At 40.8% G+C, this 144,179-nt stretch overlaps 2 protein-coding genes across 8 annotated transcripts; one reads left to right on the forward strand and one right to left on the reverse strand.

Annotated features, from left to right (window-relative positions):
* Positions 1-14,062: 14,062 nt before the first annotated feature.
* On the forward strand, positions 14,063-93,383 carry PDE8B (phosphodiesterase 8B). 5 transcript variants are annotated; one of them, XM_030003653.2, is made up of 22 exons: positions 14,063-14,451; positions 49,432-49,491; positions 54,325-54,515; positions 55,822-55,881; positions 57,862-57,919; positions 62,928-63,016; positions 66,856-66,934; positions 67,356-67,496; positions 69,227-69,315; positions 69,975-70,035; positions 74,780-74,822; positions 77,719-77,796; positions 78,685-78,779; positions 80,015-80,179; positions 80,986-81,031; positions 81,472-81,607; positions 83,274-83,472; positions 84,459-84,676; positions 85,687-85,822; positions 88,844-89,011; positions 90,597-90,726; positions 91,251-93,383. In XM_030003653.2, exons 1-22 carry the CDS (start codon positions 14,134-14,136, stop codon positions 91,364-91,366), a joined length of 2,676 nt encoding a protein of 891 aa, XP_029859513.1. In that variant the 5' UTR covers positions 14,063-14,133; the 3' UTR covers positions 91,367-93,383. The 5 variants fall into 5 exon arrangements, with proteins under 5 accessions (XP_029859513.1, XP_029859515.1, XP_029859514.1 ...); XM_030003655.2 differs by having other exon boundaries at positions 78,703-78,779; XM_030003654.2 differs by having other exon boundaries at positions 49,435-49,491.
* Positions 93,220-120,515, reverse strand: WDR41 (WD repeat domain 41). Of its 3 annotated transcripts, XM_030003658.2 has the most exons (14): positions 120,342-120,515; positions 116,342-116,457; positions 112,735-112,815; positions 112,243-112,291; positions 110,262-110,393; positions 109,860-109,922; positions 109,223-109,334; positions 107,773-107,835; positions 106,433-106,543; positions 104,930-105,114; positions 101,778-101,899; positions 100,704-100,792; positions 98,887-99,020; positions 93,220-96,460 (listed from the first exon to the last, which is right to left on the reverse strand). In XM_030003658.2, the coding sequence occupies exons 1-14, from the start codon at positions 120,390-120,392 to the stop codon at positions 96,308-96,310; spliced, it is 1,461 nt and encodes a 486-aa protein (XP_029859518.1). In that variant the 5' UTR covers positions 120,393-120,515; the 3' UTR covers positions 93,220-96,307. The 3 variants fall into 3 exon arrangements, with proteins under 3 accessions (XP_029859518.1, XP_029859519.1, XP_029859520.1); XM_030003659.2 differs by lacking the exon at positions 112,735-112,815; XM_030003660.2 differs by lacking the exons at positions 116,342-116,457; positions 120,342-120,515 and adding an exon at positions 113,810-113,862.
* Between the last annotated feature and the right edge of the window lie 23,664 nt (positions 120,516-144,179).

Here is a 144,179-nt window from a genome sequence, read left to right on the forward strand (position 1 = left end):
AGAGAGAAGAAGAAAAATATACAAGGGAGGGAGAAGTAATGGGATGAATCTGGAAGTTTGAAGGGAAACTGAGGCAGGGTACTCTCTGCAAAATCACATCTCTTTTTAAATGAAAATTGACTAGTTCTGTCATAAGTCTAAGGCAGTGTGATTTTTTCCTGGAGTTTGTTTCCTTCGTTAGCTGAAGTTGTGGTATTCATTATTATCTGAAATTACCTACTATGGAAAAATAATCACTCTCATACAATGTGCTGAGAAACCCATTATGTCATTTTAAAGGTCAGATTTTAAAATGGATTTGAACTTGGTTTATTGATATGAGCCTGGAAACATTGTACACAGTGATTTCTGTCTGCAAATAAAGAATATTTTACCTACCTGACTTGTGGGTGAAAATGGTCTGGGTCAGCAAACAAGTTGCAAATAGCTGTATATTGTTGCAAACGGTCTTGCACTCTAGATTACAATGGAGAATGAAAAAGCCTTTTTTTTTTTTCACATTTGGACTTCATTACATTTTCTAGAAGGTGTTTTCCAGAAGTCAGTAGGACTGCCCTCTGACCTGCAATTTCATGTGCTCATTCTGTTACCGAAAATGAGTTGAGGAGGAGTCATGGCTTTTGTACCCTTTGTCCTTACATTGGAAGCCTTCACTCAACTGAGTAGGGGCTTTGCCTTTGTTCGTGACTTTTGTCAGGAGTGCTTTGCTTTGGAGATCTCACAGTCTGTGTGGTATGACTAGCACATAACCTTTCCAACCTAAGGGGCCTGTGAGGAGATTGGCCAGTTTGCCTCTCCTAAAGGAGGACATGCAGCTGCTGTAACCACAGCAGCCAATAGATCGCAGGGTGTTCTGCCGTGTTCCCGGGAGGGAAGCAGATACATACCTCTACTACACAGCCATTGAGAGCACATGCAGCAACCCAGCACAATGGCAAAGAAGGAAGCAAGGTAGGTAGGAGCTGGTTACCACCACTCCAGCAATTCATCCACATCTCTGTGGAGTCTGCAGGCTGGATGAGCTGCAGGCTGCAACCAGACTGGGAGCCCTTGGCTTGGTGGATATCACGTTGCCACTTCGTGAGTAAAACTGTTGGTATGCAGCCATTCATTGATCAGCAGCCCCCAGGTTTATGAATTTCAGGCTGCCTTCAGGACAGAAGGACCAAAGTGCTGTGCATGCGATGAGTGCACCTCTTTGTTGCTGCACTTCCAGCATTGTGCCTTGAACCCACCGCAGTCTTTTATACTCTCATTTGCCCTGTGTGAAAGACTTATGTGCCCTTTGTGCAGGTACAATTTTAACACCCCTACTACCACAGCTGGGAAGAGAGACTAAGCTGTAGTGAAGACTCTTGGATGCTTCTTGGACAGCAACACAAGTCATCATTGCTTGTGGAAATGAGCAGATTGCAGCTGTTGTGCCTCAGACAGGACTGTGCAGCTCAGAGAAAAATGTGTAGTTCTGCCACCATATCCCTTCAAAAACTGGTATGTTTTATGATATTTTTTTTAAAGTGTTGCTGCTTTTATATTCCTGCTCTGGAAATGGGTTTTCTCCAAGCCTTCTGTAACTACAGCTAACTTTGTAGACACCATGAGACAAGCATAGGTATTAGAATAAAGGATATACAATTTTATTGTACCACGAAGTAGAATGGTTCAGTGATTTTTTTTTTTCTGTCAACTGCTGGATCTAGCAGATCTTCACTACAAGGTTTTCTAAAATTAAATTGGTCTAGTCAATCCTAGAGTAATGTAATGTTATTCTTTCTTGTACGTGCTTAAACTAATTCATCCATGTGTATAATAGAAAGCAAAAGGGCCAAGAAAAGGGTTGAACTTTCCAAACTGAGCCTGTTTGTAGATAGCCATGACTTGCAGATCTGAATACCAGTATTTTGATGCAATGGCTCTGGTTTAGACACTATGGCATGCAAAGAAAAGGATTCTTCTGCATCTGTCTCCTTAGTTGTTCAGGAGTGATTGTGTTTGTGCAGGTTCATTACATTATTGCAAAAAAAAAGAAGAAATCGAATTATTTCTATACAATGAGCTGGGTAGTGGTTTCTCAAAGCTATAACACTAGAGAGGTTTCAAATGCACCTGCTAAAGTATTTGTATTCTAGCAGGTGCAGAAGCATTCATTTGTAAACATCATATTAACACGTGCTTTACACAGGCATATTGTCTTTTGTCCCATAACCCCAATGAGTTCTACAGATGTTAATGACTTGTGTGAAGTTTGCATTCATCATAGCTGCCTTGGCACGAGCCCTGTGCCTGTCCATCCATGCACGGGTGTCGCACAAGTACGCAGTCTGTGATGTAATCATCATCTTTGACAAAGGATTGCTTACAACATAGTCCTGCTGTGGAGTGGTCTAAAATAGTGGAATTCATGTTTGTGTGTTTGAAGTGTTACCGTGAGAGTTTACAGGCACAAAATAATTCATGTCACTTCCTTCTTTTGTGCCCCGGCCAAGTAACATGGTTCTGCCAACTAGTGTAGCTTTTGAAAGCCATGCTCCTGTCTTTCCAGGAGGAAAGATATCTTCTGCAAGTACACAGCCTGCCAAAACGAGTAGAAGAGGAATTTCCCTGCAATGGCTAAGATGAATACTGCTAATATGATTTTATAGCAAAATTTATGTCAATGAATACTCAACAGCAAATCCCCAATGCTATTAGTTAGCGTTTGTTTGTGGGAGACAGTAAAAAGGGTAGAGAACTTTGCTTAAGCTAGAGAAGATTTTTATTTCACACTACTTTTAATACGAGTTTGCTCTGCAATGCCTTATTTTTTGAAGACACAGCAGTACAAGTCAGGAATTGCTGGGTTCCTTAAAAATTTTCTAATTAGAGAATGCCTCCTTCATCTGATTTTACTGTGGCACAGTTTATTCCAGAGTCAGGAGAGGACCGTACGATCCACCAAAGCCTTGTGTTGCCTAATGATGAAAGAACAAGACAGTGTCTTCACGTGAACATCACTGACAGAAGGACCTGCCCTTAGGTGTGCTAAATATACTCAAGGGAGAGAAAATCTCATCTGCAATACATGGTGAAGTGTATGTTCTGTGTTCTAGATACAAATGTCTCAGTGCTGCTTAATACTGCCAGACTGGCTCCTTGGGTTGTGTGTTTCAGTATCTTTAGTTCTTCACAGCGTGGCATAGGGTTCTCTTCTGGTTTTCAGTAAGTCTAGAGAGAAGTGATACCCCTCAGGAGTGTTTTCTTTGTGTGATGTTTGTGGCTTTCTGGCCTGTGGTTTACAAATTTTCCTGTGCTATTTTTGTACAATTTTATAGTTCATTACTTTTTATTCACTTCATAAGAACACAAAAGAGTACAATCAGATTACCAGTTGAGGGCACATTTAACAATAAATTAATTGTCTACCAACCAAATTAACCACTCCAAGGCAAGACAAGAAGCTACTGTACATATCTACTGATGTAATTTATAGCATCAGCTGATATGTACTTAAAATATCATGGCATTGACTGCATACAAAGATTACACTGTTAAAGATTAACTAGGGCAAATTAAGTAAATTATATACTTTGAAGCCTATAGATAACAACAGCATTAATGAAGGATCCTGCAGCCTTTTACTCATGCTAGCAGTCCCAGCAAAGTCAAAGGCTATCAGGACTATATGAAGCCTGCTGGGAACTCTTTGAACTGAGAGTTCACTCACTCTCACTCTCAAGTGACCAGTGACCATTTCATGCCATCCCCTTGTTTCTGCAGGCCAGGCTTAAGAAGTAGGAGTGGGAGTGACTCAACTCTTTTGTGCTTTTTTTTTTTTTTTCATCAAAAAGTCCATGGAGGTGTGTGGCAGTGTGGGACAGAATTAGCCCTTCATTTCCCCTGAAGGCTTTTCAGACAGCATCAAGCAGGGGAAGACCCTGGAAGTAAAATGTGTATCCAAGAACAAGGCACCTAAAATGTAGCATAAAGCCCACAGCTTCATCGGCTTTATCTTTGATGTAAAATGGCAGTGAATTGTTCAGGAATGCAAATCTATTACTATTGTTGTTGTTATTATTATTTATTATCATTATTATTATTACTATTATTGAATAACATTTCCTCTCTGAAGAATGGTTCTTTCTTAGTCAGTGACAAAAGCAATGCTTTTTTGAGCACATCACATGACAAATCTCCATCAGGCAGTATCCTATTCACCCAGCTGTGCTCTGCCAGAGAGCATTGTTAGATATCTATTTGCCTCAGCTTCTAACATCAACCTTTAATGATTTTTTTTGTTTGTCCTTGTGATGACCTGAAAACCTGAGAAGAGATTAAACCCAAGCTAGTGTATAAGGACTAGATTAAAAAAAAAAAAAAATGAAACCACATTCTGTGCTCCAATTTGGCTTGCAGTCTGGCAAATCATGGCCTCTTCAGGATTAATATCCTAACCTATATATAGGTTATGTACGTTAAGAGGTAAAAACTGTTCATTTTAAGCACAGCTAATTTTAGATTATTTCTTATCTATTGAGATCTAGCAGCATTTTCTATGCTGGCCAATTATAAATAAAAAAGAAAAAAACTTCTTGTCTAAGTGGCAAAGACATCCTACTCCTGTGTACCGTGAGATCAGAGGAGGAAATTCTGATGGCAAAGAAATGATTGAGGATGCCATTCATGGGACTGGGTTCATGTGCAAGACTGGGAATGTTTTATCATGTGTTTTGCTAACGCCAAACAAATGGCCAAGTGCAAACTTAATCTGTGCTCTGGAGTCTGCCTGAGCCTACAAGGACAAAGCTCTGGTCCTTGCAGCTGGGAGGGAGTGTCTGGACAAGCATTCCTCAGCCTGACCACCAGCAGGTACCTAGGGCTTGTCTCTTCATAAACTACATGGGGATGCTTTGAGCTGAAGCTACAGCCAGGCTGCAGCCAGCTAAGGAGGCAGAAATGGGTTATGGACCTTGCTGTACCTAGACCTACTGGTCTGCTGCTGGGGTTTGTCTTCTGCTTCCATAGACTGGGGAATTCACCCAACAAACATGGTATCCTGGGTCTTATCTGTGACATGCCTTGGATACCTCTTTCAAAAGTCCCAGAATCCACGGAGTGGGCATTTTGTTTGCATAAGAAACATGAACTCTATTGCCAACACAGTACAAATCAGGCACAGATGATGTACTCAGGGAAGTCCACTCAGGGGGATACACAAACACCCACTTTCTTACTATTTTTATGATTGCAATAGCGTCTCAGGAACAGGCTCGTCACAAACAGATTTGTGGACGAGAGGAACTTCAATGGCAGATTTATGCACAGCAAAGAAAATCACAAAGGCCAAATGTTCAGAACCTAAATGGCTGTGCGCAAGAAAGAGCAAAGTGAACAGCACAGGAAAGAAACAAGAGACTTACAGAGTGATAAAAATGTTGAAAATTACCTCCTTGACACTAACAGAAGAAAGTCGCAAGAAATTAGCGTGAAAATGCAACCTGAAGGAGAGCTGAAGTCCGTATACATTACCCACTAGGAGGCACAATGTTTGCATACTAGAATTTAAAGGTGTTATTCAGGACGCTGGAGTGTACTTACGATATTCTCAGAACACAGCAGAAGCAAATTAAGAATGATGAAATATATTAATAAAAAAAGGAATAAAAAAGCCATAAAGTTCAAATGAAGGGCCTAATTCTATCCCTATTAAAATATAAACAGCCACATTCCCATTAAGTTCAGTGGGAGTAGTATACCGAGCCTGAAGTGGGATCCTTAGTGCATGCTAAAACCTACATGCATGCAAAATGTACTAAAAAAAGCAGACAATTTACTTTTTATTTTAATTCTACATCTAAAAGAAAAGTAGGCAGAATAATCCCCTACATTTGGGCTGTTTCCCCAGAAACAAAGACCGAGTTACTTTTTATCTTCTAAAGTGCTGCAGTTAGTGTCAGCAGCCTGGTCCCAAGTCACAGGTGAATAAAAAGTGAGTGGACCTGTGCCTGTGCTCTTTGCTCAGGGAAAGCGTTGCTGAGAGCACGGTCACTGCAGGACAGCGTCCTCCTTTTGGAGTGCAGGCAAAATGCCATTTGTTTACCACATACTGAGTGTCGTCGTTAGTGATGGGACTGAGCCTTCTGCATTTCCCATGTCAGCTTCTTAGTGCTTGCAAAGAATTGATGTTCTGGCTGGTCTCAGCATTCCTCCAGTGAGTCTTCAAAAGCCACGTCAGCTCGAAGGGGACAGTACAAGGAGAAATGCAGGGAAAGGCCTGTGTAGGAACCGCAAAAAGTCTATGTGGCTGTCTCAAGTGCTGTGGACACTTCTGAGCCCTTGTGTCCAGATTGAGCACCTTGCCCTGATCGTGATGCCATGTCTGGGTGAGGTCCTTCCTCCTTCTCCTGAGCCTTTCTTGGGAAGGCAGCCCAGAATGGAAGGAGTAAGAGGCATGCTTTGTTTAGTCCCTAATTTGTCCACCTGGGGAAGGCAGGGTCCCAGGGCAGGCTGTGATGCCTGCTTGTCTGACAATCCTTTGAAAGAACGGGGCAAAGCCAATTATGAGGTTTGCAGTTGGCTGGTTGACACCTGGCACTTGTGCAGAGGTGCTGAAGAGGAAAGGTTATATCTCCTCTGAGACCACACCAGGGCTGCAGTCCCAGGTATCCAAGAACATGGCTGTGTGCCGCTAATGCTGTAGCAAACCTCTCATCCACCTCATCTATGCACCTTTGAGAGAGTGCCAAGGACAGGAGCTCCTAGACAACAGCTCTTGCACATATATGGCCACAAAAGGGGGGATGTTCTGACCTGCTGTTGAGGACATTTCAATATGTGCACTGTTTAGGGTTTCTGGGGAGCTCAAGGAGGATTGTGTTTGCTGACTGTGTGTCTTCTCCCCTGGAAGTAGGGCAGCCCTTCACAGTCCCTAGCCTCAATCTGACATAACTTGCTGACCCACGCTGGTTCTGCTTCTCCCCTCCAGAACTAGTTTGCTGCACAGGTTCAGTGCTTTGGGTTTATTTTGTGTTGCGGTCTGTGGTTTTGTGGTTTTTTGGCTAGGCAGCCACTGTGACTTGACCACTACTTGTCTCACAGCTCCCAGTAATCTTTAATGTTGCTCTACTTTTGTGACACTCACATGCTCTCCACTGTCTTGTATGCAAGCCTTTGACTTTTTTGGGTAGGGATTGTTTTTTCATGTGTTTGCTGAGTATCTTGTACAGGTCCCTCATTGAGGCCTTGTGTGCCACTACAGAGCAATGATAGCATTGAAAATATTCAGGAACTCCCAAGAAATAGCAATACTCCAAAAGGAAAAACAGCAATAAGCTGTTCTTAAAGCATGAAGGAGAGAGCAACAAAGTGAGACAGTCAAGTACAGTCAAGCCCAAAGATGTCATTCCCAAGGTGACGGATTCCACCTACCTGGTACTTGCTGCAGACTAGAACATCTCAAAGATAGGCTGTTTGAAATATGTTTCTGGTACCATCGCTGGCGGTTGAGATTTGCTCCCCATCAGGGCCGTGCTTGCCTTTCTCAGCCCCAGGCAGTTTGTCTCCCCTCTCCCTCAACTGTGAGGCAGGATTTTACCCGAGGATCCTGAAAAGCACCAGCAACGAGCTATCACCTGCTCCGTGGCTGGATTTACCACTCTCTCCAGGGGGTGTAAGGGTTTGCCTTTTTCCAAAGGCTGTGTAACCACCAGTATACCGAACCAAGCCAGGCTCAGAGCACGTGCAGCACCTTGCTTTCCCCCAGCCGTTTTCCCCATTACTAAACGTTCCCGATCAGGGCAGAAAATCATCTGTACGGGGCACAGGACGGCGGGGGGAGAGGCGGGGGGGGGGACACGACGACACGACAACTCGTGGAAGCCCGTTCACCCTCCTTCCCCAGCGGAGCCCCGGAGGCAAAACTCATTTTCCTGGAGCGCTGCAGCCCGGCGGGCCAGCGCCGGGGGGCGGGCCGGCCCCGGGGCGGTGGGGCAGCTCCGGGGGGCGGGCCTGCCCCGGGGGAGGTGCCGGCGGCGGCGGCGGCGACGGCGGGAGCGGGTCCCGCCCCGCTCACCTGGGCAGCTGCACCGGAGCGCCGGTCCCGCTCCCCTCCGCTCCTCGGAGGATGAACGAGCCGGGGAGGAAGGTAAGGAGAGGCCGGGCGGGGCGGCGGGCAGCGGGGCGATCCCGAGGGGCTCGCCCCATCCCGCCCCGCTGCGGGGTGCCCAGTGCCGGGGCACAGCGGCGTGGGGTGCTGACAGTGTCCGGGTGGTCTCCCTCTCCGGGCGGCACCCCGGGGGCTGGCGGGGATGCGTCCGACCGCTGGTGCGGCCACGCCGTCTGCCCGAGCCCGCTCTGTGGCCGGGCTCCGCGGCCGGCAGCTGTGTGCAGCAGTGCCCGGCGCGCAGAGCCGGAGGCTTCCTGCGAATGCCGTGGCCACCCGAGAGGGATTTGCTGTGCAGATACTCAAGTAGTCCCGCAGAAGAATAAATCAAGGGAGAAGGGGGCTGCTGTTAAAGTAATAACGAGCAAAGAACAAGCGTTTTGTGAGGAAACGACCACCGAAGTCTTTCTGGGGGACTTTTCAGTGCCTGATAGGAGAACTGCAGTCGCTTTTCTTTCAGTGCCGTGAAGTACTTGAATCGGTCCTACTCAAAGGCAAACCAAAGGGTTTGGTGGGGAGCAGAAGTCTAAGCCTTTTTAATGTGATGTGATCACTGTTGTGCCAGAAAATTTGCCTATAACTAGAAGTATCTGGCCACCGTCCTGCCAAAAGTTGAGCTCCTCGAGGGGGATAATGCGAACACATAATACTACTGCTGCTGACTGAAGCCTGTAGTTACTATGTATTTCCATACATTACTCTTCCTCTTCAAAGCGGTGTAGTAGAAGGTTGCTGTGTCTCTCAAGAATATGCTGATACGAAGGACAGTGCCCAGTTGGCACATTCTAGGGAAAACAACTGCAGGTGTCTGTCCCCAGGAGGCAATCTGCATCCCTGGGGCAGCTCATCACCTGCCAGCAGTGAGGAGCAAAATCCCAGGACTGCATCTTCTCCTGCCCCTGGGGAGAGAGAGAAACAGCTGCAGACAGAGGAGGGCAGGAACCGCAGCTTTTCCTTGCTCCCACACAAAAGGGTGGCGAAGGTAGAAAGTGGAGGAAGGTCCCTGCCCCTCCATGCACTCTCAGCACAGTTTGTGCCTCGCGGCATTTACAGCGGCACGGACTGCCAGCGGGAAGAGAACCGGACTGAGTTCCCTCTTCAGCTCTGCTCCCTTAAGTGAGCTTGGAAACAGGCTTCTCCGTGACTCAGTTTCCCCACTTGCAAAATATCCATAGTGCAAAGTATTTCATGAACTTCTGGGGAAAACTGAGACAGCTGGCATTGTCCAAGCCAGTCAAAATCTGACTGTAAAAGAAGGCCAAAGTCAGGTTTCACGGTGTGACTAGCAAGCAATCCCAGCAAACCCATTCTGTCTGCACAATACCTACCTGAGGGTATCTTATTTTTAGGGTGTTGCTATTGGGAGATTGTTATTCACAGCACTCACAGAATTTAGTACACAAACACAGTATAACAAACCCATTGTAAATTAAACCACAGTTTTGCTGCAACAAATGATTTTTCAAAGTTATGAAATTAAGGGAGTTTGGGGCAGGGGAAAAAAAATAGGATTTGATTTTGCTCTTGGTTGAGTTGGAGAAAGATCATTGCTTTCAGTAAAGTTACTCTTGATTACATTGGTGAGAGAGTCGTTGAATTTGTGGACTGAAAAATACATTCTGCTCTTCCTCAGGCAAAAGAAATAACCTTCACCTCTTGTATTTAATATCTTTCTGTTTTCCAAGCACCATCATGTCTTGTATTGTTGATAAGTAAAAGCACGAGGTTAGCATTTGATAATCTAGTATAGATTATCAAATTACTATAGAGGTGGGGGGTTTTAACAAAGTAAAGGTACACAGAGAAGAGTTGTATTCTAGCTGTCATGATTATTATTTTCCTTGTATCTATTTTAAGTCAAAAACACAACATGTAGTCTGGATAATTTAAATAATTTTTAGGTATTTACTTTGCTCTAATCTGAGTATGCAGCATGTTAGTTTTTACTGTAGTTTAGAAATCTGTTGGACCAATATGAAAGGACTGAGAAACTGTTGAGCCTCCTAAGAGCCTAGTAATTTTTTTTTTTTTTGTACAGGCTTATTTATACATTCTTAAACTGGTTTTACAGTAAATGAACCATGAATAGAGGTAACTGTCTTCAGTAGCTGGTTGTCAAGTACCAGATTTTTAAGCCTCTGTAAAATGTGACCTCTGAAGTAGTATATTCTTACTGCAGTGAACTGGGATTTACAGATGTTACTTCCAATAATGCCAACATAAACTTACCAATCTACTCATAGCATAGAGTCTCAATATTGAGGTCAGGGTGAACCTGTGACTGGCTTTGAAAGAGATATAAAGTTTGGAGGAGTATATTTTCCTCATTGTGGAGGGATTTGCAGGTGTAAACACTATAGAGGATGTATATACACTGCTTTTTACTGGAAAAAAAGATGAGATGCTTCAGGGTTCCACTGATGGCTTCCAGAATCACTCATATCCTTAAATTAATCATGCTGAAATTAGTCATGTGTAAGAAATTGGTTTCCTGTGCGCATAAAATTTGTTAGGATTTGTACAGTTGCATCTAAAGCCAGTGAAGGCTCTTTGGTAGTGGAAAAACTGGTGCATGTGAATATCTTCCAGTGGTCGGATGCACTGGCTTAATTATGGTGCCATACTAAATGTGTGCTTCTGAGGGCAGAGTCTGCTTCAGCACATTAACTGTCCCTCCTGTAAGTCCCTGGTTGAATTAGTATGTGCTGCTCACAGTAAAGCCTTCTGCTTTAGTGGACATCAGTCTGGGCAGACTGCAGCAAGATAGCTGCAGGGTCATGACTTGACCGTGCCTTAAGAGGTGATGCAAGTGTGCATGAATGTGTTTTAAATACTCTCTCTTCCCCCGTCCAGTAAATCCATGGTTGTCTTCTCACAGGCAAGATGCAGGAAGAGTACTGATGTTAGGAAAAGGAATCTTTAACTTTACATTTCTTCACTTCCTATTTTAGCGGCAGACAGTCATCCTTCTCCTCTGTACCCACCCACTCTGCCCCACTCCAGCCTCTGCTTGTGCTAATCATCACTTGCTTGTTCCATCTCTCTAAGTTCCTTCTGAGCACTGTGCATATGAGGAGAGGCTGAGAGAGCTGGGACTGTTCAGCCTGGAGAAGAGAAGGCTTAGGGGGCATCTCATCAATGTGTATAAATACTGAAGGGAGGGTGCAAAGAGGATGGAGCCAGGCTCTTTCCAGTGGTGCCCAGTGACAGGTCATGGGGCAATGGGCACAAGCTGAAACACAGAAGGTTCCCTCTGAACATCAGGAAGGAACTGTGAGGGTGACTGAGCACTGGAATAGGTTGCCCAGGGAGGGGTGGTGGAGTCTACATCCTTGGAGATATTAGAAAATGATCCAGATATGCCCACCCTGAGCAATTGGCTCTAGGTGGCCCTTCCTGAGTAGGGGGGTTGGACCAGATGACCCTTCGAACTTCAACCTTCCTACAATTCTCTGATTGTGCTGTCAGACAAAGCATTGAGTTACTCTCCCCACTTTTCTGTTGCTTTTCAGCAGTCCACGTAGCTCCCCATCCTGCAGCCTTCACTCCTCTCAAGCACTCTGGCACTTTGCACAGGCAGACTTATCCTCTTCAGTGGTGAACCTTCCCCATTACCCCAGAATCAACAGCACAGAGAGAGCTACTTGAGAGCTGCATTTAGCAAAGGTTCTCCAGAGCTATGACTTCTTATTCCTACAACTTATTCTCTGACATCAACTCAAATGTTATACTTAAGCAAAGGAATTCCATGTGAGAATGGGCAGGTGTCTGCAATGCTGTCTGAAATCAATAGCTAAGTTGTCACAGAATTCAGTAGGAAGAGGGCAGAAACCCAAGTACTGGGATGTTAAGGAAACCTAGATATTGACTGACTTATGAAATAACTTATCACTGATATTGATTCAGAAAAATGGACTGTGAATACCTAGCAACACAGTTTAGGGTGTGACATGACTTTTTTACCAAGCTCAGTCTGAAATGTCAAAATACGATTTACGTTCACGTCCTTTATTAAAATCCTATATGCTGTTGACACCTGGGGTGGGTGAATTCCTATGAACAAAGTCTCAAACTAGGTAGTCAACAACTCTTTGAGGTCTTTTGGGGCAACGTCATTTACACCAATGTATGGGTTCTGAGTGGCATTCCTGAGCTCCTGGCTCTGCTGCAAATCTCAGGTGTGGTCTAGGGCAGGTAACTCAAATCCCCAACTTTAGTTTTCCAACCGTTAACAGAAATGAAGAGGGACTTGAAAATATTGCAAGGAATACGTACAACTGGTTGCTCTTTTGTCATTAAATGCAGTTTTAGGACACATTCATCTACAACTAAGTGCATTATGCTCTGGGAGACTGGAGGGTCTCATCCAGAACTGCAGCCTAGGCAGCAAGAAAGGCTGTATGGTTGGGTGATGAAGTGTAGTCTGCTTCATTTTGCTTATACTGAGCCTGTCTTCAAGGTGGTCCTCAAAGACAGCCACCAGCAGAGCAGCACACAAACATGCAGCATATGCAGAACATGAGCCACAACTTGGTTTGTGAACATTGACAACTAGTGGGGAAAAGAATTACCTAGATAAATTTGATTATTAGGGCAGACACAGGCTCTCTCTGGTAACTGGAAAACCATAGTTTGTCAAATGGGTTGGTAGTCTCAGTCCAGTTCTTGATGGATGACTGAATGTCCATATTGCCATAATTAGAATGACCCAGGTACTGGATGAGCAGAGACAGAGGCTAAAGGCTCAAACAGTCTAAACTGAGGTGTTTTAGCTGTGAGGCCATCACTTCTGAATAAACTGGTCTTTAATCCATGAAAGTGCTTCAGGAGTATTAGGAGCCAAAATAACTTGTTCAGAGCACTTTGTCATGCAGCATCACAATCCTTGCACCAATGGTGCTTCACATTTCTAGTATTTTTACACCACTCACTAAAAACTAGGTAGAGAAACAGTGATCAAGCATCAGGCGACACTCCAAGGAGAAGAAAAGGTGTATACACAAGTGTTTGCTGGTAACTGGGTGTCAGACAAATGCTTTATTAGGCAGGCAGCGTACTGCTTGGATGACATTAGCAATTCTTGAAGGATTTATAATGTGCTGTTGAAAACAGAGATTTAAACTAAAATCTTGCAAAGACTTAAAAACCGCATGTTTAGCTTTACACCTCATAGGTAGTTTAACTGAGGTCAATGAAACTATTCACTGTGGAATGCTAAGAAGGTGTGTAAATCTCTGCAGCATTAAACATTTTGCTTGATTATCTCCCCAGGGGCTGGAAACGGGGATTGGCAGCTGTCAGACATATAGGCTAAAATAGCAGTTTGTGTCTTTGAATATTGGCCTAATTGAAAAACAGCATTAAAAACTGTGGAACAATCCTGACCTTTTTTTCCTAACTTGCAGCGGGTGCCGTCCGGCTCCGAACTCCTCCCTGCAGTTCCCCCCAAACAATTGAGATTTGCTCACCCGCGGCTAAGAAAAGTGGGCTCGTTTTGACTGCCGAAATAAGTTTTTTAAACTGCTTTCAAAAAGGGGGGGAGGGGGGAGAAGTTGGCACAGCTGGGGGGTGTCGTGTACGTGCAGAAGGCTTGAGAGCAGGCCCTCTGCCCGGCTCGGGAGGGGGCTGCACCGCCGATGATGATGCTGCCGCTTCTCCTCCTCCTCCTCCTCCTCCTCCTCCTCCCCGCCGGCTGAAGGACCCGGTGGCCGCAGGCACCTCGTAAGACGCTGCCGAGGAGGGGAAGGGGCTTAACGGGTCCGGGGTCCCTGGAGGCGGCGCGGGGGGATGGGCGGGGGTGCCGGGGAGGCGCCGCATGGGCGGGAGCGGCCGGGGCAGCGCCACCGGCGGGGGGTGGTGCCGGTGCCGGAGCCGGAGGAGCCGCCGCGGGGTGCGCGGCGCAGGGGCGGCGGCCCCGCAGCCCGGGCGGGCGGCAGGTGGGAGCGGAGCGGGCCGGCCCGCCGGCGGTGCAGCGGGGCGGGGTGGGGAGGGAAGGGATGGGCTGCGCCCCCAGCATCCACGTCTCGCAGAGCGGCGTGATTTACTGCCGGGACTCGGACGAGTCCAATTCCCCCCACCAGACCACCACCATCTCGCAGGGCACCGCCACCCTGCACGGCCTCTTCATCAAGACAGACGCGGCCGACTCCATCCCCTCCGTCCTCGCCTACCAGAGCCGGCAGCAGCCGCCGCCCTCCGCCGGCCCCCGCCGCAAGGAGCGCAGGGAGCCCGGCGCCTCCGCCCGGGCCAGGGCGACCCGCTGCTGCGGCGTCGAGGCGGAGACCCAGACCCAGACCAGCAACGCCAGCGTCCAGGTAAACCGCGGCCGCTGCGGAGCGGCTCCCCGGAGGGGCTGGTGTGGGTTCCCCGCCGGCCGCGGCCGAGGGAGGACGGAGCCAGAGCGCTGTCGTCCCCCCCCGCCGCCTCCGCGGGGGAGGGAGATGATGCTTCGGCAGGCGGGATGCAGCTGCGAGGAGCGGTTGCCCTGGTGCTCACTGACTCACCGCAGCTGCGGCGGCCGGGCCGGGCCGGACTGGCACTGCTGCGGGGGGGCCGCCTCGCCTGCAGCCCCCCCGGGGGCGGGCGCCGGCCGCCGGGCCCTTCGCGGTCCCTCCGCCCCGCGGCCGCAGCCCTGGGGTGGCTCCGGGGTGCCCCTGCGCTGGGATCGCTCTTGGAGTCACAGCTGCGGCGGGAAAGCGCTTGTTCCGAGCTGCGTGGCCGAGGGCAGGGAGCGGGCGTCTGGGAGAGGCGTTAACAGGCCGGGGTAAAATCTCGCCCCCCCCCCCCACCCCCCCGCTCAATTCTCAACAGCAAAAAGCCCGTACTTGCTGTTGGGTTTTCTTCACCCCTTTTTCTCCCGCCCGCCCCCCGTATCTGGTTAATATGAACTGCCGCTGCTAGGCGTGGATGTTCAGCTAAGAACCGAACCGCTGTGGTTTGCACACGTAGGCAAACACACCTTGCCGGTGTAGGGCTAGGGGATACCCCCGGGAGGGGCGGGCCGGGGCTGTGCCTGTAGGGTCATCTCACTCCAAATCTGGAGGCTTGGGTCCTCCTCTCAGTGGCTAAGGCAGGCACTGCTGCACCCTGCTCGTCAACACCTTCCCTTAAAGTTTAGCGGTTAAGAGAGGGATGATCGCGCTGGGTTTCTCTCTCTCTTTTTAGTATCAGAGTAGATTGTTCATTAATTTCCCTGAAAGTTTTCCAAGAATTAAATTTTGCTTTGCTGCCTAATTCCAAAGTTTATTATCAAAACAAATGCTGTCATGATCCCAGCTGCACCTTAACTCACCTTTCTGCTGTACTGCTAAAGGAGGGTATCATGTCATGAAGTAATTCCATGGGCTTAACTAGATCCTGGTATTTTGTTAGACTATAATTAAGAAAATAAAAGATTATATGATCTTCTTATATGATTTCTGGATTTTTTAAATTATAGAAGGTAGACATAAGTGAGAGAGATCACACAGAAAAAAAAACCACCACCACAACCCATAGCCAGTTTGTTTGTTCAAATGCTGAGAAACTTGCAGAATTGTCTGTGATTACATCGGCTGTTTTACTCACTCAGGAGCAGAACCTGCATAACCAGTGATAGCGACAAAGTCTGAGCAGGACTGGAGTAAAAAAATTACTACATTTCTTGGATTTGAGGATGCTTTTTTACATTTCAGAGTGGAATACTTAAGATGAAATACAATTTATTTTTTTTAATGTAGAAGAGAGCAAAATAGAAATTCTTGCAGGATTCTTTGAGATTTGAAAAAAAGATTTATTTTTTTTTAAAGTGGTAATGCCCTTTTCTGTTCTTATGAATTGTTTATTATTTGTTATTACATCATGTGCTCTTATAAACAAATATATTTGTCAACTTCCTGGTTATTAAAAGTCAATGTATTTCAGATGTTTTTGAACTTTATAATTGACACTGTAATATTATTTTTGGATAGTTTCTGTTCTTTTGACAGTTTTAGAGTCACAAGCACCTAAGGAAAATGATGGGGGAAGTTTATTGAACAACTGCTTCAGTGATATAGTAGAAATGTTTCCATTCTTACAAGAATTAAGATCTGTAAAATATTTTATATACTTTTTAAACTTAGTTAGGGCCTCCATTCTTGCTGCTACTTGGGGCACGATTTCCTACAGGTTAATATCATACTTGAGGATTTGTCTGACCAAAGCAAGGTTACTATCATAAAAGCAAAATAGTACTTGGTACATAATGAGCTATAAGAAGTGAAAAAGTATGGAAAGATGGTTCTCCAATAGTACATGATAACAACATTTATTTCCACAGAAGTTCAAACATGAGGAAAAATATTAGTTATTTTGGTACAGAAAAAGTGTCTAGTAGTACCACATGGTTTTAACTGCTGTAGTGCTTGGTTGCACGTATTAGCTGTGTTGAAACCTCATCTAACTGTATGTAGGGGACAAAACAAATACACAGGTCAAATGGCTATTAGCACTATTATATATTAATATAATATTCCAGTTGTGTAACTGCTCAACCAACTTAAACCATGCTTCTTTGTTTGTCTTCATTTTCTGTTCTAAACTGTTCTTTAGTTCTTTACACAATCAAGTATTGCATTATTTACATTTGACCCTATCTTTATACAATGTTTTAAAACTCATCCATACCATAATATTAAACTGGCATTAAAAGAAATCAACCTGTAATGATTTCAACCTGACACAATTCAAATAAAAGAACAAAAATGATCCCATGTCACTTAAAATATATGGCTTACCTAAACCTTACTTTTTAAGTCCATCTAATCTGTATTCATTAGGGTGAGGTCAGTGTTACAAAGACAATTTTTTTGTTTCCTTTTCTTCTCCTTTCCTTAAGAAAACGTTCTGACTTGTTCAGAGCATTCAGATGTGTTGTTCGCATCCCGCTCACACTGGTTATGAGTAATCATTCAGCAGTTCTAGTGCGTGTGTGTTTCTTTGTGGATCTCAAAAGCTTGGTAACAAATATCTACAGGTTACCTGACAAAGATCTTAAGTGGACTTGTCAAGTATTATAAGATGTGTCTGCGCCCTAATTTGGAATAGGACCCACAATTTCTAGTGCCCAGCCATATGCTGTGTTACTAAGGTACTTGGGCAGAAACACTCGAGTAAAAACCAGATATTCCTGGCCCACATTCCCTCCTTAATAAAACCAAACAGTATCACAACAACAAACAGTATTACTATCTCAAATTCTACATCAGCTTTATGTAAAGATACAAGGCATTTAGCTTACATCACCGAAACATAACATTGAACATGAGATGATACTGAGTGTGTAACAGCTGCTTGACCCATTGCTCAACTATTGCTAGTTCTGAAGTGCGACAGTACCAGCTGTTTAGCAAGAAGTAAACAGCTTCTTGAACACTTCCTTGGAGATTTGAAAAAATAATAAAAGTTTAACTTACTTATGATTACAAATACATCATTTAATTATGGCCAAATACAGATCTTAAGCAAAAGTGCATGCATAGATACACTTTTCTTGAACATCTTCATACTTAAACATTAGCCAAACTTAAAGACTACAAGAACAAACGAGTTTTAAGGCTCCTGTTGCTAACATATAGCCTAGTGGGGAGAGAAAAAAGCCCTCTGCAGTATTCTATTGATTATCTTATTTTTCTTCTTGAAATGACAAGAACAGCAGGTGTAACGGTTTGGTTCTTCTTATGCTGTGTTCTTTATGGAAGAGAAAAACCTGTTTATGAACCTTTCTTCAAAGTCAGTCACACTAGGAACAGGTTTTGGCAGTTTTCAGGCTTTTCTATAGCAAAATAATTATTAGAAGCAAAGCTCAGAAATAAGAAGAAATACAATTGGACAGTATCTCTTACCGCTGTTGAACTGTGTTAAATTCCAAGGTGGGAGCATTGAGGAGAAGGATGCACCCCAATATGTCAAGCACCTAGCTTTTACTTTTTTTTTTAAATCTGGAGGAATAGGGAAAAGGATGCAGCTGCCAAATAAAAATACAAAGTGCTATGGAGAGCATTGAGAAATCCAGGTACTGAGAGAGTTGCATCAGATCCACGGGTCCTGGAGAAATGCAACTGTAATCACTGCCTTGATTTCAAATACAATTCTTCTCTTTAAAGCAGTACAATGTATAAGAAAAGCCACTGTACTTCTGGCACTTCTTGTTTTGTTTGAAGTGTACTGCTGTTAAACTGGCTGCTAATATGTTCTGTAGAACATGGAATGTACCAGATGTAGGGTAAACTTGGAAAATAAACCTCCCAACTCTGTAACTTAGTGTGATAAAGGTCCATTTCACAATTCCATAGGACAGCTAAGACATCAGAGTCCTCTTGAACATACTCTGAGGCTGCAAAGCTGGCAGAAAAACATTAGGGCAGGCCAAAAAGTGTTGAACTGTGTTACAGTGCAGAGCCTTTTTAATTTAGGCTAGCTGTTCTCTGAGAGGTGCTGACCTGAATAACTCTTACCATAAAGAAAATTGCTAGTATAGAAGTGCTTTTCTTGGACTAAGCCCAGACTTCCTAAATGAAGACACTAAAAGAACTTTTGCAAAGATTTGCTGCTCCATATCTGACCTTTCCATTCCTCCTTCAAATGGTACAGGTAAACTTCAACAAGCACTGTAGTTGTGCTCTTAAGCAATGCCAGCCAGGGGAAGTGTAACAGAATGGAGAAAACCATTTCTTCAGAATATAATAAACCACTTGACAAAGGAAACAGAGCAGCCTGGTAGATTAAACTTACTTGGTATTGAGTCACACAACATTCTGGACTTCCAAAACTGTTCTGGGTGATAGGCGTTTATATCATTAAATGTAAAATGCATCCTTCCTCCACCACCACCACCACCCCACCACCCCAGCCTTAGTTTGTATAGGAAAAGAGAAGTGTTGGGAGTTGGAAGCTTGTAAAAGAACAATGACCCTCAGCCATTTAGGCATTGAGAGTCAACAGGACTCTCAAGACGCCTGCACCCCTCTAAGTCCTCCAGTAAAAAGTTATTTTGGAATGTTTGCTTTCAGTGCCCAAAACACCAGTTTTAGGTAAACTGAGCATTAGTAGCATCTGTTTTCTACTTTGTACTATTTCCTATGCACAAAATGAGACTCTGAGGTTTTACCTTCTAAGGAGCTTAATGTGGATCTTTTGACAATTTGTAATATTCCATGATCGTGCTGAATGCAGAGCAGAGGGATTTCAAATAAAACTGACCACACAGCTGAAAGACATAATGCAAGCTGAGAAATTGTGCCATATACCCTGGAGAATAGTGCATGCTCTTGGGATGCACAAACAGGTTTGAATTCCTGCAGCTGAGAATGCTCAATGATCACTAGGGTGTGATACAGAAAATGGGCACACAGTTTCCCATTCCTTTCCTTCAGGTGAGGAATAATCTAGTCATCTATCATACTTTACGTAGTGGTGTAGACAGCAGAGTAACTGAGCAGGTTTAGGTTCTGAAACTAAACATCACACCTGCTCTGCGGGTAGTCTAAGAGAGAGGCAAGGCTACCAAACATCTCTTGTAGACATTTCCTTTCAGCTGGCTTGAGTGCCCCCTCTGCACCTTGGACACCTATTGCATTGAGATGACGGGGTTGCCCTATTTGCTGTAATGAGCATTTAAGCACCTGACTCACAAAAATATTTCCTGTTCCTGGTGGGGGGTCCTTCAGCTTCTCCAGGAGTTTGTTATTTCAGCCAGGTTGCTGTACCTCTTCTATGTCCATGAGTTCCTAGATCACGTAGTTGTACCAGGGTGGATCATACGGCATAGGCATTCCTGAAGTAAGGAGTAATGGAAGTGCATATTTTCAATAACTTGGGAATGTTCTGTGAAGTAGTCCTGAATTTTGTGTAATGATATGTGAAGCCTGTAGAAGTTAAAAGGAGTATTGTTTCTAGATCCTAGTGATTTCTGAAATGCTGTGTGCTCATGGGTAAGCTTGTCAGATTAATGCAACTAGAGATGGAGACATTCATAAGCCCCAGTCCTATATGCAAAAAAAAGAAGCAAAGTTAGGAGTTTCATTTGTTGTTTTGTTTTGGTTTTTTAATTAAAATCTTCGCATTACAAGGCAGACAGGCTATTTGCGTGACTACTCTATTCTCATTTTGAATTATCTGTGTGTTCCCTCAAAAGTGTTGTTGCTTGAAAATTCAAGTCCAGGAGAGTAAGATTTGCTGAAAGTGTAAGTAGTGGTGTGAAGGGAAACGAGAGATGGAAAAGAAACTGTGCTTTGGTTTAAATTTTGCTCTTGCACCACCTGCATTTCTGCCAGATCTCAGGGTACTTTACTTACCATGTAGAACATTCCCTGACTGTATTTCCTGTCTGCATGTTGGTCACTCCTCTTATTTTTTCGAAAGGTTCAAGTCTGTCTCAGTTACAGGGTTTTTCAGTGTAGCCCAAAGTGAAAGATGCATGGTGTATATGAAATTTGTGGAATTATCTTTAATGTACATGTAACTTTTCTAAAATTGTCTTTAGCGAAGGCTGTATGTACCTGTGTGGTTGGTAGGAAATAGCATGTGAACTGTTATGGTGTAGCAGGGTTTAACTCTTTGGGGGGAGTGTTGTCATGGTAACCAAACAGTATTTTCTGGACTTCAAGATAAGTCAATGGTAGCAGGATTATGGCTTCAGAAAATCATCAGTCACCTTTACCAATGTAAAGGTTGTGGAATGCAGCGTGTGTTTGAAATGTATAATTTTGTGGTTGAGGGCACGAGCTTACAGTAACAACTGCCGCCTGATGATCTCTTGTGTAGTACCGTCTCCCTCTGGCCCAGTTTAGTAGGTGCATTTCTAGCTCAGTAAGTCACCAGCCTTGCAGGGCAGCAACAGCTGACCGTCCCCTTGCTTCTCTGAGAGCATCTTCTTTGGGGCAATTCTCCCAGGCCATAAAGTACGATGAGCTCATTCTGTGGGAGCTCCCACGACTCCCCCAAAACACTGGTGCTTTTGGCTTCTGAAACTTGAGTTACCCTTCCTTTTGTGTGAGGAAGAAGTGCTGTCCGGAGATACATTATTAATTCTGAGTAAGATGGTATGCTGCACAGCCTTCTGCAGATAACTTTCTTCACTTGAAAGGACCATTAGTCCATTTGCTCATGAGCTTTATTTTTCCCTTGCAGGTCAACCATTTGTGCCAACCACTGCCCCAGCCTTCAGCTTCCAATTATTTATAAATGTCTTTCTCACCTGTATTGTCAGCTATAAAAGAACAAAATGTATTATAGACATTCTGTTCCTTTAGACTGACTCTGTGAATAGATAGTTACTCTGGAGACTTGTTAAAAAAAAATCCCTGTACATCTCTACCCACTGATTTGGCCAGCCAGTGCCAAATATTTCATATCTTGAATACTGAAAAAGGGTAGAGCTTAGGTTTATTAGTCTCAATATTAAGCTCTTAATACTGTGAGTTACTCACTTTGAAAATACAGAACTAATTTTAATGTAGATTTACAATTTGTTGATCTCTTGCCCTAGATTCATACTGCATCTGAAGAGGCAGTTTGCTTTCTAAAAGGATGGGAGAACTGGGCTCATGTCAGTTGGTTTCATAGCATGGAAGAGTGGAGCCGGAGTTGCAAAGATCTGGGCCGCCTGGACTCCAGCACACAGAATTCACAGAAAATGCAGTCAAGTGCGAGCGTGTGTATAGATGCTATGAAATTGTGCTTGAATAAGAAATCCAGAGAAACAACAGTTAGCTGAGAGACTCTGCATTAGTAGGGTCAGTAATGTCCACTGCAAGGTAAGGCAATGAGCTGAAATGGGCAGAATGGAGTTTTGAAGCAATGTAGCTATTGGAAAACAAGCTATACAACAGCTATTTATAAGCCTAGCATAAACTTTGCGCACAGCCAGTTTGCATGTAGTGCTGTAACTTGTTAGATTTAATTACAATTTATTTGTCTATATTTGGAGGGGTGCAGTCTGTTTCCTTTCTCATTTTATGCATGTTTTAATCAAAATAGTGATATACTTACCAGCGGCATACATTTTAGTGCTATAAAAAAAAAAAAATCAGCTAATCAAATGTGGAATTGGGCACGAGGTCTCTGAAGTTAACTTTGGAGCTGCTTCCAGCACTCCATTTTCCCTTTGCTCTTACATCAGCCATTTTCCCACGGGGACAGCAAAAGAGGCTTTCTTTTTCCCCCTTTGCAGATTTGGAAGGCTGTCTGAAAGCATTGTGAACTTGAATGTTGTCAATGATCGCCATTTTCCTGCAGTTATGTTTAATAATCATTGTGTCCATTTATGAAAAGCAACTTATAAAGCCATTGTGCTAGCCAGAAAACCAAGAAATCTCTTTTAGAAAAGGAGGGGGGAAACGAGGCTTTAACTTTTGTGTGTGTTCATTTCCAAAGTGAATCAAATTTCTTTTGAAACTCAGAGACCCTAGGGTAGGTGGTAACATAGTGGCTAGGGTGTTTTCTGGGGAGGAGACACCCAAGTTCAATTCCCTGTTTTGAAAGAGTCTGAAGAGGTTCTTCCATGTGAGTTCACTGCCTCCTGTCTCCTGGACTGTTGGCTATTGTGGTTTTCTCTTCCTCTTGGCTCTGAGACCGCTTCCCTGAAACCCATCCATTCCAAAGAGTCCCACCCTTATGAATCGCTACTTCCTCCTGTCGCAAAGAAAGCCATTTCCTAAACAGCTGTTTAATTATATTGGGAAATAACACAAGCTGTCAGGAAAAGGTGGTATGTTCCATTTCAGAATAAAACCATTCACATGTATTAAATGGTTCAAGCTGTGCTTTTGTGCCAGGCAGCGTTGTGACTTGTGGAAGACGTGAGTAACTGCCATGTCAAACACCTTGCTCCGGCTTTATTTCAAGCTGCTTCCCTTTGTCTTAGATTGCAAAGTGAGGGAAGCCAGGATAGCAAGACATCTCAAAAGTTTTGAGTTCTTATGTTCTCGTGGACGTGGTCAGTGGGTCGTGGACATGGTGCAATGGGCTGCAGCTGCTGGACAGCACTTCTGTCCCCATGGAGATCTGGACAGCTGCCACAGTGCACTGGTGGAAACCTGGGAAATCTTTGGCTACCTTTGTTCTGGAGGTTTTTGCAGACATAAAAAAGGTCAACTAGAGTACTATGAGGGTGCAGTGGATGGTTAGAGAAGAGATGGATGAAGTGAAGAGCTGAGATGGCCTAAGCAGAGTGAGACGTCATTGTTCAAGTGAAAAGAAAGTAATCAATCTAGCCTAAGTCAGGGTTGTTGTGGAAGGAGCATCTGTTATGGGCTGGCGGAGGCCAGGACAGAAACTTAAGCCAAAGGGAGTGGGGCTGAAGGGGCGTGTGGGTAGAGAGGTGTTTTGGGGAAAAAAAAGGTTTGTCTTGGTGGCACAGGATGCCGATGACACTTGGAAGTCTTGAGGAGATGTGATGTCTGAACCTAGTGATTTCTGTCCAGATCTTATAGTTACACAACAAAAATGTAGCTTGCAACTCAGTGCTAAGAAATTTTGTGGATTGTAGCAATTATCTTGAACATGCTATTCCTTTAGTTTATTTGTGGTAGTCTTAATGAGCTTCTAAAACAATTCAATCATACATCGGTTTCATTGCAACAGGAAATGCATAGATGGTGTTCTGTGTTCCAAAGTTGTAGTAATGTATCCATTGCTGCCTAAAGTCACCTAATAGTCTTTGCTTTTCTGTGGTTTTATTTCCCAACTGTCATGGGTTAACCCCAGCCAGTAACTAAGCACCATGCAGCCGCTTACTCACTGCTCCCCTCACAGTGGGATGCGGGAGAGACCTGGGGGAAAAAAAAGTAGAACTTGTGGGTTGAGATAAGAACAGTTTAATACAACAAAAAGGAAGAAACTAATAATGATAGTAACAACAATAATAAAATGACAATAATAAAAGCATTGGAATTTACAAAACACGTGATGCACAATGCAATTACTCACCACCCGCCGACTGGTGCCCAGTTAGTTCCTGACCCACCCTCCCAGGCCAACTCCCCCCAGTTTATATACTAGGCATGACGTCATGTGGTACGGAATACCCCTTTGACCAATTTGGGTCAGCTGTCCTGGCTGTGTTCCCTCCCAACTTCTTGTGCCCCTCCAGCCTTCTTGCTGGCTGGGCATGAGAAGCTGACAAATCCTTGACTTAGTCTAAACCTTACTTGGTAACAACTGAAAACATCAGTGTTAACAACATTCTTCTCACACTGAACCCAAAACGTAACACTATACCAGCTACTAGAAAGAAAATTAACTCTATCCCAGCTGAAACCAGGACACCAAACCATCACAGCAGCAGAGGACTCCTTCTAAATGTCTGTAATTTAATATTTGAGAGTAAGAGAGAAGTATCTAATATTTGTCTAGACAAATTGAAGACTACTAACCAGTCTGCCAGTGCAAGCTCTATACACTTGAAAGGAGAAAAATTCTTAGCTTCACACGTTTTTTCTCCTTGTCTGGAGTGCTGCTCCAGACAAACCATGCTGGTTTGTGTGGTTTCATGATAGTTGGGGAAGAAATCTGGTAGCTAAATCAGTGCTTTTACTACAAGACAGGAAAAGGAGCTTGCTGGGAGGGTCTTGTCCTGAAGAGAGCTTTGACAAAAGGGGGGAAAAGAACTGCCCCCCCGCCCCAACAGACCAAACCCACCCCCAAACCAAAAAAAATCCATGAAAACTATACCCCACCAAAACAAAACAACAGCAACAAAAACCCCCAAACCACCAATCAGGGCATAACAATCACAATTGTTGTAATATGGAGATAATTCTGGTACAACTTTGTGAAATGACAGCATGCGCTCTTATATTCCAGGCCCAGATAGGATTTTGCCAGGAGAGGACTCATACAGTGTATTAGCTCTGTGGGTCTGGTGCATGGGAATAAATTTAATCTTAATGGAAGTTTTTTTCTTTCAAAAGTGACTTTGTATAAATGTTGTCACTTTATTTGGTGCAACAGTGCATTCTGGCATTCTTCTGTGTTTCAATGTGACAGAGCTACTACTCTGGTTCTTCAGATGGGCTTGGAGTGAGCAACAGAACTTGTTTGTTTCTCACACCATTAATAGACTGAAAACTGTGTGTTTGATCGATATTACTAAAGACTCAAGCTCAAGACAAGAGTTGTGCCAGTCTTTAAAATATATATATATATTTAAAATTTCATCATTTTAAGTTAGATTCTGTGCATCCTGGTGTTAGAGATATCAGACTTTCTTTCAGGTATGAAGCCAGCTATTTAAGAAAGTGAAATATCATAAAATTATCAATAACATAAAAACTAGTGGGACTGATCAGTGTTACACTCAACCGAAAACGTGAGTATATTATATGACCTCTGGTAAGATCCTGCAGTGAATTAGATCTATATGATTCTCTGGGGGGTTTGGGCCCTCACAAATGTATGCGGAACAAAATCTTGTATTTCAGTGTGTTGCTGGGTTTTATCCTAATACTTACCATTTTGTCCCAACACATGCTTACGGAGTTCAGGAAGAAAAACTAGCAGGTGGTGAGAAACTCTCTTAAAAAATAGTTCAAACCAATAGTTTTAGACTTTGGGCTTACATTTGTTTGTTTCTTCCCTACCCTATCAACTTGGAAGGTTCCTTTGTTGTCTGTTTGCAGATATGCATTAACTAGAACAGCCGATGCACATACAGATCTTTTTTGGCCCTCTGGCATTTCAGTGGCTTAGGGACCATTCATACAGTTCAAAGAGTTCAGTAATGAATCATCTTCAAAGAAGGGAATCGTTTTCATGGGTTCCACCAGATTTATACAAGAGGCTATTTTTAGATCAAGGATTTTTTTTCCCCTTAGAGCTGTAAGACATCTGTGGCCTTGCCTTAGATTTGAAAGATTTTTCTGCTGTGCTGAAAGTAACTCCTTTAGGGCCATGCTTTCATGTTCACTTTATTGTTATTTTTCATTTGATTGCAAATAGTCTGCAGATAGCTTAAAATCAAAAAGGGCTCTGTACTTCCGTAGCTCACATGTGAAGTCTTATCAGAGAGCGCTGTTTCCTTCATGGTTAATGCAGACGGTTGCCTGTGAAATGATGACCCTTAATTACCATGCTCACGCTTATTCTCTGGTATCAATACGTAATGCAGTTTACCTATCCAAGTCTGAGGTATGTGTATGTTTACAAATTGGTATTTTATGATACACATACATCTTTGGCATAGAGCATGTTAAACAGCAATTGAGTAGAGAATGTCTTCAACATACCCTTGTTTTATTTGGGAACTCATGTAGTATAGCTGCACAGGGTCCACTGGAACAAAATGAAGGAAAATGGAGGCAACTTACTCACAGTGGCAAGAAGTTTCACTTTACATTACTGATGTTGTAAAATGGATACTAGACATACATGCAACATATATGTACCGTTTTGCACTTCCAGCCCCAGTGCAGAAATGTGCAATTCATACATGTAGTCTGGTAAAAATGGCCAAATTCAGAAGTCACCACTCCATATGTTAGGATGAAAATCTTGCTCCTGGAAAGACTCCACTGACATCAGTAGGAAGATTTGGCCTTTTTCAGATAGGAAGACAGCAATGGGCAAAAGGCTATTCAAATTTTCTGAAAATTTCCCCATGTTTTATTCTTAATTCAATAGAAATGAATGATTGGGGCCTGAAATCTCCTCTTCTGGTTAATGGGCTGTCAGGGACTAAAACAGCTGGCAGCATATCTCCCACACAGGCCTTAGCTATTTTAGCTGTAACTAGTAGTTGGGCTGGGCAGTGCTGCTTCTCCAAATGCCTCATTCCTAACTTATCAGGGTAAGTGTTCAACATTCCTTGATGAGTGAAGGAGGTAGTGGGATGGCATAGGTGCAACATACCAGGTTTGCATCACTTGGAGAAGTTGGCAGTGCTTCTTGCCACCACTCCCTTTTGTTGATCTGCCACTCTGTCTCTTACAGGATTTTTATTTTTCACTCATTCTTTCAGTATAGAATCACTGAAGGGTATAGTCTACCTTCTTTGGATGATGGGCGATCCTTTTGTATGTTTGTATGCAGACTTGGTGTATGCTTGTCTGCAGGTTGGGTGAGCCATCTTCTGGTATCTCCCCTCCAGTTTTGGTTGTTGGTTGGGGTTTTTTTTCCCTTTTGACCAGTTGCAGGGGTGTTGCCATTGCTGAGAATGGGATCAAAGCAGGATACATTTAAATGCGTGGACTTCTTGGTTCTTTTTGGTCACAGTTCACATCCTGTGTCTACCAGCTGCCAAGTCTCTTTATTCATTCTTTGATGATCAGTTACGTTCTTACTCACTCTAGAGGAGAGCAGTTCTATCTGCCTATTCCAAGTATTGTCAACACTGATGAGTATCTGACAACAGTAGGCATATCTTCTGCTACCATGTATGCCAGGGACAGAAAAAAATCATGGCACAGTTGTGTGACTTAAAACAGTACTTTCATTGCTTCCTGTCACAGGATTAAGCATAAAACAGGAAAGATAGTCTTCTGTGCATCCTCTCTAAACTCCTTCCAAACTTTTGCTGCTTCTCTGCTCAGACATTTGCTTGGCAACTGACTTGTATGCTGATGGGAAGTTAGTGGGAATTGGATTTCCTGCTGATTTGGAAATGTCACTTCAACAAGAGAAATAGTTCAAAGATATAATTCTGGAAAAAATGTTTCAAGTCAATCAGAACTTACTATAGTCTACCTCAGATTCTGTTTATATTTTGATAAAAACATCCACCTGATTTACTGCTTCTTCAAAAGGCTTTACTTCTAATAAATGAAAATTTTCTGGTGGCTGGGAAGATCCAGCTGGAAAATATCTAACTGTCTGGCAATGCTAACTTCGATAACTTCATTTCATGCTGCAGTTGGGAGGTCTAAAGACACGTTACCATGGAGATACCCACAGTAGTTTTAAAACAACTTTAAATTACTATAGCTTGAGGGCTAATGATTACAGCAACATCAACTGTAAAACACACACTTGGAGGCCGGATACATGCTTCAGCAGCTGGCTGCACTGACTACATGTAACTACAACCCAACGATGTATGCTTTTGAGATTGGAAGCATAGGACCAAGATCTCATAGTTCTTGCCAAGACACAACTAGCCTTGTACTAAGGGACCGGACCAGATACCTAAACACCACAGTTGTGCCACTATTGCAAATGACAAGTCGGTAGCCTTGGACAACTGGATCAGATCTACAAAGGCCCAGGGACTCCACACATGGGATTGCAGTGCTTGCTGCTGCTCTTCCTCCTCATTTGATAACTGACTTGATTTCTTTTTTACTTTTTGCAGTGATGTTTTTTGCACCTTTGGTAGAGTTTGCACTGTTAGATCAAAATTCACGGTGAAAAATTAAAATGAGTGATTGTTGACTCTTCTTACCATCAGCCATAACATGATTTGTATTGTTACAGATTTGGCTTCGCTGTCTCTGTTTAGTGCTTGCAGATGTGTTTAGTAGGCACATATGGAAATGGAAAATCGTTCCCTTTGAAGGAAAAGATGAAGTGGAGCACTAAGGTGAAGAATTTAGCAAGCTATCTTTACATAAATATGGTTTCAGACTTAGTTTGCATCTGAGTCCAAATCAGTCAAAAGAAGCCAAGCACGGTTTTAAATTGGACTAGTAGGCTGTTACTTGATCTGTTGTCATTATGTTTCATGGAGAACCTAGTCATATGAGGAAGCATATGAATGAAATGCTTCCCTGATATTACTGTCAGCAACAGAAAGGTAAAGTGAATGACAGTCAATCGTGTGTGTTCTGCTGTACATAAAAATTCATGGAGACTTCTGTACTGCTTCATGCTGTACACATTTCAGTGATAAGTAATAATCTCAGATGGAAATGTCTGCAGTCTACCTTTCAACAGCAGCATAGACAGTATTAAACCAAGCCATCTTAAATAAGATAGACGCTCTTGCAGCTGTTTCATTTTCTCTGAATTAACCTTTTCACTAGAGCTCATTTATAAATCCTTGCCAAGTAGTGTGTATTTATTCTATTTCTGTACACAGTTGCAGCATCTTCACTAGTCTTCCAAGGATAATAAAACAATTTTTGGTGGGTACCAGTGAAATCACTGTGTTCATAGTATAATCTAGTTACTTGAACCTGAGTAAAATTTCATTGCAATTTATAGCAAGTCTCTTATGCAACACAGAAAAACTCAATTAAAGTAACTGGCATGCATGAGAAATGGAGGAATAGTTCTTATTTTCTGTGAACATAGGTTAAGTTTTCTATTCTAACATATTTTCACTTTCTTAATCAGATAACAAGATCAATAACTACAAAATCGTAAGTTTTATTACATGTAGAAATAGGGTAAACATTTTTCTGATCTGATATAGGCAAAGTCAGTTTCAGACTTATGTGTCCCAAGTTCTGAGATGGCCTGATGTCTTTAATGCTGTGGCTTTTGCCTCCCCTGAGATGGCTGGCTGCAGAGAGAGTTCCTGCTTTGCGATCAGGATTCCTGCACCACCGCAGATGTTGTCCCAGTGTCACCAAGTGGGAGCAAGCTCCTAGCTGACTCCTCCATGGCTGGAAGGATAGTTCCCAATCCAGAGATGAAGATGCCACTCGGGAGAAAAATGGGAACTGTGCGTAGGGTTGCTTTTAGTTATCCTCTGAAAAATTCCAAATATATATTCCTTAGCCGGCTTCATGGTAAGTGTTTTGAGGCCATCATATTTTAAATGTGGTAAGAGTGACTGAATAATTTAAAAATATTTCTGCATACATCATGACTGAAATTAAAATATTAGGGAATTACTTTTTTACATTTTTATTTTTAATGGCAAAGGATATTTGTTTGAGCTGCTTCATAAAGTAAAATATAAAAATGCCAGTTAATGCAAATGTATTTCATTAGGACTTTTACAGGAAGAACTGTATGTGCAAATATATATACCTCTCTACTGGAAGCTGCAAGAGGAATTAAAACACAAGAAACTTCTAAAACATGAAATATTAAGCATAACCCAGCACTCAGATTTTTAGGGGGGGAATGGCAATTTTTCAGCATTTTGTATGTGTTCATTGCACATTTTTTTGAAAATTGATGCTGAAATGGGTCAACAATGCACGCTTCTATAAAATCCCTACAGTTCGCATCACTAGCAAAATGACTTCTCACCTTCTTTCTCATCTTACTGCTAACTTTTTGGGGGGCTCCTTTCCTAAGGTCTTCCTAAAAACAAATTATCCTAATTTGGATCTGAGAAGCAGCATCCTCAGTTTCTGTAGGGAAAAAAAATCATTGGACAGGATGCACGTAGGTGGTATATCAAGACCAATTTTCTTTTAGAGTACATGAGGCAAACTCCCATTTCAGAACATATCTCTCTGCAAGATGAGTTCACCATGCTGACTGTTAAATTGCCTTAAAGGCTATCAGAGCTGTTGTCTCAGACCTACTGTAGATTCAGGGATATGTTGATTCACACTAACTTTGAAAATAGGACTTTATCTACTTTGAGGACTTAAAAATGGCTTTGCTTTATTTTTAATGAAAGTTTTCTGAGTAATCTGTACCTGATATTCAGCAGCTTCTGTGAAAAACATAATGACTGCAAATTACAGAATGTGTCAGACTGTGCCTTGCTTTACAGCTATATATACAAAAAGGAGGTAGTGTTCCATGGAGCACGTAACATGAGTTCACCAGGACACTGAAAAAATAAGTGAAAGAGAGATGTCTTGAGAATTAATAAATCAAAAATGACGTCTGTGTTTTTTTGAAATCTCTGAGGCCTGTGATGGGGAGTGGATGCAGTCAGTATCATACATGCTTGCCCTGGTCTTGTATGTGTTATCCAGTGTGGACCATTCTCAAGAGACATGATGTTAGTTTGGTGGCTTGATCTGACCCAGTGCACCTGTTGTTATGTATTTGCAATCCTGGCCTCCACTGAAGCCTGACTTAGCAAAATATTTAAGTGCACGAGTAGAACCATCCAGCTTGACTGGAAAAACCACAGCACCAGTCTGACTTCACATTTCCACAGGGTCATTGCACTCAGAAGAAGTCTAAAACAGCCTTGGGGTGGTTATAACCTGTGTCTGGCAGCTAATTATAGAACAGTTGGTTAGCTCTGTGTCGCTACAAAGGTCTAAAAAGGAAAAGTGGTATTTCCCCAAGAAGAACTGCATATGTGAAAATTTCTTGTTCCCATAATATTAGGTGGGTCTGAAGACTTGGGGCCTAAATTCTGTAAGGAGGAGTACTAATGTACTTGCAGTGCCATAACTGCATCAGTGATGCTCCTGTTTTACTCAGTGCAGAGGCTCCAGATATCTGTACTGTGTTATCACTTCATCAAAAGGTTTCTGCAGATGGGACCAGTTAGCTAGTCAGACTGTTTTATGTGTGCCCAGTAATGGGCTTTTCATGTTCAACAACTGTAACAATTACAGACATTTCATTACAGATGTATTTTGTTAGGAGGCCTCCCAGCCAGACGTCTCTCATTTACTTTTGGAGAAGCATTTAAACTTTAATGGTAACTTGCTATGTGAAGTAAAATGCAATTTCTGGAGAGGACTCTTGGGTCAGAGAGCTGGCCCCTGCAATTACAAGAAGCCACCTTCTATAACCCCTTTAATTTCATCAAAGCCTTGAAAAAGTTTGCTTCTGGTCCTCTCTGACTTTACTGACGGGAGTCCTAAGCTGTCATCTCTGCTTTTTCTGTTGTATTCAGCTAAGAAGCTTCTAACATATAGCAACATGTATAACTACACAGTGTGGCACTTCATATTGTTTGAATTTCAGCCCATTTCTCTGACTCCTGCCCTCAAGGTTCTCTGCTACCCTATCTACCTTGCAGGTCTTTTATTCACCCCATTTTCTGCAGCTTTTTTAACAGCTTTGCCTGTGGCATCCCAACAAATGCCTTTCAGCAGCCTTGAACAGGACAGGTTTATTAAATTTCCTTTCTCTAGAAGATCACTTTTATTGTTTTATACTTTTTTATCAGTGATCATATTAGGGTGACCCAGTAAGTTTGGTATATTGAATTGCATCTTCTGTTCAATATAACTTGAAGTTGTTATTCTGTCCATATTCTTCCAACTCTGGCACAGATTTTTAACATGAGTGCCAGTATGATGGGCCTATGATTTCCCAGATCACTTTCCCTGCTTTCTTGGCAGCTCCTTTCCCCCAGCTTATGTCAATCAAGTATTTCTCAACTTCTTTGAAACCTGAATGTGCCTCAGCAAGAAATTTATAGAAATTACTGTTTTCTATATTGTGACATGCACTTGTGAAAAGATACAATATTAAGAGGAAATATAACATTTCTCTGCAGAGCCCATCCAAAGACAGTTGTAAAATAAAGAGCTATATAAGAGAGGTATATAACAGAGAACTCCAGCAATATATTTTTCTGTTGTAATTGCATGGACTGTAGTGTTAGATTGTGAATAATTCATGCATAAGTGTGGAGCTGTATGTGATAATGAGTCTAATCCACTAAAATGAAGAAATCATGCCTTATAAAATCTTTGTTGTGAAAATTTTGTCAGTGAATTGGAACTAAAATCTTTTATGACTTTCAGGAGCAGGATTTCTAGACAAAGGTGGTTGGAAAGTGTCAGGCTTTGCACTGTCCATGTGATCTCTTGGAGAGGAGATTAATATTCTCCTACAGTTTATGATATGTATATAGCTCCTGTTGCTTAATGGTTGCTTAATTCTTTAAAATGCTGAGCATTTGGACCGTGGTACCTTTAACTGTACAAGAAGCCCTTTTTGCCTCCAGTGATATTGCTCATAAAATAAAATTAAACAGATCGCTGAACGGAGGCAGTGGTACACAGAATTTAGCTTCTGCAATATAAGGTACATTGAAAGTAGGAAGCTGTAACTATTCTTTGGGGAGAGAAGGTGTGGCAGTTAACTGCATTCAGAGGCCAGAACTTCTGCTTTTAATTCTTCAGTGTGGAAGTTCATACTGTGAACGTGCAGAAGCCATGGGAGATCGGTTGCGGAGACATTTGCAGGAGAGTTGTGTTTCACTATCTGTGGAGAATGTAACTGTAATTTTTTTATCCTCTCAGTATTGTGTTAGTAGTGAGTTGCATAATGCATCCTAATGATGGACGATCCTAATGGTGGACTAAAATGACTATATTCTCTTCAAATAGATGTCAGTACATAAAAACTGGAGTAGCAGTGAGAGCTCTCTGTAGAACATTGGCATGACTCTTGTAATGCTGGGTCTGGAAAGTGGCACTTAAATTTGGTGGTGCTTCTCCTTGTTAAGACTGGAATAAAATGTCCAAAAAAGAGTCTTTCTTCCAGAAAGCTTTTAATGATTTCCCCCCACACTGTGGAAATAGTGATGAGTAATACCAAAATGATTATTGCTTGTTGCGTAAGTAATAATTTGCTCCAGTGCAGCAGGCCAGCTGAAGGACTATGCAATGCCTTCTTTCCATACTTTTGCAGAGCTTATTTGGATTGCAGCTGTATACAAAAGTTAAACCCTAACATAAGATGCTGATCCTACCAGCATTTACATGAGTGAAGTAAGGGCAGTGAAATTAACATGGCTGCATTCAAGTTTGTAAGACTGGGTAATGAAGTTTCCAGGGACAATTCTTATTTGGTGAGGTATGAATACTTCAGGTACATCTAACACCCACTACTCTGTTTGTCTGGGTCAGAGCTTCTCCTTCCTCTGACCACTTCATGTGTGCCACTATTCCACCTTGTATAAATACTACTTCTACTCTTCGTCTGTATTTGGGTAGGTCTTATGGGATCAGTCAGCCCTTATGCCCTATGATACCAGGTACTATAAAAGTGAGAGGTGGTCTTTGCCTCTGAGATTCATAACCTAAATAGATGAGGCAAGCTTCTTAAACACTTCAGTGTTGAATGACAAAATATAGAGGGTCAAAATGCTGGGTTTGGGTAACATCCAAGTGGCTCAGTTAGTGACTCACCAGTGGGCAAGGCACTGTGCACGTCCCAGAAGGTGATATCCAGGTGTCAGTATTAGAGTCTTAGATTCACACACTACTGCTGCTGTCTGGATTATCTGCAGTGGCTTTGTCAAAAGTAAAATAGAAACTTAAACTGAATTATATGTGATCAAGAATTATTTAGTCAGCATGAGAGCCTCTGAGTTGTTTATTTTGATGAGAATTTGGGTTTGATTTTTGTTGTCTGCACAATTTTTAGTGTGAAACATGGCACAGACTTCCACATTGATAATTTGTAGCTGCACAATAACAGGTGGTGTTGAGCTGGAGGCTTTGTTACTGGAGGCAGCATCACTCCTGATGCTTGAGATAGTACGGTCTGCTCTGGGAATAATTCTTTTATCTGTGGGTTTCTGATAAAAGGATCAACAGCAAAATAGTTAATTTTGACATATTTAAATGTTATTTTTTGATTTTAGAGTCAATGTTAGATTCTAATGGAAAAAGCGCACATATGTATCTGTTATCCTGAAAACTTGGGAGGATTTAATTCTTGTTTTATTGGTGGTTGTACTGTGTATTTGCAATTTGGAGTAGTTGTTAGGTTTTGGTTGGGGTTTTTTGGTTTTTGAGGTTTTTTTTATTTAATGGAGTTTCTAGGTATAATTCTAAGCCACATCTTGTGGGTGCTAAAATTTTAATTAAAAAGCCAAACTAGTTGGCTTCAGCTGCCTGTCCCCAGACTTGAACAATCAAGACAGAAGAACTACAAAGCAAACACTGTCAGGCAGTGTGAAGGAGCCCAGGAGAGAGAATATTGTTTTTGAGGAAAGTAAGGAATACCCTATTCTTTACTAGAGCTTATTTTGGTATTTTTGTAAAATGTAGATCAAAGTTCACAGCTGAGCTTTTTCTAAGTACAAGACAATTCAGAAAACTTCAATAAGTGATTAGCACTCATCAGAACATCTTTGTTCTGTTTTGTTTTGTTTTTCTGTGTTCAACAAGAGGAATACAGTGTTGGTTTTAGGCTGAGATAGTATGTGGGTGCCTTACAGTAGCTGGAAAAGGAAGATATAAGCAGACCTTGTTGAACCAGGAGGAAATTCTTTCCAGCTATGCCCAACTGGGATAAGAAATAAGAAGAGGGGATACTAAGCCAAAGCTCTGATCGTGGCATCCAACATGCATCTCTGAAGAAGCAGCCTGCTAACCGCTCCAGCTTAAGGTTGATATTGATAGCTAGTAGTATCTGCGTTGAGTAATGTTGGAAAAATAGTAGACTAAAAATATAGTGCATGCCTTGGGTCAAAAAGTTGTCTTCCTTTTAACCCTTGGAGTAGAGTCCATAATGCCTGTGTGTGCACTTGCAAACCAGTATTTGAGGTGCTGCTTCCAACTGCTCTCGGACTATTGAGGGTCATAATCTTAGTGGTTTTGAAGGCAAGAGAGAACCTGTGAGTTCAGCTCAATCTTAATTTGTTCACTTTCAGTAAAACACTGTATAGTTTATGTTAGATAAACTGTGGAAGCCAAGACAACTAAAATTTTTTCCTGCAGTAAGAAACCAGGTAGGTCATCTACTACTGCAACAGCAGTGTTAAATTAATTGAGAACACACCCTTTCTTGTCAAAATCTCCTTGAACTAAAATAGTCCTCCAACAAGCAGCAGCCAAAGCCAGTAATACATTGAATGAAGAGTAAGGAGACAGATTCCCCTTTTCTAGTAAAATTAGACTTATGGAAAACTCCTGAATAGTCAAGTATTAAAATATTTAACTTCTTCCCTTGCTAATTTCCAGGAGGAATTTCAAATATGATAACTGTCTTCCAGCAAACTCTTACTGACGTCACAGAGCCCTGGAAGTATGCCCCCCACAACCCAACACAGAAGTTGGACTTGAAATTTGTTTTGGCAGTACCTTCCGTGTGAGGTGGAGGGAACTGAACAGTCTCTAGAGCAAATGCTGAGCTGGCAGCCCCTCAGGTGTATGCAGACAACCTCCAGATGTTTTTTCTTAGTCAGTCTTTGGAAGGCAAAGTTAATTTTACATTTTAAAATGATTGTTTGATTGCAGACTAACAGTACGCTTCATAAGTTATGAGTATTTAGCTAGAGCAAGAGCTGATGGAAGAAGACCAGGATTATTTAGCTAACTGCTTGCTGCAAATTAATGTTCTAGCTGTTTCCATTCATACTTATATGAACAGATTACCTGAATATTCGAGTATTGAAAATCACTTCATATCTTTTTGTATCGATATTAATAGCCATGCCCAAGAATTGATCTGCTGTATTGAACCATAGGTCTACCAGCCCATTATCTTGTCTTGGGCAAGAGCAAAGAGCCTTATGCAACAGACAGAAAAGAGGGCAGATGGAGCGGGATCTTTCCCTGGGCCTCTCTCAACCTACAACTATGGGGCTTCTGAGTTCAGGTTATGTTCCTACTGATGTGTTTCACAGCAACACAGGGACCTATCTTTAGTAAATTTTGTTCAACTACTTTTTAAAAAGGACCCCCTCCAGTGGCCTGATAATTTAAGTGAAAGCATCATATTTCTTGTATTGTGAAGGCAATTGATGAGTCATTCTTCATTCATCTCTACACCATTCATGATTTCATAGATGCTTATTCTGTTCCTTAGTTACGTCTCTTCCTGGTAGAAGCAGTCCTTTTAGTTCTCCAAAGATGTCTTGGAACATCTATGATTATTCTTGTTGCTTTCTCTTTATTTTTTTAGTTTTGGTTAACTTGTCTCAAGGAAAACAAAAGATGATGTACAGCATTGAAGGTGTGAGTTCATCATAAATTTACATGGCAGCATAAAGTTGTTTTGTTTGGCTCTTTGCTCCTATACTCACATTGGTTGCTTTTTTGACTAGCTGAACATACAAAGATAAAAATAAGATTAGTTTTTAAATCCTTCTGTGTCTATAGTTTTGGATTTTGCTGTCTCCTAAACACCAGTGCATGTATTTCTGAAACAGTTCAGGCCCAGTTGCTGTGCTTTTCCCTAAGATTGATGTAAGGAGATTTGACTGGATTCTCCAGTAATGTGTGTGACTCGTGCTCTTACAAAGCTGAGAGTGGACAGTAATGACACATAGATTTACAGAAAAAGGTCTCGTGATGCCAAAATCCACAAGTCTTGGGCAGATTCTGCTTACTTTGACAGATGTTTGGAAAAGTTTGTTTTACCTATGCCTCTTTACACTGCAAGGACATTAACATAACTTACCTGCCATGCGTATTTAGTGAAGGGAAATGTGTGCACTAACAAAATAAATACACTTTCAGAGAAACTTCAGTTGACAAAGTCAATATTCAAAATAAACCCGATGTCACTGGAGGCTGCATTCTGTAGTTGGTTTTCTTTCCACAAGTCTAAAAATGTTGCTGTTTGTGACATGAGTCTGTCTCTTTACTCTCTGTGTGGTGCTGGATTAAAATGTGGACGTGTACTTTTCTTAAATAAGTCATCATTTTTGAACTTGCCACAATAGTTATACTAAGAGTTACTGAAGTTTCATACCTTTGGAGGAGTCCATGGGGTCTGTTCAATGTTCACTTTTAAAAGTATTTCAAAGTAAAATTTGTTTGCCTGTTTTCAAAAAAAAAAGTGCCAATTTAGTCTGAATTTACTCAATATTACAAGTAGGAGAAAGGAGTGAAATAAAACAGGGCTACTTTATGATAGCAGGTATTTCTCTTACACAGTAGTTCAGAAGTTAAAGCACTTGGCCAGTCTATGGATTTTAATTCCTTTCTTGTCAGTACAGGCTGGGAGGTGATTGCCTGAGCAGCAACCATGCTGAAAAGGGGTAAGCAAAGGCATGGTTGACCTGATCTAGCATTGCGATAGCACCACTTGGACGGACTAGATCACCTTCAGGGGTCCCTTCAAGCCAACAGTTTTGTGATTCTTTACTCATTGGTGTTTCATTGAGCATCTCTAGACGTTAGTCAGGGCCTTCTTCCTATTCAGGTTCTGAGTACCTGGGGGAAAGGGAGGAAGTTTTCTACTGCTGTAGACCCTGAGGCACTGTAGATAGTGGAGAAAGGTATGCTCTTGATTTATGTCTCGTGCTGCTTTGTGAGCAGGAATACCTAGTAAAAATACTACTGAAAATCGATGCGTTAGATTTTTGCCATGACTTAACCCCCTAATTAGGAAAAAATGCTGCAGGGTTTTTTTTGCTTTTTGGATGTTTTGTAGATTTCTTTCCTTTTTGAACAAATTAACAGCATCTGTGGATAAGGAGCTGTTGTCTTGAAAAGATACCTTGTCACAGCCAATTTGTTTTCTCAAATTTTTTATTCCTATGGTATAGAAATCCAGCCAATTCTAAGCAAATGTACCTCTAAACTTCTACATAAACACAAGAATAAGGAACTTGCAATACCTAAGAGAAGCTTAATTTAAAAAGGAATAAATGCTTACCTTTAGCTTTCTCATCAAAACGTAGGAAATAAGCTAACTATGCTGTATTTTTCTTGTTTCTGTAGACTTCCATGTAAAACATTAAGCAGAAAACCCATTAAGGAATTATTTTTTTCCTTAAAATCAATACTGAATTCAGAGTGAGAAAGATAGGATGCGTCAAAGATAGAATTTCTTGGAAGAAAAATGTTTGTTATCAGACTGTGATAGAGCATTTTGTAATTTGATGTCTTCCTGGTGTATATTTTACTTATTAAAATTAATTTATAACATTTTTGTTATACTTAAATTTTTTTATGTCATTGGCATAAAAGCTTCACTGACAGTGAGTACACCAATAATGATAACTGTATCGTTTGAGACTGTGCCCTTCTCAAGCAATGTGAATAGCTGACAAGTCATCTGAGCCATGTCTCTGGGCATTGTGCTCTTGAACAAGAGACACGTGTGGTAGTAGATCTGGGGATGTGGGCCATTTATTGGTCTGCTGTAGAGAGGAGGTAAAGGAGAAGGAAAGATTGCTAGGACCCAGTAGGCATATTGATCCAGGAGTTCATAAAGAAACATAAATCTGAAATTGCTGAACTACTAAGATGTGTCACCTGTTCTTTAAACTGATCTCAGAGGAGTGAAAATAGGGTAATGACACGTTAGCCTTCCTTAGAGGGTACCAAAGATCATCTAGGAACTACATTCTGTTTCCATACTGGGTAAGGCACTATGTCTAGAGATAAAACATAGCACAAGTAGACGTGGTAGGTAATTGGATAATATGATGTGCTGGAGAAGAATTAGCATACCTTTTTCTGTAGGGAAAGCATAAGCTGAGATGAGCTATCAGCATCAAGCTTAGGTGGTATAACGGACAGTGTCCCCCTGTGCTTGCCCTGTTTTTTGCATTTTTCAGTTTGTCATCTGCTTTTGGCCACTTCTGGAGACAGGGTGTTGGGCCAAGATTGCTTGGCCTGACCGAATTTTAGTTGTTCTTCACAGAGCTTCTAAAAAGGACATGGGAATGCATTTAGAAATCTCTCCAGAGATTTGTGGTTTTTTATTGAGGGACATCCTAATCAACTGTGTTCAACCAACTGTAACTTGGACACAAATCTATTTTGTGCTAATATCAAGAACCAGAATCATAGTACTGGTCTTACTAGGATCAATGTGCAGATCATGAGCCTTGAATCCACTTAAGAAAAAGGAGCGGGTGGGGTAGAAATTGTGTGTACAAACCTGCAGGATTGCTTCCAGATTTTGTTGGAAGCCTTAATCTGTGAATTATAGGAATAAAAGGGAAGTGATCTACTTTTTATGGATTGTGGGCTTTTTGTGGCCTATCTTCCCTTGACAAGTTTCAGAGGAGCTGCTGCTATGAGCAGAATTGAGGACTGATTGACAATGGTAGTTTGTATGCCAAATTTAACAAAATAATGGCCAAACTAATGTCTTTTCTACTTGATTTTTCTACTTCCTATTATGATAATGTATTCATAAGGAAGCTGCTACCAAAATGTGAACAGAATGCAAAAAGTCCTAATATAATATTGTCTTCAGTTATCATTTTGTATCAGGCACATATTTATTATATTAGAGCTAACAGAATTATTTTACAAGTGTCAGCTTGCTTGCTCAGGAGGTTGCCTGAAATTGCTAGCCACTTGAGATGGGTACATTTTGTCTTTCTCAATTCTTTTTCTCTTAAGGATGATCCAATTTTTGTGACCTGTTTGCGCTAGCTGCCCTTTGTTCCCCACTCTGTTCCCCACGACTTTCAGAGGTTTACCTGCATCCCATTGGTTTGTTTTTCTTCCCTTACCACTGATTTTAGATTGAAACAGCAAGATTATACTATCACTACTGTCTGTAATTGCTTAAAAATAGATTAATTATGTTGCAGGGGGAAAAAGAGTGAGAAATAGAGAAAAACCAAATCTGTGTTTTCAAATACTTACTTTTCTGATTTCTAATTTGAAACGCAAGCCAAGAAACCATGTAGAGTGGAATGAGGATGAAGGAAGAAAGATAGAAATCTTAACATCAGTTCCTGAAGCTGACTCTGATCAGACAGATCTTTGCAGCTTTGCGCAGAAGCAGTTGTAGGAGCAGACTCTGAGAACCAAACTCTAAAAATAAGCATCCAATATATTACTGTGTAATTCACAGAAATTTGACTTTAGCCATTTGGTCCTTAGACTTTGAAGTGTTTATGAGGACTTCTGCTTATCTCCAGAACTGCTGTCAGTGTTAGCTTTACTATGATATGCGGTCTTGGCACACACGTCACACTGAAGAATATGTGGAGTTCACAGCCAGAGACACTTCTATGGCAGGTCCCCTGAAGGACCCAGTCAGGCTGGTATTCTCAGAGCACATGGGAAATGCAGGGACAACATTGGGCTGGTGCATCTGGTATATGATAGTCCATGCCCAGCCAAGCTTGGTTTCAAATGCTTCTCTCCCAGGTGAGTGCTCCCCCAGCAGCTGAAAGCAAGGTTGATGGGGAAGAGGGAGGTGGGAAAGGAAGTTAGACAGTGCTTAAAGCTCCTTTTCAGGCACAGGTCACTGCAAAAAGGAGTGCAAGGGTCATGGGTGAGGGAGAGAGTATGCAACAGGAGCCTGACTTCATCACCCAGAGGTGAGCATGGTCATGGAAGGGAAGGCTCTTCTTCCCCTTGACTTTCTCCCTCTCCCTAACAAATTTTCAATTCCCTTGTGTGCAGTGACATAGCTTTAACTGGAGGCATTGAAAGGGTCTCATCCCAGGTCTGCTTGGTTTTGGGAAGCAGAAGAACCAGTTGCAGGTTTGTGAACTCCACCCTTGAGCTAGGTGCATGAAAGTACAGCAGAGCCTGCCAAACCTATGTGTCTTTGTGAATCTGGGTCCAGTTTATTGCCTCTGTGTGTAGTGTTTTCGTGCTACGTGCCTGAGGGTGTGTTGTCCTGAGCTAAGGATTTGGCCCAGTTGAGTAGTTGTATGTGTGATAGCTACATAAGTAGAAGACTTTTCCCCAAGGGAATTTTGAAGTTTATTGCTTGTCAACAAAATCGCATATAGTATCTGGAAGAGGAGAACCCATTACGATCATTAATTTTGCTTATACGTGTGGGAAGAATACACTCAAAACTACACAATAAATTTTCCTGACATATAGATAAGCTTTAAGTGATTAAATCATTAGATTGGGGAAATGCTACACTGCATGAGTTAAAACTAAGATGCAAATATATTGCAGACCTCCTAAATGAGTGCTAAATTAATATATTAAGGAAAAAACCTATGCTTATCTTAGAGTTTTATAGTGAAACTGTTTAAAAATCTTCTTTATGGAGTATGCTTTAAAAATGGTTTTGATTTGGGGTTTTTTATAGCATTAACTTATTCGAGGTGCCACATTTTAAATAACACTTTCTTAAAAAGAGAAAGCATTCTGAAGTTAAGCTGAAAGTTTTGCAAAACAAAAAGACCTAAATTCCAAACAATCAGATCACACTTGCTTCAATCTGGAGTTGTACAATTATGGAGAGGAGATTGTTTTCAAAACATTCCAAATTCCTGTAAGGAGAGCTTGGCTCTAATTGTATTTTCTACAGTAATAAGAGCTGGACTGATTCCTAAAAATGTGGGAAAATACCACTTATTTGCGAGGTTTATAAAAATTTAGGGCTGTACATTTAGTATATCAATATTCTGAAAAATTTTGGTTGTACTTCCCACCCTATCTTAAAAAAATTTTGTAATCTAATGCTTTATGCAAAGTGTGTGTGGATGTTGTTTTTGCTCCTTTTTTTGCTTTTATTTAAGATAGAAATTTCATTATGTTTTTTTCTGCCCAAGGAAATGTTAAAGTGAGATAATAATTCTTAGTCAAGAATCCAAATATGCAGATACTATTTGAAACAATAAACCTATAAAATAATAAAAAGTACTAGCTTTTTTTGAATACGCTGGTGTGTTTGCTTTTCAACAAAGCACAAAAACCACATCCATGACTATTGTTTAAAAGACCAGGACACCACTGTGGAAGGGCTGCCTTAGAGCAGCCTGTAGCTGTTAATGGAGTATTAACAGGGACACAGATGAGAGGAGTGAGAGTATTGTAAGAGTGACACCATCATATCTACAAACCATGTAAACACTTGAGGGCGTGGCTTTTGGGATTACTTTTTGTTGCTCTTTGTCAGCATTGCAAAAATGCAGGGATCTTGAAAACTTGGAAACCTGAAAACTCAGCTGCACAGCCTGACATCCCAGACAAAGGGAGTGGGGATAATTCACATAGGGGTAAAAAATAGGCTGAGAAGACAGAAGGCAGGTTTGTTTACAGCCCTTTTATTTTTTTTTGTCTTTTGCTTTCATCTGCAGAGAAGATTTTATCTGTGCCTTCTTCATCCTTCTGCAAGTTGAATGTAAACTTGGCAAGTTTTCCTACATCACAGCTAAAGAGAAGGATGCTGTAATAATTTGCAGGCAAGATAAGAGAGCTGGATGAAAAGACTGCAGGTGGTTGTGAAGGAAAGGTCACATTTTATAGATAACGTAGAATAAGCAAGATTTAGAAAGAGCCAGGGTTGGAGGATTTAAGAGAAGCTCAAGTGGATGATGACTTACAGATTGTGGGTGTGAGCAGAAGTAGATTGATGGCAGTACTCACAGCGACTGAGAGAAGGTTGCAGATAGACGTTGACGGGGCAGACACTGATCTGGAAGGGAGGTTTACCTGAAATGACAGCTAGACACATGCATAGAGAAAAGCTGAGATTTCTGTTGCTGAAAGTGCAAAGAGGTCTGGAGTATAGAGGTATAGATGCAAGTCCTTAGTGCAGCTGTGTTTCTGGAGCAAATAATTTGTTTCTTGTGATCAAGAAAAAGAAGAAAAGAACAGAAGAAAATCTGTGTTTCCTATTCCAGGTAAATGGAATAGGAAAGGTTGGTATTTCTAAGTCAGTGATACATGTGGAGGGAAAAACAACCCAAGATCTTTGCCAAAGTTAGAGGATGTTCTATGGAGGACCTTCTGAAGGGGTGAAGAGAGAAGTAGACAAGGTCTTAGGGTGGAGGAAACTTCTGAAAGCCAGAGTCAGACTAGACTTCAAACAATAAAGTGTCAGTGGTGTGAAAGGCAGCTGGTGGGGGCATGGAAGAGGACTGTGGAGTACTGCTGAGCTTTGACTCTAAAGAGAGACATTTAGAGACTTCTATTTCACTGGAGTGCAAAGCGAATGTGAGTTCAAAATAGTTAAGGAAGGAAAGGCATGAGACTCATCTCAGGCTGAAACTGAAGCCTGGTTACTTTTGTGGTCTTCTCAGTAGATGGCACACAGCTGGTTATTTCCATGTTGTTACCACAAGTGGAAGCCTGTGTAAAGGTTATTGATGCATTGAGGGTCTGCATTGGTCCTGGTTTCTTGGTTCCAAACACCCCAGTTGCTGGTTTTGAAAATATTTGTGATTTATACAAAGCTTATGTCACTCATGTCATGAATAGGCTAGCTCTTCAAAATGCATATGCATCTTTTTTTACCAGTTCGTATGTATCTGATGGGTCAGGCTTCTTTTATGGATGCTTGCAGAGTTTGCAGTGGCTAGGTCAACAACGACGAAGCCTTATTTCTTCTAAATGGTATGTGTGTTTGACCATTATTTTCAGTTAATAAAACAGCATGACCTTACATTAACCTTAGAGTTGAGCTATCCAACTCTTTCAGGCTCCCCTGGGCTCCCTGGGAAGGTGGCAGCTGGCTGGTGTGAGGGGAGCAGCTTGTAGAGCAGAGCGAGTTGGCAGCCCTCTACTGGGAGCCAGGGAAATGCAGGGCATAAGCAGCTGGGACAGCAGCAGCACAGGTCAACTGGAAGGCACAGCAAGGGGAGAATAAAAAAAAAAAAACAGAACTTGACAGCAGAGGTGGCAGAGAGCAGTGCTCCCTGAAAGGGAGTTGGGAGAGTAGCTGTACTGGTGGATGGAGAGGATGAACAGAGGCAGCCGGTCAAATGAATGAATTGAGGAAGGATGGTGTCTGGAAAAGCCATGAAGGTCAGGCCAAAAGCCATCTAGCTCAGGACCAAGTCTCCAGCAGGAGCAGTGTGTAGTGATCTATCCCATTTATCCTCCCAGCCTTTGCCAGCTTGTCATTTAGGGGCTTCTTGAGTCAGAGGTGGCATCTTTGTGAGAAGAGCTCTTCATTTTTCTCCTGTAAATTTTTCCCTTCTTTAATGGACATAAATTGCTAGACAGGTCAAGTGATATTCCCTGTAACGGTTGAAGCTGGCAAAGAAGCATGGGGAGACTCCAAACAGAGAAAGAGCAGCCAAGTGTTAAACTGTAGAAAAATGCCCGTGGATGGGAGTTGAATGGATCAGAAGTGTTAAAAAGGTAAAAGAGGAGGAGAAAGACTGGGATATAGTTCTGCTAAGAAAGACAAAACAAAGAGAAGAAGGGGAAGAAGAAAGGGACAAAATGTTGCTGAACAGTGGAAGAGGAGCTGGATACCCTGGTCAGGTGTGTTGGAGCATGAAGAGGAGCAGGACAACAGCTCCAGGACAGGGATGTTGGAGAACAGCTGTGGGCCTTGCGTCTCATAAGGGAGTTTAAGCAGGGCTGACCAGTGTTGAGGTCACACATGGTTGTAATCCTTTTCAGGACCGCAGTTTGGCCAGGAAAAAAAGGGAAGGGATTTGAGGTTGAAAATAGCGGTATAATTGAATATGGAAATGGTACTAGGCAAATGAAGGGCTGAGGTATCAACCCTCACCAGTGCTGTAGATGGGGAAAGCTGCACTGGAAAGAAATGAAAATGAGCCCTAGCAGAGATGGGGAGATGGAGCCAGGGGAACACAGAGGTGCAGTGAGAGCTGGGTCAAAAAGACAGTCCTGTTACCCACTTACAAAATAAAAGGGACAGAGGTCTGAAAACATACTACAAAGGTGAGGGAAGGGATCCATCAGTGTGGGAGTGACTAAAGTGGAAAGAAGATAGAGCAGGTAGGGAGAAGGAGCCTTTAGAGCAAAAAGGTGTCCTTAGGGACCTTGGCATCTGTGCAATGCTTCTCAACTGGCATATCTACCCTGAGCCTTTCTAGGAGGCTGAACTCACCAACACCTTTGCTTCACTGCTTAGTTGGCTCTAGTTGCTGCGGTTGCTCTGGAGCAATGAAGAATTATTAAAGAAGATTTTGCTGCACTAATTAGTCATTATTTTTACAGCCATTGTGTTACTAATTATTGATGATACACACATTGCAGGGGCTGTAAGTCTGCAGGCATATGGGGTGATAAAGATTTTTGTATTGGTGATTTAAAAGGGTGGAACTTTAATGAAGTGTTAAGTACATTTCGCTTAATGGTACTGCTATGATAGTGAGGTAATTGATGATCACTGATTTACATAAAAACATACAATTTAAGAAAGTACCATTGACTTTGTCTTTAATTCTTCAATTACTATCTGATTCCTGTGGAGATTGCCTAGGAGGTTAGAATGATACTGGAAATAATACTCAAATATTTAGAATGGTAAAACATTTCTTCACTGTTTTTAAGCTTTTGCTATTCCCAGATGGTTAGTTTATTTATGATTCCTTTGCTTCCAACCCCGTGTCTGTTCCTCTGCTCACTGAAATCAGGGATTTTCTCACTGACCTCTTTGGAACCAGGATTGTCTCTGCATGTCCAGAAAAGTTTGTCATAAGCTACTATATTAATTGATTTAGGTTTCAGATCTATTAGCAGTCCTTCCTGAACGCTCAATCAAGTAATGAGAGATTTATTTAAATTGGAAATCATCAGCAATCAGATCATAGAATCGTTTAAGTTGGGAAAGAGCTTTAAGATCATTGAGTCCAACCATCAACCCAACACCACCATGCCCACTAAACCATGTCCTGAGGTGCCACATCTACGCGTTTTTTGAACACCTCTGGGGACGGTGACTCCACCACTTCCCTGGGCAGTCTGTTCCAATGCCTGACAACCCTTTCAGTAAAGAATTTTTTTCTAATATCCAACCTAATCCTTCCCTGCTGCAACTTGAGGCCATTTCCTCTTATCCTATCAAGATACTCACTTAAGCCAGGAAATAAGCAGAGGTATGGTCGTCGTATCATTAATATGCAATGTCCACATGGTCAGATTCTTCTGGGAGTTAGGAAGATGTTGAATTAGTTCCTTCAGGCCAAGGAGAGATCTGTCAGACATTTGTGAAGATCAGGCACTCATGTCATTATTCTTGCTGCCTCCTCGAGCTGTGTTTTGAAAGGGAAAAGTGAGACAGTCACTTGTACCCGGAGGAATTTGGGCATATGAATCCAAGGGACTGATTCAGCTTGTAAAACAAAACTCAGAACTCCAAGTCCAGAAAGGAGCATTTCAGACATACTTTTTGCTGTATCTGATGAGATTGTTTATTAATCATTCCTATGCTCAGGTTCATTATCAGACTTAATTTGAGGGTCCCATCTGTTTTTGTGCATTTGTATGAGTAATGAAGTTGAGCAACTTAGGGACTTAAAGGTTATACATGGCAATCTTTCAGATAGAGCAGCACCTTTTCTGCATCCCTGTACGGTTCTGACCCTATTGTGTCTGCGTAGAGCAGGATGGGGACAAGTTCACCTATGCTGGGGCTCTTGCTTTTTCTAATCCTCATGAAGCTTTCCTGCTATTAGCAAAGGCAGGAACACCCTGAAACTGAGAGAAGGGAAGAGGGAGAGACCCTGATTTATAGGTCCTTCTATTCAGGTCTTTTCTATCCATGAGGCTAACACAGAAGCAGTGGGGTCACAGTTGTGTGGATTTGTTGTTGCTGTTTTAAAATACCCAGGCTAAGAGAAGTGGCTACCCTATAAAGGAATCCCTGTAAAGGGACTGATAGACTTGCCTGCATCGATCTATGTCTTAGACACAGTTATTCCATCTTGGACAAAACAGCGTAATTAAAGCTGGATGTCCTGTGAAGTGGTAGAAAAGTGGAAGGCATTCATTTACAATGTCAGTTCCCTAGTAGCATTAATAAATGGATAATAAAATAAATATCTGTGTCCTAACTGTCTTTTGTGAAGGATCCCAGTCTCTTGATCAATACATTCTGGGACAGTCGGAGCTGTGCATTGTAAAAAAAGAAGCTTTTGCACTGATACTGACCCAAGTCTGTGTTTGTATTCTTACAGATTTATCTAATGAGACTACTTTAAAACTTTTGGGTTTTTTTATATCAAAGGGAATATTGATTAAAAGTATATTTAAGATTTTCCTATATAATACTACCGTAGTATGAATGTGCTGTTTTTCTTCTTTGGTGAGGGGGAAGAGAGGTTGGGAGCTTTCAGAGGACTGTTTCTCTAACTTTACTCATAAGTCATGGTTGACGATGGGTGCTAACTTTCATTTCTCTTCTGATACGCTTACTGGCATTGTTACATTCTGCTATGGCAGGAGCTCAAGTGGGAAGTGAAGCTTTTGTGTAAGAAAAGGAGAGGTTAACTGCACTTACATTGGGGGCAGTTTTTGCTTTGGAAAACAGTGGCAGGCTTTGTAGTTTAATCTTTTGGAGTACTGCCTGTTACCACCTTCTGACGTACATTGTTGGGCTGAGAAGAATCGATGCTCAGTGGTGCATGAAAGTCCAACATGTCAGTTGTAGCTATACATAATACCACTGTCTCTCATGCAGGCAAGGCTGTTAATACTTAACACAGTATTGTATTCTCTAAGGAAAAAAGCTGAATACCGGTAACTTAATCCATTTTGAATGTTTATACACATTTCTTTGAAAAATACTAAATTTAAGAATAAGGTAATACCTGGACAAAAGGCTCAAACTAATGAGCACCGCAGAGCAAAATGCTGCAGAAGTAGGGCACCAGGATTTCTGGAGGTGTGTCGGGGAATGGTCCTGGGAATCTGCCTACATTAGGGTTTTGTTCAAATTACGAGTCTTGCGGGGCGATTGCTTTAACTTGCCTACACCAGGCACCTGGGATAACTGGTAGCAGGAAAGCAGAGAATCTGCCCTTTTGGAGATGCTAACTTGCAAATAATCCTCCATACGCATGAGCGGAACAATATTTTAAGGGTTCAAAGACACTTTTCCTTAAGTACATGCATCTGTGGGAGGACATGTGTTTGTATTCATTCAACAGTTCAGTTGCTTAACAACCTTCTGTGGCTAATGGTCTGAAGTGAAACAAATCAGTAGTGTGCAAAAGTGTATTGAAATGTATCAAGACACAGAAAGTATTAAGATAGTCCAACTCCTAGGAAATAAGGCAACAAAGCAGCCACAGCCAATGTCTGCTGGGTTTCTTGCAGTAGCTTCAAATTATGATGTGCTCTTATGTCTTCTGAAAATGTCATGGCTGGCATGGTAGCAATATTTTTTTCCTGAAAACTAAAGGCTATGGGTTCTGGAAAACAATTTTAAATCTGCAATCCAAACAAGTTCTCTTGTCTAAAAAGTAACTTTTTTTCCTAACCAAACCCATTAAAATATTATTATTGAATATATGTCACAAGACCTTTAATACAAGTTCTGTATTACATTCAAATGAATAAGGAAATTTTTGGCCAGAATAATAGCTTTCTGTAGTCTTAAGCAAAACACAAGTCCTTCCATGGAAGCAAGGTACTCTGTTAGGGAAAAGGGGGAAAGGAAGTGGTGTTTCTTGTTTCCTTATTTAAAACCCTACAATTTTTAACTTACAGGCAAATAAAACAAAATTAGGAGTTTGGTAAAATATGTTCATAAATGATACACTTCAAAGCAACTAAATTAAGGCTGCTAGTCATATCCCTGCCTGCCTTTGAGAGTCTTTCATGGTTCTGTTTGATCTTTCATTCTTGCATGTAAAATGCTATCTTGTTAAGAGCCAGACTGGAAAAAATATCTGTGTTACTCTTCTTTAGCAGACTTCAACTACAGAAGTACAAATTGGGCCCATGAGACTGACACAAGATCCAATTCAGGTAAGATGCTCCTTCAGTTTCTTGATACAGTCAAGTCAGTGTTAATGGGTGAATAAATTAAGGTTCAACCCCTATAGTTAAGTATAATGTTTTCATTTTACTTGTGCAAGGACTGTGAGATGGGTAATTGGTGTTTTGGTTTATCTGATTGCTTGAGAAGAGATCTACAAGTAAATTAACTTGGTGAACAAGGTGCTTAGATTTCCATTAACATCAAATCATTCCTTTTATATGTCCTGTCAATAGGAGTGTGTGTGTATGTGCATTAGCACGGGAAAGAGCTGCCCCTCTGGATGTTAAAAACTGTTCAGTTCTGATACACCAAAACAGAGAGCTCCATTAGAAAGTTAAGGTACTTGCCAAGTTTTGCTGGGTTTTGCACAACAGGACAGACACCTGTGCTCTTACAGGTCACCAGTCCAAGAAACCACACCACTTCCAACAAGACAGGTCGAACTTCAGCTTAAGGAGCAACAGCTCTCACACGTACTTGCTTCTGTTACTGTACATTTTGTTCCTGTGCCAGTAAACAGATGCCAAGTGTTATTTTTTTAGCTTATGGTAGGTGTTAGAGCTCTCAGATGATAGCAAATTAAATAGTCTTAACATTGCTCTAGTGATACAGCATTCATTTGAATTAACTTTTCGGGTCACTTAACTCTGTAAAATACATAGATATTTAGTCACCAGTCACCTTTTCTGTTTTGTCTGGGGTTTTTTTTTGCCCCTGTCTGGCTATGAGAGGGAAAACCTACATGTGGAAGAAATGCTGTTCTCAAGGAAAATAAATCATGTGTATATGCATCATAAAGCTTTACATTTTTATTTCTGTATTAAGCTTTCAGTCTTAATGATGACTTGATCTGATGAAACTATTTGTTTATATTATAATAAGACTGTGGAACAGCGGCTTCAGCAGTAGACCAGTCTTCAGTTTTGCAAGGAATTTCAACATAAAATTGTGGAACTCTTCACAGAAAAATGTTCTTTAGACCATGATCATCTTCAGAAAGGTGGTCAAGCAAATACTTAACAAATAAAAGTACTGTCAGTGCTTATGTCGGGATTTTACTTTGTAGAAATTGGATTTGCCAAAATACCATAGTACCAGTGTTAGCTGTTGTAAGTGAAGATTTTTCATATAAGAGGGGAAAGTGGGGGTTTTTATTGTTTTTTAAAGTGTTTAACATTCTTGGTATCTTGTCAGGTGTGACTGTTATTTTGTCCCTACATTACACAAGTGAGAATTTATGGCGCTACCACAGAAGACCTTAAGTAAAGCAGAAAGCAGACCTTAAGTAAAACTATTAACTGAAGAGTTTTCCATTAAGACATTGCCATACACTAACTTATTTACAGTAAAGGGAAAACACTTTATGTAAACCCACCTCCTTTGTTTGTGGAACAAGCCACATTACCTCAGCTAATTTGGCAAGTATTGCACACATCCACGCATTTAAAAAACCTGTGTTAATCTTTTATTCCACCTCGACAATGGAGTTACGGTTTCTCTGTGTGGTGCAAACAGCTACTGAATATCACATTTTAAATGTCTATTTGTGGCTGCTTAATCATGTTCACAATTGTCTGATAAGTCAATTCAGTTCGTTAAAACGATTGCCACTAGGGCTTTTCTTAGTGATGTTCATTTTATTCTGGTGTGTGTTTTATGCTGTCATGGGACACCTGTGCCAACCTCAAAATGGCCCATATTTTTTGTCTGAGAGGTGACCTTACTTGTAACTGTGACCTGCCATAAGCCATTTAATAGATTCCTCACTGGACTTTGTGACCGTCTGTGTTGGAGGACAAGTCTGGTTTGTTTTCTACTAGATCATGACCCAGGTGCTGCTGGCATTAAGGGGCAAGGGGAAGAGTCCCAAGCAAACCTACCAGCTCCAACCCTCCAAACACCCTCCACATACGCAGCTTGCACGTCTGCCCCAATTTTGTACCAAGGCTTGCAAATAGGCATGGTTTGGTTCTGAGACCTTAGAATTGACCATGATAAATGCGCTTTCTCCAGAAGACACAGGAGAAAGGTGGTTTTTATAAATGTTTAGTGCACATTAAAAAGCTGTCTTATCCTTTTGCAGAAGTGTTTACCAGGGCTGATAAAACTTTGGATGTGTCTCCCATTCAAATGTTACATTTTCTCACCTCTTAGGACATTCATTGGCCATCATCTCTTTCACAGCATTGACATCAAACTCCATTTCTGTTCTGATGATGGTGATCTACTCTGTTGAGCTGCAAACAAAGCATGATGATGCACAGCATTTTACTGTTCCCCCATGCCAATTTGTGGTGTAACAAGAGCTCCTTTCCAACTTAATTCAGAGCCACTATGTGTTTCACCTTAAAACTCTTTTGCAGGGATACAATAACATAAAAATAATTAAGTAACTTTATTTTTACTTCTGAAGTTGCTGTCTGCAATTTTCTCAGTTTCGTTGTGGTACCCTAATGTGTCTGTACTCAGCTGGTGTCTCTTGTTTTATTTTGAGCTCTTTAAAGCAAATCTCTGTCCATTTTCTGTATTTGTATGACAAACTGGGAACAAGACATGCAATAGATGTGCAAATACTTAGACAGATGGTAAAAATTCCAATACATCACCAAAAAATGTAAAGGTCTCCACAGGAGAAGTCCACAGTGCTCCTAAACCAGGGCAGCAGTCAGTAAAATGATCTTTTTTACAGTAACACTGACAAATTATACACCAAAAAATAGCTACATGGGGGTTTTGCCAGGAAACACAGGTTGAATTCAAGCTTTTCCTTGACAGTGTTGTTTATATGGATTGTTATATTTTTATCTTGACTTTGAGAGCGTATCTTACAATATACTTCTAGTTACATTATGTTTTGATGGTTTATAGTAAGCTTCATACAAATGTTAATGAAAAAGCATGGTAGTAATACTTTAAAAAAACCTTTTAAAGTTAATATTCTCAGAAGGATTCACACACTGGTAATTAGCTACCAGTGGGAGATGGGGTGGTTTAATTAAGCTCCATTATTTTACAGCTGGTAAATGATTGCATTTTGCAATCCTTTATTTCCAAACTGGGAATCTTGCGAAAAGATAACAAAAATGTGCCACAAAAAAACAGTTTTCTGAACCATATTGTACCGATCAAACTAGGAATGAAATAAAACTAATGGCAGCTGGAACCAAACAGAAGATTGTATCAAAGTAGCGACTTTACCTGAGCATCCACAGACAAAGTCTGCAGCTCAACCATGTCAAAGCTGTCCAACACTTCTATGGCTGGAAAAAAATCAGGGATTAGGTAGAGTGACAACAGTTACCTTGGATGTTAAGTGTCAGTAACCCAAATCTGCTTATTGTTAACTGCAATTAAAAGTACTCTAATAAATTGAAACTTAAGTTATTTCTTAAAATTTATGGAACTTCTGAGCATCTAATTTTCTTCCGCTGTTTAATGAAACTTCAGCTGGTTATCCTGCCACAGTCACATTAATTGATTTGTTTATTGTTTAGAATTCTGCAATCCAGACAGCTCAATGTAAGAGAAAATTCATGGTCACCTTTTCTAGCTTCCAGAGTGACGGTGTTGAATTTCATGTGGTGACAGCACAGCTGCATAGAGGAGTACAGATGAAAGGTCATTGACCTTTTTTTATGAGCATTTGGGGCAAAACTTTGCATATTTTGCTCAGACAGGTTGTTTCAGTGAAGTCAGGAGATGACTTTTACTTGTGAAATGAACAGGATTTTGCTTTATACATAGGTCATTCTCTGGCTGCTGCCTTTCTGTGCAATTTGAATAGCTGTGGATAAGCTTTTGACTTTCTGAGGCCTTCTTTTTTCACAGCATAGTTGCACTAAATTAACCCTTTTCTTCATCTGTCACAAAGGGTGGCATAGTTAGTGATCAGTTGCTATGGTAAATATGTCCAAATTGTGAAGGGGATTTTCTACATGACTTGTGTTCCTAGCTGTGTAATTTGTATGCTGATAATAATAATGTATTATAGGGCAAGAATGAAAAATTTGCTCTCTCCTAAAAGCACTCTTTCTTTCACACAAGAAGTACAAAAATACGGCTCTTTTCAGCCTGTGTTCTGTGTGTCAGTTAGCAAACAGACTTCCTACAGCATCAATTTGATTTTCAGAACAGCGCCTCAGCACGCATCCTACCTGATCTTGTGTGAGCGGTTCCTTAAGTGTTCAGCTGAAATTGTCAAAACTACCTCATATATTTACATAATTAGGGACAATTTATTGGGTAAAAATTGTGATGTTTGAATCAGTTTTTTTCCTCTACCCAGCCCTGTCCATACCTCCTTCTCTGTTGTTCTTTCCAGTTTTGAAAGAATATGGGTTAACTTAATTTTTTTTTATGCCAAAGGAGAAATAATGAATAAAACTGTGTTATGTTAATTGTTTGTCCCTGAAGAGCAATAATTGAAGCAGTTGCATTTCAGACGGTTCATTACAATTAAAAGTGTGTGTAGCTGGGGTGGCCTGAGGAGAGTGGCAGTGATATTTGAACACCTACCCACCAGCTCTGGGTGGCTGCTGATTCAATTTGAAAATGAGTTAGAAGAGACTCATAATCTGGCAGCTGGTTTTGTCCTAAATATCAGTCATACACAGTTAACTATTGGTTATCTATTGATAATCACTCAATCTATTAAGAAAGTTGTGCTACTGCATCAGCGGTTTTACAGTCTGTAGTTCGATCTTCCCACTTTCAAAGTAGACTCAATCTTTCATACAGCAGAAGTCTTTGTTACAATTTGCACCACGCAGAGAACTATTTCATATGTTTAATGTGATGCCGCTGTTTTGCATGCTTTGCAGGTTTTGCTGATCTTTGCAAAAGAAGACAACCAAAGTGATGGTTTCTGGTGGGCTTGTGACAGAGCTGGATACAGGTGCAATATTGCCCGGACACCAGAGTCAGCACTTGAATGTTTTCTTGATAAGCACCAGGAAATAATTGTTATAGATCACAGGAACTCCAGATATTTTGATGCAGAAGATATCTGCAGGTAACCTAAAGAACCTTATGCTTCTTTTGAACTTCAGAATATATTGTACAAAAGCAAATAAAAAAACAAACAAACAAAAAAAAAAAACCCCAAACAAACAACCAAAAAATGAACCACCAAAACTATAGTAAACTGGAAATTTGGGAATTGAGGCCAGGAGGTTTGCCTACACCTGCAAAGGGAGAACGATATGAAAAATACACTTTTGGTGAAGCTGAGTCATAGAATTGTCTCTTTAGGTCATGGGCTTCTGCCAGAGCTGTTGTGAAACTGTTCCCTGCTGTCTGTGCCTGCTTCTTTCCTGGGTTACTGCTGCAGCAAAGTCGGAAGGTGCAGGGCTTCAAAGGAATGTGTGTGCTTGTCCACTGGGTCAGGCACTGACAGCTCTTCACAGAAGTTCACATCACTCTTCTGGTTCTGGCGTAGCATCTTTAAGGTTGCAAGCACTTAGTATTGGGACTTTTTGCTAAAATACAGTGTTTCAACTGAAGCATACATTTTGTACCATACACCATGCTGTGCTTCTCAGTCCATCATGAGCTGGAATTTGCCATGTTTATGACAACGAGCATTTTAAAGCCTGAATACTTGTGCTAATGGAAGTTCTTCTAAAAGGCTGAACAAATAAATAAAGACTGTTTATTCAGGACAGTGTGACATCATTGAAAAAAGTTGCCTTTAGCTAGTAGAAGGTGAACGGAGTGTTCTTTTGATAGTTGGTCATATTTTTTTCAGTTTCTCAATAATATGTAAAGTGGTAAAATTTTGTTTATTCAGCATTTCATAAATTATAGTTGATCATATACATTTGCTATACCCTCTGTTCTTAATTGCATTCCCCAAAAGCACTTCCAACCCTCTAAAGAAAATTTTACAATATCTAGTAGGACAATGGTAAATATGGGAGAAGGTAGTGGAAATTCTTGTTTAAATTAGCAAATGGGTATTGAAAATGCATTGTATAGACTGACCTTTCTCAATCCATGTATTCAGGGCAGTCTGCTCCAAATAAGCTAACAGGGCAAACTTTTGCTAGGTTATAAGAGTGGATTTGAAGAGCTGCTGTTCATGCCCTGTGTTTTTGGAGCTCTTGCTTCTTCACTGTGTTGAGCAAAATCTGAGGAATCTGGTAGCAAAATGGAAATGGATTTTCTAAGTGGGGATAGGTAGGTTTTGGCAGTGTGATATCCTATTTCCTAGCCTCAATGGTGTCTTTCAGTCCTTGTTTTCATTTATATTTTCTGTGAAGATACTCAGAGTAACATTGAGAAAGCATGTGCTGTAACTGAGGAATTTTTTTCCTCAGGTCTATTCGTGCCACAAAACCATCAGAGCACACTGTAATACTTGCTGTGGTTCCACACACGTAAGTATTACTGTTTTGTGAAATATTTTTATTTTATTTTATGAGAATGTTATGTATAATAGTTATCTAAAACCAGAAAGTTTCTTACTAGCAAACCTTACAGGGTAAGTTTAGTATTACTTTACCTGAAAGGGGTTAGTCATGTGTTATGTGGCCTGTTTAAGTATTTGATAACTTTCCATTTATGTAGACTAGTACTATCCCTGTCACCTTCAGAGGATCATAATGTAATGGCTTGTGTACTAAAAAAAATTAGAAAGCTATGTGTTGGTTTCTAAAAGAAAAAAATAGAAAGCTGTCTGTTACTTTCTAAGTGAAATAACTAGATCAAATAACACGCTGTGGTTATTAGGGAACTGGGTAATGGAGTAAACTTCAATCCTGTTGGTACTAAACTCACCAGAATGTTGCCCTGAAATCCTTATTCAGTAATTCATACCACATGTATTCAGGTAAAATTCTTATTGACTTAAATATATATTTATCAAATACCTTCAAAAAAGAGACCTTTCCTGGCTTTGTTAAAACTCCTGCACACTACTGAATCCATTCCAATTTTATTAATTTCCTAGCTGAATTAAAATATTAGGAAATAAAGTGGCAGGAGAAGAACTATTCCTGCCAAGATTAGAAAATAGACTGTTTGCTGCTGAGCAAGACTTTACAACTTGCTTCACCTTTTACTTAATAACAATTTTGTAGATTCTTTCTCATAGAATTCCACAGGATGTCTTTTATCCTCTTCATGCTTTCATTTTGGAATGCCCTTGTGTGTCTGTGAAGAGACACAGGACTTCTGTAGAGTATCTGTCAGGTCTGCTGTAGGAATAACTATGAGGTTGCAGTAATAGCTGCAAATACCTATAAAAGAAAACTATAGTATCAACTTCTGTACTAGTATAATTTTATCTATATATTTTATGCAAGAGTGTTCTCACTGCATTCATTATGTTTAGGTAACTATGTCAAATTGGTACCACCTAATTCTTAAATGTTGTGTGACCATACAACACATCAATTTTGTTTAATGTCTTTACCAATGATCTGGACAAGGGGATCGAGTGTACCCTCAGTGAGTTTGCAGATGATGCCAAGTTGGGAGGGAGGGTTGATCTGCTCAAGGGTAGGAAGGCTCTACGGAGGGACCTGGACAGGCTGGATTGATGGTCCGAGGCCAAGTGTATGAGGTTCAACAAGGCCAAGTGCCAGGTCCTGCACTTGGGTCACAGCAACCCCATGCAGCGCTACAGGCTTGGGGAAGAGTGGCTGGAAAGCTGCCTGGTGGAAAAGGACCTGGGCGTGCTGGTTGACAGCCAGCTGAATGTGAGCCAGCAGTGTGCCCAGGTGGCCAAGAAGGCCAACGGCATCCCGGCTTGTATCAGAAATAGTGTGGCCAGCAGGAGCAGGGAAGTGATCGTCCTCCTGTACTGGGCACTGGTGAGGCCGCACCTCCAGTACTGTGTTCAGTTTTGGGCCCCTCACTACAGGAAAGACATTGAGGTGCTGGAGCGTGTCCAGAGAAGGGCAACCAAGTTGGTGAGGGGCCTGGAGCACAAGTCTGATGAGGAGCGGCTGAGGGAACTGGGGTTGTTTAGCCTGGAGAAAAGGAGGCTGAGGGGAGACCTTATCGCTCTCTACAACTGCCTGAAAGGGGGCTGTAGCGAGGTGGGTGTTGGTCTCTTCTCCCAAGTAACAAGTGATATGATGAGAGGAAATGGCCTCAAGTTGTGGCAGGGGAGATTTAGATTGGATATTAGGAAAAATTTCTTCACTGAAAGGGTTGTCAAGCATTGGAACAGGCTGCCCAGGGAAGTGGTTGTGTCACTGTCCCTGGAGGTATTTAAAAGATGTGTAGATGTGGCACTAAGGGACATGGTTTAGCAGTAGACTTGGTAGTGTTAGGTTAATGGTTGGACTTGATGATCTTAAGGGTCTTTTCTAGCCTAAACGATTCTATGATTCTATGATTTTGTTTTGTAGATCTGCTGACCAAGAAGAGACTTCTGTTCTTCCCCTTCTTAATGCAGGCTTTGATAGGGTATGTATAAATTACATATTTAATATAGTAACCATGATTGCTTCGTAAATCACAGCCACTTCCACTTCCTCAAATTGAAACCTATACATTTGCTTCTGTCAAAAATTTATTGATGAGAAACCAGTGGCAGTTGGTTGGGTATTCTTTTCAACAGTGTACCCAAGAAGCATATGAAGTAAGAGAATCTGTGATCTAGCTAATCCTTCCAGAATAAGCAGGAATACTGAGATTAACTTCTTGCCATCTGGGTGGGTGGTGGGTGAGTGGGTTTTGTTTATGACTGCATTAAAAAAATGATTATGGGGGACCCCAATTAATGTATGCTGCATATTGCAGCATGCTAACTAGTCACCCAGCCATCTCTGTGTGCCTCAGACTGCTGGGATTCCTCTTCTAAAGGGACTACAAGCCTAGTCCATCTCCTCCTGTTGTGAAGAAGATTTTTTTTTTTTCCCAGGAGGTCTCTTGGGTTGGCTTGCACCTGTTCTTCTCAAGACAGCATTAGAGGCTCTCCTGTACAGGCAGCAGAAGGGAAGAGAATTGTTCATACTTTTCTCAAAATAGCTTTGTAGGAGAGAGCAGAAATGCAGGAGATCTTCAGCTTGGAAAATCTAGGTTCAGTCGCTTACCCTCTTCCAGCCTTTGTGTAAGTAGCTTTGGATGGATATTAATGTTAAGTTAATGTAATATAAATCAGCTGTAATATTGAAGTTAGCTGTTCATAAGGAAGGTTTTGTATTGAAGAGGTAGAAGAACATCAGTGGACACTGTAGTTAGGGAGAATGAACTAAATGTAGTTAGGACAATTAACTGTAGGAAGGAAAACCTGAGAAGGAAGGGAGTTGACCCAGGCAGAATCTCATGCTAATATGCTCATACTGACTCCAGTTTCTGAGCTAGCTCATATTTAGCCTGAGTTTCTTTACAAAGCAGAACATGCACCAGAGTCACCATTTGTAGATCATCTCCAAAAAGAGGTAATAGATCTTGCCTCTCCAGCAAGGGTACTGTGGGAGCAAAAGCATTAAAGGCAAATGCATTTCTGAAGCACTTAGATGCTCCGAAAATTGGAAAAGTTGAGGCTAAAAGAAAGGTCAGCCCAAGAATGCCAGTGCTTTCTTAGTGTAGTTTTCTCCATATCTCTCTCTCTCTCAAAAAAAAAAAAAAGTTTAATATTTTTCAAAGAAATCTTTATTTCTTCTCAAGTCTGGTGTTTCATTTAAAAACAATGCAGGGCAATATGTTTTGTGGGGTAATTATAACTGTAGGTGTAGTACCGAGTAGAGACAGAGGAGACACTGTGCAGCTTTGAGACACATTTCAGTGGCACACTGTCTGCCTAGGAAAGTAAAATCTCTTTGCACCTACCTGACAGCTGCTTTAACCATTCCCTCTAGTTGTCCCAAATTTATTAGAGAGCTTTCATGATATAATAATACCCTACTGGAATTATTTTCAAGCCTTTAAAACACATCTGATGTCAAAGATCCTTTTTTCACAGTGGGGTGGACATAGGAATTATTTCTGCTTGGATGGGGTCTGTAGGGACTAAATCCATTAACAGAAAAAAAACACACACACACAAAGATTTCAAAATACCCTTCTTCAAGTAGAGAGACAGTATTTGCAGGGAATCTCTTCCTCAGCAGCAAAATGAAGTTTATTTTTGGAAAATCATATCTGTTCAAATTATAAGTTTCTCTTCACTGTTTTTATTTTTAGAGTTCAGCCTTTCTGGTAGCTTTATTTTGCATTATCACTATTCATTGTATCAGCATTTGTCCTATTTTTGCTCATCATCTTCCTCCTCTTCCCTTGACAAAACACTGAATGCAATCACTCTGTCTGGTGATGGCTGTCTTCTAAATGCATCTCTAACTTGATTAGTAAAGAGTCTGAGCTTCTAGCCAATTAATCTGTTACCTTTTTGTAGAGTTTTGTAGACAAAACCAGACTTTTTACATCAGGTTTGGATCTAAAGATTCCAAAGAACTCCTCTAAGCCTTTTGGGGGGTGATACTTTTGCAAATACCATAAATTTTTTTTGTGCGGTGAATAGCTGATTATTCTGCTTTAAAATATTCTGTTGCCTTCATGTGTACTTATGTTAGAGTAATATCTTTCTACGTTTATGTGTGCCTATACTATACATTGGAAGTAGTCCTAAAGAAATCACTTTTCATTTCTTCTAATGAAATCAGTGCTGACTGATCACTATCCATGTCTGGATCACTATGATCACTAAATGATCTTACGAACAGAGAGATTTCAGGACTCTTTTCTGTTAATTTTATACATCCCTTTGGCATTTTTCTTTATGCTGAGTTATTTCTGTTTTTTCTTCCTCCTTCTCAAAAAAGTCTGTTTTATTATATCTTCTGAGTTTTTTTTCCCTGTATCATTAACAGCTTTTGTATTTGTGTATTAATGGTGTTGTTAACGCAGTACATTTATTATGCTGATTTTTTTTCCCCCTCAGCCTCGTAAATCTAATAGTGATGGCCTATTGATATGATTTGGCTTCCTGACTGATTTTTAACTATGATTTAAATTAGACAACGGGGGACCTTAATGTTTGCAGTTACTCAATTACAATCTTGTCTTGCTTTTGAATTTTACTTCTTTTCCTAAACAAATGTTGATTCTCATTGACCAGTTACTATTAAAACTTTCTGGTTTGCAGCAAAATAAATCTTTAATATTAAACCTAGTAATTCTTGCTAAGCAAGAAGAATGATGCATTCCTACTAGCTGATGACTTTTGTGGCTTGTGTCAATTTCTGTACAGGACAACAGTGGAATCCAATTATAAAGAAGTAAAATGTAATTTAAGAACATATGTTAGTTAAATCAAAATGTACTGTATAAATACTAAACTTTTTTAAAAGAAAGTATTGCTACCTGCCTTCTAATATTTGAGAGTTAATAGATCTTTATCTTCTTGTGCCTCATTTAGATGCACAGATTAGAAAAAGGAAATGTTTCCTGCTTTTTTCAGGTCCCAATTGATTTCTCAGCTCTGAGTGGGCCAGTGCATGAATGGCATTAGTACTATAAACTTAAATAAAGATATTCTGTGCATCTGCAGAAGACTATACAAAAGTTAAGAGCAGGTTTAGCCCTTCAACAAGCTGCAATTCTTGGTTCTTAGCCAAAGATTTGTGCTGACATAGTAGTTGATTTTTGTCAGTAAACAGTAGTGGTTAAATTTTGTCAGTAAACAGCACTACTTTAAAATTCAGTTTATAAAGAGCTTTAGTATGTACTAGTAAGTTCAGTTTGTAAAATCGGTTGCCATCATTGCTAAATTGTATATTATTGATAGATTTGGTTTTATATTGTTTTAAATTTACCACGAGCATATTTGAATATTTAAAAGAAAACTGAAAACCTAAATCTACAGTGCTGTAGAAGGCAAGTTTGTTTGCAGACAGTTTGTTATGCAAAAACACAACATCACTTGCACCTTTGCTTCTGCCAACTTGATATTGTGTCTTCTGGTTTTCCATGCATTCACTTAGTGCGTGAAATAGGAGTTACAGAAATATTTTAAGATCTTAACATTAAGGAGTGGAGCAGACCCATGTCAACAGTTATTTTTAATTTTACTTTTTTACATTTTGCTGGCAATTTAGGATTAAGCCATTGGTCCCCAAAACACAATTTTTCATGCAGTGGAGAGGTGTAGATTTCTTAAAAGCCGTTCTTTGTTCCTCAGAGGTTTGAGTGCTGCCTCTGACTCTGCATGTGGCTGTGCTGTGAGAACTAATGACAACACAGGGTGCTTTCTGTAAAAACTAGAGTCAGTGCATGTATTTCTAAAGGAGTGTTTTAGCTCTTCATAGCAGAAGTTTACTAATAAGCAGTAAACTTTAACTGAAGTCAGAGAATCTACTTCTTTTGTATCAACATAAAGTTTCTGATTTCAGCAGGACCAAGCACAAGACCTTTCGGCTTACTACCTTTGCCTAAAAAAGAGAGGACATTCTCTCTCATCTGGAGTATGTAATAGTTTGGTTTCTGCACTTCTGAATTCACAGTGACAGCTCAGTGAGATTACTTGTGGAGCAAAGTTAATTCACCTTCTGAGCTTCAGCTGCAATATTTGCTTGAAAACAAATGAAACGCCAAATATCATTAATTATATTTTTTTCTTTTTTTAGCATGAATGTTTTATGTCTCTATGGTATTCCATTTGCATTCCGAATGAATGATAGATGTTCGAAATGAAACATCAAGGCAATACTTCATGGTTTTGTGTGAGACTGTGTTTGGGCTTTTTTAGATTATCTGTTTCTAACTGGGTTGCTAAAACCAAATGGGAAAATTCACAGTTGAGGTTGTAGCATATTTTCATACTTGCTTTGTATTTAGATAGCCATGTTTTCTTAAGAACTAGAAAATCATTCCTGGGGAAAAGATGATTACTGAACACAAAAGGTACCACTACAGCTTTTTATTTCTACAGAATTACAGGATGGTTGAGGTTGGAAGGGACCTCTGGAGGTCATCTTGCCCAACCTCCCTGCTCAAGCAGGGCCACCTAGAGCAGCTTGCCCAGGACCATGCCCACACAACTTTTGAAGATCTCCAAGGATGGAGACTCCACAATCCCTCTATGCAACCTGTGCCAGTGGTCAGCCACCCTCACAGTAAAAGAAGTGTTTCCTGATGTTCAGAGGGAACCTCCTGTGCTTCCGTTTGTGCCCATTGCCTCTGGGCCTGTCACTGGGCACCACTGGAAAGAGGCTGGCTCTGTCTTCTTAGACTCTCTCTTCAGATATTTATATACCTTGATGAGATCCCCTCTTGAGCCTTCTCTTCTCCAGGCTGAGCAGTCCCAGCTCTCTCAGCCTTTCCTCACAGGAAGGATGCTTAATCACCTTCATGGCCCTTTGCTGGACTCATGCCAGCTCTCTTTATAAGGTTAGAGTTTTAGGTGCAGGAACAGAAATAACAGTTTAAAACCATTCCAATCTATTTCATGCACTCTTGATTTGTCTTCCAGCAATTCATGGAGAATAGCAGCATAACTGCTTGTTACAATGAACTGGTTCAAATAGAACATGGGGAAGTGCGATCTCAGTTCAAATTACGGTATGTAGAAGTGTAAGAAACTGCAAACAACAACCACTTGGTCTACATAATTGTATCAGGTTACTTTCTGCTTTTTCCCAGCTACGCATATATGTGCTTTGCATCTGTATGTTAAGTAATATACTATACCCTTATTTCCTCCTTCTGTTATTTTGCAAAGGACAAATTTAAGTGCCTTAGTAACTGGTACCCTGAGAAAGCTTGGTCTGTGTATGTTTCATTCACTGGTGGTTTAAATGACTGCTTTCCTTAATGCAAAATGCAGTACATGTCCTTTATTCTGATGCTTGCTTGTGTCCCATATGTCTTGAAGTGCCCATATTGAATTTGGCAATGTTCTAGCAGCCATTACTACCAGCATTACAGTCAGGGCAAGATCCCTTAGCAGAAATATTGCAGAACAATGACTTCAGCTGCAAATTTACATGATGGTAAAACTTCATGAAGTCATTCTTGATCTCATGCGTGTGAGATTTCATATTTGATAGCTTGAGCTGAACACAATCTTGATCCAGCTCTTCATACCCTGAGTTTTTATTTTCTTGCTTGGGCAAGACTTGTCAGACCAGGAGCACAGTTTTTTATCTTAGTGAGAAATTAAATTACTTTCATTCCCTTATCGCTTTTTCTTTAATGTGACTAATTTTGTATTTAATACAGGTGCTTATACATGCATGTAAATATGTTTGCAATACAACTATATGGAAAAAAAGCACTTGAAGTTGAGTGTCATGCAGAGAAATTGTAGTTCCCTGGGTGTCACAAATTAATTCCAGTTCCATCTACGGAAAATACCATCACTTCTTTACAGGTTTCAGTGTCTCTGTTTAAGAAGTAGATTTTTCTAAGGTTTTCTTTGCAAACTGATTGCAGAGCAACTTCATGTTCAAGTGACTATGTGTTTGTGCATGCAGAATGCAACCACAGTAAAATTTCCAGAGAAAAAAAATAGAATTTGGGCTCGCACAATTTTTAATAGGTGTTTTCCAAAACTCAGCAGGAAAATAAAGCAGCTATGAAATTTTAGAAGTTAATTAGGTGTTACAGTAGTTCTGACTTGGTTTGTTGTTCAGTTATAAATGTAACATGACATGAGTGACTTCTGAATTAAGTCAGCGTAGATCAGAAACATCAGTGTTATATAGAAAGATTAAACTGTCACTCATACACACAAAGCTTGCAGTTTATGTTTCATTTCAAGAACAAAATGCAAATATAGTTTGAACACCTCTACATGAGTAGTATCAATTACGAATGCAGATAATTAAAACTCCAACACAGGGAGCATGATTCATATTGGCTACCACATTTTTCTGCAACTTTATTTATAGCCATCACCAAAAAAATCTTAAAATTCATTAAAATTGGAAGGAAACAATGTCAGTCCCCAGCAGCACTTCATCTACTGACAGTTCTTTTATCCCTATTGTTTATGGAAAAAGCAGTATAACACCCACTTGTAATTCTGCTTGCTTTTGCTCTCTTGAATGCAGTTACGTAAACTGTGAGCCTACTTCCTTCTAATTTATGTAAATAATAACGTTATCTAAAATTTATCCTGTGTTATCATGTCTTTTGTATATTGATAATACACATTATGTATTTTTATGTGTGTATATATATTCACATCACCTCTGAACATGACTGTTTTGGGAACTCTTGGCAGCATTGCAAAATACTATGGAAAAAAAAAAGGTGGTATTTTGGGGTTTTCTACCGCCACTGCCAGGTGCAGTCCCAGAATATCTAAGTAGTTTAAAGAGTTTAATAGATGCAGTCCCAAAATAATTAAGTAGTTTAAAGAGTTTAATAGATGCAGGCCCAGGATAGTTACATAATTAAATACTCCTTGTCGTGTAATAAACACACGTAGCGCTTATAAGCAACATTTGTACTAACATCTGGGTGCAGGAAGTAGCCTTTGAAAAGATAAACTTTCTGAAGAGGCATATTTGTAACTTGGAGAAGCTGATGTCTTGCAACAGAGGATTTCCCCCTACCTTTGCCTGATTAGGCAGGTGCTCTAAATGAATTTTCCATTAAAAACTGAACAGAACTAGTGTTTGGTAATGTTCTTTGGCTATAGTTTGTTTTCATCATGTGGTTTAATTAAGTGGGAAAAAAAGTGTTGCACTGTATGTCTGTCCCACTGGGTCTCTGATCTTTTTGCTGTCTCAGTAGGTCTTCTGTACAGCTTTGTAAAAGTGAAAGGGAAAAGAGAATATTTTCAGAAAGTTAGTCAATGGAATTAAAACCAGGATATTTCAGGTGTTCAGATACAAGAGAAACATGGTGAAAAATTAGGACCAGCCCAAGAAAGCAGTATATAAGGTCATGTCAGTGGTCAGAAGTGTCTTTCCATTCCAAGCGGGGACTCTGCTTCTCCGTGTACCTGCTTCTGGTTTGAGTCTTGGTTGGACATCTGTGGGAGGTGTGTATTAATCAAAAAGGATATGGGCCATTTAAGCTTGTAATCTTGCTGGTTTGGTTGCCAGATCAAATGAAAATACTAAGGTTTGAATAGTACAAACATAGCTGTGTGTTTTCTTGCAGAAAGTTTATGTAATGACATTTGTTAGCAGCTGGTGTACCAGACAGGCATCTATCACTGAGATAAATTAGCTGTTTCACACAGCACAAAATCACACTTTGGAGCTGGCTTGGACTGCTAGAAAATCACTTGTAAAATTACATTGGAAGCTCCTTTTATTGTACAAGCTGAAATACTGCTTTCGTCTTCTGTACGCAAGACTTTTTCCTACAAATCTTAATCCACTTGGCTGTGTGTCTATGTCTCTGTGTATATCTCTTGGTGTATCCTATTTGTTTTTGAGTTACTTCCATGATAAGCAGGACTAGCAATGTCCCATACTTCTTAATTCTCTAGTCATCGATATTAATTCAAACCCCAATATGCAGACTAGGAGCAAGATGTTCATTTTAGGTAATAACTGTATACAAGAATGTTCATGCATGGTGCATTTATGCTCCCTGCAATGAGAGGTACGTAGAGGATAATTAATTTGTGTTTAGTCCAAATCAAAGATGAAGTACTGACATCTATCAAAGCAAGTATGCCTGAGTTGTTTCTTTTAGTATGCACTCTCTCTCTATATAATTTTTTTTCTTTATAGTATTAGGAGCCTGAATTAATGTTAATCCCACCCTGTGTAAACCATAATTTAAGCAATTTAAACTTTATAGCAAGAAGGTAAGGGGTTTGTTTTCCTGCATTAGTTCAAGGACAGCCCTGAAAAAAATGGGAAACAAAGATCATTTTGGCCCTTAATAAAGATCGGGGTGTATGGAAATCAAGTCACTGCATTATTACTTGGAATCAGAAAAATTGATATTTTTCTGACTAGGACTTTGAGAGGGCTTAAATTGTTTCCTTTAATTATGTTGTATTACAACTTCTTTCATAATGCCGATCTATTTGCTGTATTGAAAACTTTGTATATATCTGCTGTGGTGATTTTTGTGTTCCCTGTCTTTAATGATCACAAAACTTTCTATTCTGACGTAACAGCCATTTGTTATTTTTACTGCTAATTATTAGTTCCTGCTGTCTAGAGCATGTTTGGAGAAGGAAGTATACTATTAAGGTGCTACAATACCCATGAGCAATTTTACGATGTGATCTGCAGTAAAAACACGTTAACAGGGACGTCTGAAGCTGAATATCCTGAAAAAAGCCATAATGGAGATAATGACATAGTTTAGTCAAAACAACATGCTACTTTGTGATTCATCTACTGATAAGTACAATATAATAATGTATTTTTAGGGAGCAAAATGTTCTAACAATAAAACTAATGTGAATCATTTGCTAATTTCAGGGCTTGTAATGCAGTCTTCACGGCATTAGACCATTGTCAGGAAGCTATAGAAATAACCAGTGAAGATCATGTCATTCAGGTAGGGGTGGGGAAGGGAAGTTAACTATTTTGTAGAACTTGGAGAGAGGAACTCCAAGGAAATCTTTGCTCAGTAGTTTCTGTTCTATTTCAGTATTTTAGTTTTCAGTGAAGTAATGTTGCTTTTGGTAAAACCAGCATGCAATCTGTAGCAGAACTATATAACTTGTACGGTAAAGAGGTTTGCTCTCTTTCTGTGCCTTCTGATAACAGTTTACATACCACCTTCTGGGTTCAGCTTCTTACTTGAATAAAATGTTTCACCATTACATAGTATTTTTATATGAAAAACACTGAATGGTAGAGATGTGTGGTTATGGCTTTAGATGTATAACTTGTAACACTTTGATAGTTGTATGTGAATAATTATCCTTTAAGTATGTTCTTTTTCATATTATCCTAAAGTACTTTTGTTTTGGCAGTATGTTAATCCAGCCTTTGAACAGATGATGGGGTATCACAAGGGAGAGCTTATTGGCAAGGAACTTACTGAACTACCAAAAAGTGATAAAAACTGTGCGGACCTTTTAGACACCATCAACACATTTATTAAAAAAGGAAAGGTAAGCAAATAAAATAAACTCTTGCAAAATTGCTTCAGATTTCTATTCTGCTTTATATTTAATGATCTAGTTTTAAGAACACCAGGTGTGGTTTTCATGAGTGCACATATAAGACCAGAATTCTGCTCCTCAGATGCCTTAAGAGCAAAACAGCCCATGCCTCAGACGAGTGACTACAGATTTCTTCAGCTTTGCTTTTAGGATCTGACTGAACTCCTCTACCGATCTGTTGGCTTAAGATCAATATAAGAACGTTTTCTGTGTTTCTGTTTTGCTTAGAGACCATGGAGCTTTTGTTAGTTGGAACATAACAATTTGTCCCTCAGACATTCTCTCAGGTGGCTGCACCATCCAACCAAAAGGTTTAACTGTTCTTGTCATAACTGCAGAGCTTTATTGACTGCATGCTTTAAGCACTGAAATATATCAGCACCCAGTGGGATTTGTTTTTCTAACTATAGTTAGAATATCTGCAGTGCACTGTGAACTCCTGTCATGGTGGTGACAGGCCACAAAAGCGCTACATGTTCCTGGTGATGTGTTTCCCTAATACATGCAACAGTGTCTTATCCCATCTCCCATGGGTTGCAGAAGTACCTCTCACCCTTCCCTGTCTCACCCTCTGCTTCATGAACTTTGGGGAAGGTTCTTGAACCTTTGAGTAATTTCCAGAAATTATCTGAGCTCTGGGGGTCACTGTCTGGAGTTGTTTGCAGGTTCACCTTGGTTCATTAGCAGTGCCTGCAGGTCACTTTTGCTTTGCTCCTCCTCATTTATATAGGCTGCCCAGCTGCTAGCACTGCATGGTCAAAGACCCTGTGTGTCTTCTCCATCCATCTGTCTTTGTCTGTGACAGAGACAGTGTCTTCCACCCATTTTCCAGCTTCATCCTACCCTGCTGCCATGTAGTTCCCTCCTTAAAAATCTCTCTTCTTTGAGGTGGTAAGGAAAGAGAAGCCTTCTGCTTTATCTTTCTTTCTTCTCCAATCCATACTGGAGGATATCTTTTATCTCTCCATCAGTGGACTGCTTAAGCATGGTGCATATATGGCTCTTGGTTAGCCTGCAGTCCTCTTGATGCTTTCTTGTAGCAGTGGGGTCAGAGCAAAATTTAGTGGCTGGTCAGAGAAATGGGCATTTGCATGGGAGAACAGGATAAAAGATGCCATGAAGAAATTATTTCTTCCTTTTGCTGATCTAGAGTGTCTCAGATATCCAAGGTCATGCAAAAACAGTCATGGAGTGAGAATAGGCTGTTGGTTACTTAAGGTTAGTTGAAGGACATCCTTAGGTCAAGGGCTTCTGAAATTTAGCATGTATGTATTGCTTAATGACTGACAACTTCAAAGCTGAATGGTGCTCAGCACAGAGTTTTGTTCTGCTGCTCCCAAGGGAGATATTCTCTGGAGGTGTTGCAGCCACCACTGCTTATGATGGTACCTAGCAAGAATGTTTTTAACCCCTCAAAGTAGATGATTCCTAAAGTTCTTTGTAAAAATTGTATACTCTTTCAAAAGCAAAACATATTTACACTCTCCTTACCTTAGCAAATGCCTGTTAAATGTGCTACTCTGTATTAATAAATTTTACACTATTTTAAAAAACACAACCATGAAATAATATGTAATGATTTACTATGTAAGGACTATGTAATAATGAATGAATATTTGACTGCAAGCTATGTATTCTTAGATGCTGTCTCTGTTGTGTGTGTTTGTGTGTTTGCTTAGGAATGGCAAGGAGTTTACTATGCAAGAAGAAAATCAGGAGACAGTATCCAGCAGCATGTGAAGATAACACCTGTGATCGGTCAAGGAGGGTAACTAACTTGTCCAGAACATAATTACTTTCTGGTTTTTAGGGCCTTCTCTCTGCTTTCCCCATCTGTAAGTTTGACATGAACCTCCATGTATTTAGTAGCAGGGTGTTGATGTAACTGCAGACTTCAAGCAATGTAGAAAGAATGAGCAAAGTTGAGAAGGTCGTGTTCTTTGCTGATGTTCGTCCATTTTCGTCCCATCATATGCTGGGTAAAAGAACTGTAAAGTCATAACCATTAATAGTGTCACTGTTACACCTGCAATTTGATGTTTAGGTTCATGTTACCATGCATCTCTTTATGAAGTTATTCTACAGAATCCAAACTGTTACCTGCTCAGCTGAAAGGCTCAGCAGCTGGGTGATACCCTTGTTTGTGTACATGCTTGTATGTGCTTGCACCTTTGCAGGGTAGTATGGGCACATTGCCAGATTCTGCTCCCAGATGTGCAGATGATTTCCTGCAGGAGCAAAAGGATCAGGTGTCCTGGAACAAAAACATAGCTGGAATGCTGAAGGAGTGCATCGTCTGTTTGGCGTTGGGTTTGGTATCTTGTTTCCTGAGGGCGTGGAGGCCTCTGCTTTAGAAAACAGCGGTGTATCACTTTGCTTTTGTCTTTACCATTTGATATGGTAACAAGTTATTATTTCTGTTGCTAGGAAAATAAGACACGTTGTGTCCCTCAAAAGGCTGCATGATGCCAATGAAAACAACAAACAGGTATCGTATGTCTTTCATGCCATAATTTTCATAGCTTTTAGTAAGCTGATATTTTTTGCTTTAGAAATTAGTATTTTTCCAAGAAGATGTGATCTGTATTGTCAATGAGATTCTCATTGATTGTTGGAACAAACAAGAAAACTTCAGCATTTGCATGGGCTAATCTCCTTTTGTAGGACTACTGAGCAGAGAAAGAAAAGCTTTAATTTTCTGGACCATGGATGTGACAGTTAAGTCCATGATACTGTGGAGCAACACAGACCATACTCCAAAAGGAGTTCAGGAGCTTTTTTCTAGAGCTGCTCTTGCCAGTCTGATCTGGTATACTTATATCTAATAATGACCTGTGCTCAGCTGTCACAAGGTTTGCCAATGTGAGGTACTTGAATGAACTGTAGCCTTCCTGCAGGGCCTGAGACATTGCATGCACATCAGAACATGTGTTGTGGAAGGGTGTAATCCAAGCCATCACCCAAGTAAACCAGCAGTAGCAGTTGACCCCGGCCTCTGCAGTCCAGACACATGGCCACCCGAGCAGGTCCTGCAGCAAAGCTCTTTGCTGTCACCTGCTCCTGGTCCCCTCCCTTTGGAAGTGCCTGAAGCAAATGATCATATCCCATGCTTTGCCTCAAAAATACTCTAGTACATGGCCTGCAGAGTAAAGAAGTTTGGACTTTTGTGAGCAAAGGAGTGAAATCTATCTTTAGCCTGTAGGGGTGAGATAGAAAGTGGGAAGCATAGGAAGTAGCTGGCAACATTTTAGACTGGGGATGTGCTTGGGAAACATGGTATGTTTCCATGTTCTTTAGGGGACGGGGTTATGTGTCTTGTTTTATTTAGAATTTTAATGTGCTTTTATCCATGATGTGGGTAAAGACACTTTAAAAGGTATTCTAAAAGGTATTTAGAAGGTCACTACTATTTCTAGTTTCCCCTTCTTCAGTATAACAATACTGAATATTAACACATTATTGGAAAACCTCTACTATTGGAAGAAATTCATAGCTGGTATTCTGTAAAATTTAACTGCTGAAACCATCCCCCTTGCGGAAGTGTTTTTGGGGGCGGGTAGTAACAGGTCAAGGGTGAAATCTGCACAACTTTTGGAAGAACTTTGAAGGATTATCACTGAAAAACAAGGCTCAAAATGTTCTAAACTGACCTCATCTTTGAACTAAAACATGGATTTTAGTATTAGCAACAAAGTATCATTTACAGTAGCAGGATGTTTTGAACTGCTTGGGCTAGAGTGCAAGAGAGTTTTGTAACAGAGCAGTGCTAAAGTTACATGTATTTCTTTTTAATTCATTATTTAAACCTCGTTATTGTTTCATTTATAGCTGCTTTTATGTTGATTTGAAAGTGATACACAATCTGATGTTTTTTCTATAATATACACACAACTGAAAGACTGGTACAGGGAAGCGTAGGTATGATACTTAGTGTAAGATAATGAGTACAAAACAATTATAAACCTGCAGCCATCTGTAAAAAGCATCTGTAGGAATATGGATAAAAGTCCTTTTCTGTTTTTCTTTGCCCTGTTCATTGGGCTGTCAAAGCCAGTAAGCTTAAGAAACAAATTTTAGTTACGGACTTGTGTCCAAGGCCACATTCATATTCTCTGTACTGCTGTACACTGTTGGAAAGCACCATCAATTCACATTTTTTAGTATTGGTTCGTGAGCAGTTATCAGTAAATAAAGCATTAGTGCGACATGCTGTAAGTCTGGGGAGCTTTAGACATTTGATGAGCCCAGGGAATATGGCCTTCAAAGGGTTCTCCACAGATACGGAAATCTACCACAAAGGTTAAAGACCACAGCCTAAGAGAAAGGACGGTCTGTGGAGGTTTAAGGTCCATTGGGGAAAAAACAAGGTGTGCCCAACAGAACTAGGTAATTACCTTGTTCCACTTCTGTGGTGGAAATATCTCCTGCCTGTAGTAGAGCACTAGGTGCTCTGGCATTGCATGAAAAATTCAAACAGTGCCTTGGAATTTTGGGGTTTGGGGTGTGTTTTTGGTTTTGGGTTGGCTTTTTCATTGAAGATGGGCAGTGATGGTGACATATAGGAATATCTGTATTATATTCATAAGACTTTTTAGAGTTATTTTTGTAGCAATACTAATGTGATGGTATCAATCCTGATCAACATTTGGACACTGCAGTTTTCCTAAAATCCTTTCCTGAATACTTCCAGCAGTAGAACTTTTCTCTACCCTAAAAAAAAAAAATTAGGTTTCTTTTCAAGCCACAGATAATTCCTTATGGAAAGATAAAAGGAAATCAAACAAACTATTTATTCAGTTACAGAGCAGTAAAAGCTGTCATGATTCAAATTTTGATGCCAATATCTAATGTTGCACTGTATCAACATAATTATAAATGGCTTGAATTCAGTATTCAGACACCGTATCCAGAGTTAGAAACTTCCTTACATTATTATGCATTGTTTCACCTTAAAAAATGTAGATGTGTTCTTTGTCATTACCAACTGCCTCCATAAGGGATACCACAGTATGATTAGAGATCACTGTGTAGGAACCTTCATGGATTTCTGTGCCAGATTTATCACACACAAAAATTAAGCATGTTAGATTTATGCACCGAAAAAAAAAAAATACATTTAAGAGTGTGTTAAGTATTCTTACAGTGAAGATTTATGAATGGGGGTTGACTTTCATGTGACTATTCTCGTGTACTGAAGCCTACCTAGGTAATGATTAATGATACCTTTGTCAATTTGAGACCTGGCAGGATGGAGTCCAGTGTTTGCACATTCATAGATTTACAGCAGAGGTGGTGTTTCTCCTCTTAGGAATGTATTGGCCCAAGATTAACTGTGTAACTGCCCTCATAACTTACATCACATGGCTCTTTCAGGTCGTGCCTGCAGAAGGGCTAAGAGGAGTGTTCAGAACTGAAATGTGGTTCTTTCATTTTTTTAGTAAATCATTTAGAGGACTGTGACAATGTTTTCTGCCAGTTGTGCAGCAGACAGAGCTATATCCATGGGCTCTGAGAGATGCTCCAGTTTGCGACCAGAATGAGCAGTTCAGATGCTTTGTGTCACTGTACCATATCTGATGAGCTTCCTTGATCTTACTCTGTTTGAATGAGATGATTTCTCTGAGAGTTCCTGCATGATTACAAAAGAGGTGTTCAAGCTTTTAAAACCGGTTTTCTGGAGGAAGAGTTGTTCCTTACACTCTTTTGAACAAGATTTATATGGAGCATGAGTGCAGGATTCCCCCCTTTTTTTTCCTTCCTTTTCATCACAGAAAGCCACTCCTGAATTTGGAGGTTTTTTCCTTTCCATTCTCTTCTCTTTCCCTTTCACTGTCTTTCCCTCCTCCCCTCAATAGCAAAAAAGAAAAAAAGATGGAAGGTGTGCAAGAATGATGGAAAAGAGAATTTGTATCATTCCTTTCCTTTCTTTCCTAAATAATCCCTGTGAGGACCCTGCAGTGTGCACTGTCACAAACTGATACAGATGCTAAGAGCACAAACGTGCAACCTTGCTGTGCTCTCCTTTTAACTCACAGGTTGCAACCATGGATTTCATACTTCCACGCAATCTAGTGCTTTGCTATAGGCAGGTGATGGTTTTAGTCAGAGGAACCAATCACCATAGATTAGATGACAGTACTGGACTCCTAAATGTGATGTGTAATGAATAAGTGGAAGTGCATTGTCAAGCACTGAAGTTTATTCATCTGAAGTAGAGGGTATGTATATCTTCTCCAGTGATTACAGTAAAAAAAGTAGTGCATTATTTTTATTCCTTTTCAATGTCTCAGTTAGCTATATGTAATACATCATGTACTAATTTTAGAGGGAAGACTTGAGGAACTGAAAGTTCTACTCAGTTTTCCTATGAACAGCAAAATACTTTGTTGTAACCATGTAACAAAGGAACTGGGTGAAGTGATTAGCAGATATTAAACTGTTGGGTATTGGACAGACTGTGCTTTTGTTTCTGAGCAGTATGGAAAAGCAGAGGAGCATTTAATCTGTGTTATTGTAGACCAAGCAATAGCTGTAAACTTTAAGATGATGGAAAAAATCATATTTAAATTCTAAGAAAGTTTGAAATATCTATTGGTGGAGCTACCCAAGATGTTTCAGAAGCACAAATAATTAAGATCTTGTGTTTAACTTTTTCATTCATGAGAATGATTAAAAATTACTTGGAAATAAAGTTCTGATGGATGACACCTACCTCTACCCTTCAGTTGCTGGAGACTTGTTTTTTGTAACTGAGTTTTTTGAAGTCTGGTTTATCAGCAACCCATGAAAGGATGCATGCACAATTAGATTAGATAGTACTAAGAAAATGGTTTTTAAATTACCATATAGAAGGCAAAAATGAACATTTTAGGATTTTTTTTTTTCTTTTTGTGTTTTATTCCTGGAATCTTTCAGATTCATATGCAATTTGCACTTAAAACACTATCTAAAAATGAATGTCAGTTCTCTGGGAGACACAGGCATTAAGCAGGAACTTAGTACCTAAAAGCACTATCGTATGTGTAATTTTCTGCATTGCATATCTGTTTACTTTCATATTATTTCTCTACATCTAATTACACCTAAAAAACAGTCTTTGCCAAACACTTTTTAAATAACTGAACAGAAAATGCTGGATAAGGACAGTGTTGAATGTAGTCCTTTTAAAATCTTTTTCTATTCTTTTTCCTTACATATGTATCTTACTCTTGGTGCATCTTCGGCTCTACAAGAGTTACCATGAGGAGAAGTACACAGGAGACAATTATCAGTCAGGTTAGAATACTTTCATTTACCTTTATATACCACGGTGCTTGAAGTTGTGGCTGGATTCTTTGCTGGTATGAAATGTTGTCTCTTCCCTCTGTTGAGTCCATGGTCAGAGCAGATGGCCAATGATAGATGCCAGCTGCTCTGATGTCGCACCACGAATTGGATTTGTAGCCATCATTAATAATTCAATCTCCTGTGCAGAGCTCCCGCCAAGCATTCAGAGTTAAGATGCATTGGTCTTCGTTGTATTAAAACACCATGTCTGATCCTGAAGCTGGTGTACCTTGGCACCCCTTTGTGTTTGAAATCAATGTGGAACTGCTCTGATTTTTGCCAGCAGATCTGCCCTAGTGTTTTCAAGTTCAGGACCTGTCAGAAGGCTGTTGGTTTGGCCACAGCACAGGGCTAAGATGTTGTCTGTAGTGTCCAGGCTACAGCTAATCATGTCCTGCCAGGGCTGAGTTGTTGCAGCGTGGCTGCACAACCTTTGCCCTGTGTCTCAGGCAGGTTTGCTTACTTGCACATAGCACATTCAAGCTCTCAGTAACTTCTGCAGATGGTTTTTGACTAAAAGCGTGGAGTATAAGGGGATAATCTCTTCTTCCAATGCTGTGTAATATGTGGAGTAACAATTTTCCCTTAGGAAGAACGCACTAAAGGCCAATTTTAAACTTGTGATTCTAGTGATCTGAGCCAGATGCAGCACTGCTGTCCTATTCTGAGTGAACAGGTTCTTGTCTCTGTTACCTTCTGGTACCTGAGGCCCTTCTTGCTATGAAACACTGGACAACGTTGCTGCACAATGTCAAGCAGCTTCTGATTTTCACATGGGAGGAGTATATAACATACCAAGACCATGGGAAGTGACTGCTTGACATGCCCTACAGTTTCTGCTCTCATTACCGTTGCTGCCATCAGAACTGATCCACGGTGTGTTAAACTGCTTGCTTCTCTGACCCTGTAATAAATGCAGTTTTTCTTTCTCACTGTTTCTTTCCTGCAAACAGGAAGGTGAGAACACACATGAATTAAGCTGAAGAACACTTCTTACTGGTTAACACGTTGTTACTAGTTCACTAATGTGTTTTACAGATTATGTGGGGCATTTAGGTTTGCTCATTATTGTGACAGATTTCAGCAAGACTGGGAAGCCACATCCCACGAAGCCATGTTGATGACGGTGGTGCAGTGAAAGCAGACAACCTTAGAGTCACATGTATGTGATGTAGGTTCCTTCTCTGTGGTCCATGGTTGTGGTCCAAGAATAAATTCCCAGAGCCATGGGCATATACCAGTATGTGACAAATGTAGAAAAATAATCCATGTGTATTGTGCTGTTTGCAATGGTGTGATTTGTAACAAATCTGGATGGGGAGACATTCCACTCAACAGGTGAAGGAAAATTTTTTATTTAGGCATTTAAATATTTTCAGCTGAAATTGTAGTGTGGCATAGTAGCTTTTAAGCACCTGTAACTCTCTAGGTGGCACTAGCAAAGTTTCCAGCTTGCTAGTTGGTATTTAACACAAGGAGAGTTGTCCTGTCAGCTACTGCCACTCACAGCTATGTTTATGTGTAAATGTTTGATCCCATTGAAGTGCCTTATGTTAAACTCCTCCAAATGTTAATGCAGGAAAGGGTTTTGAAAGAGGAGTCCTATCAAATAAATAAATAAAATAATTTAACATGCATTAGTTATGCCCCACTCTTAGATGTCGACAGAGGAAAATGCTTTCAATTTCTCCAGTCTGGACTACAACAAAATAAGAAGACCCAAGTTGTCTTGTAAAGACAAGCTGTGGTAAAGAAAAGAATTAAGACAGAAACTGTATTTCAGTAATTTTTAAGATGGATATATTTTTAATTCTGGATAATTGTATATTAACATTTTATTTTTGCTAAGGACAGGCTGCATATATCCTGTCTTGTAACACCATTATGCAAATTGGTCCTTATGTTGGGAATATCAGTTTTATGATATTTCTGATTCTTCACATGGTGGTTATCTCCTTTTGAAAGCTTGCTAGGGTCTCTGATCTTTGAGTGGAATTTCAGATACTCTGGGAATAGGTACTATAGAGACTCTTGCAAGGAGGTGCATAGACGCACGGGTGCTGTTTTTAAACATAAGACAGAGTGCAGACTGTAATGTTTTGGAGGAAAATGAAACTTTACCAGATCTCTTTTCTTCTTTTTTTGAGGCTCTTTCCAGGCTTTTTATCCAGCTTTTGCATTTGTCTGGATGTGACAATTTCTTTTGCTTTAGCAAATGGCAGTTTCAAGAATGACAGCTTGGTGCGTGGTTAATTTTCACAACAACTGTATTGGTTGTTTATAATCATTCTCAGTGTGTTGGATTCTTCTTAAACACGGGGTACAAAAAATTATTGCAATTAAAAGCAAAAGCTGTCTGAGTCTGAATTGTGCTTGGACTGGAAGAGTGTAGACTAAGATGGGATTTTTTCTCACTTGGCTAAACTTCTAGGCAGTTAAACTCAGGCTTGTTCAGTGGTTGGTGGAGAGCAAAAGGGACTTGCAGGAGGGGTTCAACCTGCCTGCCTGAGACATCTCTCTTAAAGCATGATCTTTAGATCTGTCTTAGAGAAAGACAGCCTGAAAGACTGCTGCTTTTAGGGAGCTAAAGTTAGGTGAAGCAAGTCCTCTGTTTCATAAGGCATCTTGACTTCCTTGCAAAACAGCTTTCCAGGTGACTTTAGACAAGTTGCTGTAAATTGATAGGCACCAAGTACCTTGTTCTGATGTGCACAGATTACAATATTTCCGCTACTTATGTGGTATTGTTAAGATCATTTAATTAAATGTCCAGAATTTTACATGGAGGCAACTCTGTAGAGGTCTTACTTGATGCATTTTAAAGGCTTTTGGTTTGTATTTACAGAATCCCATTCCTTCAAATGCAAGAATAGACGGAAAGACTCAATTGATGTTAAGTCAATAACATCTCAAAGTAGTGATGGTAAGAAAGTAAATTGTCAAGAATGATGTTGTAAATAAAGAACAGACTTGCCTTAGGCAATAAAAATGGAGAATGAAAGAGGAACCAGACAGATTCACAGCTGATTAAATTCCAGTTTTTTACAACTGCTATAAAATTTCTTTATTCTGATTTGCAAAACAGTGCCTCAGCATCACTGTACAATGCATAGCAGCGCGCAGTGCCTTCACAGTGAGGAGGAGTGGCTGTGCCGTGGGATGGAGGCAGCCTGCTAAAAGAGTGCATGGTGAAGGGTTAGTTCCACCTCTCTTGGAAAGCTGCAGCTTGTGCTCCTGAACCAGTATTTTGGTTTCATTAGTATGGGACATGAAGGGATCTACTGCTGCTGGTTACTTGAGAGCAGTACTTCTGCTCCTGATCCCATTTGTGACTGCTTGCTGGGGCTGGGATGGTGGTGGCAGAGATTTCTTTCTGCCCCAGTATGTAGTGAGAGAAGCACAGCTTATGGGGACGAGGAACAGGTTCCATTAGAGCAGCTGTATCACTGAGGCAAGGGACACACACACACACATATTCTCACAGGAGGAGCCGTGTCTGACAGAGATCCATTGCAAACAAAGGGACAGTGGCAGGTATTGGGCATGAAGTATAATATAGCTTAAGTACAGCTCCACTTCAGTATAGCTGAAGTGAAGGATGGACAGAAAAACTGACACCAGAAGTGAGGGGTGGCTGCAAAGGAGGTAGTGAACAGTGCAAGAAATGAAGCAGTAAAACAAGAACTTGCAGGAGGGGAGACACAGGAGAAATAGGAGATGAGGCTGGATTCTGTCATGCTGTTTCCCAGTGACAGCATTCTGCACTCTTTAAAAGCTGTCATTTGATTTCCTCTCTGTGGCATGTAAACAGTGCTATCTCTAATGGCAGCTCCAGGTTTACAGACCCGACGGTACTCTTCCATGGCAAGGATCCACTCAATGACAATAGAAGCTCCTATCACAAAGGTGAGTCCTGAGTAACGCCTTTTCCACAAACTCAGAGTTTGGAGTTGCTCTCATAGGGAAGTATGTAGTTTGTGGCATGACAGCCAGGGGTTTCCTGCGCTTTGTATTTAACAGAATAATTTAAATAACTTTTTTTTTCTTACCACTTACTGCATCTCATTGTGTCATCCTAAATCCTAGTCATAAGGAAGAATATTAAAAAGGGGGAAAGGATGTGCTTGCCAGATGCACTGCTTGTGGCAGGAAGGGAACCCTGCTCTGTTGAGCCATGCATTTGTAGGAGGCCATGTTCTTCCCATCTCACCTTTGCTTTTACTATTGATATTTGTAAGATAGCATGCAGAGAAGGGAGCACCTGCCCCGTATTCTGTCCCCCCACTTGCCTGCAGTCTTTTCTTCACTATCCATGTTATACACTCTGCTCTTGCAAACCAGCTGCACAATCACTTGTCTCGCAAACTAGGGTGCCTGCCATCTCCCACCCTCAAACCATTTTTTCCTCTCTCCCCATCTTCTCTCTTCCTATCATTAAGGTCTTCACTTCCTAGCACCACCATGCCTGTTAGAGCAGCTGACTCCTTCCCTTTTCCTTCTCCCCAAGCATACCCGCAGGGAGGCCTGTAGTGCCCCCGCTTCTGGTTGCTGGAGAAGACAGCACTGGGGCTTTCTCCCTCTCAGTCCTGGCAGTGTCAGGAGCAGTCCTTAGTATTGCTGCATTCCCAGATTGCAGCTGAGGCACAAGGTGGGAGGCAAAGAAGAGCCATACTCTTCTCCCTTAACCATGGCCCACCTGTTTTCTGCTCTCTGCCTTTCATTTTCACATTGAGAAAACTAAGGCTTTGCATCCAATATCAGGATATCTGAGTCACATCCAGGAGTTTGTTCATTTGGTTTTTTCCCTCTAGGGACTGAATGATTGCTTCTGAGCAGCCTGGCTATGCTGAAGGACTGCGACATGGCTAGTTTTTGGTCTAACCACCTGCAACTATTTCAGATATTTCAGACCCTTCTGCTTTCACTTCCCAGGAGTTTGCCAGTTAAAAATAGCAGATGGATACCAGGGAATCTGAGCACAAATTTACATTTTCAGAGTTGCATTTCAAGGGTTGGGGGGAATTACATGGCATTTGCTAAATGGGAAGTAGCATAATCAAGCCAAGAATAAAGATTTTGTAATAAGAAAAGACAAAAGTGCCATTCACTCTTCCTCACCTGTCTCCTTAATCTGCTTTCAGGTTATTAACATCATTAATGCTGCCCAGGAAAACAGCCCCATCACAGTAGCAGAAGCCTTGGACAGAGTTCTGGAAATCCTGCGGACAACAGAACTTTACTCCCCTCAGCTAGGTACCAAAGATGAAGATCCTCACACAAATGATCTTGTTGGAGGTCTTATGACTGTGAGTAAAATTAGTAAAGATGAAACTACTGTTACCAATGTCCTACATCACAGTTCAGGGCTCTGCTGTGCTAAAATTTCACAAGCAATGGGAAGGGGACTCATAATTCATGACCATTTCACTTAAGTATTTTGGCCTCTCTACCAACAGCAGGCACCAAGATATAGTAAGAGATGGCCACATCTCAGTACATTGGGTGCATTAATCCTCGTATATAAGTGAACATGGTTGCCACTAGAAACTATATCATCCAATCTGATTTGTCTCAAGGAGATACTTTACAGAAACCCTAGAATCTTAGATGGAATTAGAGGGATTGTTCTACAGATGGTCCAGTGTAAGAGCGAAGTTACTTTAATCAGGTTCTGACTTTGGTCCTGTAACAGCAGTAACACTGTCTACCAGAGACTGACCACCTAGATTTCATCATGGATTACCTCATTTTTTAACACACACTGACCTAATCCTTGTCAAAATAATATTAAAAAAAGAAAGAAAAATAAAAGATAGTGGTTAATTTGAATGATGAAATCCTGCAGCTGCCAATGAAAGGGTCAAGAAGGGGAATACACTTTATAGTTAATAACATCCTTTCTGGAGATCTCATACTAGTCGTTGGATTCCTTGGATCCTTTCATGTCTGTTTTGAAAGACCTTAAAACAAGGATGGTGCTTATAATGCTACAATAGGAGCAGAGCTTTTAGTAGTCAGGAATAGTATCTAATGAGAAAGTGCATGTAGTGTTTTTGCAATTAATGATGCATGGTTACTCTGCCTAAAACTTAGGATAAACTTGCTTTTTCAGGATGGCTTGAGAAGACTGTCAGGAAACGAGTATGTGTTTTCTAAGAGTAAGCCACCATTTTAAACTTCCCTTTGCATGTGTGACTTCTTTTGTAGATGCTAATGACACAGAGCTCCAAGCTAATTTGCAGTGGGATGTATGTCTTTGGAAATGGTTGTCTAAGTGACTGCAGAACAAGTGGTAGACTGCCTCCATTTTGGAGTTGAAGCAGGTTCTAATAATTAAAATAATGCATTTCAAAATGTAGAAAAACAGACTAGGAAAATACTAAATTGTCACTCAAAGAAATGTTCACTGGTCTTTTTGGTTTATGTCCAAATCATCTGTAATAATATAAACCATATACATTATAGGCTTTTACAGACTTTTTCATGTAAAGAAAAGAGTTGTTTTTCTTGAAAAAGAGTTGTTTTCTAAATGGAGTTCTGCATGTGTGTGGGGGAAATAATCCAGGAATGTTGTAACTCCCAAATTCCATTTCAACAGATATGAACCTAAGCCATAGTCACCTTTCAGTGCCAAACACCATCAATGATGTTCCACCCTGTATTGCACAGCTGCTAGATAATGAGGAAAGCTGGGACTTCAATATTTTTGAGTTGGAAGCTGTTACAAATAAAAGGTACTGGACTCCTTTCCCTGGATGCCCGCAGAAAGGTTTCTGAGGAACTGTAACAGAAAACAGTTTGCTCTGGACAGACTGAAGCAAGACACAGCAAATCTGTGAGAGCTGTCTTTCTTCTTGTGTGTGTGTGTTTGATACCACTTGTCCCATTTAACAAGCCAGGTACACACCATGGTCAAGATGTGTGCACAGACCATGGAGAGCCCTGTACAGACTGTTGTCGTCCCTGACAGCATCTGCAGCCCTCCAGGATTGTCTTCTGTTCAACTTTTACCTCGCTTGACTCCCATCCAGTCTGTCCAGGTGACACTGTTTGGCATAGCCTAGTGGTGTTACATGCTGGATGTCCCACAGATGCCTCATTTTCCTGCTCATGTGCAAATGGTCATGCTGGTAAAAGCAAGCCTCTCCCCTTCCTCACCTAACCACCCTATGATTTAGGAAGCTCTGAGGCAACTGTGGCTTTTGATTATAGGGATAAAAAAACTGGGCTGGAGGATAAACCAGTGATAGGATCAAAAGCCTGAGATTTTAAAGCTAATAATGAAAGAAGATGCCAGTAGTTTTGAGGTCAGGCAGACCACAAAAATAAACATGACATCCACAGAGAAAAGTGATTTTCATTCCAAGATGCAAAGAATTGGAGAGATTACCAGGTTTCTTGTACTCTGTTTGAAGAAAATGGCCATTTTGGGAATTCGTATTTGCCTGATTTTAATTTGCAGGTGTTGGCTTTTGGTTATATCTTTCTCAGCTCAGGAGCCCTGTAGATCATCTTGCAGGAGTGAAAAATCTGACTGATAGGTTGGACTCTGTCACAGGCAACACAGAGTAAATGACAAGCCAGAGTGGATTTGGATTTAAGAACCAACAAGATTAGAGATTTTACTCTATTTACTGTTTCACACACAGGCGCATTGCTGTACTCTCCAGCATTACATTCACCAGGCTTCAAATTCCCTCTCCAGCCAGGAGACACACAGACACACACACACAGAGTTATGCGCTGCCTGAGTTGAAATTTAAGGCAGGGGAGGTGGGGCAGTTACCGATGGCAGGCTCCTGCCTCAGCTCTAGAAACTGATCCAGCCTTCCTAAAGCTAGAAGAGTTCACATGAAATAACCTGATACAAAGAGCTGCTCTGAGAAGCATCAATACACTTTGCCTGTTGCCAACTTCAAATAGTCAGGAAGCAGAAATCTGGACCCCCTGAAGTTACCGGTTTATTTGAAACAGTAAACATTTGACCTTTTTTGTCTTAGGGCTTTTTAGCCTTTGGGATGTGCCCGTGTCATGTTCAAAGTCTGCTTTTTGTCGTTGGGAAAAAAATGTATTTTTTATTGACTGACAGATACAAAACCACAAAAGACCTGAGCTTTTAAGAATTTTTTCTGAAGACACAAGAATTGGTGAAACTCTAGTGGAACTGCACCATTTCTACAAAACATATCAAAATAATGTCTGAAAGGATGGTAGATGTAACAATTTGTAACCTTGGACAGGCTTTTGAGAGGTTATAGATGTGCAATACAAAAATGTTTAAGATTTCCCCCCACCTTTTATTCTTAAGGTCTTATTGGTTTCTTTGTCAAAACTATCGCTCTTTAGAACATCAGAAGTTCCTATTTTACAACAGTGCTTTTTTCTTTTATTGTTTTTCAGGCCATTAGTGCATTTGGGCTTAAAAGTTTTTGCCCGGTTTGGGGTTTCTGAGTTTTTAAACTGTTCGGAAGCAACACTGCGAGCGTGGCTGCAGGTCATTGAAGCCAATTACCACTCCTCCAACTCATACCACAACTCCACGCACGCAGCGGATGTCCTGCATGCTACCGCCTTCTTTCTTGGGAAGGAGAGAGTTAAGGTATAACCATCACCTAGGAATACTTTGGGCTAGGATTTTGGTGTGTTTACCATTACTTGAGTAATGGTCCTGGCTTCATAAAGTCTCTTTGCCCTTTAAGTTTTCCTGTGATGCCTGCAGGCCCACAAAGTTTCTTTTTACATGAGTAAGGAATTTACATTTTTAAGTAGCAATAATAGGGGGGGAAAACCTGGCTCTTTTCTATCTCTTGGTAACTGGCTTTTTACTTAGTAACAGCTCTTAATAAAGCTTTGCAAAATCTTTGGAGAGGGAGGTGCTGATCTCTTCTCCCTGGGATCCCCTGATAGGACGTGTGGGAATGGTTCAAAGGTGCACCAGGGGAGGTTCAGACTGGATGTTGGGAAGCATTTCTTTACTGAGAGGGTGATCAAACACTGGAACAGGCTTCCTGGAGAGGTGGTCGATGCCCCAGGCCTGTCAGTGCTTAAGAGGCGTTTGGACAATGCCCTTATGCCTTAATTTCTGGTCAGCCTGGAATTGGTCAGGCAGTTGGATTAGGTGATCGTTGTAGGTCCCTTCCGACTGAAATATCCTATCCTATCCTATCCTATCCTATCCTATCCTATCCTATCCTATCCTATCCTAACCTATCCCATCCCATCCTATCCTATCCTAAAACACACAAGCTGTGTAGGATCAAAATCAGGACAGAGGCATTCGGGCAAGCACACAAAGTGGAATGACACCACTAGAGGATCCATCCACCATTAGAGGATTTAATGCAAAGATATTGCTTAGGTGACAGCATAGTAAAAAGCTTCATTAAGGAGGGAGGGTTTGGGTAAGGGTGGGAGGGGGAGTTTTGGAGTAGGTAACCTGTGGGCTCAGTGAGTGGAAAATGATTCCAAGGAGGTAGGATCACTGCACTCAAGCTTACACTTCCGTATTTGTGAGTACCTGGAAATGGTCAGAAATTATTTACTGTAATTTTTGTGCAACATCATAATTTTTCTCTCTTCTTGTAGGGAAGTCTTGACCATTTAGATGAGGTGGCTGCATTAATAGCTGCTACCATTCATGACGTTGACCACCCTGGACGGACCAACTCTTTCCTGTGCAATGCAGGCAGTGAATTAGCTGTCCTTTACAATGATACGGCTGTATTAGAGAGTCATCACACAGCACTGGCATTTCAGCTTACAACTAAAGACAGCAAATGCAACATTTTCAAGAATATTGATAGGTGGGTCTGCTGAAGAAGGGCAGTGTGGATGTGTGGATTGCTTGTTTGGTGATTTTAGTTCGGGGCAGACTGAGAGCTTACCTTCTAAACCAGAAAATATAATTTAAATAGACACATTAATATTTAACCTCCTCCAGAATCCCATGTAGACATGATTCTTTAAAAAGGCTTTAATTTCCCCCCCCCGCCCTCCCCCCATCCTCCAATTTGTATTTTTTTGGAAGCTTATAGAGATGCTTGATAAACTTTTATGGATTATATTGGCATGGTCCAGCTGGCAGCCTCAAGGCTGCAGCTTGACCCACTGCCTTTTCATTGCAGGAGCCTGGAAACAATGTTTTTGGGCCACGCGTTTCCACCCAAGCAGCCAGATGCTGCATGCTATGTCTGCACGTGGGCCCATGCTTGCTGGCACTGCTGCATTCGCATGGTAGAGAAAGGGGTGGTGGTGAAGGAAGCTAAAGCTCTGGGAGAGTTGGAGGCACACTGCTGCTGGGCATGCACATAGCCTGGGAGTTCCCATTGCATCAGCCTAGCTTTTGCAGGGACAGGGTGGGAGAGAAAGGGATCTGAAAGGGAAAGGGCCTGACCCCAAACAGGTAATGAATTTGTTTAGCCCCCATAACACTGTTGGTTTTTGAAAAACTTGAGATTTGTGTTCCAAGCTAACATACAGTGAGATGGAAATGTGTTGGTGCCATTCTTGGAGAAGTTGTCTTAGTGTTACAGCATTATGAAATTGAATTGTAAATTTATACTGACTTCAGGGGATTGGTTTTCATTAGGTAAAAATAACATTAAAAAGGCAATACAGGAATTCAGAGCTGGAGGAACCTTGAGAGGCATGATCTAGTCCATTCCTCCAACCCTAGACTGATCATAACTCTGAATGTGCCAGCTCATGTGGGTGAGCCACCAAGCAGTGTTTTGCAGCACTGTCTGGGCAGGGAGGAGGAAAGTGTGGAGCTCTGTCCAGCAGGCTGCTGAGCAGGAACTATTTTCTTTCCTAGAAATCACTACCGGACATTGCGCCAGGCCATTATCGATATGGTTTTGGCAACGGAGATGACGAAGCACTTTGAGCATGTGAACAAATTTGTGAACAGCATTAACAAGCCAATGGCATCTGAGGAGACCAGCTCACATGTAAGTGCTTGCAGGACTTACGCCTTTAGGCATTTCAGTGAAGTTCTTCCATGACAACTTTAAGTATCATTTTCATTCATATTGTATTAATTTGCACTGTGGTAATGCCCAAAAGACACAATTGGATTTGTGACCTGACACCTCAAAGTGTGAAACAATACTTTTATTTTCTTGTTTTCTATGTCTGGCCCTGCTCTTAGCTCATTTAAACACTTCATTTTACAAGCCTTGCCTTCAAAGCCATCTTGTGTTCAGAAAACATGTGGGTGGGTGCTTTTGTATATGCAAATTCTGTGCATGAAGCCAGGTCAGCAGTTGTGCCTACGGTCCTGCCTCCAAACAGTGGGATTTGCCTAAGCTTGGGGTTGTAAGTGAGGAACCTGCCCTGGCAGTTTTGTGTCTATGTAATCTGGAGACTTCAAGCCATGAGGAATAACTCCATTGCTTCCTGAGACGTCTCCAGCCCATCCCCATTCCTGATTATACCAAGAGATGTCCAGGCCTTTATTCCTACCAGTTATACACCCCAATCCTTCATCACCAGCCAGGGTATATTCCATAAGATGCCTCCGAGTTTCCCAGCCCAGGCCCCTCTTTGCCTTCTCTTGTCGCCTCTCGAGGCTGAGCGCTCAGTGCCTGACAGGGTTCTCCAGAGCAGTGTTACTCACCTAAGCAAAGATCATCTTACCACAGCTCAGTGAAAACAGTGCTTTATTAGAAACATAGAAAGAAAAAAATCAGACCAAACTGAAGGTTAGTGATGTTAAAAATAAATAAGTGTAGCTTCTGTCTGTTCTCCATAACTGGACTTTTTGCACTGTAGACTGTCCTCAGTGCAGAAACCAGTCAGGACCAGTGGAGTTTACAGCTTCAGCGACAGCATTATGTCAGCTGAACTGACCTGCTTCTAGGGATCACTGAGCTCTGTTCTCCCAACAGTCTGAGCTGGAAATCACAAATGCTGCTAAACTTCACTGGCTCTGTGGATGCTTTGCACTGTCGTCCCCAGCACTTCCAAGCTCTGGAGGGCTCACTGGTTGTGGCACTGGGTCTGAATTAGCCTGATCATCTTCAGTGTCAGAAGTCCCACAGCACAGGGGGATGTGGTTTGGGCACCGCCGGGGGCCCCTATCACTGTTTCTGCACTGTGCTCCCAGCACATCACCTGGGGCTGCATTTCATGGCTTTCCCCTCCTGGCACGGGCTAAGCCAGGACCGTGGGAATCCCACTGTAGATCAAAGCTCAGAGGAAAGGAAGGTCCACATCAGTGGGTGGCATGGAATTACCCCCTCTCAGGTTTCTCGGTACTTACATGTGGACCAGATAGCAGCTTGCTCCCCCAATTTCTAAAAAAGCCCTCTGAAGCGTCACTGGGAAATGTGGCTTCTCACAGTGCTTCCTTTCTCCCTCTTACAGCTTAAGTGTTTTTCAGAAATGTTTCCTCCATCCCCACCCTTTTAAAATCTCTTTAGTTTTCTGCCACTCTCACGTTGGCCTGTAGCATTTAGATTCACAAGCCTGTCTGAAACCACAGTGTTTCCATCCTCTGAACACGTTTCTGGGAAATCTCCCTTTTATCCCATGAATGCATTTGTTCCAGCACTTCCTAAAGAGCTTTTAAATGCTCTCCATACATTCTACTGCAATCAGCTTTTCTAACCTATAGAAAACGTTTTCTTTGACTCACTCTCCTTTATCTTACCAGTTTATAGCAGAGGCTATTTTAAAATGTACAAGAGTTGGAGAGCAATAAAAGTGGAGCACAGAACTACTTCTATTACCGACTCGTTTTTTTCTCCAGTATTAGGTTGTTCTGTTCCTTATTGTTAACGGTGGCTTTTCCTATTTTTGATCTTGAACAGCAGTTAAGGAGCAGCGTTAATCTGGCAGCACTTTGCTGGACTACCCATGCTGAAAAAAAATTAACTGCTAAACATAAAGTTAGAAGATTAATGCCTGAATTGGCAACTGTCACTGCAAAATATCTCCCCCTAAACCACAAAGACATTAATTTAGCCATGGTGGTAAAAAGTATTTATGTTCAGTTTTTGACTCAAGAGTTGAATTTAGCAGTGAAGGGAGGCCATAATTACACAAATATATTATTTTGAGAATAGTGTTAATGCCATGGTGAGCTGAAGTGGAGGCTTTTTATTACTCAGTAAGGAACATAATATACCTGTGCCCTTCTAAATTGTTCAAGACCCAGAAGATGATGCCACAGCAGACTTGTAACAACCACTCTGTCCCCTCCACCTGCTCTCCAGAGCAGTCAATAAGCAGTTTGGTATTTTACTGCCTAGCAAGCAGAGACTTTCTGCAGTCAGTCTGCTACTACTGCATTTTCGTAGTGTTAATCTCATAGATTATCTGAGACTTCATCCTAGCTGGTAACCAAGACCAAAAAGTATTCCAGGCCGAGGGTTCAGAATCCAGCACAAAGGCAGCAGTCTTATTTGCAAACATAATGGAACTGAACAGCACAGACCTGCTTTTCTGCCTGTAAAAGGAACAGTTATGCAAGTCAGTTCTCCCCTCTGTGCCTGCCTCAGTTTTCCCATCTAGGAATGAAAACCAAACTCTAGAAACTCCCCTAAATAAAGCAGCTCCCTACCATCACCACCCCCACATTTAAACACTCAGCAGTGAGTATGGTTTATCAGCTTGCAGTTGGCAGCTGCGTCCCCTGTCCTGGTCCTGTTCCAAGAGGGCAAGGCTGGGACATGGAGAAGGGTACCTCACCCTACCTGATGAAGAGCCTGTGACGCCTTTATTTAACAAACTTTGCTATTAATTCTGAGAATCTTCCACAACTGTCATATGTAATGGGGCTATCATTTGCAAGGCTGCGTTTCTCAGACATCACTTTCTCCTCCAAGTTCCTGGTGCTCTGCATGAAATTGGAAGGCGTCAGGCTGGGTGCCCACTTACTGCCTAAGTGCAAGAGCTGATAATGAAGCCCTCGCTCCTGCTAGCAGGGATGCTGGCCACTGGTCCCTGTAACCAACTCTCTTTTACAGAGCGAAGGCAGCAACTGTGAATGTACAGCCAATATAAAGAATTTTCCAGATAACCAGACACTGATCAAGCGCATGATGATTAAATGTGCGGATGTAGCAAATCCATGTCGCCCCCTAGAGCTATGTATCGAATGGGCAGGGAGGATTTCAGAGGAGTATTTTGCACAGGTACGTATATTTTTACAATTTGACTATTATGTTATGTGACAAAGTGCACATCAGCTGGTCTGCTGTTCCACATGGGGTCTGCCTGGCATCACAATGGAGTCCAGATGTATGCTTTTTGTCCCCAGCCAGAACTGGCCCCTCGATTTCATGCAGAATTCACTCTGGCCAAAGTTAGCTAGTTTGCTTACCATGAAGCTTGCAGTACAGAGTGGTGGAAAGGAGGTTTTACACTTTCAGCTTTCTCCATCTGGCCAAAACAAAATTATTTGATTAGCCTTAGTCAATTAAATTTGCTGCAATTCAAGACCATCACCATTCTAGCTTCTAGTCCCAATACCTTCCCTGAAAAGAGCATGAAGATCAATGCCAGATGAAGCCCTCAACTGAATTATTGGGCTGGCCCTTTCTCTTCTAAGATGGCACCTGAACTATTGTCACTGTAGGCAGATGATGTAGTAGGCCAGTACTGCAGGCATGTGGGCAGTGTAAATGCTTACCACATGGGATCGCTCCAGACAGAACTGGAAGCTCAACTTCCTTTCTTAATATTCAGCTTTTCTAACACAAAGGCACCAGCCTCCTGAAAGTGGAACACTCTTCTAGTTCTTTATTTGAACACCTGCTAGATTCTTAGCTTTCATTTGTCACTAATGGTGCAGAAATCAGCAGCTATGACTGGAGAGACAGAAAAGTGGGGATGCCTACCATCCAAATTCAGATCATACATGTGATAGTTAGTTACTACTGAAGAAAATTGTAGGTAATGCCTGGGACGTGTGAATTTCATTTTAATGATAGTGAATAAATTTGATCACTTCCTAAGTAAGATCAAGGATCACTTAGGCTGTATCTCCCTAGCAGTCAAGTTATCGTGAGCTAGCTTTAAATTGCCAATCTTAGGCACTAGTCTGCTAGCAATGTAAGGTGCTGAGAACTGCTCTGCTCTTCATTCGCTTTTTCTGGTAATTTTGGGGACTGCTCTGCTGCCAATTCCAGCATTAGGTGCTGCCTACACTACTCAAAATGTTTTTTTGTAATTAAATTCCAAGACTGTGGAGGTGATTGGCTCCTCCACCATACCGAGTGCAACAAAACCAGCCCTCTTCCAGTTGTGGACACAGAGTCAAAGGGCATACCCTTACTTCTATTCATCTTGTAACCCAATACACACAGAGAAAGTAGTGACAGCAACATCCCTCCTACCTGAAGGACAAATGGTTTGAAACAGCCACTAGAGATGTGGAAAAAAGGAGAGCTCAGACTTGTTGTCTGCTAAAGGACTCTTCAACCCCATTTTCCGTTTTTAGCTGGTGCGCCCTAATCACCAGATTAGAGCATTCTGTCTCGCCGGAGTTAAGAGCAATCGCAGCACTACAGTAATAAAGTACTTGTGAAAGGGAAGCGATGTTGATTTCAGTCCCTGTTGCAGACGAAAAAAAATCACATGAAACTAAGGCAATTTGCCTCTGGGGTTCTAAGGTTTGTCTCAAATCTCCTACTGCAATTCATCTAATCCCCTGGCCTTTGCTACACTAGCATGAAAGCCAGCAAAGCCAAAGGGCTAACTGGAGTTTTGTTTTCTTAGACTGATGAAGAGAAGAGACAGGGTCTGCCTGTTGTAATGCCAGTATTTGATAGAAACACCTGCAGCATCCCCAAGTCTCAAATTTCCTTCATTGATTATTTTATAACAGATATGTTCGATGCGTGGGATGGTAAGTACTTCTGCTTTTTTCTTCCTTGCTCTAAGGCAGAGGTTTCTACAGAGTAAAACGAATAATCTCAAGCTGGCCTTGAGTCCAATTTTTTTCAGGGGCAGTACCTGTATATAAGCAGTATAGCATAGGATCTAAGCAATGATGCTGCTGAAGCCCATTTCACTGCACACACCACCAGCTTTATGGAAGTTGAGTGCTTACCATACAATCTCTGTAAAGAAGGAAGGATTAATGGTTTAGAACTAAGCTTTTTTTCATCCAGGTCTTTTTTCCTTTAGCAATGTATTTGAGCAGCAGAAACTGAGACCACGGTGGCTGCATGTTAGCATAATTTAATAAAGTCACCGTACATTATGAGAGGGACTTGCTTGAAATAGAAACAGACTGCAAAAAAATCTGTCCTCTTTTAGCATTAGCTTACAGCTGAAGGAACAGAAGAGTAGGAGAATTTCAGATTAGGTTAGGCTGTTCTTCTGCCCAGTCTGTACACATAGTACAACTCTTTCTCCTGTTCATTTCAGCATTTGCACATCTGCCTGTTTTGATGCAACATTTGGCTAATAACTACAAACACTGGAAAACACTGGATGAGTTAAAGTGCAAGAGTCTCAGGCTCCCATCAGAAAACAACAACTAACACTAAGGCAAGAAAAACAGACCTCTTGATCTACCAGTTTCACTGTGAATCACTTACTGACTTGGCTACAAGAGGGATGGTGTTTCCTTTCCAGTGAAATTCAGACTGCGTGGCAAGAAGGAAATATTTTATTCATCACTTTTAAGCTTCTTTGAATCCTACACAAAAATGTTTTCAAAAAGGCTACATAATCCACAGATTAATAAGTGCTCTTTGGAAATAACATTTTGTGGCAGAAAATGTACTTCTGAAACTAATTTCTAATACTGAATATGTGTTTGTCAAATCTTGTAATTGATAGAACTGTATTCATTAACACTTCACACATCTGTTTCTTAGACAGAGGGGTAATCTAGTCACGAGTAGAGTAAGAATAGGTTGACAAATAAGCATAAAAACTTCCCACTTATCTAGCATAAATTTGCTCCAATTCCATCAATGTTCTTCAGCTCTCTGAATCATAATTCTAAAGAGAACATGCACAGTAGAACAAGTAAACCTCAAAAAATTGGATACAGTAAAGAACAAACCCTGCATAAGTTAAAACAACCTTCTTCTTACAGAGACCGTCTCTGAGCACTGCCTGTTCTCTCTTCTTTCTCTTCCATATAAAATTGTGGTAGGAATCAAATTCCCTTAAAATTGGCCATATAATGGAGGAAAATAAGCATGTTCTGTATAATTGGTGCCATCCACATGTTCCTCTGCCATCTTAAGAGATGTTATGATGCAACGTTTCATCAAATTTTACACAAAAAACATTGTGGCACTTGATCAACATCCTTTTTTATAAAGTGGTGTTTGTACACATGGTCATCAATTTTTTTAAAACCAATCTAAATTTTATGAGAAGTCCATATATTGTGCTACTTAGTTCTAGGATGAACCTGTTGCTTTTTAAAAAAAGTTTCCAGGTTACAATTTGTAACAGAATTGTAATTTGTACTGCTTTTTCCCTCATAATAAAATGCTGGTTTGTTTTGTGATGTAAAAAGTATTTCAAAAGATGTAAATAAGTTAAAATCAAACAAAGTTTTTCATTAGTTTTAAGATACGAAATTTATGCTAAAGCTTCCACAGCACAAAGGCATATTTTTGTACATCTCATTTTAATCACATGCAGAACACGAACATGAGTTCAAATTTTAGACTATTGTCAGACTATTCAGTTAATAAATACTAGCAGAACTGCTGATTTTTAACACTGTGCACTCCGCACTGCATGCAAAAGCATCAAAGTCACAGCTGCAGTTGAAGCAGTCCACTACTCATTTAAAGGAAACGTCTCACCTGACACATACTCTTTACCTCCCCTATGCTTTATCAAGAACTGAACCCAGTAAACAGAAAAAAACCCAACAAAATCAAGTTTAGATTGCTGTGGAAGAAAAGTGACAATGATTGTGGTTTACTGCAGGTAGCTTACATAATGTGCCAACCTTTTTTGTATGTTTTGTACCAAGTTCTGAAACAAAAGGAAACATTCATAAAATGTATGTGCAGAGAAATGTATATAAGCTATATTTTTGTTAGAATTGTAATAGAACCTTACTTACTTCTGTCATAGCTAAGGCAGGCTGCTGTGTATTAAAATGCTGCATTGTGTATATTTGAAGAATGGTGTTTCTGGTGAAGTATGTTTATTCATTCTTTCTTATTATCTATTGCAACATTCTTCAATGGATTTTTATTCAGACAAGTCAAACCTCTGTTTTTTTTATACTGTAAACTGTTTGCTTTTACCATTCCTTTATTTAGAACTAGTGCTCTCGGTGGTTGTATCTTAACTATTCTGATGACTGAACACTCACTGTAGCTTGCATTAGAGAAAAAAATTTCACAAGATTCAAAGCTTTGTCATCTTAATTTAATTTGTTAAATACAGCAACACTGTAAGACCACATCCATGTAAAACATTTCAATTCATTATTTTTGTCACACTTCTGTCACAAGGAAGAAAATGTGAATGGTGGAAGGAACCTAAGAAATAAAGTTCAGCCTCAGTTCTGGTTCACAAGTTAAGGCGTTAATGTGGAATCAGTATATTTGTTGCAAGAACCTGTGTTTCTTCCCACAGTCAGAGACTAAGCAAAAAAAGTAGTTTGTGTGAAGATATGTCCTCTTTAATCATCATCTGCCAGCTATGTCAGATCTCCTAAACTCTAACCTGTCCAGTTAACTAACAGCTGCTTGTTTCATGCTATTGTCAGTGCACACATATGTAAAACAGCCACCTCAGAATGGTACAAGTAATAAGGGTAGATCTGATAAAGATATTTACTTTCATGATGTGAACATACAGAATTCTGCACTACTGTGAGTTGGAAAAAGCAATTTAAAAGGACATAAGGTAGAAGTAAAAATTCTCATCTGGTCACCCTAATTCTGCTCACTGCATTTCCCAGCAGCAAGCGACAAACTCTTACTTACTAGGAGTAGGCTAGTATAGCCTTACTGTGTTCACTGTTATGCTTAAAAGTTCATTTGTAAAACAAAGAACTCGATTTAATGCTTTCCACTCAACCATCTTTGAAGGAAGAGACCCTTGGGAGATCTATTACCAAGGGAGTGTATCTGAGAACCACGGCACTTCTGATAGATATAAATATTTATACATGCATGTAGGACTCTTTAAGGCTGAATTACATCCCTGTAAAATGCACAGGGAGTTTTGTGACTAGAACTGTTCAGTTAAATAGGTCTGTTTCTCTACCAGGTATTCACTCAAAAGCAGTCACATAAAAATGAAATAGTCATTCTCATGGTATAGGAAGAAGAGATAATAAAAAGATAATGGTCCTTCTCTCTAGTTGTAACTGATGGTAGCAGTAGCCTCTCCAAAACAACTAAGTTTTATAAGCTTTTGCTGTAAAGTTTTAGTAACAATGTGTAAACACACACTTTATGTACAGCTAAACAGTTATTTTTCAATTGAAACAAGGGAAACAGAGCCAAAGAGAACCTGATCTCGCCAGCTTGTACTGGGGTAGCCAAAAATGCAACACTTGCTGATGAAGATAGGCTGAAACAGTGCAGTCTGACAGGCAGAAAGGCTTAACATGCCTTCCTCCTCCAAGTTCAATACCATACACCCAAAGGTACGTTATCGTTAGCTGCAATGCAAACACTTTTCCTATGCTGGTCTATTGAATAGAGCAAAGAACATGCAGCTCAAGATTTAACACTGACTTAACCTTCCTGGATTGAAGGGAGAGGGTAATTTAACACCTCTCCATCTCTTCTGTGTTTTTCAAAGATGGCATTTTGAGCTCTACACTCAAATAAGATTAGTTGTAAAGTTGACTGAAGTGGGGAAAAAAATATAACTCAAAATTTTACTGTTCCTCTGCCCTGCCTTCCAGGGAAGATTATGGTCAGACTCAAGAGGCAAAGCTTGGCTTCTGTGTGGTAGGGGCAAGGCAAGTGCCCACAGCGGCTGGGGGAAACAAGTCTAAAAGGCTCCTTGGTTTCTTCTAGGAAGCTTGAGCTTCCTCCTTTTGCTTCTGCTCTTGTCAGGATCTGCTTAGTCCTTTGTTTTAATAGCACTTAACTGCAGCCACTGGTTCCTAAATCTGGAATTACAGCCCTGTAGTCCCCTGTACTGGAAACAGTTCTCTGATTCAAAGGGAAGAGATGGCACTGAAAAGTTGCATGACACTTACTCCTAACTGTTTAAGTGCTGGATCTTCTGAGTAGACCTGAGGACAGCAGCACCGGCTTCTACATGGCTTTACAACCACTAAGTTCCCAAACTCCCCGCTTCCCTAGCTCTCCTCTGTTGGAATGGTAACTTACCACTCATTATCTCGTCCTCCCTCCCACTTTCTTTGTATCAGTTCTGGGTTTAACTTTGCCTTTTTTCTTCTTTTGGGTTTTTGTTGCTTTGGTTTGCAGTTTTTGTTTCAGTTTGGGGTTATTTTCCTACTCCTGTTTATCTTGCAGATTACTGTTGCTATCTGCAGCTTGAAAAAGGCATTGTGTACTTAGAGGCTTCTTACTTTTAAACTCTAAAATACTATTTATCCTTACAAACTTGGTGCAGATTCCTCTGCAGTCAAACTTCAGCTAATGTACTCATCCGACAGAAGTGTTTTGCTAGTATTGAACACATCAACTGCTCCTCCTTAAGAAAGTATTTTACATCCTGAAAATCCATGGTAAGGCCAGTGCTTTTTATTAGATACAAATTAATTTGATGAATGCATTATGGAAAAGACTAAGCTAAACCAATCACACTTCATGCTAGACATGGTAATGGTGCTGTATAAACTCCAGTAGTGTAGGTTAACCCACGGTAAAACTGCAACTACTGCAAGCAAGGAGTATCTATATAACTTGTTTTGCCAAAAATTAAAACCTGACAGACCAGTGTTGCCTACTTTTCTTTCTTGCTCTTACCCTTGGTGCAGGATAGAATTTTTGCATTTGAAGTTACTATTTGAGAACTGTTTCTTTTGGGTTTTTTGTAGATACATAAATCTGAGCCATCGGCAACTACAGTTTAGCTTCAAGAAACAAGTTACATAAAGCAGGAAGCCTCAGGGGTTTTTTCTGTGCCTCGTTTCTGCACATAACACTGTGGAATGCCCCCAACTGCTTTAGTTATGATCTGTCTAAGGATTTTCACAGATCTTGATTTTGACATCCACCCATGATATTCTTAAACATTAGGAATAATATTAGAAACTATTTAATGAGTTGATCGTTATCTTCAGGCTTTCAAGAGAACACCACTTCCGCTGACAGAGTAAGCCAAGTAAGTTTCAACAAGCAAAATTCTCCTTTGAGAAGAGTAGTAGCAACTAATAAAAAATCCAATACAATACATGACATTAAGCGTAAACCTTACTGGTTGTCCCATTCCCAGGAGCTCAGACTTTCCTTTACACTCACATTTAACACACATCCAGGTTACACATATGTAGCCTGTATTTGAGCAATTTAAAATTTGACCTGCAAATCACCATTTCGCGCCAATTTTTGAAACAGTGTTAAACTGCGGAGTCTAGATTCTCGTTCACCATCCTTCCACAAGATAACGAGGTGGTCAGCAGAGCATGTAGCCAGTCCCAGTTCACCAAAGTACAGGAACATCTGCAATGAAACAATTACTATTACCACGATGCTCACATGAGATTGTCAGCTTGCTTAAATATTCAGTGTACAGCTGGACTAAACAAATACATGTGTCTGAAATGGTTCTGCTTGAACATAGGTATGCAAAATTACAATGTATACTTTCTATATGTTTGAGATGTCATAAAATCCCTACATGAAAAGAACTTTTTAAAACAGCACTTCACACAGGAAGATCTCAGTTTAGAAAGAGCAGTAAAGCCTTACAGGTAGGGAAGCTAAGGTACAGAATATTGAAGAAACTTGTTCTAAGTCAGCAGTAGAAGAGTGAGTGACTTGTGTGAACTCTGATCTCCTGATTTCTTAGGAATAGAAGCCACTGTTCTGTTCACTTGGGTACACTGTCCCCTTCCCACACAGCACCACAAGCTACCATCACCAGGCCTGGAAGGATCAAAGAGTAATCAGCATGTGCCTGGTCACACATAGGAAGCCAAATCAGCAAGAACTGCAACAAAGAAGAAAAGTACAGCAGCACTGAAGGGCTTATGCGAGAGCAATGGAGCTGACAAGCCATGTAGTCATTCCTGACTTCAGAGGCCTGCACAAGGTTGCCTAAAACTAGCCACTAATTGCAGTTCAACACAACAGCCAATGGAAGCAGGTCACATGATGCCACTATGGCATGCTTGCAGTGTCCTGACTCTTCACCTTGTTGAAGGGATCTGCCCAGGGGAAGCATTCAGGCCAAAGACTGTGCTACAGCCAACCTGCTCTGGGAACAGCCACTTACTGGCTATGTGGCTCTGGCCAAGCCCACATCTTTGACCATCACATTTCATCACTACACAACATTTCCAGCCTCAACTGCTCCAGTCTGCCCAGAGTTTAAAAATGGAATTTTCCGTACATAGAACGTTGCAGGAAATCACATCCACCATCATCTCAGTTATTCCTTGGCTCTGCAGCATCCCAGCAAAGCCCCTACATATGCGTCTCACCTTCTTTCCTGTGTCTCTTGCTGAATTACACACTATGTCCTCTTTCTTAGAGAGCAACTCTCCGTATTGATAATAGGGCCTCTTTCAACAGTTGTTCAGAAAGAAAGATAGTAGAGAGGGGCAGAAAGCCTTGCAGAAATCCCTGTAGCAGAAAGGTTCACCTTAGCTACTAGTGAAAAGCTTTCAGCTTTCGGCAGTAGCAGTTCTGAAATCCAGTCAGTCTCATGAATACCTGTGAGCAAAACTACTGCAGAACCATACCGCTCCTCTCTACCTGCCCTTCCCCCTGCTCCTGCCAAGAATGTGTATAAAAGTCCACTGTAAGAAAGTGATTTGTTACTCCAACAGGTTTGTCAAATGCAAAAAGGTATGGAGGGAAAATGCCATTTAAAACAAAACATACGCTATTAGGCCGACAGAAGCATGGAATGGTACCTGATTGTCGTGGTTTAACCCCAGCCAGCAACTAAGCACCACGCAGCCGCTCACTTATTCCCTCCCACCCAGTGGGATGGGGGAGAGAGTTGGGAAAAAAAAAGGAAAACCCGTGGGTTGAGATAAGAACAGTTTAATAGAACAGAAAGGAAGAAACTAATAATGATAATAACAACAATAATAAAATTACAATAATAACAATAATAATAATAAAGGATTGGAACATTCAAGTGATGCACAATGCAAATGTTTACCACCTGCCGACCAACGCCCAGTGAATTCCTGAGCGGTGATCCCCCCAGCCACACTCCCCCCAGTTGATATACTGGACATGATGTCACATGGTATGGAATACCCCTTGGCCAGTTCGGGTCAGTTGTCCTGGCTGTGTCCCCTCCCAACTTCTTGTGGCGCTCCAGCCTTCCTTCTGGCTGGGCATGAGAAGCTGAAAAATCCTTGACTTAGTTTAAACATTACTTAGCAACAACTGAAAACATCAGTTTTCATACTGAACCCAAAACACAGCACTATACCAGCTACTAGGAAGACAATTAACTCTATCCTAGCTGAAACCAGGACACTGATCCAAAATTAAAAGACCTCCTTAAGGCCCACAGCACAGGTGGCTAAGAAATTCCTGAATGTGTTGTTTTATATGAGTCCTTGTTTAGATTGCAAACTTAAGATGAAATCTGGAACAAACAGGCAGTTCCCAGCTCTGTTTGCAGTCTATAAGGAAACCCAATACCCCACCAGATTATCTGTAGCATGTATGTATATACATAAACACACAATCCTCCACCATCAGTGAGTGTTTGAGTTCTCATTAGAACATCAAGTCAGTATGTATTGTTGTTTTCACACTGCACTAAATATACCACATGATCAGTGTGTTCCCAGCCTCCAGAGCCAGATAGTCAAAAGCTACAACTGTTTAAGAAACACTGCCAAAATTACATTAGTAAGTGAAATTCACTTTTTTTCTTATTCTTACTAAAGCTGACCTACCTGCACAGCTGATGAATGACCAATCAAATCACCAACCAGCTCCAAGAAATACACAGGTGTATTCTCCTGCGTCTTCTTTGCAGCTTGGTTTGCCTGCTTGTTTGCCCTTCCAAATCCCCACATGTTGAAAAACCCTGGAAAAAAAAAAAAAAAATCTTTTATTTTGGCAAAAATCACAAATACAATTTATTTCCTCTAGCTAAAGAGAGAACTACAGGAGTCACTCGAAATCTAAAAGCAGGACAGTCTGCATGAAAAATGACAGAAGCATTGTACTGCACAGTATTTCTACATCTAGATTATTCATCCTGAAGGGAAGGAAACATAGCTACTTTCTCTTTTATCCTTACTAGAGGTAATTTAGCAAACATGTTGAATTACTCACCTGGATGAGACAATACACAGATTTAGCAAGAAATCCAAGGACTGCCTAAATGAACTAACTGAACAAATGTAGATGCAGGACAGTGATGTTCACCTTTGCTCTGTCCTCCTAAACTGTTACTTGTGCAAAGAGGAGAGAAATAACGCGCCAGTCCCTGTGTGTCCTGCGCTAAGGCATTAGAGTGCTGGCATACAGGTAACAAGCAAGTTTCTGATGCTGAATTGCCTGGTTTTATACTGCCCACTGGCTTTCTCCTTCAGATTTAAAACTATCAGCCAAACTGGAGTATAAACGTATTACTCCACGTGTTCCATTTAGATTGCGAGAAAATATACATCTGTGCCACAGCCTCCAGAAGAACTGTGTAATAATATTGACAGAAGTAAGAAAGTTGGGTTCTGTACACAATGCAGTTCAGACTTTCTTCCTGACCTTTCCCTCAGCCCTGTCAGCACACAAAACAAGAAGTGTGCTAGACCATGGCCCTGGTGCACGGGAGATAACTGGAGAGATGAACACCTACTCAGGGGATTCCTCAGAATAAAAACAGAGCAAGTTAGCAGCACTCCACCTATCTCACTGTTGCATATGGTTCCTTTCAAATGTCTCCAATCATAGAAGTTATAAATTTCCAATGTGAAACCAAATACCACTTGTCACAATAAGAAGCAGAAGTGTGTAAATCAGCTGTCACCAGCAACACTGAAGACAGAATACTCCTGAAAAAAAGTGTTTCTAAATCAACCCAGCCTGCTCGCTGGTGGGGTGGTATGAGAAGCAGAAAAGGCCTTGACTCTTGTGTAAGCACTGCTTAGCAATAACTAAGACATCCCTGAATTATCAACACTGTTTCCAGCACAAATCCAAAACATAGCCCCATACTAGCTACTATGAAGAAAATTAACTCTATCCCAGCTAAAACCAGCACCATCCAGAGGTAGCATGTAAGTGAGGTTAGATACAGCCTCAAAGTGAGTACCAATGTCATTCCAAGTTCAAGGAGGAGATGTGGAAAACACATTTTTTGTGCCAGATGCTCATCTGCAAGCTTCTCTTTAGCTTTCTTTACAAGGTCCTGCAACTATTTACTCTTGCATGGTAGAGGATCCAGCACTATTCAGTACAAGAAGTGGATCAAGGTTTGTCAGGAGAGGTCATATTTTTGTTAAACCAGCTGACACAACTGTAAACTCTAAATAAGCTTTATGGCACAGAACTGCTTCAGCTGGACCTTCTAACTTCCCATATCAGATCTTGGAGGGCTCATATATCCATGTCTTCAATTTCCCTCCCACACCTGTTATCAGCTGGTTGAACACGAGACATTACCTCTTCTTACAAAGCCTGTAAACCTCTCTATTCCTATATAGTGAATACGGGGTTTCCCGTTATCCTTTCTAAATGTTCTTTTCACCCCCCAGTAATAGCAGACCTGTTGGAACTGGTTCAGCTGGCAGCTGCTGCTTTTCTCGCAGCTCCCAAATGCGCACACTGCCATCTTCTGAACAGGAGATCAGCTGCCTGTAAAAACAGTTGATAAGCAACACTAGCATGGATATTTATCTGCACAAGTTACCTTGTGTTGCTTCCATAAAAGAGACAGCAAGTGCCTCAGGTTCTGCACAAGTTTGCTAGAACTCTCAAATGTAGCAGGAATTCCAGATGTTCCATACAAAACAAGGTGCATTTGTAGCAGGACAAACTGTAATGGACTACAAGATAGGTGGGGAAAAAAACCCCGTATTTTCAATCCCATTTTAAAAGCACACCACTCCATAAACACAAAAAATGGACTTTGCAAACACTGTTCCACTAACTGGCTTCTGTAAGCTTACTTTCATTAAGGAAAAACATATTTATGAAAAACATATTTTTTCTTATGAAAAAAACGAAAGATACTCCTTTTCATTACATGTTTAGAACCGTACATGCATTTACAAGATCAAGGCCCTAATTTTTACCTTCTGAAAGACTTTTGCTCTATTGAACAAGAGTATAAAGGGATCTAACAACACAACTATTAGAATATATATATGTAGCAAATTGTCCAACTTGGCTGTCAAAATAAGTTCCAGCTAGAAATTTAGCACTAATGAACAAGGCTGGAAGTTACTATTTTTTGTTAAGACAGTTCAACAGTTACCAAATATTTAGTGAAATATTTACCGAATATGCCATAGGCCTTTGCTTTATAGAAGTAAAATGTCATTAAGCTATATTTTCACAACATAGACAAAAGTGCTTTATCAAGTCTGATTTTGAAAATAGCCAAGATATTTTACTCTGAGTCTGTGCATCAAGCATACTGGATTACAGTTTCTTCACACTGAATTACAATGATGCATTTTCAAAAACCAGATCAACAAGCTCTATCTAATAAAAGCAGATCAAACTAAAGATCGAGTCCCTGCCCTAGAAATTAGATGTAGCTTTGCAGACTGTCTCTAGCCACCCTCCAAGTTCTGCATTTCTTTACTGTGTTAACAAAATGTACCATGACTTGTACCTGTTTGGAAGCTTCTCAATGTGTAGTACAGAGGATTCATGAGCAGTTCTCTGGCAGGCAATCACACGCTTCATTTGAAGATTATATACGTATATGCCTTTCCCAACAGCAGCAAACACACACTGGAAAGAAAATTCAATGGAACAACTTACAGGAACAGATACTGAAGGATCACCCTGCGTGGACTTCCAGCAGTACTATGATGTCATCTAGCCCATATTATCTAGCTTGTTTCTGTCCTCATGTTACTGCTTTATCCCAAATATATGGAATCAGCAAGTTATTAAAAAAATATGGATTTTTTGGAGAAAATGAGAGATATCCTCCAATACTCTAAGCAGTTGTTTCATTTCTGTATTTTCATCCTGTACCTTACAGTCTAAGCAGAAACCAAGCATATAAACAATCAACACATTTCTGCAATTAAACATTTATGTTCTTACACTAAAATAACGTTCTGTGTTTTGGCAAACTCTTGTTTTATCAAGAAAGACTGACAATACAGGAAGCTCTTTTGCATTTTTGCCTTTTTTTTAAATTTAACTGAAAGTGTGCAAAGGGGTCTCGCCCAAGAAATTGGGCTCTACTGAGTGTAGAAAAGGAACTCTCTCACAGAAAGGTATTATACAATACTGCAAAGGTCTGGAACCAATTTTGCATTCAGTGCTCTTCAGAAAAGTGCAGGGATTCTGTCTCATAACCATCACGGCCCTAAGAAGCCACAAGCAGTTTAAAAATCATTGGACCTGGACCCTTTCATGACTTGTAATGATTTTAGAGAGGACAAACACACAATCGTGTGTACATACACACGATAAATATTTGGTACCAGAGAAGTGTAAAATGCTTCCATTCAGTACATATTTGGGTTTTTGAACATACCTTGTTTAGGTGATGGTATGCTGGATCTTCTCCCTGAATGGCCTGCTTCCATCTACACAGCCCAAACACTAATGTCTCATAAGCAGTTCACACTACACACTTGTCAACATTTTGTAAGACTGATAACCCAGTGTCTTTGACTAAGATTTCCTATCTATATTCAACGGTGTTTTGACACTGCTCAAAACTTTGTCCAGGTTTTTGTTGGGTTTTGTTTCGGTTTTGGTTTGTTAGGTTTTTTCTTTTCTTATGCACACCTGTGGTTGGAGTTCCCATAGCTCTGAAACTAACCTCAGATAGCACTCTACCAAATCAAGGAAAAAACACTGAGCCCATTTTTATTATTTTCCTAGTTTTGTGTGAGGCTCAATCTGATGGCCTTCCACATCACTCTTCCACTCCTATATCTCAGCCTTTTCTCCTTACAGTCTTCCACCTTGAGACAGGTCTTGAGTTTCATATAGTCTAACAGCTTTGCAAAAGATGCTCTTCACAGATCACACTTTCTAAAAAAAAAAAAAAAAACAAAAAAAACCCCCAAACAAACTAACAAAAAAAAAACCACAAAAAACCCCAAAAATCCACAAAAAAAACCAAAAACCCACAAGCCCTGGCAAAACCCTGGTCATCTCAAACCATCCCAAAAATAACAAATGATGAAGCATAAAATTGTACACCTATCTTAACCAGCAAGTTAAAGACACACTCACACTTGTCAGGACAGCAGATGCACGCCTTAGCACTGTTTCCTAGTATTGCTGAACCTTTACCATCCCATTTGTTTCTGAATGACGTTTTGCCTACAAACTCGGTGTCAAACTAGACAAGTGCATCTTCTCCAATTATCTAACTACCAAGCCTGTTGACAAAGTTTCTAACAGAGAAAACACCTTTTTTTTTTTTTTTTTAAACATGAAGAACAGTGTTCTGCTTTTAGATAGCAAGTAACAAAGTCATACATTTCTTCACCACTTTAAGTAGGAACTTTACAATACATACAGCTCTGCCCTAAAAGCACCTTCTACTGCAGGACATACTGCTAGAACCACCTTTTCTTCCCACCATTCAGAAGTCTCACAATAAATAAAATTCTGCAACAATTCATTTAGTTCAATTCCATGAATGGAAGAAAGTCCTCAACAGCCTCAGATTCAACATTCAGTGTTTTAACTACTTTTGAACTTCCCAGAATTCTTTTCCCCTCCCTTAAAACACTTCTTGTATAGCTTTCAAGCAGGGAGTCAAAATATTCTGAAGCCAAATTATAGAACTTCTCCTGAAGAGGATTGGCTTTTTGGTCCTTCTAGAACTAAGCAGCCACAACAAAACCACTGAAAATCCTACCTTTAGGGACAACTACATCTCTTTCCCCCCATCCCAATGTTTCTCTCTCCAGTGTTTTAGGAATGCTCTTTTCACAAACAGAAAAATGCATCAGGTGACTACCTGGCCCTCAGTCTACATTCAGGCTTCTCCACAGATTTTATTTTGTTATAGCTCATCTCTCTGAAACAATTTCCAGGAATCCCTTTCTTAATCATTCCCCAGCAATGGGCCTACAAACCCCAAAACAAAATCTCACTGTATCCCAACCATGAAACACCTTTTCTTTTGCCACTAACAGTTGGTAACATTTCACAAAAGTAAGTAACAGCCTGAGGATTTTTAGTGTTTCCTGAACAATAACTGGGTTCTGTCTGAGTATTCCGACCAAGAACTCTTAGATTATCTCCAAAGCACGATTATAGTAGACTGGATTTTGGACCCATATATGTGCCCTTTACAATTGAGTATAGCCCATCTGTACAGAAGCAGCAATATTTATTTACTACTAAGCACAGACATATGCCTATTCTTTAATTCACTTCATCGTACGCTCAGCTATAACTGTTCAAAAGGCACATTATTGCGGAAACTGCATTTCCAGAACTAGGGAATATGAAAGATGTATGCCATCAAAACACACACCACCTGTTTACAGTACCACTAGAGAAAAATAAACAACTAATAAATCTTCGTCAGTCAAAAAGAAATGCTGTTGTGACAGTCCATTACGTTAGTTCCCATACCATCGGCATATTACTACCTCCGGTTAGCTCAGTGACCAAAATTTTACATGAAAATTGTTGACTGTGTAACAGTAGCTGTGCAAATTTTAAAGCAGCCTCTCATATTAAAACAAGCTAACTGAAAACACAAAACACTTGGCCTTCTGTGATAAGGTCATGCTAGCTCACTTTAAGTAGTTTACTCTGTTTAAAGCTTTTTACCTCCTCATCAGATGTTAAGTGTTGAACTGAAGTTTCATTTGGGCTTTGGGATAACTTTATTTCCGGCTGTACATCTGGATGGACAGAGGAGTCCCAGAAGTTGCACTCAGATGCCTGCTTTGTCCAGTCAAGCGCATCCCAAACTATTAACTCACCCACATGAGAACCAGTCACAAAAGTCAAGTCTAGAGGGTGAAAAAAAAGACAACCAACCCCACACAGAAATCACATGATATAAAAAAACACACTTCACACAAAGTTACAACCCTAGAAAGTTAAGAGATCCCATTTTTGAGTGAAACTATGTAGAATGTGCAGTATATAACCAACTGGATAAAAACCTCTCCCTTTGAGTAAGTGCTCATTTGATTACCTAGCATAAGTCAGATGAGCAAAAGGAGATAAGCTCTCTCTTGTAAAATTAAAACTAGGACAGAGAATGTTCACCAGCCACAGTGCACAGTACAGTATAGCAAAGGCAAGGAATACCACCAAAAGTATGTACAAGTATTTGAAGTTCATTTGTTGCCTACGTACAAAACTGTTCTATTCCCTGGACAAGCAGGTATATCAGCACCCCTCAGAGACAGCAAAGTATGTCTTTGCCATAAGCAGAAATACTGATCACAAATTAAATGAATGAGTTAATGGCAAGATTGAAGTAGCTGCTCATGAATTTGTTAATCACACATGAAAGGAACTGCTTCAACAATACTTAATACAGGTAGCATATTGTCTTTTTAAGCCCAATGTTGCTTCATCTTCATAATCAAAAAGGAGAAAATAATGGCAACAGGAAGCCCCAGAAACAACTATTATGGAATCCAAGTTTTCTTCTTTCCAGCTTCTTGTTACCTCTGTACCATAACCCCTTTGCGTCAATCAGGCTGACACAAATAAGCCCATGGACAAATACACGCTCCCTATCACACCAGGAATAATTTGTCCTGGGCTCTGGGGGTGCTCTATAAAAAGAGTCAGGGAAGAACAAAGTAGAAGGGGTTGATACCTGCAGCAGAGAAGACAGAATTTCAGGTAATAGCTCAGTATTGCCCTAATAAGCAGCAGAGATTGCATCATCCTCCAGAGCCTCTAAATAATGGATCTACATGCAGGCCCACATCTGCACACCCAGAACTTGCAGTTACCTTGGGACTACAACTGCAAAGGATGTGGCACTGTATATTCCATTTAAAGAATCAGAAGGAACGAGAAAAAATAGCATTTTAAACTTTCCCAACTCAAAGAAAATCCAGAGTTCCATTCTCATCAATGACATTGCCTTTTGTGCCTTTTGTATATTGTAACCTGCCTGGTTTCATTTCACTGTTAATCAATAAATAAAGCCATTATATTTTCACATTTCACTACCTTTGCAGCTACACAGGAAGGCACATCTACTAGTTTCACTCCAGTTAGAAGTTTGGTCCCAATAAAAACTCCATAGCTGAAATATCCCACTGGTAACTAACAAAATTAGTAACATTATAAAACTACTCTTACCATTGACACTGACTAATGACAAAATGTTGTCCTGGTGGTCAACAAGGCGTTTTACTTCAAGGACATTCCAACCTTCAGACCCATCATCAGAAGTAATCAACCTAAAAATTACTTCAAAGATAGAGACAGAAATTGTCTAAATAAACTTTATCATTCAGAATAAAATGTAGCTATGCTTAAGTAAAACATATCATTTTTGGAAAGACACAAACTGAAACATATTATGTGAGACAGTACAAGATGTGCAAAGCCACTTATGACCACTCATAACACCAAAAAAATGGGAATAAAATATTTCAGTGTTATTATTAAGGCCTCTTACTACAGCAGCTATAGGATAAAACATTTCAGCCTAGTAACTCTGAAATTCAGAGAATCAGTCAACATCAGAAGCTGCAGAAAGCCAAAGTGAAAAGTATTAGACATCTCTGTGGATAAGTAAACTAAAAGCAAAACATCTTAAGGGCTCATCTGACTGAAAACTGTTATTCAAAAGATGCAATATTCTCTAGTAAGGCAATCAAGATCACCAGGAATTAAGACTTTATTTTAACCAGTCTTGGAATTTTTTTTATGATCTCTCAAGAGCACTACAAAAGAACTGTGGGATGTTCAGATGGAAGTTTACATTGCACACCAATGTCTGAACACAAGAAGATGATTTTTAATTTGCTCCTGATTCTTTGATCAGAATATCAGATTGCTATTTTTCAGTAAAGTTTTAAATCATATTGAGCAAAGTCTGTTTTGCTGATTCAGTGCTCTACTTTTTCTCTTCGATTTTTTTCCATATTTTGAAATTTCAGTAATTTTATAAAACACTCTTACTTAAAAGACTCTCCACCAACAGCTAGCTGATGATTTACAGTTTGCATACATAGAAAACCCTGTCTCCAAGTGAGCAACAGAAACCATCACATTGTCTCTTTATAGCTTTGGACAGTATAATGAGATCAGCAATATCTCACACTGCTGATCTTGGGATAAGGACGCTCTAGAGAAGCCTAGTATCTGACAGCTCAGATAATGAGTTCCAGATCTTCTCCAGACAGACAAATTTAGATCACCACAATCAGATCTGGACAGGTGGCAATAACTGTAATAACAATAACAAAGAATATAGAAAAGTTTTGTCATGCAGATCTCAACAAAATTCCTGAATAAGATTAGTATTGTCTGCCTCTTTGTCAAATAAGGGAAAAAGGAAGAAGGTTACTAATCACACCCTAATACCATTTATTTTTCCTATACAATTCCAGCAGCATACTCTTTACACGTATCTCAGACAAGCAGCTGTTACAGAGGAACATGAACATTCAACAGAAATGCAACATACTTACTTAGCTCTTTACCAAATGCTGCTGCAACACAATTTTTAGGCAATTCAACCAAAGCACTGATACCTTTGAAAAAAATACAGGAGGTAAGGGAGAAAAGGATATTCATTAGCCACAAGAAAACACAGCAACCTCAATTCCTTATTAATAAATTTCTTCATAATCTTCCTTTCACTTAAAAGTTATTATTAAAATAAAAGCATATTACCAGAACTGAAAGTTAAATGGCATTGGAAGTGAACAGATTACCTCAGATGGAGGTAGAGTCAGGAGTTTTTGTCCTGAATCCAGCAGAATTCTGAACGTCAAACTTGAGGTGAAGCTGAGAGTCAGTAATCTTTTCATTTTAAATACAGTTAAGATGTTTCTGTCTTAATGCTGGACAATATTACAGACACTGGGGTAATTATTGAGACTCTAAACATATGTAGTACCAAAGTTATTAGACACTGATACTACCACAGCACACATGATACTAGAATATTGTGCAGAGCCAGCTTAAGAGAATAGGGTACAAGATAAAATGTCCAGCTTGCTGTTACTCTGCCTTCCTCCTGCACAGAATTCCCCCAGTCTGTGCTGCCACACCATTAAAAGAAAATTCCCCAACGAATAAGCAATCTGTCTCTTTCCCCACAAAGGAAGCAGGGCATTAGGAGGAAAGGGAGAGCCCATGCTGCATATCACATTGACCCCTAGTACAAAAATTTCAATAGCACCTCATGCTAAGCACTACACCACACTTTCAACTAGCATTTGGCACGATATTTCGTACTGAACCAAAAGAAGTATTAATAACCTCAAAGATTCAGAAGGTTTTGCCTACCACTACTCTGTTCTGTGACAAAAATAAGGAAAATATTGGTTCCAACTTTGAATCTGATTCACAGCTTCGTAGGTATCTTTGTAAAATATGGCAATAACATGTCACAATTTTCTTCACATGGACAGATGATATATAAGCTTACTAATAGAAAACCATGACTGACATTGAGATCTGATTACATTTACTGTATTTCTATCAAAACCTGCATTTTCTACATCGAAAGTACTGATCCTTAATAATAAAAAGAAATCTTTACTGCTCTACTACTACAAAGCTTTACTTAGGACTAATAAAACTCCCGCTTGTTCCCAGAGAAAGCCAGCCAAAGGATCCACATTACACCAAACACGTATAAATCAGCATCCAAGGTCTAGCCCTGTAAGTCCAAGCTAATGTACAGTTACTGAGATTTCACATATTCTAAAATTCACACAGCACATGAGATTAAAAGCGGTCTTAATTCTAAATCGATTCTGACATTAAAAAAAAAAAAAAAAAAAAAGAGTGTCTCTAATACATGATGTTATCATTGGAATTAAAGAGAATTTGCCAAGTTGGTTTTGCATCATTATACAGATCCATTTTACTTACACTTTAACAGTTATAATGAGTCATTTACATTTTTACCTGCATCAGTAAGATGACTGGTCTTACACAAGAGATCTAATTTTTGGTTCCAAACACATAGATCACTCCCTCCAGACAACCATACATCCAGTCTTTGAAGAACTGTCAAACACTGCAGAACAAAAATCAGATATATGTCCCCTGCAAAACTTCTACAGGGAATTTCTCAGTGAAATGATCATGAGCTTTAGCTAAAGCTGTAAGTACTACGAAATACAGTATTAAGGTGTCACTACCCTGAGAAATATAGATTTAATTACACGCTATATGTTACATTTTTCCATCAACAATGCAAAAAAACTGATTTTTCAGTGATTTTTTTCTACTATTAACATTCAAGAACTAGCTTGACTGAAGGTTGCCTTTTCCAACACAGTAACAAAACCAAGCCATAAAATTACCTTTGTTCTACATCCTTTCAAAAAAAAAAAAAACAAAACCACAAACCCTGAGGTATTAAGAGTTCCAAGACCAAATTAAGATTGTGCCCACTTCTCAGCCACTCATTATGTACCTGTTCCTAAACCAAACACTGCTGTTCATTTTAACACACCTGCCCATATGGCCCATGAGCCATACATAATAGATTCTCAAATACAACAAAACAACAGACATCCCTAGTGTTTCGTCAGCTTACCTTTACAGTGGAATGGAAACATGACACTTTCTGAACTTGTCTGCCACTACTGCAGTCCCAAACCTGACTTAATTCATTAAGGAAACTGAAAGGTTTTTATATATTATAAATGTAACTGCTGTGTTTGTAACTAAATGACAGATTGGGAAATAGGTATGCAGAGACTCAAGTCTTGTTGGCCAAAAAGACTTATTAATAAAGGTCTGTTATAGATTCATTTTTGTAGCAAGGATTGCATCTACTTCTGCGCAACAACTAGTAAAATCCTAGTGTAATCCAATTATACCTACTCGATCAACCAATAAATTTAAACAACCTGCAGCCTGTCTCAATGCTGACTTTAAAAGTAACAACCAACAAAAAGCCCATAGAAATTTGAATCCTCTCCAGAGCTAAGGATACAATAACTGTTCTATCAGCTGATGCTGTTAAAATCAAATGTTTTTTTTCTTCAGAAGCATCTGAGGAAGAAAATGGTGCTATAGCTGTAATTTTGTGTGTGTGTCCACGAAGTTCAAAAAGTTTTTCTCCAGTCTGAAAAATAAAAACATGGAAAACTAAGGGTAAAATTTGGAAAATGCCTACTATAGCATATGACGTAGGTACCAAATGACTTTTGAAAGCAAGAATTTCTAAGAGTCTAAAAATCTCCCTTTCTAAAGTAATTTATGGATTTACTTCTTACTATCTTCAATACTGTTCAAGATCTTAATCGGAATTAAATAACCTATTAAGTGTAAAGGTGTAGTATATAATATAAATTACTCTAAGAGTAAAAAAAAAAAAAAACCTAACCTCTAAGAACCATTAAAAACTAAGTTCTCATTTCATTTTAATGCAAGTATTGGCCATTCACCCTTTTTAACAGATACTACAGTAATTCAGATTTGTTGACAAACCCTCTCTTTAAAAAGTAATCTTTTTTATTTTAATTATTAGAAAAACTTGACCTATCTTTTTGGCAAACACAGTACTGCCAATTTCCTGACAGCTTTATTTAGTATGTACATTATCAATAGCTTTAATCTGGTGGTTTAGATAGGGCAGAAGTAGCTGCAGTTATTTAGTTAGATGGCAAAACCCTACAAACAAACATGCAGAACTGGCATTTTAAACATGCCATTAAAATATAGGGTAGTTATAACTGTAAATTTCTTTACACTTGTGGGTTAAGTTTTTAAATTAAAACTACAAGTTATTTGCTTTAACAAAACCATAATAAAAATCTTACAGAAGTAGAAAATAGAACTCAGTTCCTAAGCTGGGTATCTAAATGAGGTTCACATTCACAAACTGCTCAGAACACTGAGTATATATAGTCACATACATGGTTCTGAATATTCAAAACACCATTTCCTTTTCCAAATCATAGAATTATAAAAGGCTTTCAACAACAGCAAAGCACTAACTGCAACTGCTCAAAAGAGAGGAAAATTTTCCAGTTCCCCCTTCTGTATTTTAAAATTACACAGTCATAAATGTCACATCAATTTTTCAGAAGGCTTCTAAAAAGTTAAAAGTCTGAGATTTCTTTCTTCCTTAATTGGAATGTTTGATACTCACAGTTTAGACACCACAGTATGTGTCCCTTTTAGACTTCCTATTGAACAACCTAACTTGTATACTAGCCCTCCTTAACACAGGTCTAATGTGCATCCCTCCTCTATAATTCTGTCAATGATACGGAGACAGAGAGCAGAAGAGCAGAACAGTGGGTATCACACAGAACACTATTTCAATGATAAAACTAATGTCTTAGTAAGGTTTTCAAAAGTTATAAGAAGATTTTTATCACAGTAAGCAATTAAGTGTTCCTGCACTGCATGACATGTTTAACTTCTGCTGACTTTGCTGTCTTTCCAATACAGTTTTGTGTTAGCTCTCCATTTAGTCTAACCAGTTATACCACAAAAAGATATTGCTAACGGAGCCACTGAAATGTACTTAAAACTTAAGTATACATATACACATCTTGGCAAGATTGGCACCTTGCTACGTATTTGTTGAGTTACTAGTCAACACTTCAGTGTTCACAGCAAATGCTGAATGTATTTTAAAAGAAGAATTAAAGCCACAAATTCATATACACTTCTGCTTTTCACATCACCATTTCATCTCAAATCTGTCTAAAATCACTATGTTTTCCCAAAACATTCTAACTTTTAAAACTTACTGTTCTCTTGAGTTCATACAACTTTTACTTCCCTAGCTCTCCTTTGTAAACTAAGATTTGACAGACCCCCTCCACTTACCCATTTTCAAACAGTAGCTCTGCAACAATTCATACTTACTTTGCTTTTTTGCTACTAGACATTGCTAACTCCTCTCCCCAGCTTCTATCCTCTCCAGAGCACACAAGCTAGGCCCCCAAAAAAGAGCTAACCTGAGCATTCCACAGAAATATGATTCCATCATCTCCTGCAGATGCAAACCTAAAAAAAAAAAAAAAAAAAAAAAAGGAAAGAAAAAAAGCTGTGAAAACTTCAATATAAGATAATGTAATGGAAAAGCAGTAAAGAGTTATGTAAGAAAAATATTTACAAGATATATCAGACTCTGGCTTTAAAGAATAAACAGGTATTCATAAATCCCAATTACAGTTTATAAACTGAAGTCAGTACATTTAAATAGGTGTTTATCAACGTATACTTAATATAAGAACAAGGCTTAAGAAATCCAATACAATTTATTATGAATAGAATTCCACATTACAGAACCAATTCTCTTGTTTAAAAATATGAGATCTTACACACCAAATAACAGCAAACTCTAAAACCAAATACTATTAGTCAGAGCCAACTGACTGCAAGACATCTAACAAGTTACAAACCACTCATCTGAGTTCAGCCCAGGAGTAGAGGCACCCAGTACTTACCATGATACTTTACACTGTGGCTTAAAAGAACTCACAAAGGGAGTGCATTTAAGGTAGTAAATTTGACTTCTAAAAATCCAGCTGGAAGGCATACCATATGAGGAAAAAACAGGTTCATATTAGCATGTTAATCTCATATTAATAAAGTCTGACCTAAATTCAACCTTCTTCCCTATGCTAGAGTGAATATCTAACCATCTGCCTACATTTGCACCTTATCACCACTGCAGCTACAGTGTAGCTGGAGCACACATCCCAGCTACCCCAGCAAAGGCACACTATGAGCTGAGAAAGCCTAGAACAGAAGCAAGATCTTCCATACAAAATTGAATTCAGTTGTTACTTGCAAATATACTTGCCTTCTGATTTTTAACTTTTGTTTTAAGCCTTAACCAAGGGCTAAACAATTAATATTTAGAGAACTAAGATTTGTACTATGTGCAAGAAAGTCATGAAGAAGAGAGGTTACATCACTTCTGATTTTTTTTTGTTACCAGCTGTGAATGGTTTCATTAACTGTAGACCTGTCCTTTCTTTTAGACTCTGCAGTTACAATGTTTGTGAAACTTGCTAACAGAGTACATTTTCAGGCATAAAGCCATAGGGGTTTTTCGCCACCCTCTTCCTTCCACATATCCTCCTGGTTTGTTCTACTATAGGGTAAAAAAAACCTGTAAGCTGTACCTTCTTTATATCTTTCATTATTTTATATCCAATTTTAAAAGATTAGAGCAAAAAACAACCTTCCATACACACCTCTGATAACATTAATTTCTTACCTTTTGGTGCCTTTTAGCTCTATTGTACCTTGTTTTGTCACAATGTCAAGAACGTAAAAGAGCAATACTCTCACAATTCAGCAATAACCCTTTAAATTCTAGTTCCTTTCTTGAGTAATACTGGAGCTGTGTGCCACTTGAACAAAATTCTGGGAAGAAAACTGGTGTTTGAAAAAAGGCATGAGAGTAATTCATCAACACAGAAGTTTCAATAGAGTGGTGCTTTGTGTATTTTGTCCTCATCTTCTAACCAGGATTTCTGTTTAAATATAAAGGTATATTGTAGAGTCAGTTACCCTACAGTTATGTTCTGTTCACCAAAGTGGAGATTCATGGGTCACCTGATTCTTTTCCAGTCATGATCACCATCATCTATAACCTTGTCTGTTTCCTGAAGGAGCAAGGAATGGTCAAATGAGCAACAAAAAAAAAGCTATTCTTAAAATGTGTTATGAACTCTGTTTAGTTTAATGTGTCAAATGCTAGAGTATTACATGTAATTTTATCTCAGTCCCTTTTTTGGAAGGCTTTTGCTGTGGCTTAGCCTTCTTTAGTGATCTTCCAATCAATATGACCCTTACTTCATGTTCAAAAAGTACAAGAGAAAAGAAGGAAAAAAAAAAAAAGAAAAAAACAGCTTTCTGTTACATTTATACAGGATTTATTTAGTATCTTCAAAAACCAATCTGAGAAAATTTTCCACTCACTGGTTTTAGCTGAGCCACTGAGAAAACAAGAAAATCCTTCTGCAAAATTCTCAATAAGATGATATTATCTAAAGACCTGAAGCGTGAAACCTGGCTTACCATAGTTGACAAAAAGCACACAATGGAATAGCTACAGAAACTAAGTAAAAGCATTTCAGAAACTGAGTAACAATACTAATTTTACTGAAAAGAATCAAGTCAAAAATATTATCAGCTGTTTAACAATCCAGAAACTACCACATTCTTGATAAATAAAACCTCTGAATTACTGTCCAGTGAAGCGACTCTATTAAACTCCTCAAACTCTCAGATTATTAACCACCTATATAACTTACACCTTATCCATATGATATTTTATAACTTGTCTTCATGCGGTCATCCAGGCTTTAGTTTTACACTGATTACCATTAGTTTAGCTTCAATAATCTACCTGCCACCATACAATGAAGCCCCAAATGGTAAAAAATCTCTTTGCATGAGACAGTGCAAGCAATCTAAGACTATTCTGGTATTTCTACAAAGACCAATTACAATTATTGAGTATGTGTTTTGGAAAAAATGTACTCTGAGGAAAGGTTATTTTAATAACTTGTCTGGGGAAAAAAAGGACTGAAAAAAAGGCAGAAGATTCTTCTATTTTTATATGAATCTTCTGGTGGATTACTACAATGTAGAAAAATAAATTTTATGGTAATGTATGTAACTTTTTTGATATATATATTTATGACATTACAAATGAAAACTGGCAAGCTAAAAATTCTCCATGGAGTCTTCTGTGAAATTTACTTTTTTCTTTACACAAAATTATTAGAAAATAAGATTCTGCAGGCATCCAAATTTTGAAGATACCACCTGCCCAATCATGAGGAAGGACAGAACTTTCCTTCACAAAACACCTGCAAGGATATAAACCAAACTCTTACCCATGTTAACTACATAGTGTTTTGATGAATATATTAGAAATCCCCTTCTGTGCCTAATCCATAAAAGATACAGATTACTACAGCTCCTTAACAGAGAGACTCTTGCCTACTACTAACATTCTTAGTTCTAAAGGTTTTCTATTTAATTGTCTACATCAGCCAAGAGTCACTACACTTATTATTGACTAAAGGCTTCACAACCTTCCTTTTAAGGCAGATAAATATTTCCTCTCTTGCAGGATTAAGTTAAATTAGAGAACACACAAGGCTAATTTAGACAACACTAGGACAGAAACAGGTCGTAATGTAAAACTAGCATAATTCATTCTCTCAGTCACACTTCCAAAGTGACAATGGGAACTAAGAACAGAAAAGATAAAGATTATCACAGAATATACAAAAAAAGTGCACAAAGCTAAAAATCTGACAAGAGAAACAAAGGAACTGTCAGGTTTCAAAGAAGTACAGCAAGTTGAACAAGATCAAATTGGAGGAGATACATAACACAGAGATTAGGCATATGTTGAATTTTACTAAGTAGTCATTCTGAATAAAGTGGTGAAAATTTCAAAATTTGAGAACTTCAGGAAAAAGTTCATTAACTGAAGCTCAAGTGAATTAAGCACTAAGAGTATCAGAAGAAAGTGTAACAAAAGATTGGAAAGAAAGGAACAGCAACATTCAATATTGTTAAGAATGTCATATTCAGTTGCTACAGTGTATCTGTAAGAGTCTATTACATTCTTTTGTAGAACCAAAAGGTGAAATAACAGCTGTCCTCAATTAAAAAACATAAAACGTATGCATTCACTCAGAACAGAAGCAGATACTACTGCATATTGTCCTGAGAGAAAGTGCGTGTTTGCATGCACAGAACATTCCACCCAGGAACAGCCTGAAAAAGAAGGGCTGAATTAGCTAAAGGCATTTCTTTCAAACAAATGAATTTGTACCAAGAAACATAACTCCACCACCATTATTTTCTCATGAAAGTATAACTTACAAGAGAACCCAAAAAATGTAGTAACATACAAAGAAAAGGGAGTGTTCACCCCTTGCCTTTTTTAACTCCAGGCTTTTCCTGCCCTCCCCCACCAAAAATAAAAACAGAGGATTAAAAATATTACTACATTTTCATAAATATTCTCTAAAGTATTGCCAAGGATGCTGTGAAACAATTTGAAATGCAATTTCATACCTGCAATCATCTATTTGCACTAGAAATCGTACTATATCTTGATGACCTTTCAACACAAGGAGCTCTGTGTAAGGATTCTGTATTTGTTCTTCACCGATTGTCTGTACAGATGATTTCTAAAATTCATAAAAAAAGAATAAAATTTATATTGTACTGACACAATTATTTTCATCAGGTCTTTGCAATGTCTGACAATCTACATATAGACTCATGTGTGAATGTATAGTTATACTTGAAGTTAAATTAAGTTTCTGAAATATTATTTTGCTTTAATGAAAATCATTACAAAAAATCATTTCTTATTATTTCAAGTAAATATCTTTCTATAGCATGTACTTTATAATATAGCATTTTCTGTTTAACAAAAACATTTTGTACTGCTTTAATCACTGATACATCAAGATGAAAACCCACCAGTTTAGTCATGAGCTGTCATGTGGAGCCAGCTTCATAACTCAATTCACCATACATTCAGTTTTTCATTACATTACACCTCTTCCAAGAGGTCTGAGAAACTCTCATATCTTTCATCTACTGTTCAATTTTAAAATCCTATATAAAGATGACATATTTAAAATAAATAAGAATAAATGCTGTTCTGTTACATAATATATAAATCATCCGTTGGGACTCACAAAAGCAAACCACTTAAAAAAACATAGAGAATGATTAATCATTTTATAGAACAGCATCTGCAATTACCCCCAACTAGACTATTAATTAAAAGAACAATCAATCACTCAGAGCAAGCTGATCACCAGGCAGGGTCAATAAAATATCACATAGGACTGCAGTATCATCAGTTTGTTTCAACAGAAGACAACTTTTTTTGTATATAAGGTCTTCCCCATTCTGGAACAACTTGCTATTAGACATTATTAAAAAAAAAAAAATAATCTAAATAGCTCAGTAGTAACACAGTGACAGCACTCTCCTCCTTCTAGATTTATTTTACATGACAGTCAACATCATCTTACTTCCAGGACTGTCTCTTCTTTGAGGACTTCAACAGAACCTACACTGTAAAACTGTAATTACTGAACACTGTACAACATGCAGCACACATGACAGGTAATCCTACGTGAAAGACAAACATATGATCCTCAGAAACTTCAACAGTTTCTTGCAGGAATAATAAATTATTTTCTATTACTTCGGTATTGGTACTATGATACTATTCTTCAGAAGTTAAGAATGGCTAAGTTAATAAATAGGGAAAGAAATCTGTGTTTATTTTTAAAATTAAGAGGTTGTCAAAATGCTAGTTCTTGTGATTTTATCTTGGTTTTGTGCTATCTGATGCATTTCATGAAGCAACTGTTCCTCATTTTATGCAATTATGTGAGAATAGCAGTTCCCATTTAAAATAACGCAAGCAGAGTCTGCATGGTTATAAAGAAAAGTTAGACAAACATGGAAACTTGGAGTTCAGCTATCAAAAACTAATCAAAATATTCCTTTTAAAAAAATTGAGTCTTCTAAAAATCCTAAGCAAATGTCAGCATCACTCGATGACATTAGCAATACTGTAGTCAGGAGATTTCCATTTTTATTTATCAATAGACACATACATTCACAAAACAATTGTAACACCGCTTTGAAAAAGTCAGAATCTGTAACATTAACATCCCAACTCTATATTCTGTTATTGGTTCCTATTCAGTACAAAACAGTGGTACTTCTTTTGAACAATGTGTCTTATCTTATTTTTTCTTAATTCTAAGAATGCTGGTGAATATTGAAAGGTACGGTGCTGATGAAGTACTATAGATAACAACAAAATAACAGTTTTTTCCCCGGTACTGTCATACAACAAGCTATGCTCTCTTGAGATCTTCATTAATATTTACCTAAGTCTTGAGTTACATGTGCATTCTTCCTCTGATGAAATACATTTTGATATAAGCTATTAATTGAACTCTCTTGTAGGAGCACTACAGTTTTAGACGAGAAAGTTAGACACTGATACTAACAGAATCCATTCCCAACTTGCACGTCTTTATGCAGGACCTGTAAGCATCACTACAATAATCAGTGAAAACAACACAACATTCATCTCTGCTTCAGAACTTCCTATAACCCCTGTGATTTGAATTTAAAAGCGGGATTTTCAAAAGCAATTCACCAAAAATATGGATACAAGAGTATACAGACATACTTATGTATGTATCATGGTGCGTGATAAATTAGTTTATATGGACCATGATGCTACTGCAGTTAGACTGCTCCCATTACCAGAGCCAACCTGCTTACGACATACACTATGGCCATCAATTGAAGAGATTCAGGAGCTTAAGTCTGAATGATTTTCAATTGCATAGTGAAAAAATAAATGGGTAAGGAGAAATTTATATTTCATTACTTTAGGACAGCTTTGCCAGAGGCTTTCTCTATTCACCCACTGCAATGTCACTCTTAATACACTGGCCTTTTCATGACTGGCTGAAGCCATAGCACATGAAACAAACACTCTAAGTCCATAGCCCACACACTGCTATGCGCCTCCTTATCTATTTAAGAAGATTACAGAGAGAATTAATGGTTATGAAGATGATCTTTAGATAAAACAGTATTACATAATGCAGGAAAAAAAGAACAAAAAGCATTTAGGCACTAAACCTTGTCGATAATTGTTATTCAGTTTTTCCACAGAGAAGCAAAATGATCGCCATCATTCAGCAAACCAGTAGTAGCAATGGGAACAGAAGTCCTGTGACTCGGTTTAACCAAGCTACAAATGGCAGAATGGAAGAACTGGACAACACCTTGACTCATGCTCATGCTTAATTAAATCACAGTATAACTAAACCATAGCCAGTGTTTAAACTTTGGAGAGGGACACACACAAACATCGTTTTCTAGCACACCTTAGAAAGCTGTTGCATACTTCCCGTCTTTGTTTTAAAAAGAACTGCACACAAAGCTGCTAAATGTGACTGCAATACAACCAACATTTTGACTGATGACAAAGGTCAGAGGCATTCCCAAACATTGTCATTCCAAACTGGTACAGACCCAAATTTCCACCAAAGTAACTACTGGCATTTGAAATCAACCATGATATTGTCATGACTTGCTCATGTACAGCAGCTGAGAAATAACTACTTCCTCATAGTTGCCTACATTACAAAAGCACTAAGCATAAGGAGCCCAGTAACAGTGTTAATTAACTCTTGTTAAGTCCAGGCTGAGAACTTCAGCAGACTCTTAGGGACAAGAAAATCCCAATAAACTCTTCCTCAAATCCAGTAAAACTCGTTCTGAGCAAGGCAACAGGAAGGATGTCAGTGTTCAGTGCACTGCACAGGCCTGGTTTATTTTATGGATGAGAAACTAAGACGAAATGCTAGAAGACCACTACAAACTACAGCCAGGCCACATTCACGACCTAAAATTTACATTATCGACCGGGGAGTCCCGAGGGCAGGACTCCATATGGTTGCAAGCTATGCAACATAGCGCCCACTTTCCCAGGACGTGCAGAGCAGGAGGAAGCCGGGACGCTCCTGACACGGACGAGTCCCAAGCCCTTCAGCTCCTGCCCAAGCTCAGCCTGGGCGTTTTGACGTTTGCTTTACTGTTTTTTTCACCTCTCCTCTTTCTCTTCAACGAAGCTTGTAACCCCTTCTAACAGCCGGAAAGTCTCACAGGCTGCCAGCTAGCCCTGAAGGCCCCTCGCTCCGGAGAGCCCAGCGGAGGGCCCAGTCGCGCTACCACGGGACAGCAGACCCGCCCCGCCGGAAAGGCCTCGCCCAGCGCCCCCCTTCCTCAGAGCGCCCCCCCCCCCCCCAGGCCTAAAGCTGCCCAGGTCCCTCCACCGGCGCCGTGCTCCGTGAGGGCAGCTGTCCCCACGGGCAGCCCCCCCCCCTCCCTGGCCCGGCGCGGCGCGGCCGGCGGCTCCTGACTGAGGGGACAACGCTCCTCCCCTGCCAACGGCCCGAGCGCTCCTCCTGGCCCCGCCTCCCGCCGCCAGCTGCTCTGCCCACTCCCGCCGCCTTACCTCCGCCAGGCCCTGCGGCTCCCGGCCGCCGCCGATCAGCCACCGCAGCATCGGGAGCGGGAGCGGCACCGGCCTCCCCGCCACAGGCGGCTCGCTACGGCAGCGGGGCGGGGCGGCTCGGCGGGATGGCTGCGGGCGGCCGCGGGTCCTCCCGCTGGGGGAAAGGCCTGCTTAATCGAGCTCCGCGCGGAGACCAGCCCTCCAGCGGGCGGGGCCGAGAGGGGCCTGAGCAATCGACCGCCGAGTGGGTGCCGTGCCGCCGCCGGCGCGGGGGGGGGCGCTCTGAGGAGGGGGCGGTGTGGCGGGAACCGTGAGGCGACGGCCGCGGCGGCGGGAGCTGCGGAGCGGTTCAGGCCGGCCTGTGGGAGAGTTCTGCGGTTTAACTGCCAAGCGTGTTAATCCCGTGTCACGGACAAATAAAATACTTCCTAGCTTTTTGCTTGCCATCTTCCAATTTCGGAGGAACTTTATGCTACGACAAAAGAATTATTACTGTTTTATTGTGACCGCCTTACCTGTTTACGGAAGTAAGCGATCACCAAAATTTTCTGTATATAATACGTTTCCCTTGGCTGTGACTGTTTTCATTCTCCTTCGCTGAACCTCCTTTAGTTCTGCAATGTCCTTGTCAGGATGGAGTAACAAATACTGTACAAACACACCGCCTTCCAAATGCAGCTGCACCAACCTGCTCTTCAGCAGTGTCCCTAAATAATTTGATATCTTCAAACTGGAAAGCGTTGACTCGTTTCGTTGCATTTAATTTATTGGAAAGAAGGACTGCACAGCATAACACTACTTGCAGTTGTATGACCTGTAATCCTCAAATAAAGTGTCCATAGTGATACCTCTAAAAACGAAAAAGAGAGGGAAGACCACTTGCTACACCAGATGCGGGGACAGGGAATGCTGCTTACTCAGGCTAGCAACCTGAGTAAGGATCCTATTTCTTCTTTAATGCGGTGAGGAAAATACACTGCTTGACTTTTGCTTCTCCTTTCCTGCCATACTTCTTTATTTTAACCTATTCTGCTGTATCACAATTCACACATCTGGAAGAGACAGGATAGAAAAAATGCAGTGTGGTACTGTACCGAACAGCATCTTTTTAGATAAATATAGAGCTTTGACCTTTGTGGCAGCATCCGGAGGCTGTAGCTGTTGTACTGTCTTCGCAAAGACTGTGCTAGAATGTGTTCTTCAAAACAGGAGCTGGAAATGCACCAAGTTCCCGCATGGTGAACATGGAGCCTTGCATGGCTTTGATGGTGTATTGGGTTTGTGTGGCAAGGTTTTGGTAGTGGGAAGGCTACACGGGTGGCTTCTGTGAGAAGCTGCTAGAAGCTTCCCCCATGTCTGGCAGAGCCAGTGCCAGCCAGCTCCAAGATGGACCTGCTGCTGGCCAAGGCCAAGGCCAAACCCATCAGTGACAGTGGTAGCACCTCTGGGATAACATATTTAAGAAGGGGAAAAAAAACTGTGCAACTGCAGCTGGAAGAGAGGAGTGAGAATATGTGAGAGAAACAGCCCTGCAGACACCCAGGTCAGTGAAGGAGGAGGGAGAGGAGGTGCTCCAGGCACCGGAGCAGAGATTCCCCTGCAGCCTGTGGTGAAGACCATGGTGTGGCAGGCTGTCCCCCTGCAGCCCATGGAGGTCCGTGGTGGAGCAGATCCCCACATGCAGCCCGTGGAGGACCCCACACCGGAGCAGGTGGATGCCCGAAGGAGGCTGTGATGCCACGGTAAGCCCATGCTGGAGCAGGCTCCTGGCAGGACCTGTGGACCTGTGGAGAGAGGAGTCCACGTTGGAGCAGGTTTGCTGGCAGGACTTGTGACCCCATGGAAGGGACCCACACTGGAGCAGTTCATGAAGAACTGCAGCCCTTGGGAAGGACCCACATTGGAGAAATTCGTGGAAGACTGTGTCCTGTGGGAGGGACCCCACACTGGAGCAGGGGAAAAGTGAGGAGTCCTCCCCCTGAGGAGGAAGGAGCGTCAGAGACAATGTGTGATGAACTGACTATAACCCCCATTCCCTGTCCCCCTGCGCTGCTGGGGGGGAAGAGGTAGAGAAAATCAGGAGTGAAGCTGTGCCTGGGAAGAAGGGAGGAGTTGGGGGGAAGGTGTTTTAAGATTTGGTTTTTATTCCTCATTACCCTACTCTGGTAATAAATTAAATTAATTTCCCCAAATCAAGTCTGTTTTGCCTGTGTCGGTAATTGGTGAGTGATCTCCCCATCCTTACCTCGACCTACGAGCCTTTCATTATATTTCTCTCCCCTGTCCAGCTGAGGAAGGGGAGTGATAGAGCGGCTTTGGTGGGCATCCAGCCAGGGTCAACCCATCACAGATGGACTTCAGTAGAGTGCCTTTTGTCTTGTTAATTAGACCTGACTTCAGAACTCTGCTTTTGACCATCTTTGAATTCCTTCTTTAAACTAACAATGCAGTCTGCTTCCAGCTTTTTTACTCCATTTTCTATTTCTCTACCTTTTTATGTTGTATGAATTTCTGTATACTTCCTTTTTAAATCCTTCTTGTAATCTTAAAAAAACAGTTGTTGTTGTTGTTGTTGTTATTCCAAACATCTAATATATTGTACAGTTCCTGGAAGCAGAAACAACTTCTCTATTTCCCAGGGTAGTTTGTACAGGTGCTATGTTTTTCATCATGTCTAGGTAAAGAGTGTGATCCACCACACCGTTCTAGTTGCCACGCCAAGATGCAGTGTCTTCTGCAAGTTAATAGCTTGTTGCTGTCAACCATTGGCCATTGGCAAAGGGTTGTGTTAAGGCTCCTAAACAACATGGAAATGATGGGTCAGTTCGAGGATAACTGTCACTGCAGGAAATTTGCAGCACATGTTATAACTACACTTGCAAAAGGAGACTCTTCCACAAACGTGGCATTGCTTGTCCCCTGGCCTTTGTAGCTGAATGGAGGAATGATTTTTTTTTCTAGCTTATAGCACAATGGCTTCCATATTAACTTGCCCCAGTGAGATCCTGGCCTCAGCTGTAGTGATTAGGCATAGAAGCTGTCACTGGGTTATCTCTCCCTCTCTTAACTAACATTTCTAATATGTCGCATTAATTGTATACCTCTTGCCTGGCTTCTCTTGTTACATCAACCAAATACACTAACATAAACTTCTAAAAATCCTGAGTCTTCAGAAACAGTGATTTACAGTCACCTCGTTAGGTTGATAACACTGATGTTACTGTGAGCTTTGCATAGTGGAAGTACGGTCCAGCAGTACCATGGGGTTTGAATACTTAGCATTTGTAACTCTCCTCCAAATGCTGTCACAGCCATAAATGGCATTTTCCTGTCATGTTATCCCTGAAGTAATCGTTAACAATAAGCTTTTCGCACTGTCATCTGCAGTCCTATGACTAAACTGTGTAATGCCTTAGTTTACTGTAGGCATCAAGACACTTAAACAAATAGACCAATTTGCTGCATGAACTTGCATGTATGTATGCATAGGTATCTATAAGTATACACACACATAGAAAACACACAGGTACAGATCTGTGTAGCTAACATATATGTACGTCAGAATTTAACTTTATATAGGAGTGACAAAAGCTGATTAATGCACTGACGTTGCTTCTTTGTTTACAAATTGCTGAAGCCTATCACAGTTTGCTCACCTTACACAATTCAAATTTTTCTATAGATTGTATTCATTGAATAGAGTAGCTAGGAACAAGTTAACAGTTTACAGTCAGTCTTAGTTTAAGAATTACTTAGATTTTTACAAAGAAGGTACTAGAAAAATGTTATTTTAAAGGTGACTTATCTAAATCAGGCTATATACCTTTGAGATGTGGTTAGTTGTGATTCAGTTTCAAAATCTATGCCTCATCCAGACAGTATGTTCCCTTATATCTAATAAATATATCAGATGAATAGTGCCTGCATGGATTCACACTCTGTCAGGCTCAAATACAGTCCAAAACACTTTACATATTAAAGAAACAGAGTTAGAAGCAGAGTAGTCCAGCCAACAGATGATATTTCAATGGACAGCATACCTCATACTCCTCCACGACCAGCATATGTGCCTTAAAAATCCATTCAGCTGTTCCTTATATTCAATGGCGGTTAAATCCACCCCCTTGGGAAATGGCTAACCTTGCATTCCCCAGGTCAGGTGAGTGATACAAATGCTCAGACATCCGTTGTTCCTGCAGAGAAGTTACCCCTTTCAACCCATAGTCCCTCTTAGAGGTACGACGTGGCCCTGGGTGATGGGGGATAACACAGCTAAGAGTCACTTGCATCATTCTGGTGCTTGAGGCCACACTGTATAACCAGCTCACTTGGTGACTGAAGGTGTTTAAAAGTCCTGAGAAAAAAATGGACCCTGTGGCTCTCACCAGCTCCAAGTCACTGTGGTAGACCTGCAACGTGCCACCAGACCAACCTGGGGGCATTCCTTCAAGGATTTGATGCATTTTCTGACATCACCACCTATCTCGCATGTAACCATCAGCATGTAGAGGTTTAGGAGGGGGGCAGGAGATCATCCAGCAATACCACCTGAGCACATTGAATTCTGCCTCCTGGCCTGAGTCCAGTGTGCACTAAACCTGGGATATTAGCTTGATTTAGGTAAGCCTGGATCTAAACTCCCCCAGGAACTTGCGAGGGAATGGAAGTTCAATCACGGATGGTAATTAACTTGACTCTATGTATCCTGAGAGGGTCTCTGCAGCACCAGTCATGGTGTTGTCTCTGAGACCCAAAATGTTCACCCCCTGAAGAAGGGGTCAGCTGCTTCCATCACGAGTTGCTGGAGTTGCCCATGGGCCAAAGAAGTGCATGGATTCGGATTCATTAATGGAAATAAATAATTTTGTATTTTAACAGATTTTTGGGCTACAAGAAAAGGCTTTCTCACCCCTACCAGTCAATGGCTTCAGCTACCCTTGAAGCCACATTAGAAACTCATGTGTTACCCAGTTAGAGGGGATCACCTTTGCCCGCTGTCTTGTTTCTCCATTGATCAAATGATCTGTGATGTGGGCAAATACACAATAACTCTGCCCCTAGAGACAGACATCCTTCATGGTCCCCTCTGCTACAAAGACAGCCAAGTTCCCAGGTCTTTGGCCCTGGAGAAGCTCACTCGATGGAAGGATCCAACAGTAGGTACCTGAGTGCTTTAGGGTCTTATGAGTGTGATGTAGCTCATCATATAAGCTGAGATGGAGTCAGGTAGCACAGAGTTCCCGTCTGTCCCTTCCTGGAGAATTTCAAGAGACTGGGGAGAAGTGGAGAAGTGTATTGCATTGCTCCTGACTGAGGGAAAACTAAATGGGTTCTCCTGTCTGGTCTGAATCATAGAAGTTCACCAAGAGTGCAGATGAATACTAATAGTGGGGAGAGGTTACCCACATATTTCTAACAGCAAGAATTTGCATTTAATTGCAATTTCTGGCAAAGATTCAGGTCAGTTCTTACTTTTGTCACACTGGGTTCACAATCCTCAATTTAAAGTCAAGGGAAGACTTACTTTTAATACTAATTTAATGGATTAGAAATATGGTCTGTATATTTCCATTTTTAATGCTTTGATTTGCTGCATTACACGGTTTATTTGTGCTTGAGTGACCACTTTTCAGCCTCCATGAACTCTGTGGCCTTCTCTGTCATACAGCTGATGTAATCTAATGTTTTTTACTGTATGTTGTGTATAAATATGCTTATTTTTGTGTATCTTCTGTTTGGTTTACATTTCTTTGTGAAAAGAAGCAGAGTATCCTACACAGAGCCATAATGCTGTGTTTCCCCCTTGCAAAGCAAATTGGTTTGCTTCTTCAGTGCCCTTTTCTTGTATTATATTCTAGCTGAAGGACTAAGGAAGTGCCATAATATGGAATAACACCTTCATGAGTTCCTAAAAGTCTGACTGTACTTAGCGAAGAAAATGGAGCAAACAATTTTTTTTTTATCTGACAGTCAGATCGCAAGCTGCTCTGATCTTAAGTGAAGTGTGATGGCAATATAAGCCCCCAGGTGGCATTCTAACCTTGTTTTTCTAAATCATTTGTTTTCATAAGGAATGGGTCTGAATCTTTTGTTTAAAAAGAAATTTTCTTCACCCGCATGGTAGATTTGAACAAAGAAATGAAAGCTGTACTCTGATCCTTTTTTTTTTTTTAAGTTTTCAATTTGTATACATTTTGTCAATTCAAATGCAGTAGCCTCAAACCCAGCTTGAAATCTCATAGACATTTAATAGAATCATGTAAATTATACTATATTCCAGATATTAAAGTCCATAAGATGATGGTGTCCTGCAACAGCTATTCAATAAAAGATACCATTCAAATTTTAAAGATCACAATTGCAGTAAAATTAGTTACATTTCAACAACTTTATGAGAAATGTGTAAATCCAATTATGACTAATACGTTACAACACATGGGTATTAACTGATGCCGGGTCATAATGAAATCCAGACAGAATTCAATATTATGGCTACATGAAACCAAAGTGATTCTGGTGGGATTTCTATTCCCTTCTAGGAGTAACAGTAGACCTCTGCAAAGGACTCGCACCTCCTAACTTAGGCACCCAGGTGTCTCATTCACCAGAGGAGGAATGGCTTCCACAGAGATTGGCTCAGACTACTCAGGTAGCTCCTCATCTGAGTTGCTCCCTGCTGAAGCATTTCTTTCCCCATCAGCTTCATACTTCAAAGGTTAGGGTCTAGTGTTGCTCTTGTAGTTTTTTTTCCCTTTCAGCCATATCATGCTCAGTTGTTACTTTGTTGGTGAATACCTATGTGTTTTCTTCCATACTGTCTTGAATGTGTGGGAGGAATGCCCACAAAAAACCTCACTGCCCTCCCCTCCCACCCCACACCCTTGAATCCCTTCTTGCAACTCTCCTTTGCAAGAAAACCCACAACTTCCTGAGGAACCACTGGGCTGATGTGCTGCAAGTTGTCCTTATGGCACTGACCAAAACTGTCACCTAATCACATGCATCATGGGCTGCCCCATCTGCGTCTTCTTGCAATCTCTTTGCTTGTATTTGGATTAAAACCTCTTTGAAAGGGGACCATTTTAGCTTGTATTTGTGCAGCACTCAGACAAATGGGATCTTTGTCCCTCTTTAGGATTCCAGTGGGATACAGCAGTACAAATATACAGTAATCATATTTAATAAAGCAAATGGAGCTAATTTAAATTGCTGCTTAAAATACATTGGTATGTAATAGGTCATAAATAAAAACTGACCTACGCAGTGCCCTGGATATCTTTCAAGTGTACTTTAGGAGGAGTCACTAAGTCAGAGTAGCATCAACGACACTTCCTAAAGCAACAAAACCCAAATTGCTTAGGCAGTGTAAGACTGTGGCTAGCCAGGAGACAGAGAGAAAGTTTAAAGTTCAAACTTTCATCTGTCTTGTTGCGTTTCAGCCCTAAAACTCTCAACAGTACATCTGAAAAGTCATTTCACTATATTTTTAGGGACTAAGCTGATGGTACCTTTGTACCACTTGCAGGTGGTATCACTGGGCTTTGGACTGGACAAATTAAAAACTTCTTTGAATTCAAATGGACGTTGAAATAAAGCCATGTATGGTGGTGCACAAAGACTTACAAATAACCCTTTTTAGACTGTCTTGTACTGTGCATGTGACATATTTCTGCTTAGTTATCTTCCTATGTGTTGATCATATTTTTTCATCCTGTGTTTTCTAGTGGCATTTAGGTATGGTTATGGTTAAGTGTTAGGCATAGGCTTACAATTTTAATAGCCTGTCCCCTTCACGGTAAGTGCAAGAAATAGTCAGAGGGTATTCTTTTCTTCCGTAATTCAGAAATGGTTGAGAGATTTCTTTGCCCTTACAAAAAATTGCTCTTGAGAAGTAAAGTATGGCCTCACAGCTGATCAAAGTAAAGTTTTGTGCACATAGCAAAGAGGTCCAAAATGGAAAAAGCCTCACTGCCTTAGCTGTAGTGAATACTCTGGTGGCTACAGCAGAAACTTTCAATACCTACAGCACATTAAGTCACCACAGTGAGAGGACAGGTCACTTCTTGGTGTCCTCTGGGGCCTTGCCAAAAAAGTTGTTGTTGAATGCCCTCTACTGTTAGTTGTTTCATTCCCTTGGGGTAACACTCAGTTCCTGGCCATACGAATACATTAGCAGTGTGACACGACTGTGCAACTAATCTGTGCAACTGCAGTGGTGAGATACTTCTAGTACGGATATAGGTTTATAAAGATGAACATACATGCTGTTAGGAAGACCTGACTCACTGTGTTATGTGCAAGTCTGGTCCTCCAGTCAGAAAACATTCATTCACACCCCTATGTGAACAAGGAGCAGTCACCATAACCCCAAGGCTGATCACATCAGATGACACCAGAAATTCAGCTCAACCAAACACAAGTGGAAAGGGGAGAACAACTCTCCCTGGTGTATCGTGGAGACTAAAAGAAGGCTGAGAACTGGGAAGGGTTTTTAATCAAAACCAAAGTTCTGGTGGGAAAAGCTCCTAAGGGGCTGTGCAATGGCACATGGACAGCCTCAGAAAGGGCCTGCAGGGACAGAGGTGGTGGTTGCCCTCAGAAATCCCTTGCTATGCTCCTGTCCTGGTGCACTGGGCTGGCACAAGGCCACTAGGTACCCACTTCAGCCATACAATTAGATGAGAATAAAAGATGCATATACCTTGCTCTGATCTCTGAACTGAGGGTGAGCATGATGGGGAAATTTCACCATTTATTTGCCAAGGTCTAATCTGTAAAAGTATTTCCATCACATTTCCAATGTGCACTATCTGAATTGAGTCACCAAAACATTAAAACGCAAGTCTGTGTTTAGTTAAGTATGTCACCCAAACACTATGTGGGCCACATGCTGATAACTAGATTTCATGTGCCAAGCCCTTTCCCTTATTCAAGAGAAATTTTCCCGCTCAGAACAGAGTAAAATCAAATCCTTGAAAAGATTTCATTATTTCATTCATTTGTTCCAGTCAAGTCCCTGGGAAGCACGCAACTAAATATCTGAAGGAGTAAAGGGTCAGTCATAAAAGGTGATATCCAGTCTGACTGTAAAGTCCAGCACTCCAGTTAAGAAATACACTGGAGTGTAGGTTACATAAGCACCATATACTGAGGTTTTTTCTTTCACATTTCAGTCTGCACAGTTTGAAATAAAATGTCATTCAACTTTACATAATAAGTTCAAACAAAAATTATAATTGATGAGCCATAATGATTTAGAAGATTAGCTAGGGAACAGTTCGTTTCTACGCATACCATGGTTAAAAAATATTACTATGTTAATTCATACTATGTCATTAAATAAAATGATTTTCTAATTCTGACTCCCTTCTCTGTATAAAACTACTGAAATGCCACAAAAAGACAGCAGTATTAGGCCATATCCTTTGCTCCCTTTTCATACGTATTCCCCCTTGAAGTAATGAGTAAGGTTAAGTCAGGAGAGGGCCCCATTTTCTTTGGCCTTGATCTCATAAATCCTTGCACAATGTACAGCTGGAAGCTTAAAAGTGCTACTCTCAAGGCTAATTTTGTGGCAGAAGAGTCTGGATGGTGTAGCATAGAGTGTTTGAGTGCCAGCTGACTGGCTGTGTCATTTTTCCTGTCGCTGTGCTGGCTTTCCCAGCCTCCTCCCATATGAAACTCACCTTGGTTGTTTTCCAGAGCAAGTACAGGCAGATGCTGCATCTGGGCTGCAAGGAAAGTTAGGTGAGAGCTGTGATCTTCCACTTAGTGCACAAATTATTCCCAAGAGCCTGTTCTCTTAAGCTGTTCTCTTCATGACAAGAAGGGCAAAAAAAGGGCACAAAACTAGTTAAGATGGGTGGGTGACCAATGAGACCGGGAGCCTTGGTCAAAAGAGCAAAGCTGGTGTAAAACAACATGAATTTCAGGAGAATCAGTTCCTGTGACTAAACAGGGATCCTCAGAATCGTACTCCTCCTTCTCTCTTGCTTTCCTCTTAGAATAGGACAGGCTGTGTTGATACCAACACCAGACCAGGTTACCTCTTCTTTCAATACTGCTTTCTTGAGTAGTGCACTGGTCTGCACAGTGTCCTGGCTTGAAGGACATTTTAGTAGGCTTTCAGTCCTTTCTAAATGTTTCCTCTTCTTTCCTCCCAGGCATTCTTCTTATCAAAGTCTGTCTCTTCAGAAATAAATTTTAAGCCAAAAGCTACTATGTTCGGTAACTCTTATCTTCCATGTAACACCAACCAGAAAATTCCACCCAACCATTTCTATAGCAAGCTTCCACACAAGCTGCAGCAAGCCCTCATAAAGGAAGCTGCTCTCCATGTAGGGATCTTGCGTGACAGACTCTGCCATGTATGTGGTCAAGCTAGTCCAGGGCTTGATTCACCTCACTGTTTAAAAATGTTTTTAAAAGTCTTGAAATTTGTCTGGCTATAACAAGAATCATGGTGTGTCTTTTTCTGCCAGATTTCAATAGCTAATCCATTCATTCCCAGTCGAGTCAGCAAAGTGAGCAACTAAGCACTTTCCTGTACTTCCAATTTATTTTTTTGTTCTTTCCCAGATACATTCCTGATCTCCACCTCAGCAGCTGGGCTCTCCTTCCTCACCTCTTTACTATACTAATGCTGTAATGCTGAGCTTGCACATCTGTTTATATCTCCTCTTTTACCCACAGACTTGTGAGAGCACAGTCTCACCTTGTCTCTCTACTCATCTTCAATTAAATAAGGAATCAGAGGATGGTGTCTACCAGACACCATGTGAAATTTTGTGAGAGGATTGTACTTGAGGGAATCCATGTAAGTAAAAACTTAACTTCTGAGATGACCGAAATGTAGGCTCTGAAGACTGCTGACAGCAGTTGATAAAGATTAAAGCTCATATCTCAGCTGAACACAAGTTTCTAAAAACCAATGATCAGCTGCTTTGGTAGAACCTTACATATCCTGAATTCACCAGAAGATAATATGGCTCCTGTTTCAGCTGTGGGAACTCAGCCATAGTAAAGCATAACCCAGTTCAGATGATGATACTTACATTAAAACCATCAAGAAACATTTGTGGGTGCTTCTGTTCTGAGTCAGGTGGTTTTAGCATTTTGTCACACAGCATGCAGCCAAAAAGACAAAAAGCCCAGTTATTGTCGTTCACAGACATGAGCTGCTTCTTTACAAAGAGCCACCAGGTGGGCAGCCTCAGCCTGACTGAAAGAATTAGGGGACAAAAAAGACACTTTCCTGCCCTGGGGCTAGCCACAGCTCCCATCACTTGTTGTGAGGGAATGGGGAAATATCAGGCCCGTAGCTCCTGTTCCGCTTCTAAGGGCCTTCAAAACTGATGGGGAAGGAGTGGTTCTCTTGGGCAGATCCAAATAAGGTGGTGCTGTGGCCAAGCAGCTTTGACCATGTTCGGCACCCTGGCAGGCTCAGGGGGAACCTCCTGGGCATGAGCTAGGGAAAGGATGGAGGTGAGAGAGAATTGGCAAGGACTCACTCAGTTAAGAGCTTAAAAAGGGAAATCTTTGGTCAATCTCTTGCTCTTCTCTGCTAGAGACACATTCAGCAGTTAGACATGTTTCCCATCAAGAACTATGAAGGCTCTAACTACCAGTAGACCTTCCCAGAACAAAGCTCAGTAACTTCCATCTTAAATGAACACGTTTTGGTGTGTTTTGGTTTGGGGTGCCAGGCTTTAGGTCCTCTTTCAGAAGAGCTGATCACTGCCCACCAAAGGAGGGTTGCCCACAGCTGCCAGTGCTCAGTGCCTCTGGAAAATGCATCCCAAAGGGGTTCTAAACAGCCAAAAATCAGGAACAGTTTTTGAAATGTGCAGGCTTCCAAAGCAGCTGAAGCAGCTCTGCCACTAACCAGCCAACTTGCTACACTGCCAGTCAGGCCTTCTCCAGCAAGAGCATTTAAAATCAGAGTTGATTGTTGAACAATTTTATTCATTGCCATTTCTGCAAGTGCTACTTTGTGAATATGGGCTTGGAACTACCATCTTCTTTTTTGTTGTAGCAGTAGTTATCCCTGCATGATATCTTAGCTGGCTCAATTCTGGATCCAAGTGAGAATTCAAGAGAAGCAAAGGAAAAGGATGAGGGAAGTTCTTCTTTTTCCTTCATACACCAGCCAAAGAATGGCCAGGCTCCCCCACCTGCACTTCCTAGATATCCACCTGGATTTCCATGGATATCCACCTGGATATGCATATGGAAATCCATCTTAGCATTATCTGCAGTTGATGGCGCAGGTTGTTTTTTTTATTTCAGTGGGGCTAGAACTTCACTCAGATTTTTGATAGAGTCAAGAAAAATTGTGCATGCATCCTTGGGGACAGAGGTTTGCCTCTTTGTGCAAGTTATAAGAACCCCCAAAACAGCCCAGCTGGGCAAAGACAAGGACTAGATAGTCTTTCCTGAGCAGCAGTGTGGTTTGGAGGCCGAAGGTCAGTGTGTGTTGGAGAGAAGACTGGCTCCTACGCATGGTCCTTGGCAGCAACAAGACACCCAGCTCAGCCTTCAGACCGCCCCAATGCATTGCTGCACTTGATACCAACACTGCCACCACTTGCACTCTGCTCTCCCTGACAGACTTTGAGTAAGATGTGGACGCACAGTTTACTGGATGACCTTTTTGGTTTCTCAGCTTTGGGTAAAGAGACAACCTTTGTGACTAAAACAGCTGTGAAGCAAAATGGCGTCACTGAATTTGTGATTTAAGCCCCCTCTTGTGTCACACTTTTTGATACTGACTCAGGCTGCTGCTTCTCTCTCCCTGTAGCTGCAGGCAATGGGGAGTGTTTTCCCTTCAGGCAGCCAAGAAGTACCAACAGCTAAGCAAATGCAAAATGTCAAATCCATAAAGCTTGCAGCTCCATGTAGGCAGACATCCCCACCTTTGCCAAACAGCTCAGCTCCTCTTGTCATCTCCCAAGTTAGACAAAGAGCCTGTCAAAGGCAAACAGATTGATACATTCAACAAAACCCCCTCTGACCCACACTATTCTCCCAAGAGGCTTCAGCTCCTCTCAGCTTTTACATCATTAGCACTCTCAGGGCAGGCAGGGGGTCATTTCTAATTTGTGAATGCCCTTGGACCACAAGCTGGGATTTTTAATTTGTTTACCTTGCATATTAAACAGTACTTTCAAAGGTACTGTCAATAAATCCTCTATGAATAGGGATCTTCATTCCAGACCTAGTTGTTACTTTAACTTTTTCGATTTGATTAGATGAGGTTAAAAAAAAATCCCTTAAGGGCAATCTCAGTCACCAAACACAGTGCCATCACTGAAATCCCCAGAGGGCTGAGGGCAAACCTCAGGCTTCCTGACATGAGGGAAGCACACTGCTTTGTGGACCCAGAAGTGGGCAGTCAGCTTACAGGGTTGTGGCAGTAAAGTGTGCCTCCGGGGAGAAGATCACGTACACCTTCTGTCCACCAAGAGAGACGGAGGGGGCTGTGTCACTCTGCCCAGGGTACGCTTGGGAGTGCCTAGACCTGTGCTATCAATCCCCTAAGTGCCACACACAGGGAACCACGGGGAAATCACAACTAGTTCATCAGTTTAACCTTTCCTCAGAGTTCCATGCCATGTGGGCAAATATAGCCCTCAACCCAGCTCTTTCTCCAGCAGGTTTGCATTCTCATGAAATCTTGTTTGTATGCTTGTCTCTCTTGTTTCTTCTCCAGGAGAAAGTAGGAGGTTTTATCTACTTCTCAGCTTTTCATTTCCCAAAATACTTTTATTAAGCTTATGGGGCAAAAAGGGGAATGTTTCCATATGTTTGAACATAAATGCATGACAGTAGATCAGCAGCACTCGCACTCTCTCCCCCTCTCTGCCTGATATGTGGTGTTGCAGGGCTGTTGAGCTGTAGAACTAGTGTCACATATAGAGCTATGTGGAATGTAGCAGCTTGGGTTCACAGGGTTTGTGCTAGCCTTGCTCCCACTTCTACCTCCTGGGAGATTTGCTCACACATATAGACAAGAACAGGTCTGAGTTTCAGGACATCTAAAAAGTTGGATGAAACTTAGCTACTAAGTCATCTGTGCTCAATTTCTCACGGAAACTGTGGCAAAGCCATCAAATATTTAATAACACGTCATCAAATGGTCATTTAAAAGAGGACCAGTCAAAACTGTCCCAGGTTTGCTGCTTTTCAGTCTCAAATTCATTCAAAATGGTGTCCCATTTCTCAAGGGTGTGGGAACTAGAGCAAATACGTAAGGACCCAAAAGATCCCTATTGAGCACAGGTGAGTTTATGATAAATTGGCTTCCTGGTCCTTCTACTCTGGTATGTGTCAGTAAATTTCACTAGCTGCTTCATAGGAAGCTGCAACAGGGGGGGAAAAAAAAAAAAAAAGAAAGAAAAACAAACCAGAAACTACCCTGCATGCAGTTATGTCTTGGCCTTCTCCAGGGCAAGCGGTAAGCTGCCTTTCAAATAACTGTGTTTAGAGGTTAACTTACATCCTGAAACGTCAAGGATTTTCTATATCACAGCATGGGGAAAGAAAAGTGTGTTGTCCAGCTAAACACAAACTGAGCATATGTTGTCAGCTGAGGGACAACTACAAGCTCAAAAGATAGTTTCCATTTTCAAGGAAGGATGAAACTTGCAGAGGCTGCTGTTACACCGGCAGCCCTAGCCATGGAGATACGCACCTTCTGGGCTTCCCCTCTGCCTTATCGTGAGCAACTGCTGCAGTGGTCTCAGCTCCCTCTCCTACCTGCCCTTGCCTTCAGTATCCTGGTTTTCCAGGTAGGGCTGTTCCATGATGAGAAGAGATGGTTTCATCAAGCAGTCTGTCCGGTGAGGGTAGCAGGAGTGTGAACAGAAAAACAAAGCAAGAAAGAAACAAGAGAGGCAATGGCTAACCTTGGCCTGAGACCACAAAGGGCCACCTCTATTTGCAGAATGTCTCGGCACTTATGTCCCCAGCTGGATCCTCTCTCCAACACTCCTCACCAGTGTTTCCTTTCTGGTGTTCAGGACCAGGAGGCTGGGAGCAGGGGGTCATGTCCTGTCTGTAGATTTTGTGCACATGCACTTCCATGACATGCGACACCACTGCCCCATGGAAAGTCAACGAGTGCAAACAACCCTTTGTTGTGTGTCTAACACAGCGGCACAGGCAACTCCGTAGGGCCACTGTGAGCTGGGATGCAGAGCCACATGGGTGATGGGAGCAGCATCGCAAGGGCTCTGCATAGGACCCTCCTGCAAAGTGGTGCACTGGGGTGGAGAGACTGTGGCCACACCATCAGGGACAGCCAGCTTGACAGACTGGAGCCCCTGAAAAGGAGAGGGAGAAGCCAGAAGAGCCCCTTAGACAACGAATTATCTAAATCAGGCACTAAGATGCAGCACTGATTGAAAAGCTTGTTCAAATTGCTTTCAGTGTGATTCATAAACTCTTCATGTAAATTCATACGTTAGGATGAGCACAAAAATTAGAAAGCTGGAATAAGATTGCTTTAATTTAAATAAGAGACATGGTTGTGAATATTAGGCTTTTACACTGTTAGCAGTAACCCATCAGATGTTAACAAAATCTGATATGCAACAGTTTTACATATCCCCTTGTGGGAGAAAGATCAACTTGCAAACCGCTTTATAAATCAGCCACACTGTTAGAGTTAGGCTACTGTATCTAAATGGCTTTTAGATATGCTTCCTGTTTTTAAGCTACCATATTTACAAATGAAAGCTTTTTCAAACCACGTCTTTTAATATAATTTGCATATTTAGTAATACATTGATTAACATTAAACACGGATTATTGCAATTTATTTCAGAAACAGATGGGATGCATTAAGTGAAAAGCCAGAGCGTTTAAACAGAGCACACTCCTAGGCTGACTCCCAATGAATGATGAATACAAAAACTTTATTAACTAACAAGAAAAAGAAAAAGGAAAGGACACTTCATGCTGGCTCCTCTTCAAGCACCTCCCTCGCTTGAGAGTCTACGAAACTGCCATTAAGGAGCATTTAAATCAAATAATGCCATTCCGAGATGCGCATGGTTTTACGGAAAGCTCTGGCACAGCGAAGACAAAAAAATCCTGACCCTGGGTCTCAGCCGAAAGGAGGAAAAACCTGCCCCGGGAGCCGCAGGCTCGTCCCCCGCTTCGGGCTCGTCCCCCGGTGCCACCAGGTGGCAGCCGCCCACAACGCACGTTTTCCCGGCACGTTTGGTGGGGGGGGTCAGCCATCCCGGGAAACTTCTCGGGCTGGGGGGAAACTCCGTCGGGTTTCCCTCTCTTCGCAGTGACCTCACAGCACTCGGTTTGCAAACACCCTGCCTTTAGTCGGCACCTGGTCGTTGGAACACCCTACGATAGGTTGTGGAGTTCTTGTGTGTGCAAGTATATAGATGATACATACATAATTTTGACACAAACCCGAGATGTATGTAACCTGTATAAAATGATCTATGAATCGTCCATATGTAGGTGGATGTGTATGGTTTTTTAATTGCAGAATGAGCATTTAGAGCAGCAATGTCATGTAAACGTGCTATTCATGTTTACAAATATTCTCCTCTAAGAGAAACCTTTCTTTCCCAAAAACACATTGGCAAGTCTTTCATCTTTATTTAGGAAAGTACAATGAAATAGTTTCAGGAAAGAAATAGGCAGTTTCATGAAAGGTAGGTCTATTGACAGTTTTTAAACATGACAGTTCAAAATCTGGCTGAGCTATGGAAGTACGGTACGGGAGGGATTACTTCTGTATGTGTCCTGCTTCTTCCACTCTTTTCTTAAGAAAATGTATCCACTGCTGGGCACTGATTAACCTGTAGCCTGACCCAGTGCATTGGTTTGTATCTTATTTAAATTAGCTTTCTGTATAATTAATGACGCAGCCAATTAGTCTGACAAAGGCTGAAATACCATAGCTAAAATAAGCTTTGACACTTCAATAGATCTGTTCAAGTAGATTACATAAATGTTTTTTCTATACTACCCATTCAGAGCCTTTCATTTTGTTTTACACATTTTACATTTCTAAGAGGAATGGTCCTTCCCAAAGCGGGAGGTGGAGATCTCCCAGGGGAAGCAGTTCTAGCTTCCTTCTTCTGGTCATTTTATTTCCAAGGGGGCCTCATCTCATGCAGTTGCACATGAGCTTTGCAATTTACAATAGCAAAGGAAGGGAAACCATCTTGCACTCCCACACACCCTGTATGCCAGACACACAGGCAGCATATTTGTTTTGGTGGTTTGGGTTTTTTTTTGCTGCAGAACATAAGTTACTTTAGGGCTGGGGAAATAAAGACTCCATCCATCAGAGCACATAGTTCATCCTGAGAGAATGGGAAGGACTCACCTTGAGCAAAGCCTGAGGGAAGAGACCTGGGAAAGGGAATGCATTTTTCTCTGGAGTTCACTTAGAGAATCTACTTCAAAATTTGTCCTAAGAGAAGGGACAACATCAGTGTAATGATGCTGGCATTTAGCTCCCTAATCCCCTAATTTCCCCAAGCTCTCTGTGAACACAGGGGGAAATTGCAGAAGGGCCAGGTGTCCCAAACAGAAACCTGCGTGCTCGGGTCCACCGTGGGTCACCCCACCACTCCTGCGGTCAGGCGTCCACGGGAGGAAAGGAGAACCCAAGCTCCAGCCCCCAGGGCTAGGCAGGGAGATCGGCCACTGGTGGCCACAGGGGAAGGAAGTATTTCTTTTTTCTCCTCCATCACTGTTCTTCCTTCTCTGTCCTCTTGACTCTGAGGACTCCTGTAGGGGGAAATAGTTTTCGACAACACTTTCTGTGGAGGAAAGATGGAGAGCTATGTATGACACAGGCACCTCCTGCACAGACCCCAGTGAGAAGATCAGCCTGTACACATCTGTACCAGTGTGGGGGCTCATACACAGCACTGCCAGACACCTAGTTCCCCTCCTACAGCGTGGGTGAGAGAAGGCATGTGGCTTGGCCTGTTCAGATCCTGCCCTTCGATCTCTCTTCATCTCCTTTCAACTCAGGCAGTAGACTACCTTGACTGCCTTACTTAAACCTCTTAATCTCCCATCCCTCTATTTTCCCCTCATTTAGCTTTGTGCTGCTATTACTGTATGCAACTCTGGACATTGCTTTGGGTTACAATTTTAGGAAAGATGCTGTGCACAGCTGTATCTTCACTTAAATTTCTTTCAGATTCATCAGCTGCTTAAGGATAATTGGGTAAGTTTCTTAGCATTCAATAGAGAAAATTATTCTGAATTGGGAGCATTTATTTAGGGAAAAAACTGAATGTAGAAAATTAATTCATGAGCTTTTTAAAACATATGTGCTTTACCAGCACTGGGAGAGAAATTATTTGTTAACATTTTCGGTTGCTGTGGCACAGAGCCAACGTTTCAGTTAACTGTAAAAAGCACCCAAAAATTACCAACACCTCCTTTCCCCACCTTCAAAGTTTTATTAAATACTCAAAAGTATTTAAAAGGTCAGTTACCCATTTCACTGCTATCAGGGGATTACTCTAACATGATGTGTTTGTCTCCTATTGTGAGTAGTGAAAATCCCCCTGTATCCAGCGTGTTTTGTTTGGATTGAGATGGCATGCAGCTGATGGCTGTGACCTTCATGGTGGCTTAGATCCCTGGCTGGCACTGATTTTTGATTTAGTGCCGATCTGCTGCGCTTGTCACAGGCTGCAAGGTGCTTTCCATGCACTAATGGAACAGCTCAAGGGCAGAGGGGCCCTGTAAATGTCTATCTTTCACCAAGACTGTGCTAAATAGAGAGCTGAGTTTTCTACATGTGAATGACAGACCCTGAGATTATATACAGAAGTGAAGTGCGAGTTCTTTTGCCTGGGCTGATGCTCAACGGTAAATAAATGTCACTGTAAACTGGGAAGTTTTTATTATTCTGAGTGATAATGAATATAAGTGTACAGTGTTAAACAGAATACTTAATATTGCCTATATATCCACATCTGATGGCAGGAACTAGCCATATACAGACCACTTGCCTCGTAAGAAGTTGTGTCTTTCCTTTGAATCCTGGAGAATTTGCAACAGAGTTCACTTTGACTCTGTCTGCATTAATAAGTCATTAATAAATCCTGTTCCTTAGTGACATATTCAGCTGAAAATGAATTCACCCCAAGCTCTCCCTAGCAGGAAACCGGTACACCGGATTGCAAATGGCAAAGTATTCCAGGTTAGTTCTTTGCTTATTCACCAATGTTAGGAACGAATGGAAGGCCAAGCCAATGGTGTCTACATAGGGAAAATCTCCTGTTAGGCTCAATGGAAGTTTCTTCCACCTATGAGTGCAGGGAGAGGCCATTAGTTTTGCCTCAACATTGTAGGGAGTAACGCAATGCAGTTTAGTGTCATATTAATCTTGTCACTCATTTTTAACAAAACAGGTCTTTACAGGATAAACATATTCCTTGCACTCAGAACATCATATTGAGTTGATTTGTAATTTCCATATATTAGAAGCAAGCTGGAATATTCAGATAACATAAACAAAGGGGATAATAAATACATGCCCTCTTAAGTATGACGGACCAGATCATACCATCAGTTTCCGCACAGAACTCCTGAGTGAAATCAGAATGAAGAAGAGCTCTGCATGGCCTTGGAGAGGAATGAGGAATTCTGTTTACAAGTCAGAACTGTCTCTCTCTCAGCCCATTGCCTCTCTCCTTATTGTTGGAAAATTATCTGTTTATTAACTACTTAACTACCTTTTTAAGCTGTTGGTTTAATGATTAAGGTTGCCATCACTAATTTCTAAGGTGGGAGAAGAAAGGAAAGAGTCTGCTGTCTCCTCGTTCTGCCTCTTGGCAGCTAACTGCGTTCTCAACGCAACTCAAAAATGTGTTTTGCTGCCCATTGCCCCATGGAGGAGCAAGGGGTAACTGAAACCCAGGGGCGCTTTCACCATGGAGGAAAGCTCAGGACCAGCTTTGCTGACTTCAGTCCACGTACTGAGTGAAGCTACACTAAGATAGTTTTCCATCCAAAGGAACACAAACAAGCCATGGTAAAAGGAAATGATTCAACCCCTCTTTCAACCCATTTTTTCTCCTTATGGAAAAAAAAAAAAAACACCAAACCCCTATGAAATTGAGTTAAGATCTTCTGAGTATGTGATTTATGAAATCAACCAAGGAATTTTTATGGTGAAGGTAGAGGGAGTAACATCCACTATGGAATTTTGTAATACAGAGGTTTAGAGTAATTTTCCCCTAGTCCTTTTTTTTCAGCAAATTTTTTCTATAGGAAAAGACCTATAGGAGAGGACCTGTAGTCCTGTCATTTGGCCCTTGAAAGTATTTTCACTGGTTTTGACAGACAGAGGCCAAGCAGGATCATGCTATAAGCTACGGAGCCTCAGTTTCCTCATCTGTGACAGAGAAGTGTTTTTCCTAAGGGTGGTGTTGGGCTAATTAATTACCATTACCAGACTACAACAAGAGTCTTACATGGACGAGAGAGTGAGGGAGAGATCAATCCCCCCTGGGGCTGAGATCTCTGCTCGGCTTCAGCCTGAGCCTTGGCTCAGAGGAAGATGATTTGGAGGGATGAGGGTGGCACAGTACAGCTTATGGCTGTGGATGACTGGAGTTTCCCTCCAGCACCTGCCATTGCCTACAGTTTTTTTGAGCATTGTGGTTGTTTGGAAGACCTTGAAGAGGGACACCTGGAGCTGTCAAATCATACACCGCCCAGAGCTGCCAGGCTGGCACCTTGCCTACATCCAGTTTGCGGCTGGGCACTCAGCTCCCTCCACCACCTGTAAGGCAGCCAGCATCTGGCAGCCCCATACCATAGAAAGTCTGAATTCCTCCTCTCCGCTTGAACTCAGACAGCACAAGAAGTTCAACACCTCACAGTCTTGGCTACCATGATGAGAAGGCTTAGTGTTTTTAGGATGCTGTTCAAGTACAGCAAAGCGTACTGTGCTGTGCCAAAGCCCCGACCTACCTCCAGCATGCTTCAGGCTGAAGATATAGGGCCATGTCCCCTGCCCTGGCACCTTGTCCTGGGGCTGTCACCATGGTCCTGGGACCCCTGGATAACCAAACTTCTGGCCATGCCTGTTTGAAAGGTGCTGAGAGAAGACTGGTCCTGGTGGTGAAACTGGGATCCTGGAAATAACTGCTGTGAGAAGAGCTTGGACATCAGTAGTCAAGACTTGATGTGGAATATCACAGCAGCTGACGGGCTGCTGGGAGACTGCAGGCAGGCATGCTTATTGATGGTCATACTTAAAAGAAAATGTACCTTTTGCTCTGGTGTAAACATGATGCTTTTACACAAATCAGCATCCCTGGATATTCTTATATATTCCATAGCATGGGACTAAATTAGGGGGGAACCATAAAATGACCCAGCTCACCTCTTAATTTCTTCTTATAATATAAGAAGAAATCAGATCTAAAGAGTAAATTTTATTTACCCCATCCACAATAAAACTATCATTGGAAATTCAAGACATATATGGACAGCACGCAAGAGCATGGATTTACCTAACACATAGATGAGGTTGTTTGAGAACTCTTCATCTTTACATTAACTTTTCCCCTGTAAAGCTGCCAAGGTCAGTGAGACCTTGGTTCATCTGCTGCATGCTGGTTAAGTGCTGGTTGCTTAAGCCAGAGCTGCTGTGGGACAAGCCTCTTGAAACATTCCTACCTCCCAAATTTGTGAATCAGTGGAGAACCTCACAGATGTCTGTCAGAGATCCTTTCCCAGCACTCCTTATCCCCTACTGCCATTTAGGTTTTTGAACACAGCATGTTTCCACGTGTTTCTCTGAACACACCTGCCCTCTGGGGTGAGAAAAAAGAGCATTAGCTAAAAACTTGCTTTGCAAAACTTACTGGAAGTGTTCATCACACTTTTTCTTGTTCAACTGAAGAGCGAGACACACAGTACTTCCTGCATGTGAACCATAAATCCCTATGGCTGATCGACTCTGCAGAGGTGTCGACAGATGGATAATGCAGTCGTTGCATCCTATGAGAGACCTTTGGTTTTTTAAATCTTTTTGCAGTTGTTTTTTCCAACTTTTTAACTGATGCTCACATACGTAAGACCGAATTCCGTGGGAGTCTCTGGGACCAGGGTCTGATCTGGCTTTTTGCGTGCCTGAGGCCGAACACTCAGTCACTGAAATGGCTGGAGAGTCCCAAAGTGAAGGATATTAAAACCTAATTTTCAGTCTTAATTTTAGAAAAAGCTGCTTCAGTGTTATGTGGTACAGAAATATCTCATTAGCTCTTACCAGATCCCTGCCTTTGGAGGGCTCTTTCACTGTGCTAATGGCACTTTGACATTTTGTGGATTACTCTTTCAGGTTCCATAATCAATTTAACATTAACATTCATGTAAACTATTAATGAAATAATATTAAAAAAGAAAAATGTTCCTACAATACTGCAACATTTTAATGCCTCATTAAAATCATTAGTAATGCTAATATTAAAGAACTTACTTCATCTTTCAGAGAACCCCAAAATAAATCATAATCAAATGTTTGGTAACATACAGCCAGAGAAATAATTTATACATTGCTGGCATATGGGCATCACGTACACTAAAGATGACACCGTAAGGTCATATTATTAAGCACTCACAACTAGTTCAGGCTTTGGAAAATCATTGTACACAGTATTATTTTATAATTATCATTAAAAATACTGAATATTGTTTGTGGTTTTTATTTATGAGAAAAATATATAGTGTGTCTCTCAGCCAGCCAGTGCTTTCATGGAATTCAAGTTACAAACAATGACATGCTTCACTGACCTCAATGACTTACAAAAGCCATTTATATTCAGTACTCTCATTTACGCTATCTTTAAAAATGAGTAAGAGACATATATTAATAGCAAGAAACTGGGAGAATGATTGCATCACTACCCGTCTCAAGACTTACTGCAACACTTCATTCTCCATCAGCTGAACTGGCATGGGAACGTTAAATGTTGTATATAATAGTTATATAAAATTTTACTACACATGTAAGGGGACGTCTGTGGTCCCCGGTTTGCTGGCCAACTTTTGCACCCCATCCTAAAGAGCTGTAGCCACCAGAGTAGCCTTTACTCAGTGACTTGTAAGGGTGAATCCCAGAGTGGAGCCTCGATTTGGGGCACACCAGGGCTTTAGCTGTGTAACAGGGACTTCCTTAACCATGGGCTGGAAGGAACGCTGGTGCTGGGTGTGTTCAGCACCGTTTCTGGGCACACGGTCTAGAGAAGTAACAAGACAGGTGCTAAAACTGAGCTGGAAAGCTTTCCCGCATGGGGGTATCACTTGTTTTAAATCAGTGCAGACACCCACTTAACACTGACGTGCCACCAGCTGCCAGACCAGCAGTCCTGCAATATAAAGTGGCAAACAGGTGGGTAACTGCCCATCCAAATCCACAGCATGGGACCAGAGAGAGGAACCCTGCAGCCCTTCCCCAAACGCCCACCCTACCAACCAGCTCAGTAGCCCAGGTGCCAGGATCTGGCCTTCTGGCCTTTCTCGGGGCAAGCCCCCAGGGGCACAAGCTGCTTCTCGCCCCGGGGGTGATCCCTCCAGCACAGGCTGGGCTGGGCAGGGCTGCTTCAGGGTCCAACGCAGCTTTCCCTGCTGTAAGCTCAGCATAGCCAAGGTGACCACGTTAGGCTGGGGACAAGCTGAGTCCTGCCATGCTCCACTGAAAAGCGAGTTTGGCTGGGATGCTCCTTCCATTAGGACTCAGCGTTCAGTCCATCCCTCGATCTGGAGCAAAACGCATGGGATTTTAAGAATCACCTCCTCACCATTGGGGGTTTGCTGGTCACT

This window comes from Aquila chrysaetos, chromosome Z, assembly GCF_900496995.4.
Source record: "Aquila chrysaetos chrysaetos chromosome Z, bAquChr1.4, whole genome shotgun sequence".
Lineage (NCBI taxonomy): Eukaryota > Metazoa > Chordata > Aves > Accipitriformes > Accipitridae > Aquila > Aquila chrysaetos.

What these genes read in the sequence shown, in the direction of transcription:
- PDE8B (XM_030003653.2), top strand. Translation starts at nt 14,134, where the DNA reads ATGGGCTGCGCCCCCAGCATCCACGTCTCGCAGAGCGGCGTGATTTAC. An exon ending in CCAATGAAAACAACAAACAG is followed by an intron (nt 70,036 to 74,779) that starts GTATCGTATGTC and finishes CGGCTCTACAAG; the next exon opens with AGTTACCATGAGGAGAAGTA. An exon ending in TTGGGAAGGAGAGAGTTAAG is followed by an intron (nt 83,473 to 84,458) that starts GTATAACCATCA and finishes CTCTTCTTGTAG; the next exon opens with GGAAGTCTTGACCATTTAGA.
- WDR41 (XM_030003658.2), bottom strand. Translation starts at nt 120,392, where the DNA reads ATGCTGCGGTGGCTGATCGGCGGCGGCCGGGAGCCGCAGGGCCTGGCG. An exon ending in GTGCAAATAGATGATTGCAG is followed by an intron (nt 112,816 to 116,341) that starts GTATGAAATTGC and finishes TATGCCTTCCAG; the next exon opens with CTGGATTTTTAGAAGTCAAA. An exon ending in ATTGAGAAGCTTCCAAACAG is followed by an intron (nt 100,793 to 101,777) that starts GTACAAGTCATG and finishes CTGTTTTTACAG; the next exon opens with GCAGCTGATCTCCTGTTCAG.